The sequence below is a fragment of the Lynx canadensis genome, chromosome C1, assembly GCF_007474595.2.
Source record: "Lynx canadensis isolate LIC74 chromosome C1, mLynCan4.pri.v2, whole genome shotgun sequence".
NCBI classification, from domain to species: domain Eukaryota; kingdom Metazoa; phylum Chordata; class Mammalia; order Carnivora; family Felidae; genus Lynx; species Lynx canadensis.
The window spans coordinates 76,905,946-77,050,124 of NC_044310.1; the positions used below are offsets into that span (position 1 = coordinate 76,905,946).

The 144,179-nt window shown below is 36.4% G+C and overlaps 1 protein-coding gene and 2 pseudogenes across 1 annotated transcript; 2 read left to right on the forward strand and 1 right to left on the reverse strand.

The window, feature by feature from the left end:
- The first annotated feature begins 4,164 nt into the window (after window positions 1-4,164).
- Window positions 4,165-7,853, forward strand: LOC115519750 (annotated as a pseudogene).
- A 5,995-nt stretch (window positions 7,854-13,848) lies between these two features.
- On the reverse strand, window positions 13,849-100,575 carry HFM1 (helicase for meiosis 1). The gene is made up of 38 exons (XM_032594338.1): window positions 100,483-100,575; window positions 96,098-96,210; window positions 94,583-94,895; window positions 85,196-85,461; window positions 84,774-84,821; window positions 78,438-78,508; window positions 77,844-77,976; window positions 77,035-77,186; window positions 76,127-76,204; window positions 75,758-75,916; window positions 73,100-73,300; window positions 72,928-73,016; window positions 68,302-68,345; window positions 68,093-68,194; window positions 67,548-67,693; window positions 66,558-66,652; window positions 65,795-65,928; window positions 64,782-64,829; window positions 61,855-61,935; window positions 59,906-59,997; window positions 57,724-57,830; window positions 57,585-57,632; window positions 56,898-56,995; window positions 56,683-56,814; window positions 54,134-54,219; window positions 53,171-53,254; window positions 52,857-53,014; window positions 51,335-51,438; window positions 50,586-50,732; window positions 32,711-32,791; window positions 32,373-32,488; window positions 29,904-29,983; window positions 28,822-28,925; window positions 22,130-22,375; window positions 20,662-20,752; window positions 15,311-15,422; window positions 15,064-15,218; window positions 13,849-14,387 (listed from the first exon to the last, which is right to left on the reverse strand). The coding sequence occupies exons 1-38, from the start codon at window positions 100,551-100,553 to the stop codon at window positions 14,318-14,320; spliced, it is 4,455 nt and encodes a 1,484-aa protein (XP_032450229.1). The 5' UTR covers window positions 100,554-100,575; the 3' UTR covers window positions 13,849-14,317.
- LOC115519820 lies at window positions 41,022-42,480 on the forward strand (annotated as a pseudogene).
- Window positions 100,576-144,179: the final 43,604 nt, after the last annotated feature.

Sequence of the window (144,179 nt, forward strand, 5' to 3'; positions counted from 1 at the left end):
AATCCTAAAAAAATTTTTTTGTACAGATATTTTAAATTTACTTAGATGGTTTCTCATCCTGTTTCTTACATTTTCCACCTAGTACTATGTGTTTCAGATCTATGTTGCTATGTATACAAGTCTACTGCATGTAACTGCTGAATTATTTTTATAGTATAGTTATTGTAAATAAGCATGTGCTTTCATAATCAGAAAAAATCTAATAAAGCTCTTTTTATTGTGAAGAAAGAAGAGAAAGAAAACAATCTTTCTTATAAGAGCATGAAGCTATAAATTGCTTTACATAATTTTGCCAATAGAAATATCCCAATGGAGAAATATTTATTACACTGGAGATTCTATGTTACTAAACACCTCTACTTTATAAAAGTGCTTAGATGCATGGAATTCTTTTAAAGAGAAAAGAGAATGTTTCTTTCTATGAAGTCTCTGAAATGCTTGACTTAATTTAGGAGGCAGAAATTTCAAAAGACAAAGTTATTTTGAAACTGAAAAGTAGTGAAATGAACTTATTACAGTGTGTTCTCACTATATATTAAAAATGAAATTAAAGTCATTTAAAATAAAAGAAATATGACATTGTAATGCAAACAGAAATTGAGGAAAATCCCAAAAGGATAGGAAACAGTTGGTTGATGGACAGCACATGAAAATGAAAAGACAATCAGAAGAAGTAATAAAGCGTATTGGGAAAAACCTGAAATTTATATATTGAAAGTTCATAATTTTTAACATAAAAATCTAATAATAACTGCTAATCCCTTTTCTTTCTTTAAACTTTAATTTAAGGATAAAAATAGAACTTCAGGTGTAACTTTATTCAGTCATATTTTTATAAGATAGATAATCAAATACTCTCAGTAAAGGTTTGTGTTTAACTTTCAAACTTTTCTTCAAAACAATATATTCCTAAATGAGAGGTGTGAAAAAAATCACATGTAACTATATATTATGGAGAAAAATAGCCAGATGACAATTATATTCCAAGCAGATATGACTGAAGTACTATAATCCCAGAAGAGGTCACAAAAAGCTGTGTCTCCTCTCTTATTTAGGCTAGTTTTCATGGATTAGCAGCAGGGAAGCTTTATAACACAGCACTGGCAAAACAAAACAAAACAAAATAAAACACCACACACAAAAACACACAAAAAAAAACAAAAACAAAACAAAAAAACCCAAGTTTCCCTTTTTAAGAGTATTTTGTTAAAAACAGGGCCTCCTTTTTTCCCCTCTCTTTTCAAAATACTGGGTTTCGGAATGAAGTCATTGATCTAGGGAAGATAAATAGCCTTGGGAGAGGCAGGTCAGAGAAACAAACTAAAATACAGTAGCTTAAGTGTAAAAACTAAAAATCAAAATAGAGACCTGAAGTTTCAGAGCCAAATGGGAAGAAAAGATGTCTACTCGTGTCGATAGGTGACGTGTAAAGGGGAAGGCTTGGTTCAATGATCGGGACATCTATGGAGAAGGTCATGGTCATCTTGCTTCTCTGGAAACCAGAGAAAGAGACTGTAGAATGTGTCTTGACTAAGAGCCTCCTTGAATTTGTCTTAAATTCTCCAACAGGAAAACTCTGAAGATTAGAAAAACATGGATTTTGATGATTGGATGTAACTTTAAAGATGTAGTATTTCAGTACTTCATTCTAGACAGAACAGCAAAATGATTATGCAAAGCGTTCTCAAATCACATAAAGTTCACGATTTGCAACCTTTGGCAATACATTTAGCTTTTGCATGCATAAGATACATACATAATGAGTGTATTTACCTCATAGGACTATTGAAAGGATTAAATATGCCATCCATAGGGCTTAGGACAAAGTACAGGACATATACTTAGTAATGTTAGCTAGTACTGTTTTGTTCTATTTTGCTTTTTTTAAAAAGAGAAGATATGTTCAGCACCTGAGCAAAATCTCTACCTGATGACTGAGATTCAGATCTGAGTTTCTACACCAGTTGACATTAGTATGTCGTAATGCTTTTGGTAGATCATATTGAATCTGAAGGTGTTACTTGTTACTAATGATATTACAAAATGAGACTTCTTTCACAAACCTATCACTGTTAATAATATAGTGGGTCCAAGTTTAACATCATAAACTCAAGTATGCAAGAAATGCCAACTTTTAGTTTCTATTGCAAACCCCCATTCCACTGGATGTTGGAGAATCAATCTCCATCAATGCGGTCTCCCCTCCCCTTATGCTGGGATTGTGTTTATGATCCAGGGGACCATCTCCTGTTGTTAGTTGTCATCCTCTCTGTGATGAGGCACACATCCTGGTCCTGATTGGCAGTCCACAAAGTTTACAGCTGTGTACTCCTTGTGTTCGACACTAGTTTCTGTGACTTCTGGGAGAGTGAGAAAAGGAATGTGGCACCAACAGGCCCTATCTCATCCCTATAGTAGCCTTTGGCTCATGGGAAATGCTTCTGCTGTTCTACATGCCCACAGGGACTCTACAAGGCTACCTCAGTCTCCCCTTTTAACATTAACCTACCACACCACCATCTCTACCCTATTGCTCTGTGCCATCAGCATGCAGGAGTGAGGGAGAACTCTGGGGTCTTGTCACCTTCTCAAAGTACACAGAAATAGTGACATTCCTTCTGCTCTTAAATTTATAAAATTGAGCAGAGAGGAGTATTCTATTTTTCCCCCAATCTTACCACACATGACTTTAGAATAAATCCAAGAGAAAGCTGAGCCCGGGTCTTCTTTCAGGTACCCAGCATCTGAGCTCTTTTCTTTTCCACTGACTTCTCTCCTTTTCTCCAAGTCTAGAGAATCTTCAGTCTTGGGGGCAGGAAAAATAGGTTTTGACCCATCAGGTATTTTTCAAATTATTTTATCTCAAGTCTGGATCTTAGATTTGAAATTTTAAAATTCAAGGATTTGATAACCCTTCCTTGAGGAACATCTAATTTATAGTTTAGCTGCCTCAATGAAAGAGACAACAGGAAAAACAAAACAAAACAAAATAACAACAACAACGTTGGTTAATATCTCAAAAATACATTAAAGTAGGGAAGGATATATGTTTTATTGTTCCCATCTAAAACTATTTTAAATTTTAAATACTTTAACTTCCCATAATGAGTAAGTCTTCCAACTAAAATATTTTTCTTTCATTAGAAACATGGGTTACTTTATACACTGATAATAAGTTCTCGACTTTGTAATTTCCTTTCAGCCCAAATTGTACATTTTAATTATATACCATATATGCATGTAAATGATCCTGACTCCAATCTGTCAGATGCCCGTGACTCGTTTCTTCAGTCCCTTTATTCCCTTCTTCTTCCAGAATCTGTCAATCTGTACTGTGATCTCTTGCTCCTTTCCAAAGTCACTCCATTCTCTAACTTTTTATAATCCACTATCTAAAAGAATGTGTAGCCTTCCTTTTCAAAGATTTGACTATGTCTGCATGTTACCTCCATAAGAAGTCCAGACACTATAAATCTTTTGTAGAGTCTAGAAAAAAACATGTCGGTAATGTAATTTGATGGTAATGATATTAATTTTTTAAAAACATTGATAACTTTAGCAGCACCTGGGTGGCTCACTTGGTTAAACGTCTGACTTTTGATCTTAAGTCATAATCTCGCAGTTCATAGGATCGAGCCCCGTGTCGGGCGTCTGCAGTGACAGTGTGGAGCCTGCTTGGGATTCTCCCTCTCTCTATCACTGCTCCTCCCCTGCTCTTTTTCAAAATAAACAAACATTAAAAAAAAAACAAAACACCTTGATAACTTTAACAGGCCTATGTTTTTGTTGCATTTTGATCATTGTTACCTGGATCATCTATGGGTCCCTTGAAACATGACCTGCTCATATTCATCTTTCTAATATAGGTAGTATAAAACAGCTCTTCAATCACTATGTTCAATGAAAGAACCATATTTGGTCATTTTCAAACAGTAATGCATAGCAAGACCATTCTAATCTACAATACAATATACTAAAATTTATACGTGTGCAATATTTCAAAACTATAAGTATAGCAATAGCTGTACTTCTATCTAAATTGTATTTAGAATTTAACTATTTTGCCTCATAGCTAGAAAAGAATTCCTTAATACATTTAGGGAAGAAGAGAGTGAAGTACATTTTACATTTATGATAAAAGATAAAAAGTTTACAAAAGTAAGTATGAGGTATAACCTCATTGCTTAAGAATAGGAATTAAAGTAGGAAAAGTATAATGCCAACCTGGGTTCAATTCTGGTTCTGCCAAGGGCAAGTAATTCTACTACGGGTAAGTAATTTAGTATTTTAGTGGGCTGTTTTCTAGTGCTGTAAGTTGAAATTCTGAATTAGAATCTAAGGTTTGTTTTATTGTACCATTCAATTATTTCCCTATTTAAAAATGTATCAGATAACAACGGAAAGAAAAAATTAATTTAAAAAAAAATTTTTTTTTTTCAACGTTTATTTATTTTTGGGACAGAGAGAGACAGAGCATGAACGGGGGAGGGGCAGAGAGAGAGGGAGACACAGAATCAGAAACAGGCTCCAGGCTCCGAGCCATCAGCCCAGAGCCTGACGCGGGGCTCGAACTCACGGACCGCGAGATCGTGACCTGGCTGAAGTCGGACGCTTAACCGACTGCGCCACCCAGGCGCCCCTAGAAAAAATTAATTTTAAAAGTAAAATAAAAGTTTTGTAGTGAATTAATCAGTAAAGGTGATTGTAGTAGTGGACTTTAGTGCGTTTTCTGGGCAGTGTAGTTCTGAAGCACATTAAAGGACAGGATCCCAGGGAGAGGAGAGTGTTACCAGTACAGGAGCAAAAGGATTGGATCAGTTGTCCTTGATTGAATCAGTTTGTTCCTGATTTTTCTCTATTTAAAGATTTAAGTATTGGAGCCATTGGAACAATGATTCAGCATCCTCAATGTTTTACGAGTTGTTTTTTTTTTTGACATTGCCATTAATAATCAACCTGCTGGAAGAGTCGTCTTTGAATTTTTTTCTGATGTGTTCCCCCAAACATGGGATGAATTTCATTGTTTTTTTACAAGTGAAAAGGGGTCAGGGATATTCACTCAGGGGCCATTATAAGAGTTTTCTTTTTCACAGCATTGTCAAAGATATTATGGCTCAGGTGGTGACTTCAGTGAAGAAAATGGAGGATATTTTGAAGATGAGAATTTCATTGTTAAACACAAGAGAGAATCTCTCTTACCAGTGAAAGAAGGAAGGATACAAACAGAGAGAGAGACAGAGAGAGAGAGAGATTGATCTACCTAACTTCCAGCCTACTTCACAGCAGAGGAGACTTTCAGTTACTAGGTCTGGCAATAAAATTAAAGGAATAGAACTACGACATTATACAAACGGTTCATAGTTCTTCCTAACAAAAACAGCTCCTCATTTAGATGGGTATCATGTTGTTTTGGGGGCAAATGACTTCTCTGCAGGAAGTTGTGTAAGAGAGAAAACCAGAAAACAGATGCAGTGAGCAAACCATTTGCTGAGGTAGACACTCAGTTGTGGAGGGCTAATTCCCAAACTAAAGAAAGAAAAAAACCGCATAAATCCTCCTCCTCCTCCCTCCCCATCCAGTGACTCATATAGCTCAAGAGATTCTCAGTCCCATTCTGATTCTAAAAGTGCTTCTGAAAAGAAATTTTAAAATTTCTCTTAAATTTTCTTTAAAAAAAAAGAAAAAAAGAAACATAGGAAAAATGCCCCCCCACACACAATAGAAAGAAAAGAAAATCACATCTAGTGAAAGTGAGGCTGAAAATCTTAAAGCATAACACAAGTGTATTGTTTATCCAGAAGAGTTCCCTCCTATGCCTGAAAATTGATTCTTAATTAGAAAAAGTGCTCCCAGAGCTGATGGCAAAGAAAGGAGAGAGGAGAGAGAGAGAGAGAGAGACAGAGAGAGAGATTGATCTACCTAACTTCCAGCCTACTTCACAGCAGAGGAGACTTTCAGTTACTAGGTCTGGCAATAAAATTAAAGGAATAGAACTACGACATTATCAAACTCCTTCCAGATCCAGTTTAAGGGATCGTTTCAGATGTAGTGAGACTACTTCACAGTGGAGGCACGAGATTCAGAAAGCTCAAAGAATGAGGGTATCCAATGGTGAAAGATGAATCAAAGGAGCTTAAGAATGAGTTAGCTAAAACTGAAACAAAAGAAAATCAAAAAAGCCCAGTTGGAGTAAAAGAGAAAAATATAACTGACCATAGGCATGTGTCCAAGAGTCCAAACAAAAAGTAAAGAGGAAAAGAAAGTTTAAGACCATAAATCTAACAGCAAAGAGAGAGACATCAGAAGAAATTCAGAAAAAAAGATAATATAATAAAAACAAGGTGAAAAAGGGGCCAAATCTAAAAGAGGCAATAAGAGCAAACAGAAATCAGAGTTAAGAAAAGTATAATACAAAAAAAGAAAAAAAAAAACATAATACAAAGTATAATGGACATGAAGAAAAGAATATGGGGTCAAGGAGTAAAGGAAGGGATCATGAGAATGTTAAAGAAAAGTCAAAATCTAAAGGAAAAGATCAGGAAAGGGGTAAAATTAAAGAGAAGTTTAAATAGAAATCAAAGAGCAAGTGAGCATGATCACAATAAAAGTGAGACAAATAACAGATGCACATAGTCTAGAAGGGAACGTGATACAACCAAAGGCGAACAGTTACATGGTCATCACTCATCAACAGTTACTCCTCTGTCCTCACTCGTCCTGGGGCCTCAGCCCTCCTCCTAGTACCTCACTCTCATCAGGAAGGAATTGGGCTCCAACAAACACATAGGAGACAGGGTGCCCAGCAGGATTCTAAAAAAGAAAAGAAAGAGCTTTTCTTCTTTTTCCATAGTTGAGGTGTGTCTGAAACACAATAAAATGGTCCCATATTTTCAACAAAAATTAATTCTACCAGCTACAAAAAGACTGTAAACCAGATGCCACTTCTTAATAGTTTAAGAAACATGTGACCTGGAGAATCAACTCAATTTTGTCACCCATAAAGTGAGGTTCTTTTATCTGACCCCAATATCAAAGGGATATTATGAGAAACATGTATACACTATCTTTAAAGTGCTTGTGGTTGTCAGAGAAGAAAGTGGTGTACAGGGTAAAACTATAAAATAAAGCATCCCCAAAGGAAAACCAGTTACAATGGTAGAATGAGAGAAAGCAGTAGGGCTGGAGTGGAAGGGTGCAATCTAGAAGCGCTGATAGAACTAGCAGCAGAAGCAAGGAGTCCCACAGATACAGAGAACAGGGTACAAGAGGGGAGGGTCATAAAGCAGAGAAAAGTAACATCAAGAAAAAAAGATAGGAGAAGGAGGAGAGGTTTATGGAGCTCACAGAGAGAAGAAAATCAAAGCAGAAACAACAAAAAATACAGAAACCAAGAAAGTTCACACTGGAAAGAAAATGCTGAAGGTCAGAAAAGAATGTATCTTTTTTTTTTTTAATATTTATTTATTTTTGAGAGAGAGGGAAAGTGAGAGAGCGAGAATCCGAAGCAAGCTTCAGGCTCCTAGCTGTCAGCACAGAGCCCAACACAGGGCTCAGACCCACGAACAGAACCGTGAGATCATGGCCTGAGCCGAAGTCTCACTCTCAACCTACTGAGCCACCCAGGTGCCCTGAAAAGAATCTACTCTTAAAAACATCCTAACAGCCCAAATAATAACAGGGGGGAAAGGCTGATAGAGATCAAAGTCATTCTTAAAATGAGAACAAAGTAGGACAAAGAATTAAAGTTCTTCACATTGAAAAATAAGGAGCATGCAAAGTCCATATCCTCAGTGGAAAAGGAAAACCAAAAATCAAAGGGTTAACAAAATGACCACGTACATGATAAAAATTAAAACTTTGACCATAAAAAAGTTGACTATGAGTCCAGCTCTAGAACACTTGAAGACAATAGTGGATGAGTAAGTTGTGGAAAGTTCATTTCCATTTTGTCTCAAATTTTAAGTTGTAGAGTCTTGCTGATAAATCTTTTTGTTGTCTTCCTCTTTTCATTGTTTTTGGTTTGTTTTGTTTGTCCTTTTTTTTTTTTTTTAATGTGGACTTCATCTGAGTTGATCTTTTGATAAATTGCAACCTGAATAATTTGTACTGCTAATATTTTAACAAGCTTGAAATGAGAAAAAATATTGTAGTAGAATTCATTTAAATTTCAAAATTTTAAAAAATTTCTAAATGGTAAAAGGTGTATATTTCCAAACTGATCAATACAGAAACAAACCCCAGAATAATGACTTTATTGTGTGTGTACTTTCTAAAGGATTGAAGCCACCTACTGTCATAAGGATGTGCTTCAATGGGCAAAATGCTAATATCAGCTGAATTTTCATTCCTTTTTTGATAAAAAAAATTATAGTTACAACATATATGAGTGCAGGTTTATGCACATTTTTCTAAATCTTTCAGAATAGTATGGGGTTTGGGTTTTTTTTGTTTGTTTGTTTCATTCTGTTTTGCTGAAATATGTAAGAAGTTTTAAGGCATATGTTAGTTTAGGGAAAGGTTTCTGAACTGAAATGTGAAAATAAGCAAGACAAAGATTGCTCTTTTGAATTATCGGCTTTTATTATGTTAATTAAAACAAAACTCTATAGAGCATCTAAGTGCCTCTCAAGCTACATAAAAAAAAAAAATGCCCAGTTGATGCATGGGAATTATAAAGATAATTTACACAGTTGGTGAAGAAAACAACCTATACTGAAAGGCAATTAAACAAGAGTGATATCACCATATTACATTTAAAATAGGAAATATATGTGCAGAAAACCAACTAATCATCATTACTCTTCTGCTTGTCTTCTGGAATGGATTCTCTTAAAATTCTGATATTGCCTCCTTTCCTTTCCTTTCCACCTTAAATAAGTGCTTCTCACAATGTAACGTGCATGTAACCAACCCAGGATCTTGTTAAAATGCAGATTCTGGTTCAGTAGTTCTGGAGTGAGGCCTGAGAACTTCTAACTCCAGCTCCAAGGAGTTTCTCCTGTTACTGGTCTTTGGATCAGACATTGAGTGGCAAGGCCTTTAACTATTGGCAGCCAGGAAGTGACAAGCTAAAGGATAAGAAGTGCCAGTATTTTCCTTTCCTTTTGTTTTGTTTGTTCCACTAACCAAAACCCACGTTGAAATTCTTAGATTATTTACATAATAAACTTAGTAAACTTAGTTTAGTTTACTTCTCTTTGCCCTAACTTTCTCCTCACTGGTATCTTCTCTAGTCCCACAAAAGTAGAAGTTCTTAAATTAAAAAAAATTTTTTTTAATGTTTATTTTTCAGAGAGAGAGAGAAAGGCAGAGTGTGAGCAGGGGAGATACAGACAGAGACAGAGACACAGCATCTGAAGCAGGCTCCGGGCTCTGAGCTGTTAGCACAGAGCCCCACGTGGGGCTCGAACTCACACTGAGCCAAAGTCAGACACTCAACCGACTGAGCCACCCAGGCACCCCAAGAGGTTCTTTATATCGACACCTGTTCTGATGTAAGATGCCACAGGTGTTATCCATATAACCCCTAGGCTACAGGTCCTCAAGGAGTAGCTCCCTAACTATCCTTGATGAGGGTGTTTTCTAGAAATGGGGTCAAAGTAAAGAGACACTTTGTGTGACCCTACTAAGGAGTAAACTGTGAATAATTCAGCAATCATTTCTATCTGGTTTTGGAATGCACTATAATAGAATTTGAAGATTTATTTTTTAATGTGTATTTATTTAGAGAGAGATTGCACGTGTGCACATGATTTGGGGGACCAGAGAGAGAGGAGAGCAAGAATTCCAAGCAGGTTCCATGCTGTCAGTATGGAACATGATGTGGGACTCGATCTCACAAATCATGAGATCATGACCTGAACCAAAATCAGACGCTTAACCAACTGAGTCACCCAGGTGCCCCAGAAGATTTATTTTCTAATTACATTTTACTTAAGGTAATACTAAAATAGATATATATACTCTGACCATAAAACAACTAAGAATACTGGTGAGGAGGGGACAGAGATAGAGCAATCTACCTGAAAGCATGAGGAAGTGTACATAGGAGGGAGGTCCAAGAGAAAATTTCTATGGATGATTCATCTATGGAAAGTCAAAGAGTTCATTTGTCAAGTCCTATGCAACTTACTGCAATTCAAATATGACAAATGAATGCAGATTTTCCTTGACTTACACTTACGATGAGGTTATATCCTGATGAACCCATTATAAGTAGAAAATACCATTAAGTCAAAAATGCATTTGGGGTGCCTGGGTGGCTCAGTCAGTTAAGTGTTGACTCTTTGATTTTGGCTCAGGTCATGATCTCACAGTTCATGGGTTCAAGCCTGGCACTGGAGCTCCACTGATAGTGTGGAGCCTGCTTGGGATTCTGTCTCTCCCTCTCTCTCTGTCCCTCCCCCGCTCACGCTCTGTCTCTCTCTTTCTCTATCTCTCAAAAAAATAAATAAAACATTTTTATTTTATTTTATTTTTTGAGAGAGAAAGAGAGACAGAGAGAGAGAGAGAGAGAGAGAGAGAGAGAGAGAGATCATGAGTGGGGGAGGGGCAAAAAGAGAGGGAGACACAGAATCTGAAGCAGGCTCCAGGCTCTGAGCTGTCAGTACAGCTGTCAGTGGGGCTCGAACTCACGAACCATGAAATCCTGACCTGAGCTGAAGTTGGATGCTTAACTGACTGAGGCACCCAGACGCCCCAATAAAACATCTTTTAAAAAACACTTAATACACCAAACATACTGAGCATCATTGCTTAGCCTAGCCTGTCTTAAACATGCTCAGAACAATTATATTAGCCTACAGTTGCACAAAATCATCTCACACAAAGCCTATCTCAGAGTGTTGAATATTTCACGTACTTTATTGAATACTGTACTGAAAGTAAAACAGTTTGGTTGCATGGGTACAAAATGGTTTGTCAGTGTATGGTTGTCTATCCTCATGGTCCTGTGGCTGACTGGGAGCTGCAGCTCCTTGCTCCTGCCCAACTTTGCCACAGAGTATCCTATGCATATCACCAGCCTGGGAAAAGATCAAAGTTCACAGACCAAGTATGGTTTCTATTGAATGCATATCATTTTCACACCATCATAAAGTTAAAAAACTATGAGTCCAAACAGAAGGTGGGGACAGTCTGTTTGTATTATTTCACCCCTTCCCCATGGGCTATTTAAAGTACTGCTCAGTAGGGGCGCCTGGGTGGCTCAGTCAGTTAAGTGTCCGACTTTGGCTCAGGTCATGGTCTCACGGCTTGTGGGCTGCTTCAGGCTCTGTGCTGACGGCTCAGAGCCTGGAGCCTGCTTTGGATTCTGTGTCTCCCTCTCTTTCTGCCCTTGGCCCACTTGCACTCTCTCTCCTTCAAAAATAAATAAACTTTGAAAAATAATAATAATAAAATAAAGTACTGCTAAGGATATTTTTTAAGTATGAACAACTACCACTTACTAAGAACATATTATGCATCAGTCCCTAAACTAAGAGCGTCCTACGCAGTGGCTTATTAAATTCTTGTTTCATACCTATGAGGTAGGAGCCATTATGCCAACACTGTGAGAAAAATACAGCCTGTTAAGGACTTTTTTAACTGAAAGAAAAAAAAAAACAAAAGATGAAAAAATTGAATCCAACAAAGATTTTTGTGTAAAGCTCTGTTGTGTGGTTCATTGAAATATAATTTAAACCTTACGTTACAAAATGGAAACTGTAGGGTTATTCACTCATGGAAAGAATACCCAGTGACTAGACTCCTTTAAGAAATCAGTCTACTTCTTAAGAACTACTACACTTAACTTTCCAGGTAAACACTTGCACAAAATAAGGCATGTCTATGATAAAGCTGTTAATTTGCCATTTGTTTTACTTATGAAGTGAAACTACCCATGTGTTTCCAAAATTGGCTTGATAATAAAGAACAACCTGAAGTCTTGTTAAAACCATAGAATTCCCAGTCCCTTTCACCTGGCGATTCTGAAACAGGTAAGGTCTAGGAATTTTTATATTTAATATATTATCCATATGTTTCTTATGATCAGGCAAGTTTGGGAAACATTTGTCTGCTGAATAAAGCTCAGGTTTCTTAGCATTTAAAGTCCTCCACAGTCTGGCCTTAAGATACATTTCAAACACCTCCTACAACACTAACCTATGTTTAATATTATCTATTCATTATTCCACAAATAGATATTTTCCTCCCTAGGAGCTTTGCTCAAGCTGTTTCCTCTGCCAGAATGTTCTTCTCTCATGTGTTTGTTCACCAAGATCATTTTCATCTTTTAAAGCTTAGCTCAAATTTTAACTCCTGTATAGGGGCGCCTGAGTGGCTCAGTCGGTTGAGCATCCGACTTTGGCTCAGGTTATGATCTCACGGTCTGTGAGTTCAAGCCCCATGTCAGGCTCTGTGCTGACAGCTCGGAGCCTGGAGCCTGCTTCGGATTCTGTGTCTCCCTCTCTCTCTGCCCCTCCCCCGCTCATGCTCTGTCTCTCTCTCTGTCAAAAATAAATAAACATTAAAAAAATTAAAAAAAAATTTAACTCCTGTATAAAGGCTTCCCCGACTCTATGGTCAGGATTATGTTCTCTCTCCTATGAACTCCCAGAGCTCTTTAAACCTCTATTGCAGTGTTTCTCAAGGTGCAATCCTTGGACCAGCAACATCAGCATTTATTTGGGCATTTGTTAGAAATGCACATTCTCAGGTCCCAGCCCAGACTTACTGAGTCAGAAACTCTGAGTATGGTGCCCTGCATTCTGTTTCCAAACAAGCCCTCTAGATGACTGCAATGTACCCTGAAGCTTGAGAACCACTTCTCTAATGTATTCTGTATTTTATTATTGCATTACTATATGTCTTAGTTTCTCTCCCAGAATGTAAAGTAGGCTCCATGAGAGCAAAAACAGTATTTTCATCATTTGCTTCCTTTGCAGTATCAAGCAGAGTGCTTTTGCTTAGCAGATCATAATAAGTCTCATTGAATTAAATTGCTATTTCTTTAGTGTCATAGTCTATGTATGCAAGATGAGCAGATTGCAGTGCACCAATTTTTCATTTTAATGGTGTTTAATAACCTTTAAAGGTTGTAGCATGATTGATTCAGATGCAGAAACATGCCAATTGTAAAGATGACTAAAATAAAGGAACTGGTTGCTCTTATTTTTCAACATGGTAATAAAGCTTCTTAGTTTTGTTTTAAGCTTTTTCTCTATGCTTAATATATGATGCCTCATAAATGTTTACCAATGATAATAACAACAATCTCATCTGGAAGTTTCTCTTCTCTACTTTTCTCATCTCTAAGGCTTTTATGCTTAAAGAAAAATTCCTAAAATTTCTTTTATTTATTTATTTATTTATTTATTTATTTATTTATTTATTTATTTTGAGAGAGAGTGAGAGTGAGCGAGCTTGAGAGGGGGAGGGACAGAGAGAGAGAGAGAGAGGGAATCCTAAGCAGGTTCTGCACTGTCAGTGCAGAGCACAATGTAGAGCTTGAACTCATTAACTGTGAGGTCATGATTTGAGCTGAAATCAAGAGTCGGACACTTAACCAACTAAACCACTCAGATGCCCCTAAATTCCTAAAATTTCTTAAGTGGGCTTCAACTTCACCTGTATCTATAAATAAACAGAATAATAAGCACTTCTTAGGCTGCCTATACACTACTTATCAATAAATATCAATAAATTTGAGAGAAAATTCATGGGAAAATAACATGAAATAGTGTTTGCTAAAGGTCAACGTAACAAAGTTTTAGGATTCACCATATTGGAAAACAAGCTAAAGGAAAACAATCTATGTTGATTAATGTTTCATTTATTATTATTTGAAGTTATATAACAACAGTTTCAGACAGCCACAGACTCTTAAAAATCTTTAGTAAAACAAAACAATATTGGTGAATAATCCATACAATAAACAGATTCAGTAACCTAGCATCATTTCTTTTCATAGAATACCTTTCTTCTTGTTGAGAAAATTAAGAATAATTTTTTTTTTGTTTTTGAAGAAAAATTTTTTAATTAGTTCCTGTCAAAATCCAATCAAGATGTATTTAATAACCAAATAATTGCTAAGAGCAACTTAATTTTCAGCTTACTGAAACAAACCCACTGTGAAAGTGCTTTTCATGAAGTTACAATAGGAAAATGAATCTGTCCAAATATTTTGTTGCAAATCAGTCAACAGAACTGATCAAATCCAAGAGAAAAAATAAATTGAACAATTATGAACTACCTTTAAAAAATAAAATGCTTGCTTTATAACTGGGTGTCTTTATACTTTGTCTTATTAATATAAGATAAAATTTTTTGGTTTGTTTTAGAAAATACCATCAAATATTCCCAGAAAAGACTTTATTTCCTCAGCTTCATCATCGGGATGATACCTACTGGGGGGGAAAGCAAATATAGAAATATATATAGATTGCTGAGAGGTAATATATCAAATGAACTTCAATATGCATAACCTTAAGAAGTCTGTTGGGGGGAAATCAGATTTCATAAACTGTGAGAAGTAGGGATCAAACATCTTAGGTATTTCTTTAAGCATTTAAAAAAGTAATATTTAATCAATATGTGAACAAGTCTGTAAACCTTGACTATTAAAGAGAGATAGAGAAATTGCTATAGTTAGCCATAGAAGTGACCAGTCATGGGGGCACTAATTTGACTTAATATGCCTTTTCATCGAACCTGTACAATTGTGAAAAAGCTCCATGGCTAAAATACAACTTGAACTTTTGAAAAACTAGCAAATCTCATTTGGATTTTAGTAACTTTACACTTTACATTATCAACATGTTGTGTTCAAATCCTTAAAAAAAAAGTTTAGCAACAAAATATATTTTCATTAAAAGTATCAAACATATATTCTCAAAAACTGACATACTTAAAATTATGAATTGTCTTAAGGGTTTAGGTCACCAGGGGTATAACTTTTCAATGTCTTTAAGTAAATAAAATGTTTAGGTTATCTTTAAAATAAATCAAGGAAAAAGGAATGCTGAATTTCTTCACAGAAAGTTTTTATTGGTATAGTCTTGAAAGACTTTAAAGAATTCTTACCTGAAATCAATTTCCTTTTTACATTCATTGTTGCTAATAAAGAAATCCACTTTCTCAATAAAATGTGAAGAATTTGGTATTTTTTTAGAGTGAGTAAAGCACAGCTTTTCAATCTCTGGTGACAGACTCTGCTGTTTTCCTTCTTGTAAACAGACCTATATTTTGAGGAAAACAGAAAAAAAGGCAATCACTGAAAGTTTAACTCTTCAGGCAGAATTTAAAAGAAAAACAATGAAGTGCTTCTTACAATATCTGCATTTCCAGCTTGTGGAGGCAATTTTGTCATGGAGGATGCATCAAACTTGAACACAGGAGAATCTGATAAATAAATATCTGGCTTCTCATGTGATGAAACAACACTAAAAATCAAAATTAATTATTTTTAAAATATGGGAATAAGAGAAACAAACCGTCTTAATTAGATCAATAGTGATTCTTTGGGGAAGATGATTATAGTCTGTCATATTTATTACAAAAAAAAAGATGCTCTGTTTTTTAGACTCATGGAAAATCTGGTGTTATCTCCTTTCCTTTAGACAAAATACCACTTTATACATATTTTTTTAATTTTTTCTTTGTTTTTTTTTTTTTTTTTTTTTGAAAGAGGAAGAGTGTGAGCACAAGCAGGGGAGGTGCAGAGGGAGAGGGAGAGAGAGAATCTTAAGCAGGTTCCATGCTCAGGGCAGGGCTGGACGGAAGGCTTGATCTCACGACTGTGAAATCATGACCTGAGCAGAAATCAAGAGTTGGACGCTTAACTGACTGAGCCATCTAGGTGTCCCCCAATCTATATATATTTCAAATTAGATAAAAATACTATTTTTAAAAGGCTACAGAAGTAATCATTCAGTAATTTTCCTTAAAATTGGGTCTCATGCTTAATTTTCTATTACCTAGCAGTCTGTAAATCTTTTCTAAATCTCACTTGGCTTAACTTTTAATCTCCTTTCCCTGCTCTGGTCTCACTGTAGATAGACACCTTTATTTATCTTCCAATCTATAACTACACTAGGATTCACCTTCAATCTTCTGTATTAAATTTATTCATTAAAAAACATTTATTATTCACTACCATATGCTAGATATTGTACTAGGAGCTAGGTATGAAGAGGTAAACAAATCCTGAGGAAGTTATCATCTAGTAGAGGAGCAGACAATGAGTAAACAATAAATACATACAATTATAGATCCTGAAGTTATATGAAGGAAATTAATTGAGTAATATTACAAGAAAAAGTGTGAAGACATAAACCCACTTTAAAAAGGTAGTCATGAATGCATGTCTGAGGAGGTGACAATTTAAGATGACACTCAAAGGCTAAAATATGATAGCCATGTAAAGAGTAATAAACACCAGTTTGCATTCCCACCAAAAAAAAAAAAGAAAAAAAAAAAGAGAGGGAGGGAGCGAAAACATAAGAGACTCTTAAAAACTGAGAACAAACTGAGGGTTGATGGGGGATGGGAGGGAGGGGAGGGTGGGTGAGGGGTACTGAGGAGGGCACCTGTTGGGATGAGCACCAGGTGTTGTATGGAAACCAATTTGACAATAAATTTCATATAAAGAAAAAAAAAGAGTAATAAGCAGTGGATACTGGTAGTAGAGAAGTACATGTATTGATATGATTGAATCTTTTTGTTTTTGATCAAAAGCAAGGAATTAAAATAGTCAAAAAGGGTACAAAAGGAAAAGCATGATTCCTTCCCACCCCAAATCCTCAGGTCCCACAGGCCTTCTTTCTAGTTCCAACTTATGGCACAATTTTTTCTTTAGAGGCTACTTGATAAGGATTCCCTTTTAAATCCACTTATTTTCTGTTCATCACTTTTAAACTCTCCCCAAATTATTTATAGCTTCTAAAAGTATGGCTCACCAAACTGTCTATGTGCTTTGTTATCTTCCTACTTTCTACCTATTTTTTGCTTCTCTACACCCACAGCTTTGTTCTACTTTGATGCTTCTAATCCATTTATTTTGTATGACTCACAGTTAGAACCAATGAATGGAAATAGTAAGAAGACAAATTTTAGACAAATATTCTTAAAAGCTATTGAATGGTCTGAGAGACCCAAACATGGATCAGGCATGCTGAAGTGAATGAGCTCCTGGTCACTAGAGCTGTTTTAGTAGAGATGTCATGAATATCTATGGCAATGACGTTGGATGGTGATTCAAGTATCTTGCAGTGGAGAAACTAAATGATGCTTAAATTAAGCACACTTCAGCTCTGGAATTCTCTGAAATCTATGATTCTATGATGTTGATAAGTAAAATGACTAAATAAGAGCAAAAATACCAAGAGACACCACAAATTTCTTATTTTTTTTAAACTAGGAGAAATAAATAATCCTTAAGTAAATTAGACCCTGAATAAAAAGTTGTCAGTATTTCTTTTGGGGAAAGTTTTGGCTGTGGCTATAATTACTCTCCATGACTTCTAGCCAAGTCCACTATCCAGATGCACTTCGCATTTCTGCAAAAATACTTCAAGTTGAAGTTTCTTTTTTTTCTTTTTACAATTTTTTAAAGTAGGCTCCACACCCAATGTGGGACTTGAACTCACAACTCTAAGATCAAAAGTCTCATGCTCTACTGACTGACTGAGTCAGCCAGGTTCCCCAAAATTGAACATTTTTAAAATTACTATTTACTTTTACAAATGTCTGTGTGTCTTATATTCTCAGATTAACATCTTTGTGTACTCACTTGCCATGTATTTTTTCCCTCTTCCTCAACTACTGTAGTATGTGCTATCTATGAAATGTTTCAAAAATCTAACTACCTCTCAGTTCCCATCACCTCTGCTCTAGTTTCGGCCTTACCATAACCTGTCTTTTGTGCTGGCCACCATGCTTCTCATGGTCCCACCTTCTACAATTCAATCTCTCTCTATATATATATCATATACCTATATCTCATCTACAAATAATTTTGTCTCATCAAATTGTTTATCCTGTGCATAAGTATCTTGGAAGGCTTCCTACTGCTTACTATGGAGACTAAAAACTAGACTATACCTGGAGTGGGGGTTGTTATAGATTATATCACATTTTTAAAAACTAGTTTTCAAAATTTAAGTCAGGAGATGTCACACCGAATTTTAGATACCTAGCTTTTTTTGAAAATCAGAATATTTGACAACACTAGATACTTACTTCTTGCACAGCAACAACTGGCTGGACCTGAGTAGTGGTTGCTCCTTTTATTTATTTATTTATTTATTTTACTTTTTATTATTGAAATATAATTGACATACAATGTTGTATTAAATTCAGGCATATAACTTACTGATTCATCAATTTTATACATTACTCAGTGCTCGCCACAGTAAGTGTATTACCATCTGTCACCATACAATGTCATTAGAATATTATTGACTATATTCCCTGTGCTGTACTTTTCATCTCTGTGACTTATTTATTTTACCAGTGGAAATCTTGTACATCTTAATCCCCTTTATCTATTTTGTCATCCATCACCACACAACCATCAATTTGTTCTCTGTATTTAAGAGTCTTGTTTTTGTGTTTGTTTGTTCATTTGCTTTGTTTTTGTAGATTTCACATCTAAGTGAAATCACATGATCTGACTTATTTCATTTAGCATAACACCCTCTTGGTCCATCTATGTTGTTGTAAATGGAAAGATCTCATTCTTCTTTATGGATGAGTAATATTATAGATACAAATATATAAATATCTCCTATCTTCTTTAGCCATTCATTGATACCCACAACTTGGGCTGCTTCCATATGTTGGCTATTGTAAATGCTGCTGCAAAAACACAGGGGTGCATTTTCTTTTTGAATTAGTGTTTTTTTCTCTGGGTAAATATCCAGCAGTCGTATTACTATAGTTGTATTTCTAATTTTTGAGGAACCTCCATGCTGTTTTCCACAGTAGTTGCACCAATTTATATTCCCACCAACAGTGCACAAGAGTTCCCTTTTCTCTACCTCCTCACTTACTATTTCTTGTCTTTTTGATATCACCCATTCTGACTGGTGTGAAGTAATATCACATGGTTTTGATTTGCATTTTCCTGATAATTAGTGATGTTGAGCATCTTTCCATGCGTCTGTCAGCCATCTGTATGTCTTCTTTGGAAAAATGTCTATTCAGGCCCTCTGCCCATTTTTTAAATCAAATTGGTTTTTTGGTGTGAGTTGTAAAAGTGTTTATATATTTTGGATATTAGCCCCTTATTGGATATATTATTTGCAAATATCTTCTCCCATTTAGTAGGTTGCCTTTTTGTTTTGCTCATGGTTTCCTTTGCTGTGCAAAAGCTTTTTATTTTGGCCTAGTCCCAATAGTTTATTTTTGTTTTTGTTTCCCTTGCCTGAGGAAATATATCCATAAATATATTGCTAAAATTGATGTCAAAGAGATTATTGCCTGTGCATTTTTTTTTAGGAGTTTTATGGTTTCAAGTCTTATACTTAGGGCTTTAATCCATTTTGAGTTTATTTTGTATATGGTATAAAAAGTGGTTGTGTCTATTTTTTTGCCAGTACCATACCATTTTGATTAATATTTTTTGTAGTGTATCTTTTTTTAAGATTTTATTATTTAAAAAATTTTTTTAATGTGTATTTATTTTTGAGAGACAGAGAGAGAGAGAGAGAGAGAGAGAGAGAGAGAACGCGAGCATGAGTGGGGGAGGGGCAGAGAGAGAGAGAGAAACACAGAACATGAAGCAGGCTCCAGGCTCTGAGCTGTCAGCACAGAGCCCGACACGGAGCTCGAACTCAGAGAGTGTGAGATCATGACCCAAGCCAAAGTCGGATGCTTAACCAACTGAGCCACCCAGGTGCCCCATTTAAGATTTTAGTTTTAAGTAATCTCTACACCCAATGTGGGGCTGAAACTTACAAACCCAAGATCAAGAGTTGTATGCTCTACAGACTGAGCCAGCCAGGTGCCCCAGCTTTGTAGTATACCTTGAAATCTGTAATTGTGATATCTCTACAGTTGTGCCTTTTAGATGGGACACTCTGTGGTTGGCCTTGGCCCACTACGTCTTGAAGGTGGTTTCAGTTTGTGAGCCCTGACCTACTGGATATGGTAAAGTTATCTAAATATGGCATTTGAGGCTCTTTACAATCAGACCTCAGCACTCTCAGCCTCAATGCTGTGACCATACAGACAACACTTTATTGACTCTTGAGCATCAGATGCCTTTTCAAGCCGTATCCCTTCACACATGCTTCTTCTATCTGGAATGCCTTATCTTCCTCTTTTCTACCTGTCAAATTCCTACTATTTAGTTTTCAAGTCTTTTGAGAAGTGAAAATTCCTGCGCACCGGCCCTAGAGATCATGATATAGTAAGTCTAGCGTGGGGCCCAGGAATGTGTTTTGTTTTGTTTTTTGTTTTTTTTTTTAGGAATGTGCACTTTTAATATATTTCAATACTTTTGAAGTAGTTGGTCTGTCAATAGATCTTTGAGAAACACAGCTCTAAGAGTAAGAAGGTTCAGGTTAGCTAATACCTTATAGCTTCTCTGACATCTAATGATTTGATCCCCATTCTCCAATTATATGTCAGGAGGATATACACTTGTAAAGTATTTCAAACCAAAATTCCAAAACTTGCCTTTTTGACATTTCTCCTTGGAATTTGCTCTTTGACTCTTGAAGGGATAGCTTACTTCCCTGGATACTTGAACTCAAAGTGTTTCTAAATCCTATGTAAAGAGATAACATTTTGAAGTAAAATGTCAGGAAACAGAAGAATGGATCTTTTCAGAAGTTCTACAAGGGCTGTCTCCAACAGATATGATCTGATTAAAGAAGGAATGAATACTTCTCACTAATCACATTTAATTTGCATAGAGAAATAAGGGAGCAAAGCTAAGGGAGTAAAACTATAAACACACGGGTTAGCTTATTAGTCACTATACTAAAAGGTCCCAAACCACTTTTACTTACTTACTTAACTCACGTAAATGATCAGTTTGAATTTCATTCTATATTTTCAATGGTCTGCATGTAGCTAAGTTCATTTAAAGTGCTATATACATGACATTTATTGAGACTGATTTTTCCAGTGTCAAAGCTATGCCCTCACAGGATTAAGCTACCTCAAAGAATCAGTACAAATTGCCTCTTAAATTGCAATACACATGACTATTAATTTTGAGGTAGGGACTAGTAGTTGTACAGCGATACAGGAAATTGTGCCTACTAACTCCACATCATATATTCTCCTGACCTATTTTGTGAACGTGGTCAAATCCTATTCCTTCTGGAAGGAATAATAGCTCTTTAGGCAATTCTTAGAGCCCTAAAACAATAATATTTTGACTTCTAATTGCTTCCCTTAAGAAGATTTTTTTTTTTAAAGAGCACTGGGGTGGGATACGTTAAGAGGCAACTATAGTTCTGAAGGACTAATTTCCTTCTGTCAGCCATCAGTATCTCCATTTTGCTGTCTTCTCATATAATTACCAAGATTTTCATTTTCTGTTTTAGTGAGATAGAGTGAATCTGCCAGTAATTCAGAAAATTCAGTCCCATTATTTTGGGGTTGTAAATGATTTAAATACAATATCCAATACAGAAGAAATTAATTTTTTCCTAATTTTGTTTACTTATACCTGAAAAAAAATCAGTTATGTCTGCTAGAAATAAAGGGTGTCTTTCATTTTCCTGGCTAACAGATGAATACTTTTAAAAATGGAGTATTTTTTGTCCTTCACAAACATTAGCAGATTATGTGTGATCACAGAATTGAGAGCTGGATAGTGTGTTTTATAAGGGAAAATTCAATAAATAATCTGAATTTGAATAGCGTTTTTAACAATATAGGGGAGCAATAGAATAGAAAAAGCTCATGTGCTGCATCATTATCATGGAATAACCTTGACCTCTGTCCTTAGAGGAGGAAATGCAATTTATGGAAGGGTTACTTTTTCAGTTTCGCTAAAAATCATAATCTTAACAAACCAAAGCTAGTTAAGCAAGCGCATAAAAAAGACAAAGAAAATGAGTCCCAGAAACTGAACTGAAAAATATTCAAAGAATTTCTCATGAAATTATTTCATGCTAAGATACAATTTTACCTGATGTATTTGTCTTCTCAGTACCGGCTGAAAAATCAGTAACTTCTATTAAGTTCTCATCATCAAAATCATCCCAAATTTCATCTCCCAATTCAAAGTTCACATTCAGAACTTCTGAGAATGGAGAATTACTTTTATCCGCATCTGTCAAATTCTGGTTTCCAGATGCATTAAGATGTCTGTTGAACAGTACTGTTTGAGGGGCTTTCTCATTTGAAGTTGTAGAAGAGTTCCATCTAGAAAAATCTGTCATGTGCATGTATAAAAGAGTATAGGTACTTTTTAAACCATTAACATCAGTTTCTATTGATACATCAAACACATCTTTCAACTACTAAACTGAGGTTTGAACAGTTTTCAAAAGTATTGGGTCAAGCAATATTGTTGAATATTGTTTTCAACCAATTCTATTTACTGTAGTACATATATTGATAGTTGCACTAAATTGAATTTTCAATAGATTCTTTCAGACAGAATTAATTTTCCCTATTAATTTCTAGATGAGAATAGCCATACTCTAAAAATGAATAATTTCTAAAATGGTATTCCTCCCCCCAGCTCTTTTCCCTACAGGTGAATTTTGAATATTGTTATGAGATATATTTACCCAAAATAGATCTTAATTTTCTCCTGCTAAAAAATCCTCAGTGTTATCTATTATTTATAGCCTGGGCTTAGAACCACACTACCTGGGTGAAAAATTCCACTTCTCTCATTGTATAATCTTAGACAAGTAATTTAAAGTCTCTGAGCCTAATTTCTCCTCTGCAAAATGGGAATTATAAAAGTACCTTTTTCATAAGATTGTTGTAGGGAATAAATGCCTTTACTCTTGCAGTTTTCCAAAGTAATTGTGCTAATAAATGTTTAATAAATTGCTTCTCAAAACATGTATGCATTTATATACATACATGTGTTTATTATATGTATTTATTATAGGTAAAAGATATGTAGCACATGATTTACAAATAATAATAAAATATATAACATGCATAATTATAAATTCCATATATCTGATTTTCACTGAATGTTTTCATTGAGTTTTGCCAAATTCTTACATCTATAACCAACCTATCATTACAATTAACAAATGAATACAGTTCTCACAAAAATGCTATTTAACATTCTTGTTGACTTTAGCAACTAAGATGAAAGTAAAATAACAAAGACAGAGGTTGGGACTTTACTCATTCATTCACTGACTTAGGCAACTTCTTCGCTAAATTAGACAATGGTTTTCAAATACTACAATATTCCTTCAATTTTTCATGGTATTCTCAATGTAATAGCTATGTACACAACATACTATTAAATTTAATCTGCATGATTTTTTTTAATGTTTATTTATTTTTGAGAGAGCATGAGTGGAAAAGGGGCAGGGGGGGTGGGGGACAGAGGATCCAAAGCGGGCTCTGCGCTGACAGCAATGAGCCCAATGTGGAGCTCACACTCATGTACCATGAGATCAGGAGCTGAGCCAAAGGTGGACACTCAACCAACTGAGCCACCTAGGTGCCTCTAATCTGCGCTATTAACATTTTATCCATCACTTTCATAAATCTAAACAAAACAATAAATCAAGTCCTAATTTGTAGTGTTTGCTGATTTCTATGGTATAAATACTCCCATTATGATTAATTTCAAGCTTCCAATGTAATATCTCTAAAAGTAAAGTTGAGAAGAAATGCATAGTAGCACCCCATAATATAGTATTTCCACCATACAGATACAAATATAGAGGTAAATAATCTCAAGAACACAGAAAACAGTAATATGTGGTAGAATATTAGTTCTGAATACAGTCTTTGTTTTTAGTATAACTTATTTAATTGAAATTTTATATAATTAAACTTTTAATAATGGCTGAACGATTCCCAAGAATAATCATCTCTCACAAGCCAGCACAAGTTTGCTCCAGTGCACTGAGTTTCCTTCACTTTTAAATATCCTCTACACTTTTCTTCACCTAGCCAAATCTTACATTATCTCTCAACTGTTCTACAACTCCAGTTCACATTTTTCTACTTCTGTTCATTGATATACATACACAATATAATACATACTAAAAATAGAAGTAGGCACAAAGTGCAATGAGAATGCAAAGGAAACAGGACTTAAACCTATAATGAAGTCAGAGGGGACACCTCTAAGAGGGTAAAATGCTTAGAAGTTAATGTTGGAATTTGAGCTTGATAGAGTGGTGCCTGCAGAAATGGGCAAGAGGGGAAGGCAAGATACTCTGTGAGGGGAGAGCAACATGTGAAAGACACAGCAGTATGGGAGACCAGAGAATGTTTGGTAAACTATGTTTTCAGGATTTCTAGAGCACAAAGTAGAAGAAAAGGGCTCATTGAGACCGCACAAGCATTTAAGTGCCAAATTATGTTGATGCTTAACTTCAATGTTAAGGAATTAATTTTTTTTTCCATATAGGCAATGGATAACTACTGAAGATATTTTAGCAAGAGGTTTACGTGATGGGAGATGCCTGTTAGATCATTCAGAATAGTTACAGATGGAATGATAATGAGACTGAAAGCAAAGAGAAAAGTAAGACATATTACAATGGGAAAGACATTGAATGTCTAAGCTAGAGTATCAGCAGAAGGGAGAGAGAAGAAGAACAGATATGAGAGATGTTTAGGAGACAAAATAGATAGGACATGGCGATTACTTGCATGTAAGGTAAGATACTTAGGATGACTCTTTTTCTGCCTTTAGCTGCTTAGAAAAGAAGAGAATTCACTCACCAACCTAAGGAGAAAAGAAAAGGAGCAGTGTGAGATACAGAGAAGACAGAAAGAGTTCAGAGGCTGATATGTTAACTTTTAGGTGGATATATCCAGGAAGGTGATTGTATAGATGGGTCAGGGGCTAGACAGAAAGATACAGATGCAGATGTAGAAATCATCTAAATATAGTTAGTAATTGTAGACATGGACTTGAGTGGCAGTGAATAAGAAAAGTTTACAAAGCAAGAAAAATAAAGAAGCAAGAAAGAAACTTTTCTTTTTTTTTTTTTATTTTAAATTTTTTTTTTTTCAACGTTTATTTATTTTTGGGACAGAGAGAGACAGAGCATGAACGGGGGAGGGGCAGAGAGAGAGGGAGACACAGAATCAGAAACAGGCTCCAGGCTCCGAGCCATCAGCCCAGAGCCTGACGCGGGGCTCGAACTCACGGACCGCGAGATCGTGACCTGGCTGAAGTCGGACGCTTAACCGACTGCGCCACCCAGGCGCCCCAAGAAAGAAACTTTTCTAATATCAAAAGGAAGAAAAGCCCAAGCAATTCAAGAAGTAGTAGGAGAAGCAGAATGGCTTAATTAAAACCAAAGGAGAGATTTCCAAAAGGAAGGAAAGACCAAATGTGTCAAATACAAAGGTCAAAGAAAATAAAAATTGAAAAGAGTTCACTGAATTCAGAACTTAGAAGATCACTAAATGGTCTAAATGAAACCAGTTTCAAAGGAGTGATGGAGAATCCAAATTTTAGTGAATGAAAAGTGACTAGGAGGTAAGGAAATGAGCACAGTGAGTATAAATTGCCTTTTGAAGAATTTTTGTTTTGATGTGGAAAGCAAGACATTAAAGTATATAAAGACTCGGGTGATTCTGTTTTTTTTGTCTGCCTGATATGCTTTCCCTTAAAAAAATTTTTTTTTAAGTTTATTTATTTTGAGAGAGATGCAAGAAGGGGCAGAGAGAGAGAGGGAAAAAGAGAATCCCAAGCAGGCTCCGTGCAGGCTGTAAGCATAGAGCCTGACATGGGACTCAAACTCACAAGCTGTGAGATCATGACCTGAGCCAAAATCAAGAGTTGGATGCTTAACCAACTGAGCCATCCACGTGCCCCTTTTCACTTCTTTTAATAGGAGTATCTTTTTCATCCTTTGGGGAAACTGCCTCCACCCATTCCATGTGATCCTGGTGAGGATGTCTTTCATGGTACCCTGGTCCCTAGGGCTACAGCGGGGGAACATATGACCCAATCCCCAGGCTGTAGGAATTGATCAAGAGAGAAATACAAGACTCAGCTGAGGCCAGTTAGAATGAACTCTGGTTTACCAAAGGTAAAAGGGGAAGACTGTTTTTCTACCAAGTCTGTTAAACTGGGAAGATGTGAGTTAGGGGTGACCTGTCATGTGAGAAAGACTATTGAAAAAAATAAAGCCAAGTAGTAACAGGCATATCTAAAAGATTGAGAGAAAACTAGAAGCATGACTAAAATCATAGTGCCTGGATCTAGCAAGATTAAAGCCAGATGCATGTCTGGATTTACAAGTTTACATGAGTGGTCTTCTTTTTTTGTGATTAAGTCACTTTGAGTAGCATTTCCGCCACTTACCACCCAAACGGTCAGGAGTAGCTAGACGAGAACAGGGAGCTGAAGAAGGAAGAGACATGAGCATATTTACATGTTGAAGAGAAAGAAATAAGGAAGAGAGATGGACAATATGGGAAAGAGGAAATGGATACTGGTCTCCTAAGGCCCTCCCTAAGGGGAGGCAGGATTGGAAAGATTAAAACTACAGCTGGAGATATAAGCCTTGAATAGAATAAAAGATAATTCTTCTTTTAAGACAGAGTTAAGGATGGATGCAGAAATAGAGAAATATATAGTTGTACAGTGGAAAGTTGAAAGAGTTCATATAGATTCAATTTTCAATCCTCCACTGACAACTAAAAGTCAATTTCATTTTATAGAAATGGCATTGGACTGGGAATCAAGAGATATAGAATCTATTTCTGGTCCTGCCATTAATTAGATATGTGATTTTAGGCAAGTAATTTAATCTCTCAGAGTCTTGGTTTCTTTCACTATAAAATGAAAAATTACACAAAGGTCCCTTACAATTTAAATTTTATGATTCAACATGCTTTCTCATATAGTTTCTGACATTTTTCTTTTTCCTTTCTTGAAATTGGAATTAGGATGACAAAAATTGGCATGTTTTTCTTAAAAACATTCTCAAGAGCAATATTTGAATACATATAAAGTATGTTTTGCCATGCAAAACTAATATGTGAAAGGAATAATGAATATACTCAATTACTATTAATAACAGTACCAGATACTATGCTAAGAGCTTTGTGTACATTATCTCATTTAATTGTAAAATCCCTAAAACATAAGCAGATGAGGGAATTGAGATAAAGTGGTTGGATATATTATGAAATGTGACACAACTAATAAATGGCAGACCTAGAATTTGAACCTAGACAGATTATTCTAAGCATTTATTTTTTAGTAATTTCTAAGCCCAATGTGGGTCTCGAACTCAAAACCCTGAGATCAAGACTCGCATACTCTACCAACTGATTCAGTTAGCACCACTAGACAGATTATTATAGATCCTGTGAATTTAAGTACTATACTACACAGCTTCTTCTATTAAAAAAAAAAAAAGTGGCCCATTCAGTAAAACAGGGATACAATTATCAACGATGTCTAATGAGACTTTAATATCATAATATAAACTGGATTTGGAATGGGGGTGGGAAAGAAATCAAAGTAGGGAAACTATGTAAAGACAGCATGAAAGTGAACAGAGGGATACGTAAGTAAAGAGGGATAATTAAAGTAAGCAGAAGTGCAGGGAACAGAGCAGCAGAACAAGGAATAAGTTAGAGGGCTATAGGTTGAAGGGATATAAAAATAAGAGTTGACAATCTCATACCTTCTCTCCCTGTTGTAATGATATTCAGGCTTTGAGGAAGTTGGATAAATGCTCTGATACTCTAAGTGACATTAGGGGACTTTTCTTGTTCTTATTTGGGCCTAATGACTGCCATGTCATAAGAGGTGATTGGTATGCCAGCCCTTGCCTACTTAAGATCTTAAATTATGGCCAGAGGAAGCATTAAGTGACAGCATGAAAGAAAGAGTGTCAACAGATGCTAAGGTCACACACATGAAATTATTTGTGGGGAACCCCAAGTTTACCATTTCTATATACAGCAACTCAAACAAACAACTCTATAGCCAGGATTATTTCTCACACATTTTAACAGACTGGCTATTAATGGCATGACCCAGACAAAGGATGCTATTAATATCAGGATCCAGAGTATTGATAAACCAATCCCAATGTTGAAAAAGAATTTAATGACTGACACAGATGAAAAGCAAATCTAGACTACATACAAGCTATATTCCACAAACTAGGTTATATTCTCTTATTATCATGGAAGTTGTAAGAATCATAGGTTTAGCAACTGGAGAGATATTAAAGGACACCTAATTTAATCCCCTAATTTAAAAGATAAGACTAAGACCTAAAGGGGTTAAATAATTTTCCCAAGGTCACACAGATATTTTGTAAAACTGGACTAATTTTATAAACATAAAATTATTTTAAATAATTCTAAAGACATATAAAAGTAATAGTTCAGCATTTTAACACTTTGTGTATCTTGAGATCCCTTATTTTCTCAGCTTTTCCTCATATTATCTTTAAATAAAAATAGTCAATGCTATGTAGGGCAGAGATTTTTTAAAAATCTGTGACAAATATAGCAAGACCATCTGAAATAACAGACCTAAGAATTTGAAACTGGTCCAATAACCCAAGAGAAAAATGTTGCCAAGTTAATCATAGTAATTTCAGATGCTGGTTTTTCAATAACATTGTCATTCTGAAGTAATAATAAATAATTTTCTCTTTCAAGGCAGTATCAATGGTAATTTACCTTTGTCTTGATATTCAGATGGTTCTTGTTGAACTTTTGCACAGATTTCATGCTGATCCCTCTGTTCCATTATAGACAATTGAGGTATATTTAAACACTCTGACCTTTATAAAGATAAAGCCATAAAAATATTAAATATTAAAATTAAATCAACACTTAAATCAAAATTAGATCAACAATTAAAATTAAAATCAACACTTTTATGATAGAATGCATTAGCCTGGGTAGTAAAGGGTAAAAAAAATAGGTGTTTAATGGAAGCAAGATACTTAGTCATCTTTACATGTCCCAGATATGTAGATATCTGCTATCTGTGTATAGCCTTAAAAATCTATTGCTAATGCTACTTTCAATTAGATAACAAAAGCTAGGATATCTTTAAGTAGTGTTGGCATCTGTTCTGATTGGTCAGTGGCTGTTCTGTACTGTTTGTTAAGTATATTAAATGTCATCCCTGAATATAGAATACCCTTATCTGGAAGGGAAATGACATATACGATTGCCTTCTAGGCATCATGATAAAGGAAAAGAATGCTGAGTTATCATCTAGGGTCCTCTCCTTAAAACCAGGAATATGAGTTTCGGTTATTTTATGTATAAGATGGGATAGAAATACCTCATTTTATGAGCTACGTTGTTGTTAAGGTCAAAAGAGATAATGCACAATGTGCAATTTTTAAATTGTAAATTATTTTATAAATCTGAAGTGTTATTAATATAGAGTGGGCCCCTAAATGGAAAAGATTAGACTTTGTACAGCAACATGATTTCTCTTTCTAAAATATACTTTTGTCTCCTGTTAAGTTTAGAAGGCAGAAAAAGCCTGAGGGCATGACATATAGGATGGATAGTTTCCCACGAAAGAGATGATTCAATGAATGTTAAAATATTCTATAACTACAGAGTTCTAAATAAATTTAGATAACCAAACTCTTATGATGCCATTACTTCATTACGGAACTACATGATTACTGTGATTTGAATGTAGCCAGTGTTCACCTTTCTCAGAACACATGATTATTTGGAGAAGCAAAGAATTTATGAGGACTATTCTACCTTGGATATTAACATTATATTTATACCTTGATATGCTGGAAAGAGAAGGTTTTGGAGTAAAACCAAATTCTTTAAGATCCACACTTTGAGATTTATTCATTTGCATCTATTAATGAAAAAAAAATTCAACTATCAATTTCATAGCAACACTTTTTAACAAGCCAAACAGCAAAATTCCTGCCAGTACATAAAGTCACAAAATCAATGAATTATGAGAAATTCAGGCTAGTTTTCAAATCAAATCTCCTTCTCAGGCACTTCTTAAACGTAGGTATTTCTTCATGGTTCTTTACTAGGCCTTCTCTTCTCCCTCTACACATTTTCAAACACCTCACTTACCTCCCTGGCTTCAATTATCATCTACACGTGAATGACTTTTAAATATGTATTTCTACTCAGCTCCTTCTCCTGGTTTTCTGTTATATTCAACTGTCTGTGGAACATCTTTACCTAGACATCTTGCAGGTTTCTAAATTCAGTATTTACCAAATTGAAATTAATGTATATCTACTTCTCTAAACTTGTTTTTCCTTTGGAATTCCTACCCTAGTGAAGCCTCACTTTGTTCCTAGCTGCTCAACCCAGAAAGCTGGTCATCATCTTGATCCTTCTACGTCACCCCTCACAAGCAATTAAGTACCAGGGTAGTTGATTCTATCTCTGAGAAATATTTTAAACCTAGCCACTACTCTCCACTGCTACTGCCATTACATTAGAGTAGGCCAATCTTGCCTAGATTACTGCAAAACCTATCTAATGAGTCTTTATGTTCCTTTTCTATCATCCTCTAATCCATTCTCTACATTGCATCCGGAGTGAATTTATAAAATGCAATTTTGGTAATGTCACTGCTTTAAGCCCTTTAGTCGTTTCCCAATACTTTCAGGATAAAGTCCAAATCCTTAAAATAGCAAAAAGGCCTTCATTATCCAGCTCTTACTTACCTCTTCAGCCTTTTCACCCTCATCTCTCCACTCCCCAATGTGTAACTGAACTCCAGATGTACTGTATAACTTCAGTGTTTTAAAAGATCTCCTCTGGCTCTTTATTAGCTCTGGACCACTGCACATTTTCTGTCTGGAATACTTTTTTATCCCTCTCCACCACCACTATGGTGCCTCCCTCTCCATACTTGGCTTCAAGTCTCAGTCATGTTTGTTCGGAATCCCTTCCTGGCCTATCAAATGTGGAATGAGTACACTTTCTATCCAAATTCAAGTTATCTTAAATTTCTGTCATAGAATCATCCATCACACTACATTGAAAAAGCCTATTTAGCTATCTATATCCTTTACTCAGCTATAAGCTCTATGAGGATTGGGACTAAAGCTGTCTTTTTCACAGCAGTATCTTAGCATCTATAACAGTCCTTGGCATATTCTTGGTGCTCAATGAATACGGAAGGGGGGCACTTGGCTGGCTTAGTTGGAAGAGTGTGAGACCCTTGATCTCAGGGTTGTGGGTTTGAGCCCCATGCTAGATGTACATATTACTAAAAACAATAAATCAACTTAAAAAAATGAATATGGAAAGAAAGAAGGAATAATATGGAATGGAGAAGGAAAGAGGAAGGAAAGATGGAAGAAAGGGAGGGAGAAAGGGAGGGATGAAAAGCTTGGGCTACTAAAAAATTATCTCAGAGAAGGTGGTAGCTGTTTCAAAATGCATGTCACTCCCTGTTTCCCAATATTCCCCTTGTTTAAGCCTCATGACTTAAAATCTTCATTCTTGTTAAAGAAGAGAAGAGAAACAGAAGAAACAGACATTCTGCTATTTTCTTGCCTCTCTTCTGTGGCCTGATCAATTATTTTGCCCTGGATATGATGATGCAGGCTCAGAATAAGTCTGCTACTGACTAGCCTATCAATTGTATAAGCTACCATCCTTTCATGACTTGGAAAGCAGGCTCTTGCTCAGTACTCATCCAAGTACATGAATCAAAATCAACTTCAGAATTTCCACACCAGTTTCAACACAAACAGAACACAGGAAAGGGTAAGTGTCTCTAGTTTCAATTGCTGGTTAACAACAACAAAAAGACTAATAAGGGACTATGTAGAACTGTGTCCCAAAAGTAGATTTACAGATTCATTAAGAAGTTTATTTTCCTTCAGAAGAAGTATTTTGGGGGCGCCTGGGTGGCGCAGTCGGTTAAGCGTCCGACTTCAGCCAGGTCACGATCTCACGGTCTGTGAGTTCGAGCCCCGCGTCAGGCTCTGGGCTGATGGCTCGGAGCCTGGAGCCTGTTTCCGATTCTGTGTCTCCCTCTCTCTCTGCCCCTCCCCCGTTCATGCTCTGTCTCTGTCTGTCCCAAAAATAAATAAAAACGTTGGGAAAAAAAAAAAAAAAAAAAAAAAGAAGTATTTTGAAAATACAGCCCTGAAGTAACTAAAGTACACTGCAGATACCTACCTAATTGATATACAGAAAGCATATAAAGGAATATTCATATATATTAAATTACAGAGCAAGGGATAAATGTTATTAAAACTAACCTTGAGACGTTTAACTGGAGGAAGTGATGAAACAGCATTCCTGTTTCTTAAATCAGATAAATATGAAGAGATTGTTGACTCTTTCATTACTGACTTTTGTGCAACTCCAGTTTTACCTATGAGAAGAAATTCTAGATCCTTTAGGTTAAACTTTAGGTAGTGTTCATGTAAAGCTAAGTTTCTTTATAATTTCTAATCTAATTTTTTTCATGAAAGAAAATCATTTGAATTATAAACTGCATAATATAAATATCATACATAGATAATTAGGCTGTTATTACTATTCAAAGACCTTTCAATTTTTAAAACCTGAAATAAACATCTTTTATGGAACTCACAGCAGTCATGTCCACATGTATGTTTATTTTTACAGTGATGATTACATTCTCGGTTCCCAGGTTTTTTGCAAGCAGTCATTCCTAAATTAATATAAGAAAAAAACCTGTTTTTTACTAGAATTTATTTCCTTTCAGACAGTACAAAAAGATTATGATTTTACACTTCCTCAAGTGTTAACCCGTTTAATATTTTAAAATGGTATTTCTGATAACAGCTAGTCCCTGTTGGGCTATTTGCCCAATCCCAGCTTTTTGCAAGGAGCATTGACCCACCTATAAGCTTCTCTTAACCTCCCTGACATAAATAGAGCCAAATACCACAGAATATCAGTAACTCTTATCTTGAATGAGGTAAGAATGAGGGTGGAGTTTTTAAACTTCTCTGCTGCTTTATACTTACACTTAAGAAGAACCTGGAAAGAAGCAAACGTCATGTCATTTTAATGGCATCAGTGATAGTTTCTAGTAGGGAGGACACCATACGTATTTAATAAACATTGAAATAAGTGTTTTAGGGGTATAAGAAATTTGCTATATGAATTCATAAAGAAAAGAGATTGCTGCCTGCTTGACCCACTGAGCTAGTATATCCAAATACATAATTTATTCTTCATAATATTTTAAGTAGGTTTTTTCTTGATCTTAGTAACATGGGGGAAGGGACAGACATCTGAATTGATAGATAGGATCTGGACATGAGAAGGGGACCAGGGGAACATGTTCACATAGAGGGCATAATACCCAAAGAGGGCAAACCACATACTGTAGAAATAGAAATAAGTTTATTTTTGCTGGAGCACAGACTTTAACTAGAAATGTTGAAGATAGTGAAGAATTTTGAAAACCTTTACAATCATTTTTTGGTCCTTTACTCTTAATTTTCAACGCTGTTGCTCATTTTCAAGACATGACATATCTGGATAACGATAACATCTGTATAGCATCCTGGACTACATGGATAAGTCTACTCACCACAAGAGGGAACTGGTTAGATGCCTTAAGGGCCAGCAGATCAATGTATTGGGTAGTGATAAAGTAATGAAACTGCAAGCTGACAGCTGGACCATAGTGCTCCCAACTGAATACAATCAACTTTGGCAGAATATAAACAATACTCAGATAAGACCATTCTGTGACTGTGGTAAAGACAGAGATAAAAACTACTGTGTAATTATTTCTGAAACTAGAGGCAAGGACACTCATGAACCACAAAAATAACTAAACATCCCCCTCTTCTGGCTAACACAAATGACTACTATTTCCTTAATCCTCCCATCTCTAAGATAAGATACCAAAATATCCAACTCCACTTTTTGAAAATATCCAATGTACAATTGACCTCTGCTCTCCCTAAACTCTCCCAAGAATCACGAGCACAAGCTGAAATCCTATAAATAAGCTCCTCTCAACTCCCTGAGATAACCCACAGCTCTGCCACAGCTGTGCTCTTTTGCTATAGCAAGTTTAAAAATACTTAATCAACTTTCCTCAAATATACGTGTATTCCCAGTGGTCTTTGGCTGAAAGGTTTCAATATTATACTTTGCAAGATATGCCATGGCTTACTGGTTAGAAGTTTTGCCCCCGTTCATAATTTCATCTCTCAGTCACCTGGTCTCCTTGTCTAGTCCTACCAAGCTACAATTTATTCTCCACACTGTTGCTTAATTAGTCCTCCTAAAGTTCAACTCTGATCAGATCATTTGCCCACTTAGAAATGTTAGTTACTTCCTACTGCCAACAAAATTAATTCCATATTTAAAGTCTTCCACAATGTAATTCTAGCCTCCCTTTCTGGCACCCATATTAACCCTAATTCATCAGAACACATTCGCTTGCCATTATTCAGTCTCAAGACTTTCTATGATTGTACCTTTGATATTACCTCGTCTTAGAAGCCCCTCACTTCTTCATCCATCAGAGGTTTATCAACTTTCAAGGCCAACTTAAATGGCACTTTTATCATGATCTATCCTTATCACTCCATCTGAAGTGATTTCTCCCTCCTTTTGAGCCCCTCCAGCATTTTCTTTGTCCCTCTGGCTCACAGCATGCTGCCTTACATGAAATGTATTTACACAAAAAACACAGTGGTGAAGTACAGGGTACCCTAAACTAAAGTAAGAAAACATGAGTTGGGGGGGGGGTGTGTGGCAAGTTCAGTCAGTAGAGCATGTAACTTACAATCTCAGGGTCATGAGTTCAAGCCTCATGTTGGGTGTGGCCTACTTTTAAATAAATAAATATACAAACAAATAAATAAATAGAAAACATGAGTCTTAATATAGGCTCTTATCTGTAAAAAACAGATTAAAAATAATACCTGTTTTGTTCATCTCAGAGATGAAAAGATAAAATGAAATTAAGTATATGAAAGCATTTTAAGTTTTTAAACGTTTATTCATTAAAAAAATTTTTTTTTAATGTTTGTTTATTTTTGATAGAGAGAGAGAGAGACACACACAGCATGAGTGGGGGAGGGGCAGAGAGAGAGGAAGCAGGCTCCAGGCTCCGAGCTGTCAGCACAGAGCCCGACGCAGGGCTCGAACTCAAAAACTGCGAGTTCATGACCCAAGCCAAAGTCAGACCCTCAACCGACTGAGCCACCCAGGCGCTCCTTAAACATTTATTCATTTTTTGGAGAGAGAGCGCAAGCGCGAGTTGGGAAGGAGCAGAGAGAGACAAACACAATCAGAAGCAGGCTCCAAGCTCTGGGCTGTCAGCATAGAGCCCAATGTGGGGCTCGAACTCATGAACCATGAGATCATGACCTGAGCTGAAGTCAGCCACTTAACTGACTGAACCACCCAGGCGCCTCTGAAAGCATTTTTAAATTAAGTGATAAACTAATATATTAGAGTATGTATTATCTTTACTATCATTACTTAAAGATTATACAAGTAACTATAAAACTAAAATTGTTCAGAGTGCTATGAAGGAGAGGGACACAATGCTGTATGACGACAGGAGGCACTGTTCTGGTTAGGGGATGTCTTGGAAGGCTTTCCTAAGAAGCAACAACTGAGTTGAGGATTAAAAAAAAGAATGGGAGTTAAGAAGGCAGAGGTAGGAGAAAGAGTACTTCAGGCAGAGAGGATGGCATATGCAAAAGCCCTATGACAAGGGAAAGCATGGCATATCATAGAAATTGAAAGGTCAGTGTGGCTGATGCTTAGCATCTAAGAGAGAGTACACAAAATGAGATTAGTGGAGAAAGGTCAGGCTACATTTGTAGGAGAATGGTTCCACCATGGTACCCTGGAAATTCCAGGTCTCCACATAGGCCACATAGGTAAGACTCAATCATTTTCAGAATGCCTTCTGATCCTCTTTGGGATATTTCTAGATAGGCAGTCTTGTAAGGAGGTGTTAAAAACCATTTCTCATCTGTCTCCTCAGCTTGCAAGAGGCTCCATATCTTGCATGAGACTGCCATGAAGCAGTTTCCCATCCACCTCTGGTTCCACTAAGGCACTGGACTTTCAACCTTGCGTCTTGCAAGGTACAGGTGCAGCCTATGGTTGATGTCTCAAAAACAAAACAAACCACCATTTCTGTCATCTGGTCCCTCCAGTTCAGTGTTATCCTGTGGGGTTAGGAATGTAAGCAGTTGAGAACATTATGATCTTGTTTTGCTGTCTATGTAAATAATACACTACCTAGATCCATTTAGGTTTCTTATGTCCTTACCAGGCAATTCTATGGAGGTGGGGCGAGATTACCTAGCGGCTGCCACCCTACTGCTGCTTAGGAACTGACCGAACACGTCCCAGTATGGAACCTTGTAGGGATGTTAATGATTTGGATCTTTTATTCTAAGACCTATGGGGAGTTACTACAAAGCTTCAACCAAGGAAGGGACATAACTGAATCTGCATTTTGAAAAAATGCTACCATAGGAGTCTAGGCAAAAAGAAAAAAAAATGATGGTAACTAAGTCTAGAGTGGTGGCAGTAGTAGAGTCAGAGAATGGACTGATTTAAGAGCTATACAGAAAGTAAAAATATTTTTAATACAGAACCAAGTGAAGTGCTTTTCTTTCTTGAGCAGCACATTGTTTTCTCTCAAGTTTTACTGCCTTTCTTTTAGTCTAGCAATAGCTAAAGTGTTTTTTTTTTTTTAAGTGTATTTGATATTTTAAAGACAAAGACAAATACATGGAAACACCAGCCATTTATTCTCCCCCTCATAGATACCTCCTTCCTTGAGCCTTATATCTTCCTCCTAATGCAATCTAGGCCTGCCCTATAGTTGTCATCCAGGAACTTCCTTTCATTTAGCTTCTTGACTGAATCCAATATTCTTGGATTCTTTGACTTTTTTTTAAGTTTATTTTGAGAGAGAGAGAGAGAGAGAGCGCACAAAAGCAGGTGAGGGGCAGAGAGAAGGAGAGAGAGAATCTCAAGCAAGGTCCACGCCATCAGTGCAGAGCCCGATGCAGGGCTCAAACCCAGAAGACATGAGATCATGACCTGAGCTGAGATCAAGAGTTGGACGCTTAACTGACTGAGCTACCCAGGCACCCCTCTTTGACTTTTTCTTTCTTGGTTAACTGCTTGGTTAACTGCTTGTGCTCATCCTCAAGCAACTGCTTTGGAAAAGATGTTTATGAGTTAAACATTCCAAATCCTTGAATGTGTTAAGATTACTTTCACACTTACTAGTTTGGCTGGGTATAGAACACAGGGTTGAAAATCATTTCCCCCTGGATTTTTAAGTCTATTAAATTTTCTACCATCCAGTGCTGCTGATAAAGATTAATAAAATTTCAATTTTTGTTCCCTGGAAGTATTTATGATTTATCCATGATGTTCTAAAATGTTGCAATTATTCCCCCTTCGTATTCTTTCATTTATCCTAACTAGCACTGAGTAAGCCTTTTTGATCTGCAGATTTATATCTCCAAGTGTAGGAAATTTTCATAAATGACTTCTGATTTGTTCGTTCTTTCTGGGACAGTTATTAGTCAGCTATCAGATTCTTATATTTCCCTTTATCTCCTACACTTTCTGTCTCATCTTTTTGCTTTCATTTAGATCATACTGACTTTATCTTCTGGTTCTCCAGCTTTTTTTTTTCCCATAGTTTTTACTTCCCTGTGTTCACTGTTGTTTTCTAATTGTTCTTCCTCCCTCCCCATGGCATCCTATTCTGTATCATGTTTGCAATAAAATCTTTAATTTCTCTGATGTTACTAATTTGTTCATATGATGTTTTATTACATTCCTGAATTATCCTGTTGTTCTTTTATCCATTTTTGGTTTACTTATTTTGCGCTTTCTTTCATATACTCCAGATTTTCCTCAAATGTCTCATCTTTGATTATCTGTCTATAAGGCAGTCCTATTATATCTCCATTTCACAGATGAGAAAAGTAGTTCATACATAGATTAAGTAATATGTTCAAGACTATCCAGATAATAAATATCAAATCTGAGATTCTAACTAAGGTAGTTTAATTCCAGAGCCTTATCTCTGAACCAATCTGCCTCCCTAGTTATACTAGCTACCTTAGTTCTTCCCCAGATAATGCATTTAATTTATTTAGTAAAGAAATAGAAGGAGGGGCACCTGGGTGGCTTAGTCAGTTGAGCGTCCGACTTCAGCTCAGGTCATGATCTCACAGTTCATGAGTTCAAGCCCCGCGTCGGGGCTCTGTGCTGACAGCTCAGAGCCTGGAGCCTGCTTCTGATTGTGTCTCCCTCTCTCTTCCCCTCCCCTGCTCACGCTTTGTCTCTCTCTCTCAAAGATGAATAAATGTTAAAAAAATTTTTTTTTTTAGGAATAGAAGGAGCTGGAGATGTAAGAGGAAGTGCCTTATAGCTTGTTGTTTTGCAATAAGGGATAAGGAATTGCTTTTGTCTCTTAATCCAAGGACTCCTAATAGATGTATTTCTAAATGTCACCACAAGATGGTGCACAATGACTACACATATTTACTCCCAGTGGTTAAAAACCACCATTTAGGAGCTGAATTTTAGAGATTCTGGAGAATCCCAAAAAATTCAAGGCAGAGTTGGCAAATCTTGTCAGGAATAAGGACTGTATACAAATTTCTTTATAGAATATTAGCACATGGATGTTAATTATCTAAGGGAGAAAAACTTTATTTCTGTTAGAAATGGTACTTAGAAACTGTAAGTGCTCCCCCATCCCCACCCACCTCCCATATTGAGAGAATGTCTGAGAATTGTCTGAATTTGTCTTGTTAGCAAATATAAACTTAAGCTTACAGAGATTGATAATTGGAAAAATTAATTAGGCTCTCAAAGAAAACTGACCTATGCTGTACTCAGGTATAATTTAAAGAGACCATGGGGCGCCTGGGTGGCTCAGTCGGTTAAGCGGCCGACTTCGGCTCAGGTCATGATCTCGCGGTTTGTGAGTTCGAACCCTGCGTTGGGCTCAGTGCTGACAGCTCAGAGCCTGGAGCCTGTTTCAGAACCTGTGTCTCCCTCTCTCTGACCCTCCCCCGTTCATGCTCTGTCTCTCTCTGTCTCAAAAATAAATGAACGGTAAAAAAAAAAAAAAAAAAAAAAAAAAAAAAATTAAAGAGACCCATAACTCCATCACTATAATAATCTGAAATACATACATTTTCACAGATTTGTCACATATGAATTTACATGTTTTTAAACCTCTAATTCTAAGTATTTAAAGTAAAATAAATTTATTTAAAACATAAATTTATTAATGTCAACTAGAACAGTATTTAAGGAAAATATTTAAAATGACTTTAAGACAGGGCGCCTGGGTGGCTGTCTGTTAAGCATCCAACTTCGGCTCAGGTCATGATCTCACAGTTCATGGGTTTGAGCCCTGCGTCGGGCTCTGTGCTGATAGCTCAGAGCCTGGAGCCTGCTTCCGACTCTGTGTCTCCCTCTCTCTCTGCCCCTTCCATGCTCATGCTCTGTCTCTGAATAATAAATAAAAGTTTAAAAAAAAGCTAAAAAATAAAATAAAATGACTTCAAGAGGATCAATAAGGGTTGGTGGGGCAAGGGTTAGTTGCTTGAAAAAAAAATCTTAAGGAAAACTGATAATAGTAGGCACATAATCCCTGATGCACTTAGCTTCACATCCTAATTATAAATTTAATAAGTGGTCTGTGCCTAAGCTACTGAAGTTAGTATTTCTAAAAGAATATTACTTTGACTTTTGCAGTTTCTGATTTATGCTAATCAGATTTATGCACTTTATGACTTCACTTTTTAAAAAAAATTTTTTTTTCAACGTTTATTTATTTATTTTTGGGACAGAGAGAGACAGAGCATGAACAGGGGAGCGGAAGAGAGAGAGGGAGACACAGAATCGGAAACAGGCTCCAGGCTCTGAGCCATCAGCCCAGAGCCTGACGCGGGGCTCGAACTCATGGACCGCGAGATCGTGACCTGGCTGAAGTCGGACGCTTAACCGACTGCGCCACCCAGGCGCCCCAATGACTTCACTTTTTTTTTTTTTTAAATTTTTTTTCAACGTTTTTTATTTATTTTTGGGACAGAGAGAGACAGAGCATGAACAGGGGAGGGTCAGAGAGAGGGAGACACAGAATCGGAAACAGGCTCCAGGCTCTGAGCCATCAGCCCAGAGCCTGACGCGGGGCTCGAACTCACGGACCGCGAGATCGTGACCTGGCTGAAGTCGGACGCTTAACCGACTGCGCCACCCAGGCGCCCCTGACTTCACTTTTTAAATGAGAACATCTCCTCTTAATTTTTTGTCAAATCTTATACTATCATCTTGTTATTTATCAGGAAAAGGTTAACACTATGAATTGGAGTCCTTGGTTTTGCAATTTAATGTATACACCAAAAGGTATAAAGAACAACTAAATGCATTTTGACTAGCATTTAAATCTGCATACTTTCACAGTGCTCAGGCATTTGTTTTATCCTTGCATTTTTCAAATATATTAAATTTTCAACTCAGAATGGCATAGTAAATGCAAATGAATTTATTAGTGTCAAATCAATTTTCTTCAAATTAAACAAAGTCCATTCTTCTTATTATGAATCTATTTAAAGAATAAGAAGTTTAAATGCTTAAACCTCATATATTAAGAATTGACCTGCGGCGCCTAGGTGGCTTAGTCGCTTAAGCATCCAACTGTGGACTGTGGTCAGGTCAAGATCTCCTGGTTGTGAGATTGAGCCCTGAGTGGGGTTCTGCTCTGCAGTGGGTCTGGAGCCTGCTTGGGGTTCTCTCTCTCTCCCTCTCCCATTACCCCTCTCCCACTCACACACAAGTGCATGCTTGCATGCACACACACACTCTCAAAATAAGCATTAAAAAAAAAGAATTGACCTGAAAATATTTAAAACTTTTTAAAACCAAAAAGTGTATTTTTCACATTGCTATATCTTAAAAAGAGCAAAATTATTTTTCCTTTAACAAAAGAGTTACCTATTGGACTGTCACTATATATGAGAAACTACTGCTAAAAGAATGCTTTCGGGTTTTTTGCTAAATTGGGTTGGGTGGCGCTTGGCTACTTCAGTGGTGATGCCACTTCATCCTGTCTTTCCTGATACTCTCATATCTGGAGATCTTCAGATTTCTCTAAGTTCTTCCATCTAGATACATAAGCCTGTATCTCCCTCTTTTTTTTCTTCTCTACCCTCAGCTCACCAATATGAGCGTGGATCCAGTTCAGCCCCAATGCCTGCCTTGCCCCGAAGCCCCCAATTCTAGGGAGTCTTCTCCAATGCCTGAGATTTATGGGCCTCAAGAAAATTATGCATCCTTGCAAATGTCATCTGCTGAGACCCTCCCTCACCCCCTCCCCCGGAGACTGTCTCTCCTCTTCCTTTCTCCATGGATCTGCTTATTCAGGACAACCCAGGTTCTTCCACCAGTCCCAGAGTAAAAGTGCTACCCACTTCTGCAGAGATCATGGTGAAGAAGGAAGATCCAGGTCAGGGCAAGAAACAGAAGATAAGAACCATCTTCTCTCAGACCCAGCTATATGTACTCAATGATAGATTTCAGAGGCAGAAATATCTCAATCTCCAGCAGATGCAAGAACTTTCCAACATTGTGAACCTTAGCTATAAGCAGGTTAAGATCTGGTTCCAGAACCAGAAAATGAAATGTAAGAGGTGGCAGAAAAGCAACTGTCCAGATAATAACAGTGTGATTCAGAACAGCTCTGCAACTCCAGAATACCCAGGCTTCTATTCCTATCACCAGGGATACCTGATGAACACTTCCGGAAACCTTCCAATATGGAGCAACCAGACCTGGAACGGCCAGTCGTGGAGCAACCATTCCTGAAACAGTCAGGCATGGTGCCCCCAAGCCTGGAACGACCAGGCCTGGAACAACCAGCTGCATGACTGTGGAGAGGAATCCTTGCAGTCCCAGATCCAGTTCTAGCAAAATTCTGTCAGCAATTTGTAGTCCATCTTAGAAACTGCTCAGGAAAGCCATAGTGTAATACAGCAAACCACTAAGTATTTTAATGTTCAGCAAATAATAGATTTATTCCCAAATACCTCTGAACCTACAGCCTGAAGATGCGAGAGGATGAGTATATTAGCCAATCTCCATTTGGGTGGTGGCTATATTACTTCTCCTAGGATTTGTCTGTTAGGGTCCAGTATCTCTGCCTTGATATTGTTTTTCGTTATGCTTATTCTGTCAATCAAGGGAGTACAGTTGGAGTCTAATCAAAGAGGATTCCATAGCTTTGGCTGCTATGGACAACATGCTAAAAGATGTTTCTGGCTATAGATAACTAGATATAATACTAATTTGGATATCTTTAGGCTCCAGAATTTAACCTCAAGAATAGAAAGTAAAAATACAGAGACATGTGATGAAGGATTATTTGTATTTTCTGAGATTGTGAGGCTTGTTAACAACCTCAGTTGTTAATGGTGGAGGGTTAAGTTATAATGTGTGTCACTGATTTTCTCTGCCCCAACTCCCAACCTGTTCATTATAACCAGTATTTGTAGAAAGCTGTTTTATATTTTAATGTATCATGATAATAGGGCCAGTTTGGCTGGTGGTTTATAGGTTTAAGTACAAATAAATACCCACTTTATCTTAAAAAAAAAAAAGGAAAAGAATGCTTTCAAAGACTTACAGGAAGCATGAAAATAATTTTTAACTATATTATGTAAATTAAGGTGCATACTTCTATTTTTATATGCAGTAGAACCTTGGACTGTAACTTATTCTGCGAGTGTTCCACAAGACGAGCAAAGATTTCTAATAAATTTTAACTTGATAAATGAGCAATGTCTTGCAATACGAGTAGTACGTGACACTGAATGTTGCATGATCACAACTGAGCCAATGGTTCTCTCTTTCTCTCTCTGCGGGATTGTGGGTGATCATCTCCCATGCTCAGATGCTCAGTTTGGCAGGAATCAGTGATTTTTCAGAATGTTGGAAGATGCCCATACAGGCACCAGTGTATTTTTTTGTCAAAGCACCTATGGACAGTCCTTTGCTTTTCCATAAAAGAATAAGCCTAGGAATGCTTTGCTTCATTCTAGGTCAGGCTGCCTGCAAACATAGACCCTTTCATCTGCTGCCTTAATGCCAATTACATTAAGTACACTATATGACAAGAGTTTGTTAATACTGTATTGTAGTCAACATCTGTGTGAGCGTATACAATGGCCCCCAAGCAGATAAAGGTTGAAAAGAAAGGCAGTGAGAAGGAGATGATTACAGTTGAAGGAAATCGAGAAGTACAAATGAGGTATGCAAGTGGCCGAAATTCCAAGATTTTATAAGAGGGTCTACATGGGCAGCTCATCTGCAAACAGGGAGGAGAAAAAGGTAGAGAATCCCTCACTTAAAATGAGACTAGAGAGATGTGTAAAATGTGGTAAGCAGTACAAAATTTTACAGAAAAGCACCCCCTAAGGTTGTATCAGTGCGAGCAATGAATCTGTTTAATGACAACACAATGTCACATTTCCTCCTCAGAAGGAGGCAAAAGTTAAGTGTCATTGGATAGGTTCCTTGTTAAAATTGCAGGAAAAGAAAAAGATTCCATTGAGCCAACAGACAGCAATGATTTCATTAGTGACAGTGAAAGTCATCCTACACAAAAACCTTCCTCTCTTGTCTCCCTCACACCAGCCATGAAGGTTTTCAGAGGTTAAGTGCAGGTTGTTTATTTTTCTTTATATTTTGTATTTTCTTTATTATTTTGTGTTATAGCATTGTAATCATTTTTATATGACTATTTTTGGGTGGTGGAATGAATCATCTGAGTTTCCATTATTTCTTATAGGGAAATTTGCTTTGATATACAAGTGCTTGGGATTACAAGCATGTTTCCAGAAAGAATTATGTGCACAAATCAAGGGTTTACTATAATTGGAATGTTCATAAGATTTGGGATGGTTATGTGTATGTGTATGTGAAGGGTGCATGTGTAAGTGAGTGTGTGTAATAAAACATTATTTGTATGATAGGAAGCATCTTTTATCTGTTTTCCACAGGATTGTTCTAAACATGTGGGGAACTTTTGCCCTCATAAAAGGCTCATGCTTGGGGCACCTGGGTGGCTCAGTCGGTTAAGCATCCGACTTCAGGTCAGGTCATGATCTCACAGTTTGTGAGTCTGAGCCCCAAGTTGGGCTCTATGTTGACAGCTCAGGGCCTGGAGCCTGCTTTGGATTCTGTGTCTCCTTCTCTCTCTGCTCCTCCCCTGCTCACGCTCTGTCTCTCTCTCTCAAAAATAAATTTTTTTTTTTAAAGGCTCAAGCTAGCAGGAAGTATAGTAAACATTCCAACTTCTCACTACATTGTAAGTAACAAACAATTCAAGCTATTTTAAAGAAAAACAGCTGGTGAGTGGGGGAAACGTGTTACATGAACATAGATACGTCACAGAATCCAAAGCAGCTATTCAGCTAGGCATCAGAAGGGACTGAAACCAAGAAAGTGAAAGTCATCAGAAACCCAGCTCTGGCATTTTTACCTTTGCACCTCTCTGTATCTCTACTTTAGTCTTCTCTTCCATAGTCCAGCTGTCTGTGATCCTGCATGTGGTAAAGGATGGCCAACTGACAGCTCTGACTTTATACTATCTTTGTGCAGCTCTAATTCTACATTGTCTTTCTTAAACTGATTTCTGATGCTATAAATGGTATTTTTAAAATTATGATTTCTGTCTCTTTTTTGTTTGCTGGTATGTGGTAATTATTTTTCAAATTTTTTAGTTGAAATATAATTCATACTATAAATCCACCCTTTTAAGGTGTATAATTCAGTAGGTTTTTAGTATATTCCCAAGGTTGTATACCATTATCAGTATCTAAGTCCAGAACATTATCACTTTAAAAAAAAAAAATCACATACCTATTAGTAGTTACTCCTTATTTCTTCCTACCCCACCCTCTGCAACTACTAATCTGCTTCCTATCTTTATAGATTTATTTATTCTAGACTTTTCATATAAATGGAATCTAACACTGATATTTTTTGAATGGCTTCTCTCATTGGCATAGCGTTTTAGCATTCATCCTTGCATCAGTAGTTTATTCTTTTTTATGGCTGAATATCCCCTTATATAGTTCTAATACAGTTTACTTATCCATTCATCAGTTGATGAACATTCAGTTGTTTCTACTTTTTGGCTATTATGAATAATGTTGATATAACATTCATGTACTAGTTTTTGTATGTTCTCAATTCTTTCGGAATTATAAACCCAGAAAAGGAATTGCTGGGTCACATGGTAATTCTATGTTTAACTTCTGGAGGAACTGGCAAACTGTCTTCCAAAGCAGCTGGACAAGTTTACATTCCCACTCACAGTGTTATGAGGGTTTCAATATCTCTACATCCTCATCAACACTTATTTTTGTCTAACTTTTTTAATTGTCCACCTTTTTGACTAAAGTAGGTGGGAAGTAGTATCACATTGTGGTTGTGATTTGCATTTCCATATTGACTAATGATGTTGAGCAATTTTTCATGTGTGTGTTGGCCATTTGTAGCTCTTCCTTGCACAAATACCTATTCACATCTTTTGACCTGTTTGAATTTCGTTATTTGCTTTTTTATTGTTGAGTTATAAGACTTCTGATTATACTAGTCTATACATAATTTGCAATCAGATATAATTTGCAAATATTTTTCTCCCATTCTTTAGATTGTCTTTCCACTTTTTTGATAGTATTATTTGAAGCAAAAATGTTTTTGGGGCGCCTGGGTGGCGCAGTCGGTTAAGCGTCCGACTTCAGCCAGGTCACGATCTCGCGGTCCGTGAGTTCGAGCCCCGCCTCGGGCTCTGGGCTGATGGCTCAGAGCCTGGAGCCTGTTTCCGATTCTGTGTCTCCCTCTCTCTCTGCCCCTCCCCCGTTCATGCTCTGTCTCTCTCTGTCCCAAAAATAAATAAACGTTGAAAAAAAATTAAAAAAAAATGTTTTTAATCTTGATAAAGTCCAATTCATCTTTTTAGCGGCTTGAGCTTCATGTATCATATCTAAGAAACCACTGCCTAATCCAAGGTCATGAAGATACAAACCTATGTTTTCTTCTACGAGTTTCATAATTTTAACTCTTACTTTCAGGTCTTTCACCCATTTTCAGTTAATTTTTATATATGGTATGAAGTATTTATGGTATGAAGTAATACTGTAAATGATATAAAGTAATTACGGTATAATTAATGCAACTGAATGTCAAGTTGCCTAGCCCTATTTGTTGAAAGCCTATTCTTTCCCCCTTGAATGGTTTGACATCTTTGTCCAAAATCAGTTGACCACCGATGTATGGGTTTATTTCTGTACTCTTAATTATATTTCATTAATCTGTGTCCATTATTATGCCAGTCCCACACTGTCTTGATTACCATAGCTTTGTAATAAGTTTTGAAATCAGGAATTATGTGGGCTCTGTGCTGACAGTGTGGAGCCTGCTTGCGATTCTCTCTCTTCCTCTTTCTCTGCCCCCTGCTGCTTTTGCTCCCTCGCTTTCTCTCTCAAAATAAACTTTAAAAAACAAAGAATGTGTGTGGGTGGCTTAGTCTGTTAAGCATCTGACTCTCGATTTCAGCTCATTATGATCTCATGGTTCATGGGTTCAAGCCCATGTTGGGCTCTGTCCCGACAGTGTGGAGCCTGCTTGGGATTCTCTCTCTCCCTCTCTCTCTGCCCATTCTGTGGTTGTGCTCTCTTGCTTTCTCTCTCAAAACATATAAATAAACTTTGAAACCAGGAATTATGAGTCCTCTTTTTTTTTTTCAAGACTGATTGGCTAATTTGGACCCTTACATTCCCATATGAATTTTAAAACCAGCTTATGAATTTCTTCCAAAAGCACAGCTGGGATTTTGACAGAGATGGCAGTGAATCTGTGAATTGGAAAATGTTGCCATCTTAACAATATTAAGACTTCCAATCCATGAACATGGGATATCTTTCCATATATTTAGGTCTTTTTTAACTTCTCTCAATGGTGTTTTGTAGTTTCTGTTCATATCTTACACTAATTTTATTAAATGTATTCTTAAATAATTCTTTTTAATGCTATTGCACAGGTTTGTTTAATATTGACTCTGTATCCAGTGTATTTCTAAACTTCCATGTTAATTCTAACAGTGTGTCTCTAGTCTTTTGGATTTTCTAGATACATAATCATGTTGCTTTCAAGTAATGACAGCTTATTTATTTCTTCCCAATCCTTGCCATTTTTATTTTTTTATTATATAACTGTACTGAGCAGAACTTCTAGCACAACGTTAAATGGAAATTGTAATAGAGAACACTCTTGTATCATTCTCCATCTAAATAGGAAACATTTTAAACTATTTCACTACTGTGTATGACATTTGTTACATGTATATATTTTTTAAAGTGTATTTTTTTTTTTATTTAAAAAAAATTTTTTTTTTCAACGTTTATTTATTTTTGGGACAGAGAGAGAGCATGAACGGGGGAGGGGCAGAGAGAGAGGGAGACACAGAATCGGAAACAGGCTCCAGGCTCCGAGCCATCAGCCCAGAGCCTGACGCGGGGCTCGAACTCACGGACCGCGAGATCGTGACCTGGCTGAAGTCGGACGCTCAACCGACTGCGCCACCCAGGCCCCCCACATGTATATATTTTTTAATAAAAATGAGCACTGAATTTTTGTCAAACTTTTCTGATCTCTGTCAAGAAGACCACATGGTTGGTTGGGGGTTATTTGTTTTGTTCTGTTTTGTTTTTTGCCAGTTAATGTAGTGAAATACACTGATCCATCTTTGAATGCTAAGATACTCTTGCATACATGGAATAAGCCATACTTAATAGTGTTATATTATGCTTTTAAAATATATGGTTGGATTCAACTTGCTAATATTTTGTTAAGAACTTTTGGATGTACATCCATGAGAAAGACTGGTGAATAATTTCCCCTTTTTTTTTTAATGTCCTTGTCAGGTTTTGAAATAAAGATCATGTTGGACTTGCTTTAAAAAATTAAAACATTAGAAAATATTCTTTCTTTTCTATTCTCTGAATAAGTTTGGGTAAGTTTGATATTTTTTCCTAAATGTTTGCAGAAATTTACCAGTGAAATCATCTGACGCTTAGGATTTCTTTGTCGAAAGATTTTCAATTGCTTAAATTTCATTACAAGTATCAGACTACTCAAATTTTCTATTTTTTCTGTGAGGGGTAAGTTTTGCTTCACAAGGATTTATTCATTTTTACCCAAATTATGTCAGACTTATTGGTATAAATTTATTCATAATATCTTTAACTTTTTGATGTCTGTAATGGTATCCCCCTTTTCATTCCTAATATTGTTAATTTATATTTATTTCTTTATCAGTCTTGATAAGGGCTTCTTAAATTTATTCTTTTCAAAGAACCAAATCTTAGCTTTGTTGATTTTTCTGCTGCACATTTGCATTCTATATTTCATTCACTTCTGCTTTTTTTTTTTTAATAATTGTTTTAACGTTTATTCAGTTTTGAGAGACAGAGTATGAGCAGCAGAGGAGTAGAGACAGAGGGAGACACAGAATCTGAAGCAGGCTCCAGGCTCTGAGTTGTCAGCACAGAGCCCAGTGTGTGGGGCTGGAACCCATGAACTGTGAGATCATGACTGGAGCCGAAGTCAGAAACCTAACCGACTAAACCACCCAGGTGCCCCTCTCTGCAGTTACTATTTATCATAACTACCAATACTATTCAGAAAGCATAGTTGTTTAGGTTACTTTGGTAGGAGCCATTGCTCTCACGTTCCCAGTACCTATTAATTGCTCCCCTTACTGTGCCAAAGCAGTGAACTGGATGCCTCAAGTTAACAACATTCAGTTTTTGCTTTATAGATTTAACTATAGAACCATGTAAATGCTTTACATTACTATAAAAGAAAATTCCTAAAAGTTATTCTAAAAACATAAAATAAAATATAATATAAAATAAAACAAGGGCACCTCAGTGGCTCAGTTGGTTAAGCACCCAACTTTGGCTCAGGTCATGATCTCACAGTTCCCGGGTTCAAGCCCCACATCAGGCTCACTGCCGTCAGCACAGAGCCTGCTTTGGATCCTGTGTCCCCCTCTCTCTGCCCCTAACCTGCTTGAGCACACTTTCTCCCTCTCTCAAAAAAATTAACATTAAAAAAAAATTTTAATAAATAAAATCAAAAGAAAATGTATCCAGTTAGTGCCACAGCCACATACAGATCTATTCCAAGTAACTTAAAACACAGTAATTTGATTATACATGCCTAGTGAGTTATATTCTAAGAACAAAAATATCTCCACAAAAATCTTAAGCTATTTTTAACAATTATATTAAGAATGGTAGTTTGGTTTGTTATTCTGAGACTATTTGTTGTGTGTATAATGTGGAATAAAGAAAATGAGTGACATTCCATCATTTCTGGAGTCACTGAGAAGCAAATTTCTCAGTATGGCAAGAAGGATATACTAATAATTGCATTTAAGGATAAACCCTATAGCCCTGAATTTGACTTAGACATTTAAGCATGGGTTACTTATGTATTTTATCTCTAAACACAAACAAAAATCACATATTTCCTAATTCTGTGCATGAAAAAAAAAAAGCCAAGAGATAAAGATCACATAATAGCAATGAGCTCCTCTAGCCCACAGACTGTGATCTTGGAAACGTATTTATCACTAAAAGAAACCAAGGATCCTTGGAGAAAAGGCTTATTACAGATTTGGGGCTAGAAATATACATGATAAGCCTGGAATATCATAGCATCCCATACATTAAGGAAGCTCTCAAAAGTACTAGGGACAGACCAAAAGGATTCAGGAGCCAATCTGGTATATCTAGATAGTATTAAGATGATAAAGCTGCACTTATGAGATAATTTTTCTTAAATCCTTACCATTTACAAATATATACTAAGACATTTACAGAGGATACGATAGGATACCTGATTTTCTTCAAACTATAGAAGGGGAAAACTAAAGAGAGGTATAGACAGTATAAGCCATGAGTTGATCATTGTTTAAGGTGGGTGATGAGCATATAAAGGTTCATTATACGTGTGTGTTTACTTTTGTGCATAGTTGAAATGTCCCATAATAAAAATTTTTAAGTTTACTGTCATCTGGTTTACCTCATCAAATCTACAGTTTTGTAAATCACTTGCTCTCCCCCAACAATGGCTGTAACAATATAGTGGGTATAAAAAAGAGGCACTGTATATCAAAAAACTAGCCAAATAATTTGTGCTACAAATATCACTCCAATATGACAAATATTAATTATAAGAAAGAATTCCTGCTATATATTATTAACTCAATTATTATGAAGCTTAAACATATAATTCCAGAGTATCCATATCTAAATGGAACAGAACTGTAACACTGATACTCCTCCCTAGCCATAACTTTGCTTTAAGGCAAAACAAGAATAAATATAACTATTTACCTTTATTGGATCCTGTTATAGTAGATCTATTTGAATGTTTAGAATGGGAAATCTCTGTTTCTGATTTTTTTTGCATAATTATTTGATTTCCAAACCTCTTAGGTCCTAAGTAAAAGACTGTAAATTTCTGCTGTATGTCAAGTCCAACTGGAAAAAGGAAAAAAGTATACAAGTGCTAATTTAAGTTGTATAAATCTAGCCATGAGACCATCTATTTGTTGTTATTTGTTGGTGAGTTGGTTTCAAGTTTGTATTTAAATTCTAGTTAGGTAACATACAGTGTAATATTAGTTTCAGGTGTAGAATTTACACACTTACATATGACCCACAGTGCTCATCAGAACAAGTGCCCTCCTTAATACTCATCACCCATTTCTATACCTTTTGAAATGAAAGAGCCAACAAGTCCAGGAAGTAAAAATGTTTAAAAAAAGGCATTAAAAATATAATGAAATTTATACATCTATCATCATAAAAATAAAAATCAAAGTTCCTACAAGTTCAAAATTTATCTTGGAAATTAAAATACCTATAAATGAACAAATAAAATTTTAATTTTGTTATCTTAGTCCATGCTACCTTTTATATCTCTAAATACATGAAACTTCCCTTAAAATTATTTATAGTATTTAAATGCATTATTTTTACACAATATCATTTAAATTGTTTTTGTTTCAGCATGAAAGAAATAACTTTTAAATGCTATCACATGCTTTACATTCATGTGTTCATTACTTCGATGAACCTACCATATTCAGAACTAATTAGATTTATGCTAAGATCTTCAGATTTAAAAGCTCTCCTCACATCAATCTTTTTAGTCCAATTTCCAGCTCTTAGCAAAACAGAATCCCTGAAAAAGAATAAGTTATCATTTAAATAGTGATCCAAATACTAAATGAAATAATATTATTGACCCTTAGATAAGTCCTATCTCATAGTAAACTAAAGTCAATACTGAAAATCGCTTGCTACAAATTCTGAGGGGAGAAATGGGGTGTCAATGGAGATACCACAACCATTGACCAAACAGCTGATTCCAAACTGCATTGCCTCATTTCAGGCCAACCTGAACACATAGTTGCTGTCAACCACACAAGAGCTTGCCCCTAAATCACTACCACTTTTAAATGGCTATACACAGGTTACACAAATTTGTGAGAACTTTAGTATCTTTAAAATTAATATAAAATAGCTCATATCCAGTAACATCACAAACCAGCAACCAATATTGTGACTGAACTTATTTTAGCCTTAAGTAGTCAAGACTATAATCAGATTTAATTTTCACAGAGAACAAAGATTTGTATAATGACATATTCTCTACAAATGTGCCATGGCTAGTTGCAGGAGAGTAGTTAACAGTGAAAGGGATATCCTATCAGACACTGTAATTCCTATAGGAATCTTGCATAGAATATTTCAGGATGGTATCCTCCAGTACTCTGGCAACAATGAGGAGTTTCCCATTTCAGAGTCAATGCCATTCCTGAACTTATAAGTAAATCAATATAATTAGGAACATAGCCTCTGGACTCAGAATGCTTAGGCTCAAATCTAGACTTTGCTATAAACTATCTATATGCCCTTGGACAAATTAATTAAACTCTCTTAGTCTCAATTTCCTTCTCTATTAAATGTAGATAATGATAGCACCTATCTATACAAAGATTAAATAATTCAATACCTGAACCTACTAAGTGCTCAAAAACTATTAGCTATAGCTATAACTGATATCCTTAGAGTTTGCTTATGACATCCTGGGAGAAAATAACAGTATTAGAAAAAAGGCTGATGTAAGAATTACAGAATGGCATGCTAGACAACTAGCATGAAGGTACCTCCTTTACATATTTGATCTGGTTGCCTGGATCCTACAGTGGAGCTACAGTAGGTTGTTACATTTTAATTTGGAAATAGAAGATGTATCTTAAAGGAGTAGGAGAAAGATAATCAGAGTAGTAAAGTCGCGAATGGAGAAAAGCAACAAAGTAAGAAAGTTCAGCAACAATGGACTACAGCCACCCCTAATGGTCATTTATTCGCTTGTTTCAAACCACGGTGATAGGTTTCACACTTTATTCATTTGAGTACTAACAACGAACCCAGAGTTAATAACTTCTTTAAAGGACAAGTGGAGAAACAACCCTACTACAGTGTAAGGAAAATGTAATTTAATTGATCTGCCAGTGATTTTATTACTCCTTCTCAGAATTTTTCCTTTAATAGTATACACTTAAAAATAAAATCAAATAGAAATTATACACTTACATAATTTTGTGCTTGAAAACCAGTTGATTATCTGCATCACCTATGATTAAGGTAACATAGTGAGAATCTGGCGCTGTTCTTTTAGTTTGTAGCTGTTTAAAGTTTCTTAATATAATGGTCACTAATATTTCTGCCATGGTATCATTATATCTTGCAATCTTAAAAAAAAAAAAAAGATAGGAATAAAAAGTGTTAAAAATAACCTTACTGCTCATATTCAGTTCCAAGTCAGCTAGAGGTAGATTTATTCCTGAAAAGACAATGAAAATACCTAAAAAACAACAAAAACAAACAAACAAAACCAAAATATTTACCTGTTCCACTTCAAGTTCATATTTTGGTAGATACATCACTGTTTCTTTTATTTGCGTTCCAAAAGGAGGGTGTCTATTTAAAATCTAAAAACATTTATATCATTATATTCTTACCACAACACCAGAAGTTCTTTTAGTAAAATAGTCAATAGTTTTAATAATGCTTATTATCCAAAACTTTAAATAACTTATGACCACAAGAAAGTATTTTTTAGAAGAAATAAAGATATAAAAGGTTAGAAGAAATAAAGATATAAAAGGTAGGCTTTATGGGAATGAAAGCTGGTGCAGCCACTCTGGAAAACAGTATGCAGGTTCCCCAAAAAACTAAAAATAGAACTACCCTATGACCCAGTAACTGCACTACTAGGTATTTATCCAAGGGATACAGGTGTGCTGTTTCAAAGGGACACATGCACCCCAATGTTTACAGCAGCACTATCAACAATAGCCAAAGTATGGAAAGAACCCAAATGTCCATCGATGGATGAATGAATAAAGATGTAGTATATATATACAATGGAGTATTACTTGGCAATCAAAAAGAATGAAATCTTGCCATTTGCAACTAGGTGGATGGAACTGGAGGGTATTATGCTAAGTGAAATTAGTCAGAGAAAGACAAATATCATATGACTTCACTCATATGAGGACTTCAAGAGACAAAACAGATGAACATAAGAGAAGGGAAACAAAAATAATATAAAACAGGGAGGGGGACAAAACATAAGAGACTCATAAATATGGAGAACAAACAGAGAGTTACTGGAGGGGGTGTGGGGGGGAATGGGCTAATGGGTAAGAGGCACTAAGGAATCTACTCCTGAAATCATTGTTGCACTATATGCTAACTAATTTGGATGTAAATTTAAAAAAATAATATAACATAAAATTAAATAAAAGGTAGGCTTTAAAATTTAGATAAAATTCACATAACATTAGTAATAAGTGAATATTAAATACCAGTTCAAGCTCCCTTGCATCTGTTTCTTCTATTTTTTTAAAGGAGGTCAAACCTGCATTTACCATTGCATTTGACAATGTTATACCTGTGGAAAATTAATCAAATAGCAGTTTTTAAACAATCCATTTTAAACTAAATCTATACTTAAGTTTTCAACAATAGTAAAAAAAAATATTTTAAAAGATCTAGAATAAGAACTAATTTTTAAAGTTTTTTTTTAAGTTTTCAGTTGGATTAATTGGGCTGTGACATTTATTCAATTGTTCATATTTATTTTTTCAAACTAAAATAAAACGTCTTCATTTTATAGAAAAGGAACTCTAGTCCACATGATGACTCAACCCTTATTTTTATCATATGTCATCCACAGAGCAAGTACCAAGAGATTCCTATTGTTATACTCATGTTTGAAAAAAACATGATTCATGGATGGGAATATTGCTTCATAAAGCTATCGTTCTCTGAGCATTTTTTTTTATGTTTATTTTTGAGAGAGAGAGAGAGAGAATGAGGAAGGAGCAGAGGGAGACAGAGGATCCAAAGTGGGCTCTGTGCTGACAGCAGAGTCCGATGTGGGGTTCTAACTCACCAACTGTGAGATTATGACCTGAGCCGAAGTTGGGATGCTTAACCGACTGAGCCACCCAGCTGCCCCATCTGAACATTTGTATCTTAGAAAGAGTTCTCTGTTTCTGTACTGAAATCAGATAACTTTATTCTTCTGTCTAAAATTTCATTACATTTAGAATAAAGTGAAAATTTCCTACCATGGCCAAAATCCCTTACCTATCTGACTTGACCACAGTCTACCTATCCCTCTAATTAATTTCCTACCATTCTCTTGCTGACTAACTCTCTAGTCACATTGGTTTTAATTTTGTTCTTCAAGTACATCAAGTTCATTTCCATATTTGTATCTTCCCTGTTTCTTTATGCTTTAAGAAACTGGCATTTAAAATTCTTACACTCATAAATGAATTTAACCAAACCCCCAAATAGGAGATACTGTCAGAAGTACAAAGTTCCAAAATATTACCATGTTGTCTAAGGCACATACATTACTGGTGGGAATATTACACTATTCTTTTTCCAGATCCTTAACTATCCTTGGGAATTTCTCTTATTCATTCTTAAGATACAACTCCTAGTATTAATAATTCCTTCATGTTCATTTTCCTTTAAAACTTTTCCTGAATTTTAATTTTTTACAAACATTGTTGAAAATCAATATGCATTCATTTTTTCCCCCTGATACTCAATAAGAACTTAGATTTGCTTTTTTGTTTAGATTCCCTCACTTTTCTATTATATGAGTTTTGCTGGGCGATTTTTGCTTCTTTCTCTTCAGCTGTACTAAGTAAGTATGAAAAATACATTAGTGTTTGACAATTTGGAAGAGAAAGAATGCAAATGATCCCTGATTGACAATATTCTAGAAAGTCAGACAGGCTGGCTTTTTCATTAGTAATTTTATTAGTAATCATTTAATCTATTTTCAAAATTTTTCTATAAGTTGCCATTTCCTAATGTTGTATGGAACCTCCTTCTCAATTTAGAACTCATCTTTGTGAGATGGGTGCAGCATTTGGTTTGCCAGGACCTCCACAGAAAGGTGAACCTTAATGTCAGGAACCTTTCCTCTAATTTGACCTTACTTTCACCAGCCAATCCCTATTTCCCCCCAGTTTCTATTTCCCCCCCAGAGGACTAATTAGTCCTCTGCCATCCCACTGATTTCAAACCTCAAGGAAATAAAAAAGGACTTCCTCACAAAATAGCTGGAGAACTTTGTTCTAAGGAATAATGAGACAATCCCTAATAATCCATTATATAATTTTTAATGTCCCCAAGATGCATGTAAAATTATAAAGCTAACAAAGCTGTCAGTCATGGAATATAACAACTCTCCTTAGAGTTCTAGGTATCTAGGAAAGAGTAAGGGTCACAAAGTCAAAGGCACCAAGCTGGAAAACTCTAGAGGACTTTAGTTATACCCTAATCTTTGTAATTGACATACTCCATAGTTTTTCAGTTCATACCCAAGTTAGATCTCAATAGATAGGAAATAATTAGGCACAATCTTTTGTCTGCAGAGTCTCTATGAAGATAAGTATAAATATTGTGCTGTTACTGAAAAAAAAGAGGAAAAGTTAAGATACAATTAGATGGCATAATTTTCTGTAATGTATTAGGAATAGCCAGGATTGCTAGCTCTGTAACTTATCAAGATCAAACCAAAATAATCATAAAAGTGGAAGAGAGAGCAACACAGAGTTACCCAATCACTAAAACAAAATTTCACTCTTGGTTTGAGAACAAATTTAAAAATAAGAGCATTCACTTTTATTGGGTTTCCCAATTGATTTCAAATAGAATCCTTCAAGGAGGAAACAAAAATCAGATTTTCAAGAGAAGTACAGTACTTATTTAGGCCTACAAACACATTTTTTCTCAAAGTCTATAAACACCACAGAATAATTTTCCTAACAATAAAAAATAAAATAAACTGCAGACATTGACAAATTGCCTGCCTGTATTTGGTACCTACCAATTTTTTCCAGCTGTTTTGATACATGCAGAGAGTTTTCCCAAAGTTTACATCTAAAACATTTAGCTAAAATCAAACTGTTCAACAGTACAGCAAACTTCTTTTCTTGAACAGCCACAAAATCTGACAACCCTAAAAAAAATTTTCTGATGTTAAATCTAGTATACTAGTTTACTGGAAAAAATACTGAAAAATCCATTAATCCTGTAACATACATCTTGTAATTCGTGAGCCATTTCTGAAAATCTTCGAGGTATCTTGGGTCAAAGCAAAGTCTTGTATGGGAATGCATCCTAGTTGAGCCTGAATAAGGCTGAGGGAAAGAAATTTCATGATTTCCTTTTACAAACTATTATCTCATAGTTTTTGATATCATTTATTGAAGTTATCTCTTCTTAAATATCTCTCTGCCTTAATCTCTGTGACACTAGATGATTCTATACCTCATATCAAGTTATTGCTGACTTTCTCTTTTCAATGTCTAAAAGTCCCCTTCTTTGTCTCTCCCAGAATGCCACTAACATTCAATACACATTTATTACATGTGTTTCTATACTGTTATCTTTATATACATGAATCTCATTCCAGCCAACCTGAAAGCTCCTGATGATGAAAAACTTAGCTTCTTTTCTGTCATTTACCTTGCTTCAGCAGAACACACTCTCAAAAAAACGTTTGTTGATTTAAAAAAATCACAAATTATCTATTTTAACTGAAGTCTAAGAGATTTTGGACATTAATTTCACATCTATATTCTGATATATATTCTTGTTTTATGTAAATATGTTCTTTTTGTATTAAAGAAAACAAATTTAAAGGTTTAAAACTAAAAAAAAAAACTTTCAGAAATATGAATCACAAACAGTAGTCAGTATTTTAAGACATTTAACAATCATCTTTACCAATTTACTTTCATTTCTCTTGTTTTAATTCTTCCTTCCATTGGAAATCTGTAAATAAAAACACAAGGCAAAACTTTTATTACTACTTATTTTAACTAAATAAAACCTTTTAAAAGTTATTTAAAACATATTTCCATACCTGATAGTTACCCGATGTGGATCTTTGTTCAATGTATTCAATGTTTTCTTTTCATTTATCCTTAACTGCACATCTACAAATTCCTTGCAGCTGGCTATCATTGTGACCTATAAAATTTCACATTTGCTCATTCATTTATGTCCATTCTTTACTTCTTTCCTTTCATACTCTTTCTATGTATTTACTTCTTTTTCTTTTTTTAAATTTTTTAAATGTTTATTTATTTATTTTGAGAGAGAGCAAGCAGGGCCAGGGCAGAGAGAGAGGGAGAGAGAGAATTCCAAGCTGACTCCACACTGTCAGCACAGAGCCTGACATAGGGCTCAATCTTACAACTGTGAGATTTATGAACTAAGCCGAAATCAAGAGTCAGACACTTAGCCAACTGAGCTACCCAGGCACCCCAGTATTTACTTATCTTTCATGCTGCCTTGGGACATCACAGCTTTGTCATTTAGCATAACGGAATTAAAGATTTACTTTATATATTTTGCTTTTTAAAGGATTCATTCATTCATTCATTCATTCATTAACAAGTGTTTACAAACACTTGTTATATGCTAGACATTATGTTACACACTGGGACTATGCCAATAAAATTGTAAAGATTAACAAAATAAAATTTAAAATATTCAGTCCCATGCCTACCACATAGTAAGCACTCAATAAATGTAGCTTTCATTTCTACTACTATTATATTATTATTCACCCTTCTGTAGTTTGCAAAACATTATCCTGATTGAGACTAATTTTGTAATGAAAAGAGTACTTTAGATATTAAAAAATTTGTGTTATAGAGCCTAGTTCTGTCAGATGACTGAGCAAAGCACTCTTTGTACTTTGGTTTCTCATATCTGTAACATGAAACTCACATCCCTTCTAATTCTCTTCCACACTTACTGAACTCAAATTAAGATGAGTTAATTTAATATTAGTTTAATATTAAATATTGTGAATTTAATATTATTCTTGATTTCTTCTTAGTTAAGAATAATATTTACATAAAATACAAGCATTCTACTTTTCATCAATTTTGTGCATTTTTTCATATAATAATCTTATCTCAGTAATCAACGTAGATATTTTAAATAAAAATTAATGGTTGGGGCACCTGGGTGGCTCAGTCGGTTAAGCAGCCCGACTCTTGATTTTGGCTCAGGTTGTGATCTCACGGTTTTTGAGTTCGATCCCTATATCTGGCTCTGTGCTGATGGTACAGAGCTTGCTTGGGATTTCTCTCTCTCCCTCTCTGCCCCTTCCCTGCTTGTGCACTCTCTCTCTAAATAAATAAATAAACTTAAAAAAATAATGGTTAAATTTGAGAATAAAAATAAATGTCTTATTGCATATTCATGTCCCCTGTAAAGAGAGAAAGGACCAATACAGTTGTCCGGTATCAACAACAAGACTATGGTACTATTTACTGCTGTAGCTGCAAAGTTGTCCCCCCTGTTGATATCTCAGTATAACCTTGTTTTCACTCCCATTTTCTCCACAATCACTGCTTTTCTCTAGTCTATCATCAATACTATTCTATTTCTACTATTATTGTTACTCTTATGCAAAAGATTTAGGGAAGAATTACAAGTACATGGCACACTTGCCCCTCACTATCCGTCATTCACAGCAGACTGGCCTAATATATCATGCCATATCATCCTGGATCCTTCTCAACAAAGTATCCATCCATACTTCGGGTATGTATATAATTTTTCTTAGCCCTGATACAGAAATACAATTGAAAATACATTATAAAGAGTAATATTCCATATCTAATGATCAAAGGTATATAAGGTTGGGAGACATAAGCACTATTAGAAATGCTTTCTTGGGCACCTGAGTGGCTCAGTTGGTTAAGCATCCAACTTCGGCTCAGGTCATGATCTCACATGTTCAAGCCCCGCATCCAGCTCTGTGCTGACAGCTCAGAACCTGGAGCCTGCTTTGGATTCTGTGTCTCCTCTTTCTCTGCCTTTCCCCCATTCAGGCTCTGTCTCTCTCTCTCTCTCTCTCTCTCTCTCTCTCAAAAATAAACAAACATTAAAAAGTTAAAAAAAAAAAAAAGAAATACTTTCTTATCTGCTCAATCTTAAGTTGCAAGAGATATGCAAATTAGTTGTTTCCCCAATATTATTTTATACTATGTCATTACATATTTATTTTCTAGTGACAACTAATTTACCAGATCTAATAAAGTCTCTTTTCCACTGATGGTACAAAATTTCTTCACTGTCTCAAATGTAATATAATACCAAGCCATCAATCTTCCTGCCTCTGTGGAAAAAGATGAAAAAAGGAACATTGACTCCATCAGTTGAAGCAACCTGCTTTTTCATCAGTTTAACAAAGATTCCTTAACATGTATTCTGTACCTATAACAGCATCAGGTAAAAAGACACACCAAAAAATCTTGAAGACACAGTGTCTGGAATTTATAGGTTGACTAGGGAGATGGCTACATGCAAAACAGCTAGACTAGAGGACAAAATCCAGTTAATGATAATGTTTATATCTACAACCTTAAGTTCAGAGGAAATTAAAACCTAAGAGAATGGTCAGTGTGGGACGGCTTGGTAGAGAAAATGGGGCTTGAGCAGGATTTTAAAATAACTAATATGCCTTGGCAGAAAGAAAATAAAGCTGTCATGACCTCAGTAAAAATCAAGCCTTGTTTATCAAAGCAGTAAAGTTAAAAAGACTATCTTTAGAAAAATAAAAAAGACTATCTTTAGAACACTGTAATGAGAGATATGGCTTAACAGTGACTATGCGTTCAGGTCAAACTGACCTGCTTCAAATCACTGCTCCACCACTTGCTAAGTAGGTGATCATGTGCAGGTTATTTTACCAGTTTCTTAATGTAATGTGGGGATAACAGAAGTACGTATGTCATAGATTTTTTGTGAAGATTAAATGCAGTAATACATATATAGTACTTAGCAGAGTGCCTAACATTAAATAAATACTGCCTACTTTTATTGCCAAACCATGATGAATAATAAACTATGAAGGCCTGAAGAGCCTGGAAATACTAGTAAAGGAGTTTAGATTTTGGATTTGATTTGTAAAATAACAGAGGACCACTTAAAATTATAAAGCAAATTGTAATTAAACTGAAGTTTGAAAATAAATTGTTTTGAAATAGAACTTTGAGTTGGTTGGGGGTAGCAAGATGGGTACAGTGGGGGTGAGTAAATGATGAAATGAAATTCATTTAAAAAGCTACTGGTTTCAATTACAGGTTGTTGAAAGCATTACAAAGAATTTCAGTCTTGTGAACACACACACAGAAAACAGCTGGGAAGAGAAAAATGGCATACTGCTTCTCAAGGAAAGGGCTAACATTTATGTATGTGCTACAGGTTTTGCTGAAGAAGGGAAGAATTTGACATCCCATCAGACATATAGGCATCAAGGACATGGTAGAGTAGAAAGAACTAAGAATCAAGAATAGAGAAGTAACCAGGGCAGCTTAGAAGTCACTTTATCAATTAGGATTCTGATGGATTTGTTCAGCCAAAATGTAGGTGATGCAGTGGTTCATAAAAGGGAGCATCTGGGAGCAGTGTGTGAGATATAGAGACTATGGTTACCATGGGAACTAGTACATTAACCCGTAGGATACATTTAAAGATGCTCCTCTTATCCTAGATGTTTATAAATTAATAAAAGGTTTCTCCCTGCCAGAGAAAATGAAATGTTTGAGAAAAGACTTGATACTTGCTGGCTTATTAGAAAGGATGAAAGTTTCCTAGGTAAGGGATAAAATTAACTTAGAAAGGAAGCCATGAAGCAAGTGAGTCAAAGAACTGGCAAAAGAGCATCTACAAGAGTTATAAGAGATTTGAAATGACCCTAAGATTTGAGTATTTCAACTCAAGTTACCAGAATCAGCGAAGACAAAGTCTGTGCCTGCCAAAAAGAAGCTCTATTAATTTTATAAACAGGACTCATACAGTATAAATAGATCATGCTAACAATGATGATACCCTGTTATCATCATTGAGATATTTAATGAGATATTTAACTGAGATCACAATTTAATTTTAGCATCATCTAAATTTTAGTAGAACATATTTTAAAATTTAGTTTTAAGCAAGTGTTAAATTTACTAGCTGATGGAAAAATTACCAGTTGGTTTGAAATTAACATCTTCATCCATCCTAATCAAGTCCAGAGATGATAAATCATTCAGATTCTTCAAACACAATTCTGTTCAGTAATAAGAAACATATTTTTCTATTTTAGTAAGATAAGGGAGTAGCACAAAATAGAATTGATAATCAAATATGCTAAAGTTGTGTTTCTGTATATTTGCTGTGGGAAAAACTATAGTCTCTACTTAAGTGGTAAGAAAAAACTCATTAAATAAAAGAGCCAGCTAATAGGCTAAAAAGTATTGTTAGTAAAAAGTATTGTTAGTTAGAGGTTAAGTATTAATATTATTTGATATACAAGCTAAGAAACAAAGAAATGGGCTAGGTTACTTGCTCAAGGTCTTTGCAACCACTTTCTATCTGACTTCCAATATGGCATGGTTTTCTTTTTTTTTTTTTTCCTTTTTTTTTAAAAACTTTTATCAAACATGTATACACACAAAGCATAGAGTCAAATAGATCTATAAAGATTGTTCAGAAAAAACACCAGTCTTTTCCCTCCTCTGAGTTTGCCACTTTTTTGAGTTTGCCACTTTTCTGAGTTCGCCACTTAAGAACAGTTCAGCTGATGCTTTTAGTACTTACTTCAGCATCTCTAAAATGCCACTATTGCTACCTGGAAGGAACTTTTGAACAGGAAGTTCACTCTCATTGACTGATGAAGATCAGAGCAATTATAGTAGCCTGCTGCTTACAGTGCTCTCATTGTTCCATGCTATAAAGCTCAGAAGACTGGAGGTTGTTCAGAGCAGGGAGTGAAAACACCACAACCTACTCAATCTTAAAGAGAGTAGCCACTCACAAAAACACAGCCCTTGGAAGGCAAAATTCTTTGAGAAATACTTCAGTTTAAGCAACATTGCTTAGGCAGCTTGATAGTTTTAAGTATTTGTTTAAGTAAGGCTTTGAGGTCTTTGCTAATTTTCTTAATTTTTCACTAATAACTTTCAGTAAGTTAATCAAAGGAATGCTTATTACATTACATTCTGAGAGCACTATTCTAAGCTTTAGGTTTAAAGCCGTGAACAAGACAAGGTTCCTTCTCAAAAGAACTTACATTTAACTGAAGGAAACAATCAGTACACAGTTTAACAATAATAAGATTTCAGGTATTGGTGTGTTTAAGGAACAACAAGAGATCCAATTTAGAGACAGAATGAAGGAGGGGGCAAGTGACAAGAGATGAAATCAGAGAAACAGGCAGTGAGATATCAAGAAGGATTTGTGGGCTCTGGAGGAAAGTCTGCATTTTATTCTAAGAGTGATGAGGGAGCTATTGGAGCATACTGAGCAAATATAACAATATTTAGCAATATTTAACAATATAACAATATTGGGGCATACTGAGTAAAACATAACAAACGTAGGAAAACAAAGGATCCTTTCTAAGAGATTTAATGCAGATCTCCAAGGATACCAAAACATTATATTCAGTTATATAATAAACTTGGCTATTCTTTATAAGCAAACTTAGCTACCTTATAATGACCAAAGATAAGGCAAATATAAACTGTGGTTCTACTAATTTAATGAAGTTAAATTAAGGCTTAATTAAACTAAATTAAACTTAATTAAATTACAGTTGTCAAAATATAGCAAGACATTTTTTGGACTATCTCTGATTTCTTGTGTTCCTTATGATCAAAATATGTTTTAAAAAACTCCATTCAAAATTGGCCAGTAAAGGACAATACAACTATTTTGTAGATCTGTTTCTCAACAGCAGCATTATGAATATACGTTATTACTTATCACCTTGTTTCAACAATATATTTATTCTTTAATTTTTTAATGTTTTTTTTTTTTTTTTTTGAGAAAGAGAGAGACAGAGGGCAAATGAGGGAGGGGCAGAGAGAGGGAAACACAGAATCTGAAGCAGGCTCCAGGCTCTGAGCTATCAGCACAGAGCCCGATGTGGGGCTCGAACTCATGAACTCTGAGATCATGACCTGAGCCGAAGTCGGACACTTAACTGACTCAGCCACCCAGGCGCCTCAATAATATATTTATTCTTTAATCAATACAGTTTTACTGCTTCATCCTTATCTCTGCATTTTAATATGCATATGTGTATATCCAAGTAAAGAATAAATAAAAGTTGGCTAAATATTTTTAGATCTACACCAGGTGAGGGCCCAGACTAGTATTGTTGCTCTGTAGATGAATATCTATTCCTTGATCCTTTTTTTTTCTTAAAGTAGGCTTTGTACCCAGCATGAAGCTCTGGGGCTTGAACTCACAACTCTAAGATCAGGAGATGTATGCTCTACTGACTGAGCCAGTGAGGTACCCCAAAAATGGCTAAATATTTTTAGTGAATCTAACATTTTTTCTTCTACTGAGAGTCTCAATACAATGAAAAGGTAACAATTTCTAATCTTAATAAATGCTCAACTATCTTTTGACATCTTAAAAGAGAGATCATGAAGTATTGAGTGATTAATTAGAATGAAGCTAGGGTTTGATGGGAATACACCATTAGCACAGATTAGGATAAGAAGCCCATAATCAAGGTAGGCTTATATTTTCAATTAAAATTAAACTAGAAAAGAAAAAATGAAGAGTTGTGTATCTACAGTCAATATTTTCAAAGTCAAGGATCATTGTAAAAATAAAAACAAACCAAGTTAACATATTTTACAAAGGAAGATATTCTGATAGAATTAATTAACTAATTCAGAAAAAAGTACATGTGCTAAACTTTATTTGCATGTGAAAAAGAAATAGTTCATTTTTTTTTTCTGGAGGAAACAAGTTTACTTTTTAAAAATAATTTTGAATTAAATTTTAAATTAAAAATACTTTTAAAAAATAATTTACCAAAAAGTATTCTTTCACTCTAACCAACCTTTTTCATTAAACTTTGTAAAATATAATTTTTTATAAGGAAATGCATCTAACCTTGTAATTTTGCTTCAATTCCATCTTTGTTCAATCCAGATGCAAAACCTATATAAGTTATGAAAATTCATAAAAAATAAAATAGAGAGGATTTAACTCACTTTATAGGCTCAGTTTACACCTGGTTAACTACAAAAGAGTAATCTAAATCTTAAATTGGGAAAAAAATAGCTTACTGAGTTAAAGCAAGGCTTAACTATCTAGAGAAGATAACCACTGTTGTGAAATCCTTTCAATATCAATTGACTATCTTTTGCATATTTTATAACCATGACCAGGCATTCTGTACTTTTTTCCCTTGGAGATCTTAAAGTTTTTTGTATTTTTTTTTGGTTTTGTTTTTTGTTTTGTTTTTGGGTTTTTTTTTACTTACGAATACATTTAATTAAAGATCTCTACTCTGAAAACCACAACATGTTGAGGAAAGAAATTACAGAAGATACAAATAAATGGAAAGGTAGGAGATCTTAAAGTTTCAAATGTGTGTGCATTAGAATAGTATTGCAGCAAGTCAGGTTTTAATTTGATATTCAGCAATTGTAAGTATTTTTACTTTATAATCTGTACCACATGAAGAACCCTCTAGAAGCAATATAACCACGTGTATATTAGCTTTAGAAGCAGGATTCAAATTCCAGCAGCAAGAGCAGTACTACATACTTTGATGTGAACATTAGTTCAGACAAAATTCAGGAATTTTTTATTTTAACTTTTTAAAAATAATTTTAGGCATATTTTAAATTTTTATTCGAGTTAACTTTTTTTTCTAAAAGATCTATTTTTAATGGTGCTGATTTCTAACCTTATTAAAACACTAGAAGCATAAAAGATAAAGATTTCTTACATTTGTCTACTCTTGCCTCTAAATGTATTTCTGAATGTTATTACTTTTTGCTTTTGTTACCTACTAGTGTCTGTAATCTATTCTGTGACCTAATACTATGCCTAATAGTATAAATATAGAACCATCTGGCTTGAAAAATTTACTACTTTTTCAAATCAAAGTAACAAACCATAATGAGATGGATTTTTCAAGGCTCTGATATAAAGCAAAGTTGATCGTATCCATTCCAAAGCAATATTCACATCTGTGATGGTATGCAGCACTATCTCTGCATTTAAATGTTCAATAAGATGTCTGTGTAAACTAACAGAAAAAAAAAAAAAAAAACTTTGCCTTAGTAACATGTATTTCAATGCCATAACCCTTACTTTTTTAAAACTTCAATATTTTGAATAATTCAACAATATAATTGAATAATATACTCGTTGCTATATAAAAATTCATGAAAGATAACTTAATTTTCAAAATATAAGAGAAAACTTTAACAAACGAGTTAAACTGTTAAAAAATTATAGATTTTTCTCTACTGCATGCCTCTAGAAGACATTATTACTTAAAAAGAGTGGGGAGTGAATTTTCTCCTAGAGTATTAAAATTATATACTTTACTAAAAGGTCCCAGATTGCCTATTATTAAACAAATTTTAAAGATGTAAAGAGATGTGAAAATTATAGTCTTCCTCTTATTACTAATTTGGCCTTTTATAACAAGGATACATGCTACCACATGCTAAGAAACTACTGGATAAAAATATTATGTTGTCTTTTTTTTTTTTACTACTAAGTTTCTTAAAAGGATACAAACTTTCCACTTAGATTATTGAAAAATTTCAAGAACATAGCCTTAGAAAATCTCCTAATCAAATTTCCTTTTATATGTGAAAAGGAAAAATATAGGCTATAAACATCTTTTTAGAATATTTTCTGTATTACCTGCTTTCTACAGTGTCACTACAAGCTAACATCTGAATATACTTCTCTTTTGTATTTAACCGAGTCATAATAACTGCAGTAGCTGTAGTGTCAAACTGGAAAAAAGCACACACACACACAGACACAGAGAAATGTAGTAAAAAAGAGTACATGTTGGTACCAGTCCTCTTCAATAACTCATGAATTTCATTTTATATTAAACAGTTTCTGTCTTAAACAATAGGTCAAAAGGGCATTAAAAATGCTTCTGAATTTGAATGTTCACTGAAAATGTAATTTAAAACCTTCCAAGAGTATAGATGCAAAACTATCACTTGGTTTCAATGTAATATAATTTTGGCAATGGTAAAATCAAAACAAACTTAGGCAACTGGATAAAAGTTATAAGATTTGGTGTATTTTACATATAATCTAATTGATCCTATAAAAATCATGGATTTGGATAACATAGTATTTTGACATTCTTTGAAAAATTATTTTTCCTACATGTTCCCTTACTACCCATACGAATGACTTCTATAAGTATTTATTAGAGTAGGACATGTTTTGTAATATATATGGGCCAATTTTTAATTGTCACAATACCTGGGGACCACTATTGGCATTTTGTGCTAAGACTCAGGGATACTACACATTTTGCAAGTTATGACAGTCCTACACAATGAAACACTGTCCCATCTAAAATGCAAATAGCATCCCCATTCAACAAAAAATAAAACAAAAACCCTCAAAACCAAAAAAAGCATTAACAGCATACACACATTCATAAATCCAACTATCAGCCAATGGAAACTCAGAGGGAGTAGAGCAGTATGTGTCCTTTGGTAAGACTTGTTTTACTTCTATTAAAGTAGATTTTCCATTACATTTATTTTTAAACTTAATCTAAATAGAAATGTTAATCTCCTGTTTAACAAAAAGTACACAAAAAGAGTTTTTGCTTTTTACCTCATTTTAAAACAAGTTACAAAAATAAACATTGTCACTTACTTGAGGTCGACCCGCTCTACCAATCATCTGTAGAATATCTGTTTCACTGTATTCTTCAAACATTCCTCCAGCATAATGCATTGTAGATTTTATAACTACTAGGTGAGCAGGCAAATTTACTCCCATAGCTAAAGTACTGGTAGTAACTGCATCGGATTAAGAAATAGTATTTTCAAGCTTTATAACTTTATTGCTTCAGGTAGATATCTTCTTATAAAATATATATTCTTATAAATGTAATAAAAACTCATACATAGGGAATTTATGAAGAACAAAGAGGAAAAGAACACTACAATGCAAAATAATGACACATTTAAAAACTATTAAATTCTTATTTTTCAAGTAGCACTGTGTTCAGTAACATGATAACTAAAACTGCCAAAAAGTTTACTGTAGCATGTGTCTGCACGGGTAGTTACATAATTTTAGAATCTTGGAAGAAAAGCAGAAATAAGTCAGAATGATTAGGCTTTTTCTTTTTTTTTCTCTTAATAAATAGTTTTCCAAAATATCTTATAATAGCCACAAGAATTTGTTTTACTTACAAAGAACTGGTAGATCTCCAACAGTGAAAGCTCCTTCAACTACTTTTCTATCTGACGGCTCCATACCAGCATGATGATAAGCAACACCATAGATTAAGATATCTATAACAGAAATATATAATCTGTTATACACTGTTAATATTGCATCAATAATTGATTCCTTTTATCTATAGCTGAAAATGCAGTTCAAAAATAATCTCTAAACCTACCTCTCAGTTTTGAATCTCTTAAGGAATATGCACACTTCTGTAACCTATTTTAAAAAATCATAAAATTATTAAGTTATTCACTAATATAAAAACTCTTAGTTTATTAATTATTGTGAAGGTACAGATATCAAAACAGTTTCACAATATCATTGTTTGAAATCATCTTTAAGAAGTAGAGAATATCTAAATGTTTGTTTGTTTGTTTGTTTATTTATTTATGAAAGGGGGGTAAGGGCAGAGAGAGAGGGAGACAGAGAATCCCAAGCAGGCTCTGCACTGTCAGTGAAGAGCCCAACAGAGGGTTCAATCCTACAAACTGTGAGATCATGATCTGAGCCCAAATCAAGAGTCAAGATGCTTAACCAACTAAGCCACCCAGGGGCCCCAAGAAGTAAAGAATATCTAACTTTGATACTCAGACATCCCTAAATTCACAACTCAGCAAAACAAAACAAAAATCAAAAAACAATTTAAAAATGGGCAAAGGACCTAAAAGGACATTTTTCCAGAAAAGACACAAATGGCCAATAATACATGAAAAGGTGCTGAACATTATTAAACATCAGGGATAAATACAAATCAAAACTATAATGAGATGTCACCTGTTAGAATAGCTAGTATCAAAATGACAGGAGACAACAAATGTAGAGGATCTAGAGAAAAGAGAGCCCTTTCACACTGTTGGTGAGAATAGTAAACTAGTATGGCCACTATGGAAAATAGTATGAAGATTCCTCAAAAAATTAAAAATAGAACTACTAAATCATCCAGAAATTCTATATCTGAATTATATCCAAAGGAAACATCAGTATCTCAAAGAGATATCTGTATTCCTATGTTCACTGCAACATTATTCACAATAACCAAGACAGCCAAACAAGAGTCTCAGACAAATGAATGGAGAACATTTGACATACACACACACACACACACACACACACACACACACACAGGAATATTATTCAGCCTTAAAAAAGAAGGAAATTCTGCCTTTTTTGACAACATGGATGAAACTAGAGAGTATAGTCCTAAGTGAAATTAGCCAAAAAAAGAAAGACAACTACTGCATAGTGTCACTTCCATGTGAAATCTTAAAAGAAAGGAAGAAAGAAAGAAAGAAAGAAAGAAAAGAAAGGAACTCAGAAACAGAGTAGAAAAGTGGTTGCCAGAGGTTGAAGCTGGGGGAAACAGGAAGAGGTTCCCAAAAGGGTACAAATTACACGTGCGCACACACACACAAAGAAGTCCCTATTTTATCAGCTGTAACACTGAAGCTCATTTTAAAACAGGAATTTGGAAACCTCACTTTCCACCAGAAAAAAACATAAATGGTGATTATTACATTCATGGGTCAGAATATAAGTCTATTCCCATAATTTGCCTGGAAAATATTCACAGGGAGTAACAATTTTTAAATCTCTACTATATTACTAGTAAGCCAAAAAAAGATAAAAATAAGAAGTAGTTGTTTATAGTCTTCTGAGATATGAAAGAAAGAAAACTAGGTTAAATCAAGAGAAGAGGAAGTTAAGAGAGTTTCTTGACAATCTGAAAAGGAATTCTGGGGACTTTAGAAGATTTTGGAGGTTGGTGGGCTTGGTTCTTATTTATGTCTAAGAACCACCAAATTTGTGTTTTTCCATTTCACTGTTGCAGATAATGACACTAGCACACATTATTTTTAATATAACATTCACAATTTTTTTAAGGATTCATAATGTAATGAAGAGAAGGCAAGAAGAAAAGACATGTTGGTATTAAGCACAAACTCTGTGCTATACACTGTTAAGTGTCTTAGAAATGTTGCTTTATTTAATTCTCACAATAACATAGTGATACAGATAGTCGACTCCCATATTAAGAAATTGAAACTGATTAAGAAATTGAAATGGAGAGGTGTGCCCAATGATACACTGCCAGTAAAGCGGCAACACTGCAATCCAAATCATGGTCACTAAGTTCATGCTGTTTCTAACACTACCATTTCATTCCTGAAAAAAACAGGAATAAAAAAGGGGGCTAAAGAAAAAAAAAAAAAAGGAGAGACAAAGAGTGAAGACAGCAGGGAATTAAAAGAGCAATTTTTCTTGAGTTACTTGGTAAGAGTGGGAAATGAGAAAAGGAGAAGTATGATACATGCTTCTGTTTAAGAAAATGATTATCTGAAACAAAATTAGCTACTTTGTGTGCAGCAGACAACAGAGGAAAAGGGAGAGGATGGAATGGAAATTAGTTTTAAGGATGCTTAAAGGTTAACTATTTCAGTTCCTTACTCCTATAAATAGGCTCAGGTCCAAAATGCTAATTATTAAGCATTCATCTTGGGAGGCTATATAGTCATTCCGTATTAATGATGCCACCACTACACAAAAAATTCTATAAGTTTTTAAAAATTTCCTTCAGAGTTAGTTTTAGATCAAGAAAATAAGCTTCACTGCTTGACAGCCACATGTGTTTCTCACTAAAAGTCACATGACCCAACCTGATCAACTAGTTTATTCACCCAAGTAGTTTTCAAATTAGTCATTGCTACTTAGAGTCTTTTTATACCTACTTTTTTTTTTTTTAAACCCAGTTTACATTTATTCTATTACTAGTTTTATAATGACCTGGTCAGTTTTTGAAACACCATCTTTACTGAAAACATTTAGAAAATTAATAATCAAGAATGTTATAAAACCAAGTGCTGCTGGTTTGAAAACTATCAATTGTGATTCGATCATAGAAAAGGTTTGTGCTAGCAAAATGACCTGAGGGATGCATACAGTCTCCCAATGTGCTTGATCATGGCACATAAACAGCCAAGGAGTTTTCTTGATTAGAACCAAAGGCTCAGACTAGTTGATTAAAATAAAAACTTAAAAAAAAAAAAAAAGCTCAGGAAACATTCTCATTATGAAAATACTACCAATTAATTTCCTGAAGTTAATTAAGAAATTTCAAAATACAGAAATATTTTGTTATTTGGATGTATGCTACAACAGAAAAAGTATTTGGGGTGCCTGGGTGGCTCAGTTGGTTAAGCATCCAACTCTTGATTTTGGCTGAGGTCATGATTTCACAGTTCATGAGTTCGAACCCCATTTTGGGCTCTGTGCTGACAGTGCAGAACCTGCTTAAGATTCTCTTTCCCTTTCTCTCTGCCCCTCCAACGTTCTCGTTCTCTCATTCTCTCTCTCCCTCTCTCTCTCAAAAGTAAATAAGTAAACAGGGGCACAAGGGTGGCTCAGTGGGTTAAACATCTTACTTTGGCTCAGGTCATGATCTCACGGTCTGTGAGGTCGGGCCCCACATCAGGCTCTGTGCTGACAGCTCAGAGCCTGGAGGCTGCTTTGGATTCTGTTATCTCCCTCTTTCTCTGCCCCTCCCGCACTCACACTCTGCCTCTGTTTCTCTCTCAAAAATAAATAAACATTTAAAAAATTTTTTTAAATAAATATGTAAAAACAGAAGCAAAAGTATTTAATAAAAAGCTAAAGAAACCACAGTACAAAATAGGTCATAGCTGGGGATGTTAGACAGACTTAGAAACCTTAGTAACAGAATCTGGGGATTGATGGACAAAAAGAAGTCTTGTAGAAGTTGTTAGAATGTGAGCAGTTAAAGGCAAATTGAGGTAAGCATCAGTCTCTTTCCCTGGTCCACACCAACTCAAAATGGCATTCCATTCCTTTTCGTTCAATGTATCTAAAATAATTATATTTTATGATTCTTTCTCTCAAACCAACTCCTCCTCCAGTGTTTCCCAGCTGAATTATATAGCACTCCCTGGTTGCTCATTGCAGAAACCTAACACTAACACCTCCCTCACCTTCCTCCACATAGGTAATCGATTACCAAGTCCTGTTGATTTTTACTTCTAAATATATGTTAAATATATAATTTTACCTCCATCAACACTGCCACCTCCTTAGTTCAAATCACTATTAGTTTCTAATAGTTTGAGATGCCCATAGATATGTAATTGGAGATGTCAGTTAGGCATGGACTATAGACCTGGAACTCAGAACGGAGATCTGGGTTGGAGCTATAAATTCACAGACATATATAAATATGAGTGTATGTATATTCTTTGAACCCATGTGATAGATACAAATACTCAGAAGTGTGGAATTCGAAAGAATGAACCTTGGACAGAACCTCTAGAATGTCAACATTTAAGAGCTGAATAGAAGAGGTGAAAAGAGGGCTGAGAATGAGCAGCCGGCAAAGTAGGAAGAAATCTGATAGAGGATGATCTTGAAAGCACAGAGTCCAGAGTTTTTAAATACGGTGGGAGGGACCAAATGTTTCAGAGGCTGCTGAGAGATCAACAGCAAAATTAGCTTTAGTGAAAGATTACAACAGATGCTGAATTGAAAATGGGCAAAAAAAAAAAAAAATGAGGACAGCAATATGAATTTTTCAAGAAACTTGGCTATGAAATAAAGACAAGATCATAGTGTCACTAAGATTCAGTCTCTCAATCTTCCAAATTACTATTATCCTTGTTTTATAGACAAGGAAACTGAGGCTTAGAGAGGTTGAGTAACTTCAAAAGGTTAAGGAATGAACCCAGATTTCTCATCTCATCAAGGTAATCCCTAAAAGTCTTTCTACCTCCAATAAAAAAAAGAAAAAAAATACCTCTGCTTCTGTTCCACAGCCATAATAAACTTAGCATCTTTCACAAGAACCAAAGCAGCCTGTTGCACACCTTTCCTTGTTGCACAAAACTGAAAATAAATGAATAATTCTTGGATTAATCATATTAAAAACTGAATACTACACTCAAAAATATGCAACTAACAATCCGTACCACAAGCGTGGGTTTCTGATCAGAGTATGTTTGTATAACATTGGCAATTTTGTAGTTGAGGGTTAAATCAAACTTAAATTCGGTTTGGTTACTACTGCAGGGAAATCCAAGGACCACTTTCCGAAGTTTCACTGGCCGATGTTTCTCATCCACTTTCAGACATACAGCAGGTCTTTCACCATTTGAAAGCCATTCTGCAATCTTTAAATAACAGAAATATACATTAAAAGTTTTGTCTAGCGAAGTTTTATGGCTAAAAATAACCGAATAACAGAATACCTTAAAGTTAAGGTATAAAAATATGTAATCAAGTAGTCTTTTTCAGTATTACATATTCCATTGACACTGCTCTATTGATATACTGGTAAATATTATCAGTAGCAGTATTTTAAGATTATACCCCGTTTTCACTATGATAAATTCCCAATTAATTATAATTATTTTGTTTTATTTTCCTTCCTACAAAATTGATTTCAGCAGAGAAACTGAATTTCTCACTATCATTATAACCTTCCTATTTTTCAGAACTATGCCTAGATATGGGTGACACAACTTTTGAGTTGTGCTAAGTAACAGCCGAAGAGTACCAAAGTAATGGTTGGCCTAGATTGGCAAGAGCTGACAATTTTTAAACAAAGAGTAAATAAATACTTGAGAAATGGCAATGCCAAAAGCACATTACAGGCTCAATGCTGAAGTCACTAATTTCTGGAACTATTGTGACCAGACTTCATTGTCACATAACCCGGTTAGTAATCAGACTTCATGCCCTGCTCTGAAACTGACCATTGCTTTTACAGGAAATTGTAGTTGCACAGGAAGGAAATATAAAAACATTTTCAAGACTATCATGGGTGTAAATAAGATCACACAAGAATTTAGTTTGAAAGGAGCAGAAGGCCAAGAGTAAAGACACTAATTTAGGAGAAAATTGAGGAAGAGGATTTGTACAAAGAGATAGAAAAGTAGCATTCACAGATGTAGCAATTATCACAAAGGGGGAAAGAATTTCAAGAATTACAGAGTACTAATATTAAATACTGTTTACAAATCAAAAGAAAAGTTTATTATCCCAATGTGGAAAAAGGGTAAAGAACATGACCTGGCAAGTTGCAAAAAAGAACTTAAAGTAATTAATTTTTAAAAAATATTTACTTCACTAAAAATCAAAGCAGTATAAAATTTTAAAGTAAAGTACGTTTAAACAAGAAGTGTGACAACTATTTAAATGTAATAGTAACAATAATAACTTATTATAATATCCAGTGCTAGAATAGAGAAATGGCTAATGGTGGAAGTACAAATGCCTGTACCATTTATTGAAAGCACTACATCCTTAGAGTTTTATATATCCTTTCACTCAGTTATTCTACACTAGAAGTTCATCCTAGAAAAATAATCATGTTTTCAAAGATATATTAATTTTAGCACCATTTACAATAGCAAGAATGGAAATAATCTTCTAATATTAAAGCTAGATAAATAAATTACAATAAAACCACAAAAATTGTATTAAAAAAGAATATTTAGGGATGCCTGTATGGCTCAGTCGGTTAAGCATCCAACTTTGGCTCAGGTCATGATCACGCAGTTTCTGAGTCTGAGCCCTGTATCGGGCTCTGTGCTAACAGCTCAGAGCCTGCAGCCTGCTTCAGATTGTGTCTCCCTCTCTCTCTGCTCCTCCCCTGCTCACACTCTGTCTGTTTCTCTCTCTCTCAAAAATAAACATTAAAATTTTTTTAAAAAAGAATACTTAATGACATGGAAAAGACTGTAGGTGACTTGCAAGTCACAAAAGAGCATGTACATTTTGATTCCACCTATACATCTAGAATGACAAACACTGGGTTTCTGTTGATTACATATACTTAAAATTTTTCTTTATTATTCTTGAGCATGAACAAAACAAGTTGTCAATTTAAGAACAAAAAAATGTTTAATGGTGCCAAATTAAAGATAAAGATAAAATTTTCCATTGTATTAGACAATATGGGAACAATTTGTGAAATTTCTAAGTAGTGGGAGAAAACAGTCATACTATAGTAAGCTGAGAAGTAAATAAGAGGGAGAAATAATAATTATTTTTCAAGAAGTTTCCCTAAATATTGAGGAAAAAAATTAGGATATATATTCATTACAGCAAGTATAATATGGCATACAATTATTTCTTTACCTGTCTGTGTACCCCATTAACCATGAGATCCTCAAGTTCAGGGTCTATATGTTTTCACTTTTTTATCTATTGCTAGTGCTTACCATAATGCCATTCACATAGAATGTGGAAAGGTGGGTAGTAATCACTTAAGCAATTATTTTATTCTCTATTTTGCTATTCAACCAGAGTCAGCTGATTAGAACAACCATAACAAGTTATTAGTCAAGTTATTATGAGGCATCTGAAACTCATAAAAACTAAGACTCTTAGATATTAGTAAACAATAGACTTATCCCAAAAATGTTTGATTAAACAAATCAAATATTGATACTGCCATATCTATGAGACACAGCCATAGCTTTCTACAACATACTTTCCTACTAAACTGGTTCTGAAATTTTCAGGAAAAAACCCTTTATTTTCCTCTAAGATTAAAATGACAAAATGTTCCACCAGCACCAGTGATTAAAAAAAAAATCTGACAGACTAAAATTCTAACTTACATCCTCAGCATTTGGAATTGTTGCAGATACAGCTACAAATCTCATTGGAATAATTGTGCTGCTATTTTCTGAAGCAGGAGATAAAGACTGTACAGTTTTCATTCTGCTGACTACAACTTCAAGAGTTGGTCCACGATTTTCATCTTTTACAACATGTACCTAAGAAAGAAATCAAGAAAAAATGATTGACTATAAAATTAAAAAATTCCTTAATCAATTAAAATCCTTAATATTATCACTCTTCCTTAAGAAAATAAACTTTTCCACTTGAAGGGATAAAACATATAGTTCAGTTGAAAATGTCTTGTTTCTTTCTATCCATTCTAATCATTTTACCTTTATCTCTAAAAGTGAAAATGTGTTCACTACCTCATCAATGAGGAACAGTCTAACCAGCTGGACCAAAGAGTTGTCTCTCCATTTTCTAGTCATGCTATCCCATTTTTCCTAGAGAAAAAATGCAAGTGGCTTAACATGATAAAGAATTATAATAAATATTATTAAGATATTAATAAAAAATTTTAACATGATACAAATCATGGGCAATATTTTAGTTCAAACTTTTAGTTCTTAAAAGTATCCTGAGGGGCGCCTGGGTGGCGCAGTCGGTTAAGTGTCCGACTTCAGCCAGGTCACGATCTCGCGGTCCGTGAGTTCGAGCCCCGCGTCAGGCTCTGGGCTGATGGCTCGGAGCCTGGAGCCTGTTTCCGATTCTGTGTCTCCCTCTCTCTCTGCCCCTCCCCCGTTCATGCTCTGTCTCTCTCTGTCCCAAAAATAAATAAACATTGGAAAAAAAAAAAAAATTAAAAAAAAAAAAAAAAAGTATCCTGAAAAAAATGTAAAGATTAAAAACACTTTAAAGGATTTTGATAGTCTTACAAGTGCTTAAAGAACTAAACCCCCATTTATTTTTAAGTTTAACCAAAAATATTCAAAATTCTAGTCTAATTGCCTTTTTAAGCCCTCCCAAGTTCTTCCCTCTGCTATACATAATATTTGGATAAAAGAAAGCAAGCAAAAAGTATCATTACAAATTATCCTAAATAACAAATTGCTTATTCATATCTTTTTCTTATTTTTCCCATTTGGTAATTTGTCTTTTACTGCTGATTAGTAAGTATTCTTTATATAACCTGAACACTAGTACTTTTTATGTTTGTTTGTTTTACATTGCAAATATATTCTTCTACTTTGTATTTTCTTTTAACTTTTATTCTTGGTGAAGAGAAACATATTTTCTAATAAACCAAAAAAATAAGAGTATAAATAACACCTACTGGAGTTGTCATTATTATATGGGCATGCTGAATCTCAAATAGGTCATCCATTACTGTATCTCCAGTGAGTTCTTTACAATTCAATCCTATTGATCCAAATTTTTCTTTCCAATCATCAAAACGCTGACTACACAGGGCTTTTATTGGTGCCACTACAACAATATGAGATATTTACTTTGAATGTCAGTACAGTTTTAAAATTACTTTCACAAACATTGGTTAATAAAATTAGGATAAAACTATACATCCAGGTGCTGTGTAATGTTTATTGAGAGTTAATAATATAAACATATTATTTAGAGATATGTAATAACCAAACTGAACTAAAAATAGAAAAAGAAATAAGTGTTCAGGGAACTGTAACTAAGAATGAAGAGAGGTAAGGCAGGAGATTACTGGTCTTCATTACAAGCCTTTTTGTGATAATTGATTTTTTTAACCATGTACATAAATTACTTTGATGAAAAATTTTAAATACATATATACCTAAGAAAGGAGAGTAGAGGTTCCTATGGAAATTTTTAGAATTACAAAATGTTTCAATTTATTGTTCATTTTGTTGTCCTTTTAAAAATAAACTTGTAAAGGTCAAATACTCAATTCAAATATTACTTTTTATTTACAACTCTAGGAAAATGTGTGTTGAATTTAATATAACAGACAAGAGCAAATGTGATGTGTCTTCATTAAAAATGTATGGAGAACCAAATATTAATTCCTATGGCTTGAACTTGAATTTATTTCTTACTTTTGCCTTAGTGGTTTTTCATTATTATAATTAATCACTCTTACAATATATAAATACTTACTATAAACAATTTTAATGTTTGACCATGGCAATGGTACTTCCATTAACAATCTTGTTATAGCTAGTTCAAACATTACAGTTTTCCCAGAACCAGTTGGAGCACAAATCACAAAATTTCTATCTGTGTAAAGAAGCTAAAAAAAAAATTTAATCAATCATGATATATATAGAATTTTTCATTCACACTCTCAATTTGTTAGAAAATATGTAAGAAAGACTCTCTGGAATAATAATTCAAATTATTTCTACCTCTAAGCTTATTAAAATTCTAACCTTGTTCTAGACCTATAACTCTCAAAAAACCTATTAATAATTTATCATTTTATTTTATATGTGAAAGTAATATGTCAGACCTAGAAGAAAATAATTTCTTTTGTTTCCAGAGAAATTTTAGAAATATAATAAATGTAAACAAACCCACCTATGAAAATCACATGCATTCGTTTAGCAAACAGTTTTTGAGTTCCTGTAATGTACCAGTCACTGAGCATAGCACTAGAAACATAAAGATGAATGTTATCTAGTCCTTGCCCTTAAAGAACACACTATCTAGTAAGAAGAGGCAGATAAGTAAAAATCAGAATAAAATACTTACATCATCAAAGGCTTTGGATTGTATATAGTTAAAATATGGGAATTCTTTGAAAATACTTCTAAATTTTGATGCTTAGAATAGCATTAAGGAGTCAAATATTTCAGAATTTTAAGAATTGGTTACTTTTAATTTTAAAATTCAGTTAATTAACTGATAGTATTTAATAATGAGGCTTTAATACTTGCTATTTTAACATCATAAGAAAGGAATTAATAGGTATAGAGCTAAGGACCAACAGAGCAAGTGGCTCTTTAACTTCCCCTCCTGTCACAGATGCACCAAATACATAGCTACACATGGAGCAATTTTGAAAAAAAATCAAAAATTATTTAAGTGACTTCTACACATTGGGTAAATGAAAATACCTATCATGAAGGTAGGAAAGGCTGAGACAACTCTTACCCTGAATCCCATTCTTGGCACAGCACCATACAATTGGGAAGGAACTCTCAAGTCCCAGCTTCTCTCTCAGGAGCAAAGATTTCGGACCACACATCTATAGCTCCAACCTTTAAGGCTCCCACCCAAGGGATAAAATCCCTAAACACCTAACTCTGTAAACCAAAAGGGCTTGCGTTCATGAGTCCCATAGGACTATAGCAAACAAATAATTCTTTTTTTTTTTTTTTTTTTTTTGAGAGAGAGAGAGAGAGAAAGCGAGTACGCATGAGCAGGGGAGAGGGGGAGAAAAAATTTCAGTCAGGCTCCACACCCAGCGCAGAGCCTGACATGGGGCTCGATCTCACAAACCACGAAACCATGACCTGAACCGAAATCAAGAGTCAGATGCTTAACTGACTAAGCCACCCTGGCACCCCCACAAATAATCAATTCTTAAATGGACACAGGAACAACTTCCATTCCTCTACAGGTACACATCTAGGCTTGGTGCAGAGAAAGCAGCAAAAATGTTCATCTCTAGTTTCCACCTAGAAAGGATTTCCACTGCAGACTTTCTCAGCTGCTGCCTCAGGTCCTGGCTTCTAATTAGTTTGGACCTAGATGCCAATTACAACCCTCCCCTTTGGGACACTGATAAATTTTGGCACACCCTCAACTTCTAGAAGCCACTAAGAACAAAGACAGTAAGTTGGGCAATCAAAAAGGTCTGAAAGGCAGCTAGGAGCTTGGGTTAGGTTAATTGATGAGGCTCAGCCTGTCAAGACTGAGAGAGGCAGATATTTTATCGAGTGTGTAGAAACCAGCAGCACAGAGAGTTAAGTGAAGAAATGGGAATATGTTCCAAACAAAAGAACAAGATAAATCTCCAGAAACCAAACTCAATGAAATAGAGGTAAGTGATTTACTCAATATTTTTAAAAAATGCATAAAGATGCTCACCAAGGTTAGGAGAGCAATGCATAAACAAAGTGAGAATATCAACAAAGTCATAGAAGATACAAAAAAGTATCAAACAGAAATCATAAAGCTAATGAGTACAATAAGGGAACTGAAAAACTCAATAGAGGGGTTCAAATGCAGACAGATCGAACAGAAGAAAGAATCAATGAACTCAAAGATGGGGCAATGACATTAATCCAGTCAAAGGAGCAAAATGAGAAAAGAACGAAAAAAAAAAAATAAGATAGCTTAAGGGACTTATTTTACACGGATACCAAAGCCAGGTAAGGATACTACAAAAAAAGAAAATTACAGGCCAATATCCCTAATGAACACAGATGCAGAAATCTTGTATAAAATATTAGCAAACTAAATTCAACAGCACATTAAAAGAATCATACATCATGAACAAATGGAATTTATTTATGGGATACAAAGATGGTGCAACATCCACAAATCAATCAGCAAGATACTCCCACATTAAAAAGTTAAAGATAGGGGTGCCTGACTGCCCCAATTGGTAGAGTATGTGATTTCTGATCTCAGGATCATGAGTTCAAGCCCCACATTGGGCAGAGAGCTTAATTAAAAAAAAAAAAAAACTTAAAGATAAAAATCATATGATCATATCAATAGATGCAGAAAAAGCATTTGACAAATACAGTATTTTTTTTTAATTTTTTTTTTCAACGTTTATTTATTCTTGGGACAGAGAGAGACAGAGAATGAACGGGGGAGGGGCAGAGAGAGAGGGAGACACAGCATCGGAAACAGGCTCCAGGCTCTGAGCCATCAGCCCAGAGCCTGACGCGGGGCTCGAACTCACGGACCGCGAGATCGTGACCTGGCTGAAGTCGGACGCTTAACCGACTGCGCCACCCAGGCGCCCCATTACAGTATTTTTTTCATGATAAAAAACTCTCTAGAAACTAGGTAAAGAATGTACCTCAATATAATAAAGGCCATATATGACAAGCCCACAGCTAACATATTCAATGGTAAAAAGCTGAAAGCTTTTTGTCTAAGATTAGAAACAAGACAAGGATGCCCTGTTTCACCACTTTTATTCAACATAGTAATGGCAATCCTAACCAAAGCATGTAGGCAAGAAAGATAAATGAAAGTTATCCAAATTGAAAAGGAAGAAGTAAAACAGTCTCTATTTGCAGACAACCTGATATAATATAGAGAAAACCCTAAAGACTCCATCAAAATATTATTGGAACTAATAAATTCAGTGAAGTTGCAGGATACAAAATAAATACACAAAAATCAGGTGCATTTCCTTACACTAATAACAAAATATCAGAAAGAGAAATGAAGAAAACAATCCCATTTATAATAGCATCAAAAACCAAAATACTAAGGAATAAATTTAACCAAGGGGACAAAAGATCTGTACATTGAAAACTAGAAGATACTGATGAAAGAAAGTGAAGACACAAATAAATGGTAAGATATCTCTTCAAGGATTCAAGAATATTGCTAAGTTGTAAATTGCCAAAGCAATCTACAGATTCAATGCAATTCTTATCAAAATTGCAATTGTATTTTTCAGAGAAATATAAAAAGCAATCACACAGGGAGCTACAAAAGACGCCGAACAGCCAAAGCACCCTTGAGAAAGAACAAAGCCAGAGGCATTACACTTCTTGATTTCAAACTGTATTACAGAGCTACGGTAATCAAAAACAGGATGGTATTGGCATAAAAACCAGACACCTAGATCAATGAAACAGAAGAGATAGCCTAGAAATAAATCTGTGCGTATATGGTCAATAAATTTTCAAAAAAGGAGCCAAGAACTGGGAAAAGATGATCTCTTCAATAAAGGATACTGGAAAAACTGAATATCCACATGCAAAATAATGAAACTGGACCCCTATATACAAAAATCAACTCAAAGTGGATTAACCACTTGAATGTAAGATGTGAAATTATAAAATTCCTAGAAGAAAACACAGGGAGTAAATTCTCCTACATTGGTCTTAGCAATTATTTTTCTAGATTTAAAACCACAGGCAAGGGGCACCGGGGTGGCTCAGTTGGTTTAATGTCCCACTCTTGACTTCAGTTCAGGTCATGATCCCAGGGTCTTGGGATTGAGCCCTGTGTCGGGCTCCACACTGAGCATGGAGCCTGCTTACGATTATCTCTCTCTCTCCTTCTGTCCCTCTCCCCTGCTTACGAGCTCTCTCTCTCAAATTAAAGAAAAAAGGCAAGGGCAAAAATGCAAAATAAACAAGTGTACTACTTCAAACTAAAAAGCTTCTGTAGAGCAATTTAAAAATGAGCAAAGGACCTGAATACATATTTTTCCAAAGAAGACACAAATGGTCAACAATACATGAAAAAGATTTCAACATCACTAATCATCAAGGAAATGCAAATTAAAACAACAATGAGATATCCAAAGCAAGCTCCAGGCTCTGAGCTGTCAGCACAGAGCCCAACATGGGGCTCAAACTCACGAACTATGAGACCATGACCTGAGCCGAAGTTGGACGCTTAACCGACTGGGCCACCCAGGTGTCCCCCAAATTTCACTTTTTAATGTTGACTGTGTTTCATTACCTGATGTGGGTTTCTGGTGACCCAGCCCTGAATCCCTTTGTTATCAACAATTTGGTTGTACTAAGTGGTGGATTTAAATGCAATTAATCAGCATACTGGCTGAATAAGAACTTACACTGTACTTCCTCTGTAAGAAAGCTCAAAAATATTAGTAGATATGGAGAATAGACTGTCCCCTCTCCAAGGTGAGCCTGTTGTCAGTTTGGAAGATACTTGTATTTACATGGTATTCTTCTCAATCTGAGTCACATCTATCAACTACATCTATTAAACACTATATGCAAAATACATTACTAGATTTAGAAAGCTGGGGGAAGCTATAAAGAAGGAAAGTGAGTTCCTACAATGGAGGCTGTTATAATCTATTAAGAGACATAAAATAGATAATATATCTAAAAATACAAATACATTATTATTTAAGCAATTATATTTTTATGAAGATCTATAAAAATTGATGGATTGTAGTAAGTGATCTTGTTGAAAAGTTAAATCAGAACGTATTACTTCTCTGCTCAAATTCCCTGCTTTCTCTTAAAGCATATGGCTACAAGGCCCTACATGATCTTGCCTCTCCTCTCCATCTTTGTGATTCTGACCTCATATCCTACTACTCTTGCATCTGACTAATCTCCTCTAGCTATATTGGACTCTTTTTTGTTCTTCAATAACAACAGAACTTTAGCTGTGCTAATATAGCATGAAAGTCTTTAAAACTCTTCAAAAGTGTCATATCATGGCAAATTCTAGGGATAAGAACTTTCCCATCGTACAGCTAATGAAACTAACTTTAACTATTTAAAGCTAAGCTATTTCCTATGTTCCAACCATATTTAGATCACCAGGGAGAAGAAAGTATAGCAGGATTGAGACATCATGCTGAACAGAAGCACTAAAGGCTAGCTATATCTGAAGTTATGATATCATCATGTATACCCTTTACTGTTCCTTCCCCTCATTCTAACTTAGTTCAGTTATCTGCAGTGGAGGCAAAATTTCATGAGTCAGGAAAATATTTTCTAACTATACTTCAGAATTGTCTCAGTGCCCTGAGTACCCAGGATTACAATCACTCTCCTCTAGATTCCTCCAACTTAACTGCCCAATATCTGGATTTCACTTTGTTTTGCCACCTAGACAACAACTTTTGTGGAGTCTAGAGCCTTCCCTAGCTTTGAGTCATTAATTCTATATTCCTAAAGCATGATTTTGATGACATAACTTGACCTGCTCAAAAATACTGCATGGTTGGGGCGCCTGGGTGGCTCAGTCAGTTAAGCGGCTGACTTCGGCTCAGGTCATGATCTCGCGGTCCGTGAGTTCGAGCCCCGCGTCAGGCTCTGTGCTGACAGCTCAGAGCCTGGAGCCTGTTTCAGATTCTGTGTCTCCCTCTCTCTGACCCCCCCCTCTTCATGCTCTGTCTCTCCCTGCCTCAAAAATTAAAAAAAAATTTTTAAAAAATTAAAAAAAAAATACTGCATGGTTTCTCCTAAGTGCTTAATTAAAAAACAAAAACAAACCAAAAACAAAACAAAACAAAACCTCTTCACCTTGGTATCCATGGCACTAAATAACCTGATCCTGGATACATATCAATCATTATTTCTGACTAGTCCTGGAATCATAGCTTTCATTTCAGCCAAACTGGAATGCTTGGCCTTTCTAACATATTCTACCCTCATCCTCACACATGGCTACTTTTTTGCCAGAACAACTTCCTTACTTTATCTGCTTTTCAACATATTTGGCGATAGTAAGATAAATAAGGGATGGCCCTTGCCTTCAAGGAGTTCATAGGTCATAGGGAAACACAATAGTCACAGCTGATGAATTATAATTAAAAAAAACAGTAAGTACACTGTGTTACAGACATACACAGGGTATCAAAAAAGCAAAGAGGATGTTACCTCCAGAACACACATATGTACTCAAAATATTTATATTGGAAATGCCCAGACATGTAAATCAGATTATAGGTAGAAACTACAAATTTCTTTAAAAAAAAATACTAGATTTGTAAAAATGTTCCCAATCCACAGAATGTCCCACTCTCATTTATTTCCCCTACCCATGTTTATCCCAATATGCTCTCCTTACCCAAAGTATAAGAAATTATGTGTATCTATTTGTAAGTAAATATGCTAAGAGTTTAGCCAATAACACAAAACTTGTTTTTGTACTTATCTTGTCACAAAGATAACTTGTCACTGGTAACAAACAGTTCACAAATTGGCACAGTCTGCAGACCACACTCTGAGTAGCACTGACTATCACACGCATTGGGTCTCTTATATGACCCCAAAAATTTACTTTTCCCTCTTTTTCTTTGTCAACCAAAATAAACATAGACACAATGAAACAGCATGTTTACAAATTATGATTTCAAATATAAAGCTGTTGTAGTAAAATAACTTAAAAGGATACGGATTTCTGTGACAGCCTTCAAGGAATCTAAATCATTTTCTGTTACTCCTAAAAAAAAATTATACATATTTATATAGGTATTTTTTAACCTCTTCCATACAAACTGCTTCAATAAAAGTAGCATAACTTTTTACTGAGAGCGCAGTTAAAAAATATTAAATTGTAGTTTTATTTTTTAAGTAGGCTCCATGCCCAACATGGGGCTTGAACTCATGACCCTGATATCAAGAGTCACATGCTCTACTGACTGAGCCAGCCAGGTGCCCCTATATCACAGTTAAAAAAATACAGTATGATAAAGAAATGCAAAAACTACACATAGATAATCTACTCAAATTTACTATTTTTAACTTTTCCTTATGCTGAGAAACATAGATTTGTTTGTACTGTTTTAAAATTAACTAAAAAAAACAAGGAATTACCTTGAACTTCATGAGGCTGGGATGTAACTGAAAAAGTTGGTGCTTTGAATATGTCTTCTCTGATTTCAGAATGAGAAAAAACATCACTTGCTGTAAACATGTTCATGTCTGAATATTGATGTCTCTGCTTATTATTGCTACATTTCCATGATTCCCCTTTGTTTATTTCTGTTGGGACAATTTTCACTGAAGCAACAGGAAAGTCCAGGTTTGTACTGTCATTAGAATAAACATCCTCATGTATGTTGTCAGATATTTTAAATAATCTGCAAAAAAAAAAAAAAAAACCAAAACACCAAAAAAAACACATTTGTACTTGTAACAGCTGCTTAGAATGGAAAAAACTAACATAAAATTGGTCCCTTTAAAAATATCCATAGACTGTGGTTTATTCAAACATAAAATTCAATCACTCCCCTAAAATATGACTTGCTAAATTTACCACTGAATTATGTCTTTTCACTTTTCTAAAACCCAAATAAATCCATTTGTAGTAGCCAACCTTCAAGACAGCCCCAATGATCCCTGTCTCCTGCTATGCACACCCTTTTCAAGCTAGGACTTCAAGTCAGGACTGACTCATCAGACTAGAAGAATATGATGGAAGTACAAGTGTGTGACTTCCAAGGCTAGGTCATAAACAATACTGTCACTTCTGCATGGTCTCTTGGATCATTCAGTCTCAGAGGAGCTAGCCACTACATCATGAGAATACGCAGGCAACTTTATGGAGAGGCCCACAGAGACAGGTATTGCGGCCTCTTGTCAGTAACTGCATCAACGTCCCAAATATCCAATAATCATTTTAGTATAAGAAATACTAAAGAAGTATAGAAGTCAAGAATACTTTGCAAAGAAACATTTTTTTTTCAAAGTTCTAGAAAACACAGGCCATCTCTAGGATTGTAATTTATTATATTCAACTGATCAAAAGACAACCCACCAATTAATTTGTTCACCAGGGCCCTAAGGGACGAAGTGACCATTAATTTCTTAATATAACATTTACAAAGTAAATAATAGGGATGACATCAGGTATCAGAATTCTGTAAGAAATGACACCCCAACAAGTATTGTGCAAATACAGGACACTTTCTAATTCATTTTTACCATCAGTTAAAAAAAATTGTTATTATTATTTATTTTTGAGAGAGAGAGCACAAGCAGGGGACCGGCAGAGAGAGAGGCAGACAAAACTTGTCAGCATGGAGCCTGATATGGGGCTTGAACTAAGAAACCACAAGACCGTGACCTGAGCCAAAGTTGGACACTCAACCAACTGAGCCACTAAGGTGCCCCTACTATTAGTTTTAATGACATGTTTCCATATAAGAAAGAATGAGTCTTTAAAAACACTATAGACTGAGAAATACATTTGAGAGAAAACTGTAGGTACGCATCCTCCAACACTAGCAGCTCTCTTTTTTTTAATGTTTATTTATTTATTTTTTAATATATGAAATTTATTGTCAAATTGGTTTCTATACAACACCCAGTGCTCATCCCAAAAGATGTCCTTTTCAATACCCATCACCTACCCTCCCCTCCCTCCCACCCCCCATCAACCCTCAGTTAGCAGCTCTCTTTGAAGATAGAAAATTCAAAAGCAGATGGTTAGCCTTGGATAATATAATAGAATCTGATTATGAAATAGTATCGAGGACAAGAAAAACAACTTAACTTATGCCACAGGATAACTCCTTGCTGTATGCTGTCATTATCAGTTAAAAGCATAGAGTTTGGAGTCAGAAAAACCTGGGTTTATTTTTATTTTTTGATGTTTATTTATTTTTGACAGAGAGACACAGCGTGAGCAAGGAAGGGGCAGAGAGAGAGGGAGACACAGAATCCAAAGCAGGCTCCAGGCTCTGAGCTGTCAGCACAGAGCCCGATGTGGAGCACGAACCCACGAGCCACAAGATCACGACCTGAGCTGAAGTCTTACACTCAACCGACTGAGCCACCCCGGCGCCTCAAAAAAACCTGGGTTTAAATCTAAAGCTCTCGGGGCGCCTGGGTGGTTCAGTCGGTTAAGCAGCCGACTTCGGCTCAGGTTGTGATCTCGCGGTCCGTGAGTTCGAGCCCCGCGTCAGGCTCTGTGCTGACAGCTCGGAGCCTGGAGCCTGGAGCCTGGAGCCTGCTTCTGTTTCTGTGTCTCCCTCTCTCTCTGCCCCTCCCCCGTCCGCGCTCTGTCTCTCTCTGCCTTTCAAAAATGAATGTTAAAAAATTTTTAAAAAAAAAAAAAATAAATAAATAAATCTAAACCTCTCTACTTTCTAGCTGTGTGACTTTAAAGTTAAAAATAAGTTTTTCAAACAGTAAAATATTATCCATGTGCTCGTTACCTAAATTCTCTAGACCTCAGATTCTTCCTAGTTCCTCTAGAACTGCCAATCCATATACTCCTCCATGTTCTCAGCTTCTTCACTGATTGTTACAGTTACTTCCTGATCTTAACAAAAATATTGCATTACCCTAAAAAACTCTTGCTTCTTCAAATCTTAAGGAGAAACTGTTAAATCTTCCACATCCAATGTACTTGAGGGTTCAGAATCTGTGCCTCCTCCACCCTAAATCTGCATCATTATTCTTCCATTGTCTTACAAAAGTATCTATGCTATCTAGTTACACCACCTTGCAACCCTCCTCATGGCATTTATCATATATTAACCTCTGGTCACTTTAGAATCTTTTCCTCTCAATCTCAAATTCTGCCACTATCTGTGTTACTTCAACATTCACGTAGATGAGCCATTCAAAATCCCCTCCCCTCCATTTCTTAGGCATTCATCTCCAGTGGCTTTCTTCTTCAAACAATCTCATCCACCTATTCTATCATCTTAAACACTGTCATTATCCAGAACTGCTCCTACTCTCAAATCAATCATTCTGATATATCATTCTCTGACCACAACCTCTTATCCTTTTAGCTTGTTTGCACAAGGTACCAATGAGGTAAAACAAAAACAAAAACAAATTTACTTTAATGAACCTCTTTATTTTCTCCCAAACTATCTTCCCTTCTCTTTTCTCATATATCTTTAATGAACTTAGATTCCATGGCCTATCTTCTTGACCACTCTTTTTTACCAATATTCTAAATTCCAATTCTCCTTTATCCTTTTAACACACTTATCTTGCAAAACCTCAATCCTGGATGAATCCATGTACTTTTTAAAATAATTGCAGCCAGGGGCGCCTGGGTGGCGCAGTCGGTTAAGCGTCCGACTTCAGCCAGGTCACGATCTCGCGGTCCGGGAGTTCGAGCCCCGCGTCGGGCTCTGGGCTGATGGCTCAGAGCCTGGAGCCTGTTTCCGATTCTGTGTCTCCCTCTCTCTGCCCCTCCCCCGTTCATGCTCTGTCTCTCTCTGTCCCAAAAATAAATAAACGTTGAAAAAAAAATTTTTTTTTAAATAAAAATAAAAAAATAAAATAATTGCAGCTTGGGGCACATAGGTGGCTCAGTCAGTTAAGGGTCTGACTTCAGCTCAGGTCATGATCTCACTGTTTGTGAGTTCGAGCCCCACATACGGCTCTGTGCTGACAGCTCGTAGCCTGGAACCTGCTTCAGATTCTGTGTCTCCCTCTCTCTGCCCCTCCCCTGCTTGCACTCTGCCTCCCTCTCTCCCTCTCTCTCTCTCTCTCTCTCTCTCTCTCTCCAAAACAAATAAACATTTTTAAAAAAATAAAATAAAATAATTGCAGCTGGAGGGGCGTCTGGGTGGCTCAGTCGGTTAAGCATACGACTGCGGCTCAGGTCATGATCTCACAGTTCGTGGGTTCGAGCCCTGTGTCAGGCTCTGTGCTGACATCTCAGAGCCTGGAGCCTGCTTCGGATTCTGTGTCTCCTTCTCTTCTGCCCTTCCCCTGCTCACTCTCTCTCTCTCTCAAAAATAAATAAACATTAAAAAAATTTTTAAATAATTGCAGCTAGGCAGGGGAACACTCCTGGAAAAAGCAGTTAGGTGGATGATATGATACTTGAACATTAAAATTCAGTGTCGCAAAAAAAAAAAAAGGGAGGAGGTGCTTGGGCAGCTCAGTCAGTTAAGTGCCTGACTCTTGATTTCGGCCCAGGTCATGAACTTGCAGTTCGTAAGAACGAATCCTATGTTGGGCTCTGTGCTGACAGTGTGGAGCACGCTTGGGATTCTCTCTCCCCATCTCTCTGTGCCTCTCTCCAGCTCACGTGCACACGCACGCTCTCTCTCTCTCTCGCTCTAAGAAACATTTAAAAAAAAAATAAAATTCAGAGTCATCATCACCAAGATTGCAGATACAAAAATCAATATATACCAAAATCAATTGCTGATGTCTATACACTTGCGATGTACAATCTGAAAAAAAATTTTTTATTTTATTTTAAAAAGTATCGAAAAGAATAAAATACTTAGGAATACATTTAACAAAGTAAGTATGACCTGTCTACTGAAAACCTCACAACATCATTGAAAGAAACTAAATAAAAACTAAATAAATGGAAAGATATCCCATATTCACATAATGGAAGGCTTAATGTTATTAAGATGCCAATATTCTTCAAGTTGATCTACAGATTTGACACAATCCCTATCAAAATTCCAGCTGGCTTCTTTGCAGAAAATGACCAGTTTATCATAACATTCATATGAAAATGCAAAGAACCCAGAGGAGCCAAAAAAAATTCTTGAAAAAAGGAACAAAATTGGAGGATTCACACATCTCAATCCGAAACTTTACAACAAAGCTACAGCAATCAAGACAGTGTGGGATATGCCCTTATGCAAGTCATAAGGACAGACATGTTGGTTAATGGAATAGAATTCAGAGTCCAGAAATAAACCTTTATTTAGTATACAGTTAACTATTTAGTATAGTAGGACATTTCCTATTTAGCATAATAGGAAATATGTATTCACTTTGTCCTCAGTTCCTGGCACAGAGCTCCCAAAACCCTTAGAATTTTCTGTGTAATAGGAGTAAGAGAAGCATCATTTGTTATTCATGACAACCCCTTTCAATCCCACCTGAGTTTATGCTAATGAGGTGAATCTTGTACGACCCCCACATAGTTTCAGGATTGGGGTTAACTGCCAGAAAAAATAAACTTTGATTAGAGGATTGAATTTTCAGCCTCACCTGTGGCATCCAAGGAAGGGAGAGTGATGGAGAGGCAGTTCAATCACCAATGGCCAATGATTTTATCAATCATGCCTATCTAATGAAACTACCATAAAGGAAAAACCCCTAAATGACAGGGGGTTCAGAGAACTTCCAAGGTGGTGAACAAACCAATGTGCTCAGAGGGTAATGTACCTGGAGAGGCATGGAAGCTCTACACACCCTCCTTCTGAATACCTTGCTCTATGCATCTCTTCCATTTGACTGTTTCTGAATAGTATCCTTTATAATGAAGCGGTAGATGTAAGTATAGTGTTTTCCTGAGTTCTATAAGTCATTCTAACAAGTTATTAAACCTAATGTGGGGATTATGGGAACCCCAAATTTGTAGTCTGCAGGGCAGAAATGTGGGTAGCCTGGCACCCTATTTGTGAATGGCATCTGAAATGGGGCAGTCTTATGGAACTGAGTCCTTAACATATAGGGTGTAATGCTAACTCTAGGAGTTAGTGTGAATATAGAATTGAATTGTTGGACACCCATTGGTACCAGAGATTCGGAGAACTTGCTGGGTTCAGAAAACCCCCCAGACTTTACATTTACGGTCAACTGATTTTCAATGAAAGTGCTATGACATTCAATGGGGAAAGAATAGTTTTTTCAACAAATGGTGTAGAACAACTGAATATCTACATACAAAAAAAAAAATGAAGTTGGACTTTTACCTTGCATTATATAAGTTAACTCAAAATAGATCACAGACCTAAACGTAAGAGCTAAAACTATAAAAATCTTAGAAGAAAATGTAGTAGTTAATCTTTACAACCTTGGTTAGGGAATGGTTTCTTGGATACGACACCAAAAGTCAAAGGAACAAAAGAAAAATCAGATAAACTGGACCTCATCAAAATTAAAAACTTTTATGCTGATAAAGAGTGAAAAATAGGGGCTCCTGGGTGGCTCAGTCAGTTAAGTGTCCAACTTCAGCTCAGGTCATGATCTCATGGTTCATGAGTTGAAGCCCCATGTCAGGCTCTGTGCTGACAGCTCAGAGCCTGGAGCCTGCTTCGGATTCTGTCTCCTTCTCTCTCTGCCCCTCCCCTGCTCATGCTCTGTCTCTGGTTCTGTTTGTCTGTCTGTCTCTCTCTCTCTCTCTCTCAAAAATAAATAAACATTAAAAAATTGCTTTAAAAAGTGAAAAAAAACACAAAGAATGGGAGAAAATATTTGAAATCATATAGCTGATGAGAGACTTTTATAAAGAATATATAAAGAATGCTTATAATTCAACAATAAAAAAAAACAGGCAAAGGATTTGAATAGACATCACTCCTAAGATGATATAAAAGTAGCCAATAATCACATGAAAAGATGCCCAATATCATTAATCATTAGGAAAATGCTAATCAATGAGAGGCACTCACACCTACTAGACTGGCTATACTAAAAAAGACAACTGCTAAGAAGGATGGGGAGAAACTGGAACCCTCACATATTATTTGTGGGATTGTAAAGTGGTGCAGTTAATTTGGAAAACACTTTGGCAGTTCCTCAAAAAAGTTAAGTATAGAGTTACTATATGACCCAGAAATTCCAATTCTAGGTATAAATCCAAAAGAATTTCAAAATATTTTTAAAAATGGGGCACTTGGGTGGCTCAGTCAGTCGAGCACCTGACTCCTGATTTCAGCTCAGGTCATGATCTCACAGTCGTGGGATCGAGCTCCATAGGGGCTCCTCCATGGGAGTCTCCAAGAGGAGATTCTTTGCCCCCTCTTCTCTCCCCCCGCCCCTCCCTCTTCTCAAAAAAATAAAAATAAATAAAAATTAAAAATATGTTCACAGAAAAATGTGTATATGAATGTTCACAGCAACATTACTAGTAATAGCCAAAAAGTGGAAACAATTCAAATGTGCAACAATTGATGGGTAAACAAAATATGGTATTGTCCACACAATGGAATATTATTTGGCCATAAAAACAATGAAGTACTGATATATGACATAGTACAGATAAACCTTGAAAACATTATGCTAAGTGAAACAAGCCAGACACAAAAGACCAGACACTGTATGACTCCACTACATGAAATGTCTAGAATAGGTAAATCCATAGAAACAGAAAGATTAATGGTTGCCAGGGTCTGGGGAGAGGGGAGGATGATGAGTTGGAAAGGAGAGTGATCAATAATGAATGCAGAGTTTCTTTTGAGGATAGTAGTGATGAGTGCACAACTCTTGTGACTATTCTAAAAACCAATGAACTCTACACAAGAGTGAATTTATATGTAATTATATGTTAATAGAGCTATTATACAAAAATGCATAGACATAAACCTCAATCGGGCCCTTTAGAGTACCCAACAATCCTGTTATTATTCTAAGTGAATTGCTTTCCCATTTTCCATAATCTCTTCTACCCTTCTCATACTTGCTTAATAGCTTTTCCCCTCAAACTCCATAAATAACTTCATCTCTTATGTCACAGAGAACACAAAACCTATCAACTAGATCTCTTCTGAATCTTAAACCCATACATCCAATTCTCTATTTAGACAATTTATAAGTACTTAATATCAACATATCAAAAAAAAAAACCCAAAAAACCAACATGTCCGAATCTGTACTCATCGCCTTCTTCTAAACCTGTTCTTCCTTTAGTTTTCTAGATCATGAAAGGGCACTACCCTCCTACATCATTCGGGCTCAAGCCAGAAAACTAGGAGTCCAGGTGTCATATCTAATAATCCTTTGGGTCCTATGGGATACGATCTCATAAATCACTCTGAACTCTCATTCTTGCTACCACAGTCTACATCAGGCTCCCACTCTCTCTCACCTGGACTAATAAAACAACCTTCTAAGTAACTTCTCACAGTGCATCCTAGATCCCTTCTAATTCATCATACTGATGCCAAGACGGACTTTAAATTTTTTTTAAAAATCTAATTTTACTCCTTTGCTTAAAATGCAGGACCTCAGCACACTAGTTCTCAAACTTTAGTGTGCATAACAATCATCTAAAAAAATTATTAAAAATGGTCTGGGTTCCATCCTTACCTTTATCTAGACTGTGATTCAATAGGTCAATGGTAGGATCCAAGAATCCAACTTTCTAGTAAGCACTCCAAGTGATTCTGATACAGTGGGTCCACAGGCCACAGTTTAACAAACAGTGCCTTTAAAAGGGGCACCCGGGTGGCTTAGTCAGTTAAGCGTCAGATTTCGACTCAGGTCATGATCTTACGGTTCGTGGGTTCGAGCCCTGCATCGGGCTCTGTGCTGACAGCTCGCAGCCTAGAGGCTGCTTCAGATTCTGTCTTCCTTTCTCTCTGCCGCTCCCCCACTCACAACCTGTCTCTCTCTTTCTCTCAAAAATAATAAACATTAAAAAAATTAAAAAAAAGAAAAAAGAAACAGTGCTTTAAGAAAAAGCACAAAGTTTATCATGCCTACCTGACTCTGAATGGCCTGGCCTTTCCAAACCTTACCCCTCAGCATTCTCTCTGATTCTAAACAAAAGGAATTTTTCTAAGAATAGGCCAAGCTCTGTACTACCTTAGGTCTTATCTGCACATAGTATTCCTTCTGCCTGGAATACTCTCCTTCTTTATTTGTCCTTAGTTTAATTCTATATCTCCTTAAGGTTAAATTTATTTACATATTTTGAGAGACAGAGAGAGAGTGAGAGCATGCTGGTGTGAGGGGGAGGGGCAGAGAGAGAGATAAAGAGAGAATCCTAAGCAGGCTCCACACTAACAACACAGATCCCGAGTGGGGCTCAAACTCATGAACCATGAGATCAAGGATGGTGGAGACTCTTTCAGAGAGTTCATAAGGTCAAAACAATTTTCATAATATTACTAACATGTTTGCCTTTAAAATTTTTCAGTTTTAATGTCTAATATGGTTAAATATTGATAGATATAAATCACATATACAAACTGTTGGGAATTCCCAATAATTTTTAAATGTAAAAGGGTCCTGACAACAAAAAGTTTGAGAACCTTTGTTTTAACCATATATTTCATCAAAATAATTGTCATACTACAAAGCATTTAATCAATTATTTTTAGTTATTTACTGTCTTTCTCCCATTAAGTTGTACCACTCTGAAGGCAAGAACCTATGACTACAATCCCAGAGTTAACAGGGCATCTGGTATATAGACTCTATTTGTTGTTGATGTTTTTCCGATTTAGATTCTATCATACTTCATACTTCTGGAAAGACACATAAACATTTAACTTTATCACTGAATAGTGTGTATTTCATTTAATTAATTACCTTTTTCGGAAGGCTGATGTGCTTTCTCCTTTATCTTCTGCAAAATTAACTAGTTTTGTATCATCTGGAACATTTTTCTCAGGTGCTATCTCAGTGCCAATGTGATTTTTGTATTTCTGAGAAGAACCATACGTCAGCTTGCCAGGAACATGTGATAAGTCATCATTACCTGCCCCTCTTAAATTCAGATAATCTTCTTCATATTTTTTTGAGGAAAAGGCAAACTGGAATTTTTGTGTTGGTGAAATATAATTTGTGTCTTCATTAGTTATCTTTAAATTTGATGGTAACATTTTTGGCTTCTTTTCCTGACCTACAAAAATGGAATATATTGATTAATACATGTTCTTCATGAAAACAAATTTTCAAAATGACCATGAAAAATTGTAGTAAAATTTTTCAAAAGTTTGAAATACAGGTAATTGTAACTATTAACGTATATTATATCACTGAAGGACATTCAGAAATTAATCAGGAATTACTGAAATTTGAAATTTATATAAAAACTATATTATAGGACAGGTTTAATTTCTGACTCACAGAAATAGCCATAATTATAATATTTAAGTATTTTATCTACTAGAAATGATATAATTATACAATTACGAAGATTTGAAAATTTATATAACTAATTTACACACAGAAATACAATGAGCAATCATAAAATGTTACTGAATTTGATTCAGTATTAAAATACATGATACAATCCTTTTAACTTTGTAATATTGCTTCTAAAATCGAAATAAAGGAATGCTTTCATCAAGGTGACAAAATGTTAAAGGTTTCTTTACAGAGACTTTACAAGCATCTTTGAGAAGTCAGGAGTCTATAGGCCTTGTTAGGGCAAAAATTTGCTTTACCATCTTTATATATACTTTATACATACTATATATAGTATACATAGCCTATATATTCTATATATTATTTGGTACATACAAGAATATAAATAATGTACATTTTCATATACAAAATATATACAAATTACAAAGCTTAAGAAAATATACATATACAAACTATCACCTAATTTAAAAATAAAAGTTTTATCAACAATATCACATTAGATCACATATATTGAGTATGCTTATTTTTAGCTTTATAAAAATGGTACCACACTATATATAATATTCTGCATATTGTTTTTTGGAATCTGTTTTGGTAAAGGTTTCCTTTACCTTTAGTAAAGGGGAAGAAACAAACTAAATGACAATGACAGTTTTAAGGGTAAGAGGAAACAAATTCATACAATAGAACATGTATATGTGCGACAGTGTATTATAAACATATAATATGCATATGTATGTATATGTATGTAATGAGATGAAAAATGTTTTAGATTTTAAGATTTGGTGAGCACTATTTTGAATAAAAGAAGTCTCCTTTATTTTATTCCATTAAAATAAAGGAATTACACTTCAGTGTGTTACTAGATTTTTTACACTGACATAAGCTGCATGGGTTTATGTGATAGTTTACCTAACAGTTTATGACTTTCATAACAAATATGTGATAGTTTACCTAACAGTTTATGACTTTCTATTTCCTCCTCTAATGCCTGAGTATCTGGAATTTCCGATAGCAATGGTGCAGGTGGGAGAAACCAATCCAATGATTTTTCAATGTCTGGATAGCTGTATAAAATATAAAAGTGTGAATATATATGTTAATAAAGTTACATCAGAAACTATCTATTAATTAAACATTACTCAATTACAGACTCTTAGATAAATATCCTATAAATTAACTTTCTGTGGTGACTTTGATGTATCCCTATACACAGCAGTGTGCTCAATCTTTTTTTTCTTGTGTGTCATAGGGTTAATGGCACTGCTATGTGAGATATGCTACCTAAATAATGGCTATAACTCCGTCTCTTTTTGTCTAATTCAAACGCTTGTGACAAGAATCTTAAATCTTCTCCAATATAAAAAATAGTAAATCATTCTGAAACATTAGCATCTTAACTATCACAAATAATAAATTACTTATGACACACCTTACAACTAATCATGGGTCATCAGTGTGTAAATGACACCACTGCTGGTACTCTAGAACATTCCTAAAACATTATTACAAATTAATGTACTAATCCAAATATTCTTGATCCAGAACCATCTACAAACCCCAGAAAATCCAAGAAACCAGTTGAAACTGACAATCCCTTTGTAAACCTACAGTAATTGTTGAGATTTTTGCCACTCTGTGACTCTGTTGTCACTGTGAACTACTTCTCCTTATCTTTCACCCATGATCCTATTAACATATAATGCTTTAATATTTACTTTCCAATCAAAGTTGATTTGTCCTTCATTGGAAAAAAAGATAAGTATTAAGCGACAGGAAATAAAGTTGAGAAAAGCATCACATATACTGCCTACACCAAGTTAAAAGGATCTTATGATTTGCTTTTTACTCTCTTCATTTAGAATTTTAAGCCCTCAAAAGTGAGAGACCGAGCCTTTTACTTTTCTGCCTTTCACAGCATATAACACATAGCTACTACAACTATGTTTTCCAAATCAAAAACCTACAACACGTTATCTAACAATGTCTGATAGACTGTCTGATGATAGGCCAAAACATCTGAAATTTAGTATTATGTCAGAGGGTCCCCAAGATCACCCCAGAGCCAATGATGCAGTGGGCTGATTCACAGGACTCATCATTCAGTCCTACTCGTGACTATGGGGCAAATTTCAGGGGAAATCAGGCACAAGTTTCCAAAGATCCTTTCCCAGTACAGTAACACAGAACACCTTTAATTCCCTCAGCAACAATCTGTGACAACATGTGTGAAGTGTTGACAATGAGAGAAGCTCGTTAGAGATTCAATGCCAAGGGTTTTTACTGGGGACTAATCATGTGGGCATCCCCTGTCTGGTACATACCTAAATTCTAGATTCTCAGAAGAAAAGCAGATGTTCAGCATAAACCATATTATCTGTATAAACAGTTTAGGCACTGAGCCACTCTTATCAGTAAATGGTGGGAACTTCCCTAAAGTTCTGACTCCAGCCAAAGGCCATTCTTGCAAGCAGGACTTTTTCAAGGACAGCAGTTTAGGCCTGATGTATTAACTCTTTTCTAGACAGAGACTATTTCAGAAAATCTAAGAAAGATGTTAACAAGATAGAAAAAGCACATATCTAGCTCTACTATTCAGCCCCCACCAATAAAATCAAATCTTCTTTATGATTTGCCTATTTTTTCTCTCAGCCATCCAGAATCCAAATCACAGTAAAATCTTTTACCATTATAACCACACATACACGCCTTACTTCATCTTCTTATAATGCTTCTTGAATTCATCATTTCCTTGTTTTTCCACTGTCACCATTCTAATCAAGGCTCTAATCAACTTATGTCCGCTTAAAAACAAAAGGGTTTTCACTGGCCTCACTGCCTCCAGCTGTCTCTAATATATTTTACACACTCCTGTCACATTAATTTAGAATTGTTTTCATCATATTTATTCCATTCAAAATACTTTAGTGGCTTCCAAATAATGCCAAACTTCCAGTGGCCTTAGGCTACCTTACAATTTTAATTCTCCTACACTACTTACCATAAGTCAAGACCAAAGTGAACTATTTGTATGCCAAATAGATGCTACATTCTGTCCCTCCTCTTTGTTCAAAAATATTTCCTTTACACTGCTTGCCACTGTACATGACCCTTTGCCCTATCTACCCATAGAAGTTCAACTGTTTCATTCCTTCATTAACCTATTCAATAATTATTCACTGAGTATTGTGTTCTAGAGCTTATGTTCATTCGAAATCCAGCTCAAGTCCTATCCTCATGAAATCCTCCTAGGTTGTCTCCCTTCTCTCTCTGTAACTACTATGTGAACCTATAATATTTATCACAGTCCTACTGCATTGTGTGTGTCTGTGTGTAGGTCTATATAGAGGTAATAAAAACATTGATGATGGACAGATAGATCAGTCTGATACCACCCCCAGATCATAAACACACAAGGGTTTTGATTTACCTCCATTCACATCAATAATAGCACAGTCCTTTAGATAATTAGGCATATTAGTGAATAAATGTTTGTTGATTCAGTTCTGTGGCTTTCAACACATACAGTCATGTCCAAGATCCTTATTCTGACATTTATCTCCCACCACAATCTAACCTCAGTTTACTTTTCTAACTTTATGTCCCACAGTCTCTCCTTTATGAATCCTCTATTCCAGGAAATTTTTTACACACGATCTCCTAAAAGTACTGCAAATTGCCCCACCTCCATTCTCTTTTCTTGCTGTTAAACTCTGCCTTCAAGTGGTCTTTTCCCCTTTGCTTCTCAGAATTATCAAATCCTTCAAAGTCTCCTGATGTCTCTCCCCACTACCATAAAGCCTAACCTGATCAGTCTGTACCAGATCTCCCTTGAAATCTGAAATTTCGGGGCGCCTGGGTGGCGCAGTCGGTTAAGCGTCCGACTTCAGCCAGGTCACGATCTCGCGGTCCGTGAGTTCGAGCCCCGCGTCAGGCTCTGGGCTGATGGCTCGGAGCCTGGAGCCTGTTTCCGATTCTGTGTCTCCCTCTCTCTCTGCCCCTCCCCCGTTCATGCTCTGTCTCTCTCTGTCCCCAAAAAAAATAAATAAACGTTGAAAAAAAAAAAATTAAAAAAAAAAAAAAAAAGAAATCTGAAATTTCATTGCATGAAAATATGCTTATCATTTGTTTTGCACCCTTTCCTGACATTGTATTGTTAGAAAGGCAACCATATGTTGCCAGTCCTGGCAACCATATGATTGCGCAGGCCAGTCCTGATTAACACGTGTTGTGCAAATGGATGCATTCTTTCACTCTCAAAGTGTCCTACTCTAGATAATGAATTACATGGTTGCATTATTTATTAATGGCCTTTCCATATGTGTGCTTAATCTCCTCAGTTTTATGTTCTGTTTAAGTAAAAGTCTGTTTCATCCTTCTTATACCCCTTTCAGCATTCAATCAATATTTGAATGAATGAAAAAAATAAAGCAATAAATACTTTACACAATGCTTCCTTTTTTAAAAAAAGGATAATACAGGGACACCTGGCTGGCTCAGTCAGTGGAGCATGCAACTCTTGATCTCAGGGTTGTGAGTTTGAGCCCCATATTAGGTGTAGAGATTAGTTAAAAATAAAATCTTTTTGGAGGCACCTGGTGGCTCAGTCGGTTGAATGTTCAACTTTGGCTCATGATTCGTGAGTTTGAGCCCCACATCAGGCTTGCTGATGTCAGCACAAAACTCACTTTGGATCCTCTGTCCCCCTCTCTCCGCCCCTTCCCTGTTCACACAAACTCTCTCTCTCTCAAAAATAAACACCAAAAAAATTTTTTTAATAAATAAATAAAATAAAATCTTTTTTTTACAAAAAGATAACACAAGAGAATACACAGAAAACAGAATTGAGAACAATTCACATGTGAAAATCCATAAAAGCCTGTATTTAACATACTATCTATTCTCCATTCTTATTTCCTTTAGTGCCACATCTTTATTTCCACCCCTACTTCCTGCCTGCCCTGAATCTGGCCAACACACTTGGCCCTTGGCACACTGCCCATTCCGTTGCCAAAAGGTGCCATCACTCCTTGTCCAGGGCTACTGTTTGACCATTACTTCAAGTATTTACCTTGGCCAAAAATAATCTGAAAAAAAACCAGAAATGCAAATACGTGAAAGCCAAACAGGCCAGAATCTACTCTATTTTTTAAGTTATAACATTTAAGATGTTAAACTTCAGTTACTCCCTTTATCTGACTTCCATGTTTACCTGAAACATCATTCTGTTGCTCCCTCATTTTTCATTTGTATATTTCCAGAGAAAACATTAAAACCCCTTAAAAATAAAAAATGTCTAAAACAATATACTACGTTATCATTCTTTAAGGCAGACTTACTTTTCAGCTTCATCTGGTCTTTCAAAAGACAAAGTATCCAAAGCAAACAAGGAGTCATTTGATTTCAGCATTGTTAAAAATTGAACTGTGTCATAAACCTACCAAAATACAGAAAAAGTAGTTTATATTTTATTTATAAAGCTATAAAAAATATTTCTATACACATTAACTATAATCACTAATTTCCCAGAATAACCACAGACCATCTTTCTGCTGTATCTTCTGCAGCTTCCTCCAAAGTGCCTCAATATTCAAATACATTATTCCCTGTTCTCCACTCATTCATGCATATTCACATTTGTACCCCTCTCTTCATACTGCATCAATGCTTACAATGTGTTTTCTTCCATTCTCTACTTGGCAAATCCCTACCCATCCTTCATGTATAAGTCAAATGTCATTCCTTCTTCAAAGGCTTCTCTGAGTTTGTCCTGTTCTCTGAGGCAGAATTAATTGCTTCTTTGGGGCTCTTACAATATTTTGTTCATATCATTATTTTTTATTTAGGATAATGTACTTTACCATGAATGTGTGTGTCTCTAACAACATACCAGGTAATTATGCAAAGGTTTGCTTCAAAATAAATGAGGAGATGTAGAGGGACACTGATGAAACCAGACTGACAATGAGTTGATATTGGTTAAGCTATATAATAGGTACACGGAGTTTAGTATAATGTTCTGCCAATTTTGTATATATGTTTGAACTTTTCCAAAAAAAAAAAAATTGCAAGTTTAACATCTATATGTATATTTACATTCACACTACATAAAACATATAGAAAGACAATTTTTACATTCATAGATGTTATCTAAATGTAAAGGATAAAAATAATCAGCATTGGCCACATGGGAATATAATAAAATTCTAGGGCTGAACAAAGCCTCAAATTTGACAGGAGACTATAAAGAACCATGTCTACAGACACATACATTGCTCCATTCACATTGCCATTCTTTCTCCTGCACATCAACACTGCATCCCAGTTTTTTTTTCTGAATTCTGAAACATGATAGAAAATTCTAGATGACAGAACATGAAATAGATGCACAAATCACAAAGCACAAATCAGATTTCTATTTATTCTGTGATAGTTAATACATTGCAAATCTTTCCTTAGGATAGAACCTAAAATCGAGGAAACTATATGAGTGCCATCTTGTGGGCAAATCCATATAACCAAGTCAGATAATGCCCCTTCAATTTTGAGTCTTCCACGATGTGGGGATAAGATACACATGGGAGTATGTGGAGGAGGGAGGAATGTTGCCACACGCACCCCTTGACAAAATTCTACTGGTAAGAGGACTAAATATATGTGTATCTTATGACTGTCCTTAGTTATCCAGAATGTTGCAGGATTTTTCATTGTTTTAGTTATTTTTTCTCCCTGCCATCTGTTTGACTTAATTGCCCTCTTTGTTTTTTTGAATTTATTAATCACTTAGTCACCAACAAAAAGAAACAGTGAAATTGAAACAAATTACATGGTTCCATAAATGTCTAAAACAATTGACTATATTAACAATAGAAACCTAGGATAACAAGGTAGGAGACAGAAAGGAGTCCTTCAGAAATATGCGAAAGAAGTCTTTAATATCTGTAAGTAATCAATTTCAGAACTTGATAACAATTACCTGATGAAAGTATAAATGAAAATACTAACCATGCTGCTTACTATACTGTCCAAAAAGTAACAAGTAAAACATTCCCTTTCTCATCTTAGGAGAACTATATAATTTTAAGCAACAAAAAAAGTTTTGAAAATTAAAACTCACCAGGCCACTTTTATATGGTTTTGCTACCTCAGAATTTAAGTAGAAAATCCCAAGGCTTACATGTATGTGTTTTGATTCTTTATTCTAAAGGAAACTGCAAACAAAGCAAACCTATAAATTAAAAATATTTGTTTTGGAAACGCAATTATTTCCTAAACTAACCAATAAACTCCCATACAAACAGCAAATATATTCAAAAGAACTTTTGATTCAGTTTCTAGTTCTGGCATAAAAGAGAATGTAACTTTTTTGGTTCAGAATAGAAACATGTATGCATTTTTGCTCTGATGTGCCTCTATGAAAGAAAACACTTATCTAAAAGTCTCCATCCTTACCGTGCATTATTTTTCTTCATAACACTAACTGATAACTGGCATTACATTATAGCTTATTTACCTTTCTCTCTCTTGAGTGAGCAGGAACTTTTTGTTTACTAACATATTCTAATAACCCAGAACAGTGCCTGGCACATAGTAAATAATCCGTAAGAATTCATTGTGGGATATAGGCATTAGCAATGACCAGCTTATAAAAATAATTTTAAATAAAAATATTTTTCCATCAGCTCTGAAACTTAGAATTTCACCCCAAACTTTTAATATTCAATTCAGAAAATGTGATTTTTTTTTCTAGTTCAAGATTCATGCAATGAATTCTTTAAGGTTCTAAAAGGCTATTAATTTCACACTTTCATTACATAAAAAATATTTTAATTTTTCTTTTTGTTTACATTTATTTATTTTTGAGAGACAGAGTGAGACAAAGTGAGAGTGGGGAAAGGCAGAGAGAGAGGGAGACACAGGATCGGAAGAAGCTCCAGGCTGTGCGAGGCGGGGCTCGAACCCACACACGGTGAGATCATGACCTGAGCCGGAAGTCCGTCGCTCAACCGACCGAGCAACCCAGGAACCACCATAAACAAATATTTTAAAACACAGGCCCTAAAAGGAACTTTGCTACATTTTAATATGAGTTTGTGATTGTAGAAGATGCTAGACTTTGAATTAATTAAAGTTTCAGGTCTCGAGTCAGATTTTCTGAGTAAGTTTCCATATTAGATCATTTTTCACCAAGTTTTAGGTTCAGCATGTGGTATAAAGTTATTTTTTTAGATGTTTGCTTCTGCTCTAACCACTCTTAAAATACTTAAACTGTGTGTGTGACTACATCATTTGTTGCCTGTTGAGATGACCCGCATTTTATATAACTTAGTGACAATTTAGCTTTTTCTTCTCTTCTATAATGCTTATTATATAAACGTTTCTGATCTATTAGTCATTCCTTACGATTTGTACTCTCAGAAATAAACTCCTTGGGGCGCCTGGGTGGCTCAGTCGGTTGAGCGTCCCACTAGGGCTCAGGTCGTGATGTCGCGGTCCATGAGTTCCAGACCCCCGTCGGTCTCTGTGCTAACAGCTCAGAGCCTGGAGCCTGTTTCGGATTCTGTGTCTCCCTCTCTCTCTCTGACCCTCCCCCGTTCATGCTCTGTCTCTCTCTGTCTCAAAAATAAATAAACGTTAAAAAAGAATTTAAAAACAAAAAAACTCCTTGTTTCAAAAGTTAAGAAACTCAGATATAAAGTATTAACTGGCCAGAAATAGGTAGTCCATAAAGAAGCTGAAATCAGCATTCACTGGAAAAAAACATCACAGGGACCGCAGGGAATGTAACAAGGTAAGAGTATAAACAAGCCAACAAATTAGCCGAAGTCTCAGAGCCTGGGCCAGGGAGGGGTCCCTACCAGTCCGGGCCCCTGACCCGCATCACTTCCCCTGGGGTTCCCACGGGGCAAGTCCGGAAGCAAATCAGGACTCGATGCAAAAATATCCTTCGGGGAATACCCGAATTCCAAGCAGACCCCACCCCACACTCCTGAAGGAAGAAGCCTTCAGGACCCGCGCGTGGCCCAAGACCGCAGCGCCGGGGCCGATCGCTCCTCCCCTGAAGGTTCCCTCCGCTAGAAAGAGAGCAAGGTGGCCACAGTTACACACGCAGCCCCAACCTGCAATCGCTCAGTGGGGACAGACACACCTAGAAATGAACACAGCGGGTCCTGGAACCGCCACAACAAAACCGGAGTCGGCCAGCTCCGTCCGCTCAGCGGCTCGGCCTTCCTCCCGCCAGCCCAGCCCCCGCGAGGGGTCGCCCCGCACGGAGCGCCTCAGGCCTCGCGCGGCTTCTGACAGGAACGCGGTGAGAGAGCGCCCGCGCGGGCGCCGGCCGGGGGCGCTGTGCTCAACTCACCAAGCCCGACCGCCGCCCGCCCGCAACTCGGAGTCGCCGAGGGTCGACCGCTTCCCCCGGCGGCCGGACGTCCCCACCTCCCCGTGGGATCCCGGATCTCCGATTCCAACTGCCTCCCGGAGACGTCCGACCAGACCCCACTCCTCACCCGGCGTGCGGACGCCTAGTTCTTAGAGCGGAGCGCCTATTCACCGGCCCCTCGGAGGACCCCCAGCCTGGCTAAGCGAGCTCCAAGCAATGGATCGCAAGGGTCTCCGACCTCTCCCTTCCCGCCTCTTACTTTTTAGCTCCAAAAGTTACTATTAGCTTTGCCTGCGTTGCTCTCTCCGTGTTCTGTGGCCTATTCTCATTAAATAAAGCTCTAAATCCTTCCCCCAGCGCCTCATAAACTCTATGCTACTTCTCTCTATGAATTTGCCTATTCTAGGTAACTTATGTAAGTGGAAATACACAGTATTTGTCCTGTGTCTGGCTTATTTCATCTGGCGTAATGTCTTCAAAGCTCACCATTTGTAGCATACATCTGAATTTCATTCTTTTTATTCTTTTATAAGGTTGAGTATTCCATTGCATATCTATCACATGTTGTTTATCCATTCATCTGTGGATAGACATTTGTGTTGTTTCCACCTTTTCGCTATTGTTATAAACATTCGTGTACAAATATCTGTTTGAGTCCCCGCTTTCGCTGCTTCAGACATTTACCTAGGGGTGCAGTTACTGAGTCATATGGTAACTCTAAGTTAAACCTTTTGAAAAACCACTAAACAGGTTTTCACAACTGCTGTATCACTTGCACTCCCACTAATAATGCAAGAGGGCCCAATTTCTCTACATCCTTGCCCGCAGGTTATTTTCCATTTTAAAAAAGGTCTAGCCATCCTATTAGATGTGAAGTAGTATCTCATTGTGGTTTTGCTTTTCCTTTCCCTAAAGGCTAATGATGCTGAGCATCTTTTAATGTGCGTAATGGCCATTTTGAGTATCTTCTTTGGAGAAATATGTATTCAACTCCTGCGCCAATTTTTTGTTATTTATCTTTTTATTATTAAATTGTAGCAGTGGCAGGGTTTTTTTTTAAGTTTGTTTGTTTGTTTGTTTGTTTGTTTATTTATTTATTTTGAAAGAGAGAGAGAGAGAATACAAGTAGGGAAGGGGCAGAGAGAGAGGAAGAGAATCCCAAATGGGCTCCATACTGTCAGTGCAGGGCTCAATCCCAGGACCCATGAGATCATGACCTAAGCCAAAATCAGAGTCAGACACTCTACTGACTGAGCCACCCAGGGACCCCTGAGTTGTAAGAGATTTTAAAATATATATTATGGATATTAATCCCTTGTAAGACATGATTTGCAAATATTTTCTCCCATCCAGTAGGTTGTCTTTTTGTTTTCTTGAAAATATCCTTTGATGCTCAAAGGTTCTTATCTATTTTTTTCTTGCGCTGCCTGTGCTTTTGGTGTTATATCCACGAAGGCATTGCCAAATCCAGTATCATAAAGATTTTCTGAAATGTCTTCTAGGAGTTTTATAGGGTTAACTCTTAAATTTAGGTCTTTGATCTATTTTAGGCCTGTCAATGGACTAGTAAGTTTTATTCATGTAGAGTAAGGTTAGTAGAGGGGCCCATTTCAAACAAAAGGGTTGGGGGGATATAGTTTCCAGAAAGACTGGGAGAGCTTGAAAGGCAAATAATAGGTGTTCGTGACACAAGAACAAGATGCATTTCTGCTAATACAACTGATACCATAGGTTCTGGCTCAAAAATTCGAATCAACATAACCAAAATTTTTTCTACTTTGTAACCCCCACTCTGCTTAAATTCTGTTCAAGAGGAGTTGATATTGAAAAATTAGTGCTCTAGAGCAAGAAATGTTTCAGGACTATTTTTCTCTGGGTGACAGCCAGAACTGTGTTGCACTATTGTCAGACTTGAAAAAGAGAAGGTAAAGAGACCATTTTGGAAGAATCTGAAAATTGTAGAATGAATGTCTGAGAAAAGGAAAGAGAAAGGAAGGGAAGGGGAGGGAGGGGAGGGAAGAAAATGTAGTCTGGTACGATGGGATACTTGGGAGGAAAGAAAACTTTAGGGGGTCATGTACAATTCTGTGTAGGGGAGTCCAGTGTTATCTATGCATTTAGTAGGTGTAAAACTAGCAACACCATAAATGAGTGAAGACCAAAGCAATGGATAATTGTTCTTTAGGCAAAGATTTATTAAGTCTCAGTGGAACCAAGAAAATAGACATAAATTGATTAGAAAGTAATTCCTTGAGTTCCAGCTGCTCAGGAGTATGTTTAATGATGATGTACAAGACCCTAGTACCCATATTTCAGGAGATCTGTTTGTTTTTCAGGAAGAAATGGACTCCTCCAGCTCAAATGAATTTAAAATATCTTTTGTTCTCTAAAGCCAAGAATGTTAATTCTAATGGGACTGTCAGGGTGCTCCAATTAGACTGTGAACCAAACCCACAGCCACAGCTAGGCAGACAGTATTATTACAAAGAATATAAGCCATAGAAGTCAGTTGATATTCAGTATTCAACAGCTGTTCTTTGTGTAATCGCACCGTCGTATCTAAAATGTGGTAACATAACCCCTGAAGTAAGAAGCAAACATCCCAGCACAGAAACTTTGGGACAACAAGCAGTATTTCACACTGTAATAGAATTATTTCCTAATTAAAAATCAATATCAGTTCTATCAGGAGGAGTAAATGGAAACTGGTTAACTAGCGTATAGTCTCTATGGGCAGTTGTATTTAGATTTGTGCAATAAACTGTGCATACTTTTTCTTGTGGTATGTACTTTGTTTAACCATTCTTAGCAAAGTCTTCTGCCATTCTGATAAAATCCGTGGGTAAATAAGAATTAACACATTCTGTCACGTGGTTAGTATCTGAAAGTAGACTTTACCTGACTCTTACAATCAAGGTTCTCACATACAGAATCTTATATAATCTTACATGTTATCTTAATGAAACATGGGATGCATTATACCTGCAAAAAGATTATTTGAAAGAAGTTTTTAAAGCCACTCTAACACTTTTAAAGTTATTTAAATGTCAAGAATCAGAGTATAAAACAAATTTTAAGAACAAGCATTCTTTGTTTTATTTTTTATCTAAAGAGAAAAAAATAATTGGCAGGATCTTGCAGCAATATGATCAAAGATTAATTAGTATTGTTTATATGTTCTTTAGAAATAAGACAGTTTCTAGAGATGATATAATTTTGTAGTTAACAAAGAGATTTGCAATGATACAAATAACCAGTTAAGATCCTGGGCAGATTGGGTGTGGACAGAATTACAGAAATAAGAAACACCATGAAGAAACAGGAATAATTCATCTGCGTAGAGTCCTTTCCCAAAAGGGAGTGTGGTAGGGGCATTGGTAAGAGATGCTATTGCAACTGGCAGATAATTATTCATTTGTGATACATGTTGAGTTATGATACATTTAAGCACAGGTTAATCTCATGTTTAAATATGTCAAAATATTGAGAAAGCACAGTGCAGATAATAGCGTATATTTTAGCATTTTGAATGGTCCCTGGAACAAAGTTGGGAGTGCTATATCCCTGTCTGCCCAGAAACTGAAGCCACCGCAAAGAGAAATAGACACATTAGTTTTCTCACAACAGCTACCACCATTAATAATGGCCAGGGAAGAAAAGAAACTAAATCTAAAGATATTCTCTAGGGGCGCCTGGGTGGCGCAGTAGGTTAAGCGTCCGACTTCAGCCAGGTCACGATCTCGCGGTCCGTGAGTTCGAGCCCCGCATCAGGCTATGGGCGGATGGCTCGGAGCCTGGAGCCTGTTTCCGATTCTGTGTCTCCCTCTCTCTCTGCCCCTCCCCCGTTCATGCTCTGTCTCTCTCTGTCCCAAAAATAAATAAACGTTGAAAAAAAAAATTTAAAAAAATAAATAAATAAAAAATAAAAAAAAAAATAAAGATATTCTCTAGAAATTCTGGCTGTTCATGGCTCCCACCAGTTCAGAGAACACAGGATAGCTTTCTGGAGGAAGAGTGGGCATTTTGAAGTGCAAAAGGAATAAAAGTAGCTCAGTGCCCAGGTTAGGACTCCCCTCAGCCTCAGTGCTAGGCACTCTATAAGGAAGATTCTTTCCCATTCAGGGAGCAGCCAACTCAGCAGGAAGCAGCAAGAGTAGCCAAGGGCAGGGCACCTGGGTGGCTCAGATGGTTAAGCTTTCCACTCTTGATTTCAGCTCAAGTTCTGACCCCAGGGCTGTAGGACCGAGCCCCTGTCTGGGGCTCTGCGCTGAGCTTGGAGCTGTGCTTGAGACTCTCTCTCTTTCTCTCTCTCTCTCTCTCTCTCTCTCTCTCTCTGCCCCTCTGCCCTCTCCCGCCCCTCTCTCTCTCTATTAAAAAAAAAAAAAAAAAAAGTAGCCACAGGGACCAGGTTATGGAGGAGAGGCTGCTAAGCCATGCTCACAGTCCGCTCCAAGCTTCTAGCCTGCCCCTCCACACCCAGGCAAGATTCCCTTCCAAAGGGAAAAGTCCTGTCTTGGGAAAGATCTGCTGGCATCAGAACAGCGACCAAAGGCAGTGATATGGGCAGCAGAGCTGTGATTATGGCTACGGTGGCATAGGAGGAACTGTGAAATCAGCCAGGAAAGTGAGCCTGGCTAATGAAAAAGTATATGCTGTTTATAAGGGTGTACTAAGACTGACCGCTGAAGCCAGGAGAGTTTACAAAGCCCCTTCCTCCCGTTGTCATCTGGGAAACAGGAGACTGTTGGTCGTCAGAGAAGCTGGATTCCAACAATGAGGAGGCACAGTTTCAGAGTAATAATGTGTTTTATTATCTTCTGTGGGGAAAGAGTTAACCTACATTGTTACCTAACTTTATATAATTCAGATTAGTGACCTGTGGAAACACCAGTGTCACAACAAAATTCACATAGCATTCTAGAATTTACGAAAATCTATCCATTTAATGGATGGAGGGAAAGGTCTGATAATTCATACAAATTGTGTGTGTGCGGGCCTGGCCCTGAGTGAATGAAGGAGAGAGTAGATTCATGGCATGTGGGTGTTAGGGAAGGGCAGTGGAACCAAGTGGATGGAAAATAAATTACATATTCAAGTGGAAGGAACATTGTCCTTCCACTAGTAAACAGACACATGTGGGTTAAAACAAGTCCAGGTAAAACAGCCCAAAAGGTGAAGGCTATGGATTTAAGAAAATACATAGAGGCTGGAAAGGAAATTAAAACCCTCAACCTAGGAAACACCAAGTAAGATTAAGAGAGTGATAAATATGAAAGTGAAATGAGCTAATGTGTACTGTTAGAACTTTTTCAGGTACCTGTGGAATAAAGCAGCTGTCAAATTATAAGACCTTATTGAACACTAAGAACTTTATTCACCTATTTTATGTATCTCTTAATTAACAAAACACTTAAAACATGCTATTCTAGGGGGGAAACAATTATAGAATTAACTCTAAAAAGAAGACCTGCCAAACCCCACAGCCTGTTTTCACAGTTTCTATTCCATCCACATGTGTAAGAATGGGCAAAGAACCAGTAGGAAACTTCTTTTTCCAGCACGATGCTTTGTATCACAAATCATTTGGGGAAGTTTTGACTCAACAAGTTATTTTGTAGGCTATGACCTATAATACTGGAGAATTAGAAATTATTTTTTTCCTAGATAAAAGTACTGTGCACAGAGTTTAGCTGAAAATTTCCCCAAAACAGGAAATATCCTAGAAATAAGTATTTGATATCTAACATAGTGAAGATATTTTGCCTGAATTTTCCTATACCTGGTCCCAGGCTCTTTCTACAAACCAGACGATTGACTCTGAACAACAGTTGTTGCTGATTTTTTGCTATGTTGTTGTTTTTTAAATATGGTCATTAGAAAATGTATATTTTTTAAATCTCTGGCTTTGAACAAATTCCCATTTTACCTGCAACATCTGCTGTAACCTAGAGCAGACTTAAAGTATAAAGAAGATATATCTTTCCTTAGACTTCCCTCCCAAGTGGCATCTTTCTCAACGTATTCATGTATACAAATCACATAAAATGTATGTTTATATCAATGCATCTTCTAAACAGCTCCGCAATTTTTAAATTTTTAATTTCTCCCAACCTAACATCTGAGCTGCCATATTTTTTGAATTTTTCCAACTCACAGAGATTACATAGCAAGTCACAAACCTACATGATCTAAAGCACATGACTGGAAAATCTCTAACATCAGAAGTTTGGGGTCATTGATCCACACACAAATGGAAAAATGTACAACCCTCCAAAAACAAATCTGATACAAAACTAAACAATTCTTTTCAAGTCACAAAACATTTTTTGTCAGCTTCAGTCATTTGTAAGCAGAATGTCTCAGTTGATTTATATTTCCTAATTGAGAAAGTTTCTCAGAGATTTTCTACCTGTGCTTTCATTTCTGGATGCTAAAAATGAATACAAATTCATAGGCTAAATAAATAATTCCAGCTCCCTCATTATACTGAGAAATCTACAGTGACTGATTTGCTTAAGATCAAAACGCTTGTCATTCACTGGCAGAGCCAGACAACTTATGCTTCCCTACCCCTGGTCCCCTGCTCTTTCTACAAAGCATACTATCTCCCTTGAACAAGACAATGGATTGGTTACACATAGAGTGTTGCATTCAGTTTTGGATGACTCATTTGATTAGGAAAGTTGACAAACTAAACTTTGCTCAAAAGTGGGAAAACAAGAGTGTTAAAAAGCCTAGGACTTAAAGAATATCTAAAGAAACAGGCAAGGGGCACAGGTTGGAGAGGAATAGTATATAATATGGGGAGGGGGGAAAGACATAGAGGAATACACAGGCTCTGTTCAAGTATTTGAGGGACTCTTGTAGTGGAATAAGTAATTTGTTCACAATTTTCTAGGTGTGGTTTCACTGGGCAGAACCAGGACCACAGAATTAGGGTAGGAAGAATGATGTAGAAAAGGCCTTTCCATGTTTTCTTATCAAATGTATTAATAAATTACTTTAAAAAAATTTTTTTTCAACGTTTATTTATTTTTGGGACAGAGAGAGACAGAGCATGAACGGGGAGGGTCAGAGAGAGAGGGAGACACAGAATCGGAAACAGGCTCCAGGCTCTGAGCCATCAGCCCAGAGCCCGACGCGGGGGTCGAACTCACGGACCGCGAGATCGTGACCTGGCTGAAGTCGGACGCTCAACCGACTGCGCCACCCAGGCGCCCAATAAATTACTTTTATACAGTAAACTACAACCATTTACAATATACAACTCAATGAGTTATGACAGTTGCATACATCTATGAAATCCCCATCTTAATAAAAATACAGAACATTTCCACACCCCCAAGATTCCTCCTTCTCTTTATAGCCAATCTCTTTCTCTGCCCTTGGAACACAGGCAACCACTGATACACTTTTTTATTACTCTATAGTAGTTTGCAATTTATATAAATGGAATCATACATCATTTACTCTTTTATGTCTGGTTTCTTTTACTCAGCCTAATGATTTTCAGATTTCCTATTGTTTTGTATATGAGTAGTTCAGTCTTCTTATGGGCTTAGTATTATTCCACTGAATGGATACACCCCATTCCATTTACCCTTTCACCAGCTGATGAACATTTTGGGCTGTTTACAACTTTGAATTATTGTGAATAAAGCTGCAATGAACAGTTATGTAAAAGTAAAAAACTTGTGTGGACATGGTGTTTTCATTTCTCTTGGGTTACATGTAGAAGTAAAATGAATAGACTGTACATTAGAGGTATGTTTAACTTTTTAAGGAAAATTCCATATTGTGTTCCAAAGTAGCTGTGCCATTTTACATTCCCACCAGCAGTACATGAGAGTTCCAGTTAATCTACATCCTCGCCAACACTTGTTACTGTTAGTCTTTTTCATTTTACCCCTTATAACAGGTATAATGGTACTTTGCTATGGTTTTAATTTGCATTTTCCTGGTGACAAATAAGGTTGAGTGTCTTTTCATGTACATAAAATAAGATGTCTTTCAAGAGATGTTACTGAGTTGTTCATCTTCTTATCATTGAGCTGAAGAGGTCTTTCTCATCTAAATACCAGTCGTTCTTTGTTATGTATTTGATAGAGAATATTTTCTACCATTCTGTGGCTTGCTTTTTTGTGTTCTTATAGTATCTTTCAAAGAGAAAATATTTCAGGTTGATAAAGTCCAATTTATAAATGGATTCATGCTTTTTTTGTATCCTAAGAAATCTTTGCCTACTCTAAGTCAGATAGTTCTATAGTTTTAGCTTTTACCTTTAGATCTCTGATGCATTTGAGTTAATTTGGGGTATTGTGTGAGGTAAGAGTTGATGCTCTTTTTTTTTTTTTTTCCCATATGGATATCCAGGTTTTCCAGCAATGTTTATTAATTTTCTTTTCCCCATTGAATTGCTTTGGTAACTTTGTTGAAAATTTTTGATCATATATGTGTGTGTGGTTCTCTTTCTGGACCCTCTAATTCCATTAATGCATCCATCTATATTTCTATCTTATCTATATATTATTTTCAGTGCATCTTTATATTTAAAGTGCATCCTTGTAGTTAGCAGATGGCTAGATCTGCATTTTAACTTGTTATGGTCATCTTTGTTTCCTCATTGGAGTGTTTAGCCAATTTACATTGAATGTAATTATTGTTAAAGTTGGATTTAGGTCTATAACTTTATTAATATTCTCTTTGTCATCTCAATTTTTTGTTTCTCTGTGCTTTCTTTCCTGCCTTCTTTTGGATTATCTGGATATTTTTTAGATGTTCATTTTTAACTTGTCTTTTGGCTTTTTAACTATACCTCTTAATTGTTTTAGTGGTTGCTTTTGGCATTATAATATACCTTAAACTTTTCACAGTCCAGTTAGAGTTAATATAATACCCCACAGCTATATAGGTCCTTTTACTCCTATCCCTACCATTCATTATGTTATGGCTGTTCTATGTATTACTTCTGGATCTATTTTAAACCCCTCAAGACAATGTTCTAATTTTTGCTTTTAAAAGTCGTATTTAGTTTAGGGGCGCCTGGGTGGCTCAGTCAATTAAGTGTCTGACTCTTGACTTTGGCTTACGTCATGATCTCATGGTTCTTGAGTTTGAGCCCTGCATTGGGCTCTGTGCTGACCACAGGGAGCCTGCTTGGGATTCTGTCTCCTTCTCTCTCTGCCCCTCCCCTGCTTGCTCTCTATCTCTCTCTCAAAATAAATAAAAATAAACTTAAAGGCATATATAGTTTAAAGAAATTAACATAAATATAGTTTCAACATTTACTTGTAAAGTGAGCATTTCTTATCCTCCCTATTTCTTCCTAAAGAACCACATTTCCCTCTGGTATCATTTTCTTTCAACCTGAATAAACTCCTTTAGCATTTCTTGCACTATGGGTCTGGTGGGGACAAATTCTCTTAGGTTTCCTTATCTGAAAATAGCTTTGTTCTACCTTTATTTTTCAAGAATATTTTCAATGAACATAGAATTCTGGGCTGGCAAGTTTTTCTTTCAGCATTTTGAAGATGTTATTGCATTGTAATATGGCCACCATGGTGTCTGATGAGAAATTTGTAATCATTTGAATCACTGTTCTCTTGTATGTAATATGTCATTTTTCTCTGGCATAAGATTTTTCCCTTATCTTTGGTTTTCTATGTTTTGACCATGATGTGCTTAGACTTAGATTTCTTCAAATTTATTCTGCTTAGGATTCACCAATCTCCTTGAATCTATAAATTCATATCTTTCTTCACATTTGAGCAGTTTTCTGTTATGATTTCTTCAAATATATTTTTCTGCCCTATTACATATTTCCTTGACTTGGGGACTCCAATTAACGTATATCAGAACTTTTTGTTGTTGCTGTTGTTGTTCCACAGGTCCCTGAGATTCTGTTCAGTCTTTTTCAATCTTTTTTCCTCTCTCTCTCTTCTTCAGATTTAATAATTTCTGTGGACTTATCTTCTAGTTTACTAACTCTTCTGTCATCTCCATTCCTATATGTCCAGTTGTGGTGGTTAATTTTATGTGTCAGTTTGTGTGGGAAATCAAATAGCTATGTCCTGGTTAGGGAGATTATAGGGAGATTATGTATAGATTACACATTACACTGCTTTCTGGCCATGTTGAAAACAGCTGACCAGTATCTAGTTAATGCATGTGTAGGGGTTGGGTCCTACCTGTGCTCATGAATTCCTTAGACCATGTTATCTATGGAATATCTTATCTTGTTTACCCTGCATTAGGCATCTGCTCTTTTGCAGTCTTGGAAACGCCTTGTTGTTTGTTTGTCTGTTTTTGTTTTTTGCATGCTTTCTATGCTTTCTACACTTTCTTACTGGCATGTAGCCATGGACATATTGAGCAATGTTTTCCCTATAATGTATGTCTAATAAATACGGGAGCTTGAGAGCTACTCAGGGAGACTTCCTTTAGCCTCCCTCTCACCTCTGCTGACTTATGGAGTCTTGAGTAACCCTTTCTGCCATCCTGGGCTTTGCTGGACAAAGCCAAAAGCCCAACCCACAAACTTAACTGAGCTAAGGGATGCTCAGATAACTGGTAAAACTTATTTTAGGGTGTATCTGTGAAAGTGTTTCTAGAATAGATTAGCATTTGATTTGGTAGAATGTGTAAAGAAGAGCCACTTTCACCAATGTGATCAGGCACCATTTCGCCCACTGAAGGCCCAAATAGAATAAAATCCAAATAAAGGCAAACAGCTGAAAAACAGAAATTTTCATCAAAGAAATATAAGATAAAGAAGAAACAAGCAGAAATTTTAGAACTGAAAAATATAATAACTGAAATAAAAAAATTCATTGGATTGTCTAACAGCAAAATAAATGGAAAAGAGGAAAGAATCTTGAAGTGGAAGATAGAACAATGGAAATTAAGCAATCAGGACAACAGAGAAAAAATATACTGAAGAAGAAGGAGGAGGAGGACAAGGGGAGGAGGAGGAGAACCGGAAGAAGAGCCTGAGGAGACTGGGGAACTCTAATAGATCTTGTATTTAGGTCATCAGAGTGGCAGAAAGAGAGTGAAAGCAGGCAGAGCTGGACAAGTAATCAAATAAATAAATACTGGCTGAAATATTCTCAAATTTAACAAAAGACATAAGCCCACATATTCCAGAAGCTAAGGAAATCCCAAATAGGATAAATCCCTCCAAGACACATCATAATCAACTTCTGAAAACTAAAGACAAAGAAAAAAAATCTTAAAAGCAGCCAGAGAGGAACATCATATAATCTACAGATGGAAAACAATTTGAATGACAGCAGATTTCTCATCAAAACCCATGGAGGCCAAAATTAAGTGTTATAACATTTTGCAAGTGCTGAAAGAAAAGAATTAGAAGCTTGCAATTCTGTATCTAATAAGAATCTCCTTAAGTTGGCAGTAGATATGGTAAGGGATATAAGATGTAGAATTTGTTTGTGAAGTTCATTCTCATGGCTGTGACACCTCCTTTCTCTACTATGGCCCTAGTTGCCCCAGGATCCCTTCCTTGAGTTCTCTAGCCAGAGAGATGGCAGATTTTCTAAGGAAGTTTTAGCCACCTCTATACCACCTGCCTCCACTATGACTGCATTGGCCTTGGAACAAAGCATCAAAACTACAGGGATGTTTATTCCAGTTATAAGATTAACACATTCTGGGATGGTGATTATAGCTAACAATACTATATTGTATACTTGAATGCTGCTTAAAAATAAGATCTTAGATGTTCCACCACAAAAAAAAAAAAAAAAAAAAAAGAAATGGGAATCATGTGACAGGATGGAGGTGTTAGCTAATGCTATGGTGGTAATCATTTTGCAATGTATAAATGTATCAAATCAACATGTTATACACATTAAACTTATACAATATTATATACAAATTATATCCCAATAAAGCTAGGAATGAATGAATGAAGAGTTTGTTCTAGTTGCACAGTCCAAATTTTGCCTCCAAAATCTTTCTGCTTTGTTCAGTCTCCAGAATACTTAGGTAGTGATGTTTTTCTATACCCTGTTCAGTTTACACTATTGTTTGTGAAAGGACTCGTTCATTAGATACTGAAATTCTCCATACCAAAAGCAAACAAGGACTTACCATCTTAAATCTTGTATATTACTAAAATAATGGGCCCAAATATGTGATTTCCTTGCATACACTATGATTTATACAAAACTTTCTTAGGATAGAGCTTATGACAACCCAAAACCAAAACCAGAAAGTAAGATTATTTTTCTGTAGTTACTCTATGTACTCTAAATCACAACAACCTCCCATTCTGTCCTAACACTCTTACACTTTCATTATGTTAATATAAACTTTCAGAACAAAATCTTAAGTATGATTACATTAGAGAGTTACTCTAAAAAGGAATGTCTACCTTCATTCTTTTAATAACTATACCTCTCCTAACATTCAAAGTATTTGAATATTTATCATTAGTCAATTTATCATTAACAATTTGAATTTGGAAAGAAAGGGACAAAAAATTGTTAAGATATAGATTTAGAAATCTTGGCTATTTACAGGTAAGTCAGAAATAGGAATAAAACTGACATTGTAGTACATGTTAGTACTTCCAAAACAATTATAATTTTCAGGATTTGAGAATATTTTACAACAAATGGTATACGTAGCCCAGATACAAACAAAGCTCATAGGTGTGTTATTTTAATAATATTTATAAAATAATTTTATTGGTTCTGGGGTGCCTGGGTGGCTCAGTCAGTTAAGCCTCTGACTTCAGCTCAGGTCATGATCTCATGGTTGGTGAGTTCAAGCCCCACGTCAGGCTCTGTGCTGACAGCTGACAGCCTGGAGCCTGTTTCAGATTCTGTGTCTCCCTCTCTCTCTGCCCCTCCCCTGCTCTCTCTCTCTCTCTCTCTCTCTCAAAAATAACTAAACATTAAAAATTTTTAAATAATTTTATTGGTTCTATTTTATTCCCTCTATTCTCTTTTGATGGGTACTGCTTCATGTCTACCGAGATCCATTTTTTCTACATTCCATGCAAAGCTACCACTGGAATTATCTAGTTAGGGACAACATTTGTGACTCCCACTTGTAGTTAAGTGTAGCCACTGAGGTCCCACCAAAGAACTGTGATGCAAATGAAGTGTGTCACTTCTAACTCAGATCTAAAGATACACTCTCTTTCCCATCAGCCAGGACCCACAGTGACCCAGTTTTGACCGTGCAGATGGTAACAATGCCCCAGGATGATAGCACAATATGGTGGATGGACCATGGGTCCGTAAATGATCACAACCAGAAAGGTTGTCTGCCAGCCTGGAACACTCACAGCACACTATTATAGGTTAGAAGAGTAAATGTTTACCTTCTTTAAGGAACTGAATTAGTGGTAGGTGTCTTTATTTCAATAGGTCAGCCTTTCCCTAACTAATATGCCCTGAGTTTGGTCTCAAATCTTCTAGGTAATAGTACAGGTAGGGAGAATAGTCTAAGCCACAGATTCTACAATTGTTCGGCCCCCCTCCCTTTTACACAAGGCACCAGAAGAAAAAGCACCTGTCATTCCAAGTATGAGACTCCTTCCAGGCAACTGTGTCAGCTGATTAGGCAGTGGAACAATGTAGCCAGAAGTTATTGTCTACAGAAACTTGACCAAGGTCAACATAAGAAATAACAGATATGCCTCATTCCCAGAAGCTCTCTTAAATAAGAGAGTTAAAATTAACCTTCTTAAAATAACTCACATTCTTCCCCTCCTGACCTCATTCTGTGTCTCTGGCACAAACCTGCCCAACTTCTCCCCAGACTTCTCCCAAAGTGAAGCTAAGAGGCTCAGGAGCACCATTTCCATCAATCCCAGAAGCTGCCTTTCACATCAGAGTCTAATTACTGTTTCCTACAAGTGTTTTTCCCTATTATAATGTTATTACCATTAAGTTTGTCCCATTGTCTGGGACATTTGGAGATGGCTGTAAGTTTTAGCTTTCCTTGTGAGAATTTAACTCTTCTTTTTTTTAAGTTACTTAGTTATTTGCAGGGGGTGGGGGTGCGGAGGGGAACAGGCACTCAAGCAGGAGAGAGGCAGAGAGAGAGGGACAAAGAGAATCCCAAGCAGGCTTGGCACATCAGCTCAGAGCCTACAGAGCCCCCAGAGCCCCATGTGATGCGGGGCTCAATCTCAGGAATCTGAGCTGAAATCCAGAGTCAGATGCTTAACCAACCTGAGCCACCCAGGCACCCTGAGAATTTAACTCTTCTTGCTTAAATTTGTACCATGTTCTTGGCTTACTTTACTCTTGAGAGCAAAAGAATGCAAAATATTCCATAGTCCTGCCTGGTTTGTCTCCCTGTGTTATCTGTCTCATCTTAAAGACCCACTGATCTGTACAGTATCTCATGAACTGACTAACCTCCCAGAATCTGTTGCAAATACTTAACCTTGTTGCACACCTTCTTCCTCCAATGCAATTGTGTCTCCATTTTGAATTTTTGTCTAAAGAATACCTCTCTTACAACAACCTCTTTCCCTCAAATCATGAAAGGATATCTCTTTTTCCAATTTCATTTTTATAACTTTGAATGCAACAAGATTGCCGATTAAGATGCCACGTTGTAACTCTTCCTGTTAGAATCCCCATCCCCAGCAGGTCCTTTCTGAGCACTTCTACAGTGACCTATGGTCTGCCTTGGGCTCCAGGTCTGTCAGAGATGGCTGCAGGATCACTAAAATCATTTTTTATTCCTTACCACAGAGCATCCTACGTTTCCCAGCCCCATTGTATTTTATAGGACCAAGTGACTAATTCTCATTATATAATTAGAAGGAATTTGGGGGCCAAGACAGTTAGAAGAAAGTATGTGTTCTCCACACTCTTTGTTTTTGCTCCTTGGCTGGCCAGATGGAGAGGGTCCAGGAGGAACTCAAGATCTTAAAGGAAAGCAGAGCTAGTAGACAGAAGGCGCCTGGGCCCCTGAAACATCACCCGCCAAACATCTAATTAGACTGACGGAGCAAGAAACAAACTTTTGTTTTAAGCCACTGAGATTTGGGCATGTGGGGAGAGGAGCATTTTTATTATGTCATAGCATAGCTTATCCTAACACACCAAATAATTTTCCCTCAGTTATACCTGAATATCCTCTAATTGAAACTTTAAAATCAAAGTAATTATGTGAAAATAACTAAAGCAGGCAACAGATAAATTTAAAGCACTTACAGGGGTGCCTGGGTGGCTCAGTCGGTTATGCATCCGACTTCAGCTCAGGTTATGATCTCATAGTTCATGAATTCGGGCCGCACGTCAGGTTCTGTGCTCACAGCTCAGAGCCTGGAGCCTGTTTCTGATTCTGTGTCTCCCTCTCTCTCTGCCCCTCCGCTGCTCGTGCTCTGTCCCTCTCTGTCTCTTAAAAAAATAATAAAACTTCAAAAAAAATTTTTTTAATTAAAAAAAAATGTTCTTTGTCTCTGAAACTGGGATGTAGACTCCACGAGAGCAGAAGCTTTGTCCCCTTTGCTGACTACTGTGTTCCAGAACCTAGAAGAATATGTGGCACACTGTAGGTTCTCAGTGAATGTTTTTTGAAGTAGCTAGTTAATGTTCTGAGAATACCTTTTTTGTCCTCCTCTCCTCATTTCCTGGTCAGTTCAACTTATCCTTCAGATCTGAAATCATATGCCATTTCATCAAGGGACCTTCTCTGATCTCTCAGTCTGGGTCAATTTCCCCTGTTATAAAACCCCGCACTTCTTTTTCAACACTTACCTACCTACTATTATATAGTAATACTAGTTACTATGCAATATTATATATTATTTGACATCAGTCTCCCACTTAGAATATAAGCTGTGAGAGGACAAGAACTGAGCATATCTGAATTTCTTGCTCACTTCTATACCCCCAGTACCTGGCCTGGCAGCCTTGCACAAGGCCAGTGTCAAAAAAATTATTACATTATTTTCTAAAAGAAGCCTAGTCTCCCTCTTCTGTTTCTTAAAAATAGAAGTTATTATATTGTCAACACTTTTCTACTCTAACATCAAACATCTCTCCAGATGTTTTCTGCTGTTTTTATCCTCTGGATTGTTCGATGGGCCTTCTCTACCAGAATTCCTGAGGGGGGTCCTCCATGGCCCCCATCCCAGATTGGCTGAATCAGAAGACTCCTACATTGGAACTGGGGACACTGCATTGCTAACAAACTCTGCAAGTAACTGTTGCACTCATGAGTTTGGCCTCCACTCCCTTGGACCACATTCATGACATGGCTGCTTTATCTCTGCACTCCACAACTTTTTTTAACGCTGCTCTGGGTCCAGTTACTCTTATCATCACTACCCATGTTGTGTTCTGCTTTTGCTCGCAAGGCCACATTTTCTCTTTGGCCATCTGCTCTCCGAGGACCACCAGAAGGCCACCCTGGCTGCTTAATCAAGAACCTCATTAATCTCATCTTTATCTTTCTGGTCATGCTGACCACCCCAGCCACAGGGGCCACACACTGTCTCAGTTCTCTGATCCAACTTCAGAGACAGTTGAAAAGGAAAAAAGGAAATAGCCCAAGATTTAGGGAATTTTGAACTGGGAAACCAAAATCTGCTGTCTGTGTGACATTGGAAATATCATTTAACTTCTCACTTCAGGTATAATAATAATACCTGCCCTCCCTACCTCATAAATGTTGTGAGGATCAAATGACATGATGTATCATTTCAGAATTTTATAAGCAGTCACTATATATATATATATACGCATATATGTACATATATATATGTGCATCCATATAAATGCATACACAGTCACTATAATAGATAACCTCAATCATCCAACTCTTTTTTTTTAAAGATTTTCTTTTTGGGGTGCCTGGGTGGTTCAGTCGGTTAAGCGTCCGACTTTGGCTCGGGTCATGATCTCACGGTCCGTGAGTTCAAGCCCCGTGTCAGGCTCTGTGCTGACAGCTCAGAGCCTGGAGCCTGCTTTGGATTCTCTGTCTCCCTCTCTCTCTGACCCTCTCCCATTCATGCTCTGTCTCTCTCTGTCTCAAAAATAAATAAACATTAAAAAAAAAGATTTTATTTTTAAGTAATCTCTACACCCAATGTTGGGCTTGAACTCACAACCCCAGATTAAGAATCCCACGCTCCACCAACTGAGCCAACAAGGCACCCCACAATCACCCCACTCTTGGCAAGATGGGAGGGACTATTTACACCCTGCAGTGTTTAATGGGAAAGGACATCCTTCCTGTTGCTGTTTTGTTCCTTCTAAGAAGTAAACCAACTGGCTAACTATTGTCTTCTCTGACTTCAAAACATTGCATACACTATTCTTCTGCTGCACGGTAAAACCTTTCAACACTTTTGAGCTTTTCTGTATTTACTACTCATCTGTCTGGGTTACACAACTTTGCCTTGGTAAAACTAACACTTTTCAAGCAATGAAAGTTGAAAACTATCAAGATGTTCTTTTGGAAACCTGAAAAGTATTAACCTATAGGGTGAAATAATGATTTCCATCTCTGTAATGAACCTCAACGATCCTTCCCCTGAGGTCTACAACCCAATCCTGTGGATTCTTTTTTAATTTTTTTAATTTTTATTTTTTGAGAGAGAGTGAGAGTGCGCTCACTTATGCATGTGCATGCATGCACAAGATGGGGAAGGACAGAGGGAGAGGGTGGGAGAGAATCTCAAGCCGCTGCAGGCTCAGTGCAGAGCTGGTCTCCAGGCTTGATCCCAGGACCATGAAATCATGACCTGAGCTAAAATCAAGAGTTGGCCACTCAACTGCCTGAGCCACCCAGGTGCCCAATCCTGTTGATACTATTTACTAGCTCTCTATTCCATCCTCTTCCCTCCATCTCTACTGCCTTTCTTTCTCAACCTTATTGTTCTTATTCATTCTTATTCATTCTTTCTCAACCTTATTGTTAAGCATTATAAATCCCTCCTGACTTGATTAATTACCTTAACTGTTGCCTTCCAATTCTTCCTTCATGCTATCAGGGGTCAGCAAACCAAAACTGTGAACCAAAGCCAGCCCCTACAATTTTATTGGAACATAGCCGCACCCATCATTTACATATTTTCTACCACCATTTTGGTGCTACAACTGCATAATTGAGTAGTTTTGAAAAAGACTGTAGAGCCTGTGCAGTGGGTTGAATGATGGTCCCGTAAAAGATATGCCCACCTCCAAAACCCTGGAACCTGTGAATGTTACCTTTTTTGGGAAAAGTATCTTTGCTGGTATAATTAAATGAGGGATCTTGAGATGAGATCATCCTGGCTTACACAGTTGGGCCCTAAATTCAATGATAAGTGTCTTTTTTTTCATATAAACAACAGAAATTTACTTCTCACAGTTCCAGAGTCTTGAAATCTGAGATCAGAGTCCCACTATGGTTGGATAAGTGCCCTCTTTTGAATGTAGATTTCTTGGGCAAAAGGGACTATGGAACTCTGTGGGATCTTTTTCATAAGAGCACTAATCCCATTAAATGGGGGCTCCACGCTCATGACACAACCACCTCTCCAAAGCTTCACCTTCTAATCGGGCCTTAGGATTACAACTTGTGGGTTTTGAGGGGACACAAACACGCAAACCATAGCAGACCATCATATGGAAAAACATGGCCATCACAAATCTGCAAACTTATTAAAATGTCTATCAGGTTACTTTTTCTTTCCCTTTCATTCACTATGGATGTTTATATCAGAGCAAATCTTTATTTTCTTTTGCCAAAAATTGAGTGGGTGGACAACTTTCCTTCCCTGTAGATTCACTATTTGGAAAAACAGCTGTGTTTGCACATTAAGATGCAAGTGGCTTTCTCCAGAGGCAGAAGTGTATCACTGGTGTCAAGACAAGAGACATCACCATTACTATGCCTGTGTGGTGAGTGGATAGAGGCCAATATTGACCCTCTGCGAGGACAGCTTGGGACTTCCACCCAGGAGTTCCTTAAAAACTATCTGGACAGCAATGAGTAGTGCTCTAACATTTGCATTTTCTGTTTCATATTTATAATGTTCAAAATATACTTTATTTAAATGATATTTCTTAGCAACTGATAAATGTCTTTATTAGAGATACACAGAGAAGACACACACAGAGGAGGTGATATGAGGATAGAGACAGAGATTGGAATGATGTGGCCACTGTTGATCTTCTATTAAAGATTTTCAGAGCAGGATAATTCACATCTCTAGTGGTAACTGTTAGTATGGGAAGAAGAAGGAGAAAGAGGAGGAAAAAGAGGAGGAGAGGAGGAGAGGGAAATACTTAAAGGAGCCTTGAAAACAATGACCCTTTTAATTAATTTATTTAGGATTTTTTATTTATTTTTGTTTTGTTATTCCACCGCCCCCCTGCCTTTTTTTAATTCTCAAGTTAGTTAACATATAGTGTAGTCTTGGCTTCAAGAGTAGAACCCAGTGATTCATCTCTTACATATGACACCCAGTGCTCATCCTAACAAGTGCCCTCCTTAATGCCAGTCACCCATTTAACGCACTCCCCACTGCTACCCCCCACCCTCGTCAACCCTCAGTTTGTTTTCTGTATTTAAGAGTCTCTTATTGCCTCTCTCTGTTTTTATCTTCTTTTTCCTTCCCTTCCCCTATGTTAATCTGTTAAGTTTCTCAAAGTCTACATATGAGTGAAATCATATGATATCTGTCTTTCTCTGACTGACTTATTTCACTTAGCATAATACCCTCCAGTTCCATCCACATTGCTGCAAATGGCAAGATTTCAGTCTTTTTCATTACTGAGAGGTATTCCATTGTGTGTGTGTGTGTGTGTGTGTGTGTATCACATCTTCTTAATCCGTTCATCAGTTGATGGACATTTGGGTTCTTTCCATATTTTGGCTATTGTTGCTAGTGCTGCTATAAACATTGGGGTGCATGTGCCCCTTTGATCAGCATTTTTGTATCCTTTGGATAAATTCCTACTAGTGCAATTGCTGGGTTGTAAGCTAGTTCTATTTTTAATTTTTTGAGGAACCTCCACACTGTTTTCCAGAGTGGTTGCACCAGTTTGCATTCCCACCGAAAGTGCAATCATGCTCCCCTTTCACCACATCCTCGCCAACATCTGTTGTTCCCTGAGTTGTTAACTTTAGCCATTCTGACCGGTGTGAGGTGGTATCTCATTGTGGTTTTTGACTTGTATTTCCCTGATGATAAGCAACGTTGAGCATCTTTTCATGTGACAATGACCGTTTTTATTAAAACATTTCCAATCTCATCAGGATTTGAGCAGATGTGAGGGTACGCTCCAACAGCCACTTAAGGTTCCTTAGTGCCACCAAGATGCCCAGATTTTGTGCACCTTAGAAACTGGGCTTGGCTGAAACATGAACAACAGCCAAATCCTTTTGTCTTTTTTCCCTAAACACAACTGAGAGCCCCAAATCTGATTTACATTCACCCTAAACATGAAATTGCTTAGAAATTATCCAGAACAACCTCATCAATAGGAAGAGGAAATATTTTGGTTACCAATTTTTAGAAACATGCAATTAAGGCTGTATGGTAGAGGCTTGTTATCCAGTATCCATTCTCCCCTTCTTCACTTTGTAATGCAACCTTTGAATTTTAGCTGCTCACAATAAAAGCTACATTTCCCAGTCGGCCAAGCAGCTAGCATCGTCACGCTACTGACTTCTGGCCCATGGAATTGGAGAAGTAATAAACATACCTCTTGGTCTAGTCTTAAAAGGGAAGGATATGCCCTCCATACCCTTTTGTGCCAACTGGAATACAGAAGTGATACTGAATAATTTGGGGCAGTATGTACATGGGAAGTACCTTGTGGCAACAGGATAGAAGTCTGGATTCCTGGACAACCTCATAGAGTAAAGCTACCCTTCTAGCACTAGAACACCAATAGACTGTTTCATAAGAAGAAATGAAGAAATGAGTGTCTGCCTTGGTTAAGCAATTGTTGATTTGGGTCTCAATCTAGGTGCTGAACCTATCATCTAACATAGACCAGCATGTAAATGGATTAGACAGAATAACCAAAATATCATAAGGCTAGAAAAGTAAAAACGGTGTTCAAAAAAATGCAGTGGAACTCAAGTGTAGTCAAAACAATCACATCACAAGTGAAATGCTGAAATTTAAATTTAAATTTAAATATTTTTTACAAGCCTGATGTGTTATTTGAGGATTGATGACAGAATACTGAAATTGGTAAAAGTTTGACAAATAGCAAAGAACATTCAAAAGTTTAACAAACATGTCAGAAGAAATCAAAAGAATCTTATCACAGATGAAAGGCTACATTTTAGTTTTAAACAAAGAACAATAAGTATTTTGAATTGATAACAGTTTGCAGAAAGATTTGACATCCCTTCTACTCAAGCCAGTGGAAAGGAAATGATGATGTCTGGAAAAGATTATTAATATGAACTATATGTTTAATATCTCTAATAATATTCATACTTTCTTTCACCAATAACATAGTATAAGTATTTGGGAAGGATCAAACAAATTGATTCAACAAACTTAAAATGCTAAAAGATGGGTAAGGGGAGAAGTGACAGGATCAAACACATAATAAATTTTAAGTCTAAGTACTGATTTCTAGAAATAAACCAAGTTAAAAAATTCTGTTTGAAAAATTGGTGAGAGAATCCTATTGGCAAAATAGAAACATCATTGAAAAAAATTGAAAAGAAATTAGTATACACTGATTTTTAAAATTCTTACTACTGATGTGGGAGTAAGGGCGTGAACATGGGGTACAGATATGGATAAGAATAGGGGGCCCTGAAAGCAATGATGTGAATTATAATTTCAACTTCAAATGAACTTTGCCCTTGACTGGGAATGAGGGCAACATTGACCAGATTTCTTACATTTTATTCCTGTTCAGCACATAAGGGAAGGTTTTCTGCACCAATAGTTCCCAAGCTTTTTGTAAGAAAAAAAAATGGTACTAATCTGTTTTCAAAGATAATCTTGTGTAAAAGCCCAAAATACTCAGCAAGCAGTAAACAGAGTGGCTCTGCCTAAGGGTACAACAGAAATAAATGCCAGGGCCCAGGACTCCAGCCACCCAGATTGTTTGGCTTTCCCGTGTCTCTCTTCTCGTGCTCCAGAGAATTATTCAGAGGTAGGGATTCCTCACAGTCTTAGTCGTTCCATGAAGACTCATTTAAATGCCATATTTATATTCTTCCAGTTTGCTGCTCTGATCAGTGATACCATTCACGTCTATTTTCCTGGATAGCGAATATTTGTTTCCTACTGGAAGGAAGTGGTAATCCCTTTTAACCAATATTTAGTACCCTTCATTTTGTTAAATATCAAGTTAAATTAGGTCCTTTTTTTCCCATGGTAGGTAAGTTAACCGCTGGACATGGTTTATTACCCTTTCCTGAATGTGGATATAGAATCTCTGCCCACTACTTGAGAAACACTGCTCAATAGTGACAAATATTTGGTCAGGTTCTGAATAAGAAGCTGTTTAAAACTTTTTGGTACTGGTTTTTAAGAGAGGACAAAAAATTCTGGGCATCTTCCTAACTTTCAGCACTTTTTACAAAGATGTCTTTTTCTCACCCACTTTTAAAAATGATTGACTATCTGTAGGAAGTTAAGTTCTGAGCCACAATATATAGTCAACCATTCATTAGGAGCCATCGCCAATGTCATGAATTCTGTGCTCTGAGGACCATTTTGAAGATGAAACTGAACACTGAGTTCTGAACTGCCTGCTACTTCTGGCCAGACCCAGAGCCACAGCATATATTATACTGCAAGACTTATTAGTGATGGAGGGAAGAATATACCGCCTTTCTAAAAACTGTGTTCATTAATTCCTAGTAGAAGACAATAACTTCTTTAAATATGAAAAGTATGTATATCTTTTTTGTAATTTTTGTAATCTGAAATTAATAAGAAATCTTATCATCATTGAGAAAAAAGAGTAAACATAATTCCAACGCCAAATAATAGAAAAGAAAAACATGCCACATCATACCAACCAACTAAATGTTTCATAACAATGTGTTGGTAAGTTACTATCATTATTTAGTAAAACTAAGAATTCTATATAACACTTGTCTAGTTTATTCAAAATTAAAAGCCACTAAAATTGTTATCATTAATGCTGAAAAAGGTTTTTTAGTTGTCTGGCTGTTTTTTGTTTTTTGTTTTTTTGGCCTGGCCATAGTATACTATGATGCTCACTGGATACAGAACTTCAAGGGTTAAGAGAAGTAAACAGGGTGCAAAGTTTTCTGTGTGATTCTGTAGCCCTTTAATCATAGTGCTCCTAGAATAGAAGTAGAAGAGTGGGGATAGACTGGAACAGCTTCAGGGAACTAGCTACTTTGGAACACTAAACCATAGTCCCCAAGCAAATTCCATTTTAACAATAGCCACAGAGTCCTTTCTAAAGTATTGCCTCATCTTTAATATTTTAAACCCAATGCCTTAAGTGATGTACTGGTTATTTTCCTCTCTCTAGATGATTCCTGCTTTGATGAGTTACTTTATGTCTCAGGGTTTCAGCACATGGTCTGCTGGGTATGGCAAAAACATTTCACATTTGCCTGCTGAGATTTCTATATACTTCTGACAAGCTGTTGGATTTAGGGGTAAGGCAGATTTTCTCTGAATGTGCTTCTTTGTTCTATCTTGGGGTTTAAAATAATTTTCTTATAAATCCTCTACCTTTTTTTCTTATTGAAAGTGAATGAAAAATAAGCAGAAACCCTATTATAGCTTAGTTTTGGCCTAAGCAGTATAATGGAAAAGCTTTGAAAATCCATAAACTTTGTGACTGAAAAGTTCATAGATTTTGGTTTCTTAAAAATTCAAGTTAAATAGACTCAACTATGTTGTGGAAAAACTATAACTTGAAATAGTGTTTTCCAAGGTTTGAACCTAGTAGGTGCTTAACAGATTCACATTAATTACTTTCTTTTGAGGCCATTGGGAGGTTCTTCCTTCTTCCTCTAGAATCAGTATTATGCCAAAGTAATCCTTGAAACTCTCATAGGCCTGAAATAATTATGCTTTATAAGCATCTGATTACTTACTATACTCTAAAATTGAACTTTCAAACTCATCATTGCATTTATTATAGGGAAGGGGCAGAGAGGAGCACAGGGTGAGGCTAGGAGTGTGGGCTTTGGCATTATCCAGACCTGTGTTAGAGCTGACAGCACCTGGATGAGTCACTGGACTTCTCTGGGCCTTTATCTCCTCACCTATAAAAGGGAAGCAATAATACCTACCTCTAAAAGTGTCAGTGAAGGGGCGCCTGGGTGGCTCAGTCAGTTAAACGTCCAACTTCGCTCAGGTCATGATCTCCCGGTCTGTGAGTTCGAGCCCTGCATCGGGCTCTGTGCTGACAGCTCAGAGCCTGGAGCCTGTTTCGGATTCTGTGTCTCCCTCTCTCTCTGACCCTCCCCTGTTCATGCTCTGTCTCTCTCTGTCTCAAAAATAAATACAAAAATAAATAAACTTGGCCCAGTAACTTCCAATGTGAACATTGTAACTGAATATTGTTACTATCATTGCCATTATTATCAAATGACTGAAGTGTCAGAGGAGAAAAAGAACTTAAGTGTTAATATATTTATAAAGGTATGCCATCTGTATCCATACTAAGTTAGCACTTCCTACATGTGGTATGAAGACCATGAGAAACCTGTCATTTTCTACAGAATATGCTGAAGTATCAGATTTAAACATTAAATTATCAAAAATAATGTATTGTATATTCACATGTGTATGGAATCAGGACTAACACTGACAGGGGAAATGCAAAACCAAAAACAATCCAGAGGCTTATGTAATATCCACTCAATCCTTCTAAGGTTCTGGGTTAAATAACAATAGTTTAATTTTTCCTCTGGCTTTTAAATTTTACCCTATAATACATTTCGCTGTCACCAGAGGTAATAAGTTATCCATTGGAAAGAGCCAAATGAAGGTCACGTTATACTTTTTAATATTCTTTCTTTAGTGATATTCTATAAATTTGATAATTAAATGAAATGACTCAGCCTAACAAGGCTATAAAACCAGAGTAAAGCAAAGGACAAGTTAGAAAAAAAAAAAAATCTTCCTAAGACCTGCATCCATGATAAGCACTATCCCCGCTTACCCTTATAATATTATCTAGAAATTTTAATATACTGAATCCTGACTTTCTTTCTTACATGTAATTAAACTTACCCCATCCCTGGGGTGCCTAGGTAGCTCAGTCGACTGAGCATCTGACTTCTGCTCAGGTCTTGATCTCACAGTTCATGAGTTTGAGCCCCACGTTGGGCTCTGTGCTGACAGCTGAGCCTGAAGCCTGCTTCAGATTCTATGTCTCCCTCTCTGTCCCTCTCCCGCTCGCATGTGCACTCTGTCTCTCAAAAATAAATAAATATTAAAAATTTTTGACAAAAAAATTACCCTATCCCAAAGTATCTTTTTTAGAAAAAGTTAATCCTTACCCCTTTCCCTTTTTCTTATACCATTCTGCTGCTGCCTTGCTTTTAACTTCTGCCCTGTTTTCCCTGGAGTTCCTTATTTAACATCAACCCAGCACATCATTGCTTAAAATCTCCCCTAATTTTCTTCCTCACTTGGATAGGCTGGCTTAATTCAATCCTTCTTTATTTTTTCCTCACAGAATATACAACAGAAAATAACTGTATTATTTAAGATTTTATCCTAACAACTAAGAAATTACAATGCAATTATAGATATAATAAGGTTTAAATGTGCCATCTTGCCATTTGTTTTCTATTTTTCCATTTATGTTTTTTTCCCTTTATTCTCCTCTTCTACCTTCTTTTGTACTAATTGAACATTTTATATTAATATAACTTACCCCCCCTTTTTTAAAGCTTATTAGCTATGTTTTTTTGTATTGTTATTTTAGGGCTGTTTTAGGGTTGATAGCATACATCTTTAACATGTCACAGTCTACCTTCCAGCAATATTTGGCATTTCACATGTAGTGTAAGAAATTTACAATAATGTATTTCTACCTCCCCCCTCCCACGCAGCCTTTGTGTCTTTATTGCCATCATGTTACTTCTACTTAATTTATTTTCAAAGTTTATTTATTTATTTTGACAGAGAAAAAGAGGCAGAGAGAGAGGGAGAGAGAGAAAATCCCAAGCAGCCTCCACGCTGTCAGTGCAGAGCCCAATGTGGGGCTCAATCTCTCGAATTGTGAGACGGTGACCTGAGCCAAAATCAAGAGTCAGACACTTAACCGACTGAGCCACCCAGGCGCCCTTTACTTCTACTTATTTTATAACCAACATAATACGTTATATATTTTTATTATTTTATATTATTATTATTATTCATCAGGATTGAGCAGTTTGAGCATGATGTTCCTCTGTGTAATTTTCTTTGTTTCTTGCACTTTGGCTTCATTGAGGTTCTTGGCTCCGTTGGTTTATACTTTTCAGCAAATTTAAAAAAGTTTTGCCTACTATGTCTTCAAATATTTTTTTCTGTTCCTCACTCCTCCTTCAGGGACTCCATTTACATGTATATTAGACTTCTTGATTGTCTCTGTTTTTTTTTTTTTAATTCTTTTCTCTTTTTTTTAATTTCAGATTGTTTCTAGTAATTTTGAGTTCACTAATCTTTTCTTCCCAGTGCCTAATCTGCTGTAATTTCATCCAGTATGTTATTGTTTTGCATACTGTTTCATCTCTAGAAATTAGAGTCAGGTCTTTTTGCATCTTTAATGTCTCTATTTCACTTTTTGAAGGTGTGAAATACAATTATAACAATCATTCTGATGTCTTTGTCTGCTAATTCTAATTTTGTCAGCTCTGGGGCCAGTTTCGATTGATTAAGTTTGTCCTTATTATAATTTATATCTTCCTGCTTCTCCATATAGCTGGTAATGTTGGATTAGATGTATTGTGAATTTTAACTTTTGGATACTAGATACTTTTGTATTTCTATAATATTTTGGGGCTGTGTTCTAGGATACAGGCTAAATTACTTGGAAACAATTTAATCGTTTTGTGTCCTGCTTACAAGATTGGTAGACAGAAGCAGAGTAGCATTGAGTTTAGAGCTAATTATGCCCCACTATTGAGGCAAGTAGCTTTTATATACTCCACTGTCTAGTCCCCCTTAAACCTTGAGATTTTCCTGTCTGGCTGATGGGGCATGGGCATTATTCCTAGCCCTGTTACTTTGAATCCATTTGGGTGATTCTTTCCCAGCCGAAGGCACATACTTCCTGGCCACAGGTAAAGTTTTCTCCTTTCATGGTTGTGTTTATGCATACACAGCTGAATATTTGAGAGGATCCTTTGCAGGTATCTGAAGTTCTCTCTGTGTATGTCACTTCTCTCTAATACTCTTTCTTGTGAACTCTAGCTGCCTTGGTTTCCCCGGATTCTCAGTTCTATCTACCTTCTTATCTCAGGGATTCTTCCAGATTTCACCTGAGTTCTCCCTTCCTGTGTTGTGACCTGGAAATTCTCCGAGCATACCCTACCCCCAAGTCATGAATGGATCACTAACAACAACAACTTTTGGAGTTGGTAACTTACAAACTCTATAATTTATAGAGACCAGGGTACTCATGATACACAGAGAGACCGGAATCACATTCTCCAAGTGGGCATCTTCCTAGGCAGTGGTCTTTTTTTGTTTGTTTTTATTTTAGAGAGAGCGAGAGTGCAAGCAAAGGAGAGGGGCAGAGTGAGACGGAGAATCTCAAGCAGGTTCCAATGTCAGCACAGAGCCCCACATAGAGCTCAATCCCATGACCCTGGGATCACGACCTGAGCCAAAATTGACAGTCAGATGCTCAACCAACTGAGCCACCCAGGCGCCCCAGGCAGTGGTCTTTTTGACTGTACATGATCTTACATGAGCAGGAAAAAAACAATTGTAGAGGAATAGAGAGAAAGGGTCTTGGGAGAATAGGCTTAGCAACAGTGCCTGAGTTCCATATGGGTCAAATATCAGGAGAGCAGGAGGACTTTAAGCCATCTCACTTATACTCCAGCTAGATGAGAATTCTGCTGGTTGAAGTGACCCCAGCAGCAAAAGGCAATGGTGTACACCGTTTTTGAGGGTGTCAAGGAAGGGGTTCCTCTGAAGGATACCGTAAGTGCCCCCACCGAAACCAGCAGATGGACATCTGTCAGACAGAGGACACAAATGCCCAGTCAACATTAACCAGGGAAGCAGTGATGTACCACAATTTTAGCAAAGGGTTCAACTAAATAAAAAGATTGATGTCCTTTGCCTCTCCTCCCTGCCCTCAAGCCCAAGAGAGCTTGGCAAGGGAGGGGAAGGGGAGAGCAGTAAAAAGACAGCTCCTGTCCCTTGATCCTTGTCCTTTGAGCCACAGTCAAGTCAGAGGTAATTGGAGGGAGAAGGTGAGATTAGGATTTTTAACTGAAGTTGACTGCAAAGTTATGCATTTGCTTAAGAGTCTGTTGAGAGAGCAATGATTAGAGAAAAATAAAATCACTTCATGTTTATTTCCCAGTGAGTTCAAACTGCTAGATAAATTGGTTACATTTTTACCCTCCAGCACATAAGAACTATTTGCTAAATTAGTCAATTAATAAACCTTGATTATTTGGAATTATAATTATTAGATGATATGAATAATTAATGCAAATAAAAATATGTCAGGACTAAATCTTAGCCACTGGGCAGCAACCTGGGTGCTCCAACATTTAATTTGATCAAAGAAACTCAATCACAGGAAACTAATTCTTCATTATAAAAGTAATTTCTTTCTACTATCAAATCAGATATCACTTTTGTATTGTTTTCAATATTTGTGATGAATTTCTCCCTTTCTTTATACTAGGAAAAATGATATGCTTTTACAAAATCTTGTCTGGGGCTAAGGTGATATTTGTGTCATAGTTCTCTGCTGTAAAAAGATAAGTGACTGACTCAAAATAACCCCTACCCTCATTTAGCAAAAATGTTAACCCCAGTGAATTTACACTGTCCCATGTGATAATCCCCTTACCACTAGATGGCCTGATCCTCTCAAAAAATGAATAAGAGCAATTTAATATTGGAGATTCTGGCACTAATTGCCTTACAAAGAAAGAGGACTAAATTCAAGTAATTGTATGAGAGTGATATATTTTTATTGTAATAAATATGCTCTGACTTTACTTGATTCTTTAAAAAAATTATTCCCACTTCTACTAATATATTTTAATTAATTCCTCTCCATTTTATCTTTTTCCAACTTGGTATGCTATTTTTTTCCCACTGCCTTTTAAAATTCTCAGAATATCTTGCTATGGTAATCATTAGGAATAAGCTGTCTAATTATCACACATTTTTCCAAACCACATTGTTACAGCTTAATCATCAGAAAGACGCTCATTGTCTTTGAAGCATTTCATTAGGAAAAAAAAAAAAAAAATGAAAAGAGGCTTCATGGTTAAAAAAAAAAAGTCAGTGTCTCTTTCATAAAAATCCTTTGGAGTTGATAAAGCATTAAAATTCTTTAATAAATAAATACTTTCAATATAATTTTCTTTCCTTTTACATGCATAGAACTTGCAATTATTTGGGGCCTGAGCATTAATTCTGTAGCTAATTTGGAGACCTCAAATCCCTGTTACCCTCTTAGGTGCAACTTGCCTTTAGGTTATTTCTCTGCTCATTAGTACCTCGACCACAGGATGGACAAGGAAAACAAAAGCTCTTCTCTTTTCGAAATGCACTCCTGGAATACAAATGACTGGCACTGCAATAACTCATGTCCTTTATTTAGAAAGGAAATAGATAGAAAAGAATTAAAGATGAGATGTGTCAGGCACAGCTTTCTGTACCAAGCCCCACAGGCATAGCAAGGCTGAGACAAGTCCAGCTTTTAAAAAGCAGGAACATAAGATCTCTTGTCCAGGTTCTTGGAATTTTCCTCCATTCATATTTGTGCGCATGATTAAAGCTGTCTGACCTTTGGTGCTTTCTGTGATCAGGCCATTTTGTGAGCCCAGAAATGTGGCACCACCTGTACACAGACAATATACACGTTTCTATGAAACCTCCACTTTATTATATATTCATGTGCTTGCTTTTCCTTCATAGAGAAGACATGGAAAGTTACGGCTACCCTGGCTGCATTCAAAATATAAAGTTCAGACTTACTGAAATATTTCCAGTTAATCTATGGACTACAAATACATAAGATAATAGCAATTGCCTTCCAGAGTTATTAGAGGATACTATTATTATTAAGGATTACAGATGTGAATAATGTACTTAACACAATACCTAGTACATTAATAATGCTTAAATAATGATTATTGTTGTTAAATTGAACTATAATAAAATGTATTTGGTAATGACAAAAATCTTAATTATTTAATTATTTACAGTACCTACTAACAAATTTATATTATTATTCAACAATTTAAAAGGTATCTCAGAATCTGGCAGCATCTCAAGGTCCTTGGCCCCCATTTCCAGTCAGTCACCATTAGCCACTACAGCTCTGAATGCACCCAGGCATCCTATATAAGCTAGCATGAATGGCCTCATCCAAAGCCCCTTGGAATGTCTACCAAACTTGATCTAACCTCTCTCTGCCTTCTGCATCTTTTTATGCACCTTCTGTATCTTGATTCCACACCTTCCACCTTCCCCATGGATTAGTAACCCTGATTTTGGTGATTTGCCCTAGCTCTAACCTTGGCATCCCTTCAGGGCACAATTTCTGAATCTCAGCAAAGATAAGACGTATGAAATCTGTCACTTTCACCATTGTGGGAGGCTTGTCTGATGGTGGAGGAAATTCAGGCAATTAGACTTTACTGATTCTGATGAAAGTAGCAGACATATTTCAAATTAGCTTCTGCAAAAGAATTTATTGGTAATGATTCTGACTCCAGTTCCAAAGTGGAAGTTGGAGAACCACCAAGCAATTCTCTTATACCAGCTGGGTGTCCCACAATTCAATTCAATTCTGACACTATTTACCTGAAGATAGCATCAGATCCCACAGGTGAAGGGGTCAGTTCCACAAACCTATCTGCCTCCACCACCCTTCAGAGGCCAGTCACAAGCCCCAGTTATCACCTGTGCTTCTGAACAACTGGTTGTAGATTGGAGGGTCTAATGTCCCAATCCCTTTGGTTCAATTAATTTGTTGGAATGGCTCACAGAACTCAGAGAAATATTTGACTGGACTTACTGGATCATCTGTTTATTATGAAACTGAATACAAGAGACTTCATTTAAAATGAAGTTTGCATCCTCTCCAGCATTTATAGTCTCTTGATTTGTTCATTTTGGCCACTCTGACTGGCGTGAGGTGATATCTGAGTGTGGTTTTGATTTGTATTTCCCTGATGAGGAGCGACGTTGAGCATCTTTTCATGTGCCTGTTGGCCATCCAGATGTCTTCTTTAGAGAAGTGTCTATTCATGTTTTCTGCCCATTTCTTCACTGGATTATTTGTTTTTCGGGTCTGGAGTTTGGTGAGCTCTTTATAGATTTTGGATACTAGCCCTTTGATGTGTCATTTGCAAATATCTTTTCCCATTCTGTTGGTTGCCTTTTAGTTTTGTTGATTGTTTCCTTTGCAGTGCAGAAGCTTTTTATCTTCAAGAGGCCCCAATAGTTCATTTTTGCTTTTAATTCCCTTGCCTTTGGAGATGTGTCAAGAACTTGCTGCAGCTGAGGTCAGAGAGATCTTTTCCTGCTTTCTCCTCTAGGGTTTTGATGGTTTCCTGTCTCACATTCAGGTCCTTTATCCATTTTGAGTTTATTTTTGTGAATGGTGTAGGAAAGTGGTCTAGTTGATGTGGAGAAACGGGAACCCTCTTGCATTGTTGGTGGGAATGCAAACTGGTGCAGCCACTCTGGAAAAAAGTGTGGAGGTTCCTCAAAAAATTCTATGACCCAGCAATAGCACTGCTAGGAATTTACCCAAGGGATAAAGGAGTGCTGATGCATAGGGGCACTTGTACCCCAATGTTTATAGCAGCACTTTCAACAATAGCCAAATTATGGAAAGAGCCTAAATGTCTATCAACTGATGAATGAATAAAGAAATTGTTTTATATACACAATGGAATACTACTTGGCAATGAGAAAGAATGAAATATGTCCTTTTGTAGCAACATGGATGGAACTGGAGAGTGTTATGCTAAGTGAAATAAGTCATACAGAGAAAGACAGATAGCCTATGTTTTCACTGATATGTGGATCCTGAGAAACTTAACATAAGTCCATGGGAGGGAAGGAAAAAAAAAAGTTAGAGAGGGAGAGAGCCAAACTGTAAGAGACTCTTAAAAACTGAGAATAAACTGAGGGTTGATGGGGCAGGGGGGAGAGGGGGGTGATGGGCACTGAGGAGGGCACCTGTTGGGATGAGCACTGGGTATTGTATGGAAACCAATAAATTTCATATTAAAAAATAATAAATAAATAAATAAATAAATAAATAAATAAAAATGAAGTTCGGAGGCCAGGAGGGGGAGCTCTCACACGCGACCACTTGTGATCAATTGCAGACCCAAAGAGGAAGAGTACTTTGGATTCCCAACAGGGAAAAAGCCTACTTTACTGCTTCCAGCAGGAAGAAGGAAGAAACTCTCCTTGTTCTGTCATCAAGCTCAGGCAATAAGACAATGGTACAACTTAGCCAATGAGAAACCCTCACCACCCTGAACTCTCACTTTCCTACAACAAATTCCAAAGCAGCTTCTCCTAATTTCCTCCTTTTCTCTATAAAGTAACATTCCTCCTCTTTGATTACTAGACTTGACAATGCTTTACCATAGCTTACATGTCTGAATTGAAATTCCTCTGCTATTCCTGAATAAACCCATTTTGCTGGTAAAATAGCTAACTGTTTTATTTCTAAGTTCAACGTTATAAAAGGACCTCAGGAAATAACTTAGGAATGGCCAGATGGCAGATAGACATAGGACAAGGTATAAGGGAGGACATGGATCTTGACCTCTCTGAGAGCACCACTCTCCCCGAATCTCCACATATTCCCCACATATTCACCAACCTGGAAGCTCTCTGAACCCTATTCTTTTGGGGTTTTATGGTGGCTTCATTTCATAGACATGACTGACTAAATCAGTGGCCACTGGGGATTGATTTAATCTCTAGCCCCACCCCTCTAATTGCATGGTTAGTTCTCCTGGCAATGAGCCCCCATCCTTAGGTGGGGTCCAAAAGTCACTACATTAACATAACAAAAGACACCTTTATGGCTCTCATCACTTAGGAAATTCTAAGATTTTTAGGAGCTCTGTACCAGAAATGGGGATGAAGACCAAATGCATATTTCTTATTATAAATCACAATATCACAGTTAGAAATTATGATTGCTTTACAGATTCAAAGGGCAAGAACTGATACAGAGTCTCAGGGGAAAAAAGGGACAAGGGGCTAGAAAGCCATCAGGAAAGTAGGCATCACCCAAATCTCTTTCTTCCAAAGCTGCCCTCAACATTTTTATTTTTATGTAGACAACATAACTTCCTAATTAATACCATCTTTGTTCATGGGAAGATTTCAAACTTATCCAGTGTGTTAATCCAAATTGCAAATTCTCAGGCAAGAATATGATTGGCCCAGTTTAGGTCATGTCCACCTTGATGCAATCAGCTATGGACAAGAAATAGACTTGTGTAATGCAAATATAGCAATCTACTCTCATGTTCTTAGGAAAGAGCTGTGTGATCAGACACCCTGAATGATGTCTTTTACATGGTATCTTTCCCATTTTTCCCTTATTTTCTATTACCACTTCCACCATTCCTGGCCCTTCAAGACAAGTAGACCTACCCGTTCACTGTTTCCCAACACTTTCCTTTCCTTTCTTTTCCACCTCTGACTTCTTTCATTCATTTTCACCTCTCTGGTTCTAACTTCTTGGTTCATACCTCAGCTTCTATTTCTGTTCCCTGTCTCTTTCTGATTTCATACCCCTTGACCACTTATCTGGCACATTGAACTTCAACTTTCTGCTATAATTTGTGAGTTGGCTTACTTCTATTGACCCAGAAAATCCACTGACCACCTCAGATGAAGGATCCTGTTATAATCCCTAAGCCCCCAGAACACCATTCCCTGGTTCTTTGCCCATTTAAGCAATGGCCTCATGTAAGGGGAGAAGGAGAACACAAGGCTGTCGATGCTTCCCAATGAGTACAATATTCCCAGAACATTCATATCATTCCTTGCCTCAAAAATCCTCCCATGATCATTCAGCCTGATAGTCAAAAGTCTTTCACAGTTAGGTTCCAAACTACTTTCCCAAACTTTTACCTCATTATTTCTTTACATGAAGGTTCTAATCCATGTATATTCTCTAAGTGCTTTGCACAGAATTGTACTGTGAGTCTATTGTATACCTGGCACACGGGGCTCAATATATACTTATTGCCTGTGTGAATAAATGCACAGTATATGTTGATCTGGTGTAATTAGATTTCTTTGACCCTGAACAGTTTTCAGTGTAGAGCTAGCTATATGGGAGATGTGAGAAATTACACTGAATCTGTACTGAACCTATGGTATATACTGGTTTTGATTGGTTTGGGGGTTGCTTTTTTGTTGTTTTTTGTTTTTGATTTTTAAACCAAAATTCTGGCAACCATTTTTCCTATTTATCTTTTTTTCATAAAAATTGAGTGTAGAATAGGAAGGGAAAATATCCTAGCTATTTGCATATGCTGGTTGTTTGAATTCCAAGATAAACAAAAATTTACTGTATTCCTAAATCCATCCTTTACTAAATGCCAGGAACTTGAGTTGTATTGTGAAGCCATCTGTAATTTTTTGCCCCTAGGATCTTTTGGCCTCTGGACAATGCTGGACAATACTGTTGCTTATCCTTTCTATCACCCTTAGCCAAGTAAAATGAGACAAAGCCTGTTTTGTATGCTATAAGAGCAACCACTTCAAGTTAAATTCTTTAGAGTCTGTTCTCACATTGTTTTGTGTCATAGATATAAAATACCTTGACCTTCATTCTCTAACATCTGCCTTTTGGAAGTCATAATGAATCACAAATACTAAAAAATGATTTAATTATTGACATTTTTTGCTAATGTATGAAGATACTCTATGGTCAAAGAAATGTTTTACTATTAAATAGACTGTTTTAGCCCACCACATAAACCAAGCTTTAGTGTGGATATCAGTAAATATTTGTCAAAAGAATGAATAAATAAATGGAATGGAAAGTAAGAGAGCTGTGCCTTTCTAGTTAATGGGAGCTATATTAAATGGAGTTAGATACAGGTCAACTAATTTTAGAAGTAATTACAGAAAATAAAATATCTAACAGAGTTAACTAGGTTCATCCTATTTTCTTCATTCCATAACTATCTTTCTTCTCTTTTCTCTTCTTTAAAAATAAAAATTGTATTTTTAAAATTTTGATCTTAAGAATTCTCAGCGGGGCGCCTGAGTGGCTCAGTTGAGCCTCTGACTTCAGCTCAGGTCATGATTTCGCGGTCTGTGAGTTCAAGCCCCGTCTTGGGCTCTGTGCTGACAGCTCAGAGCCTGGAGCCTGCTTCAGATTCTGTTTCTCCCTCTATCTCTGCCCCTTCCCCGCTCATGCTCTGTCTCTCTGTCTCTCAAAAATGAATAAACGTTAAAAAAAATTAACAACAACAAAAAAGAATTTTCAGCATTTACATTACCATATACAATTAAATGCAATTTACTGCTTCTGTACTGGATTTTTAAAATGTCTTTTATCATGGCATATTTATTCAATTTGATAACCACCATATTTGCAAAGAGGCATTGGGGCAGGGTAGACATGGTGTCTCAACCTGAGTTCCTAAAATTAATGCTGTGATAATTTTTTTTTTAATTTTTTTTTTCAACGTTTATTTATTTTTGGGACAGAGAGAGACAGAGCATGAACGGGGGAGGGGCAGAGAGAGAGGGAGACACAGAATCGGAAACAGGCTCCAGGCTCCGAGCCATCAGCCCGGAGCCTGACGTGGGGCTTGAACTCACGGACCGCGAGATCGTGACCTGGCTGAAGTCGGACGCTTAACCGACTGCGCCACCCAGGCGCCCCAATGCTGTGATAATTTTTGAATGAAGGTTTCTTGGGTTAGTTTTATAGTGGTAAAATCCTGTCTTATTAAAGGGCTATTCGACCCTTGCTCTTTTGAAAATCATAAGCAAATTCTCTTTAAAGATTTTTAAGTTCTAGAAGATTTTTATTATATACGAAGCTCATTCATGAGGCTATAATTCCAATAACTTTTCCCTTATAATATTGGAAATCATATTGCCAATTATTTTAAATTTATGATATATTTTCGAGCTCTTTTAAGATATCTACTAACACTAATAGCTAACATTTATTCAGGATCCTCACTCTATGTCAGATACTATGTCAGGGCTTTTACATAAATTACCTCACTGAATCTTCACAATAACCCTCTGTGTGCCCATTATGCAGATTAAAAAACCAGGAATTGAGAAGCAAAGCAAAGTTCTCAAGATCACACAGCTGACAAATGACAGGACCAAGATTTGAAACCAGGTCTGTCTAATGTCAAAGCATCTGGTCTTTAAATCTGCAATATTACAGTGGGGTCTTCCTACTAGTAATGTAGTCCCACTTGGGGGGCATTTCAGAAAAGCAAAGCACTGAAGCAGATCTTTTCCTTTGGTATATCTTCCAGATCTTCAGTACAGATTAACATTTACCTGCTTGCCAGAGACAAATGGAAATTGTACAACAGGAAAACAGGATAGTTAGTAGCTATCACATTTCTAGCATTATTGTACTGCAGTAGCTGCTACATCCTGGTATACCAGACCCTTGTCCTTTGGAAAATGGGTTAAAAACAGCTATGCTTAATCATGACAACAAAATACGAAGCAGAATGTGAAATCTGGAGAGCCATTTTAAACTGTGTGAGGGTGAGGGGATGACTGTTGAGGAGAAATAAAGGGACCCCCTCCACCCTAAGAGCAGAAAATACCTACTACCCTCGTGCTCATGGAAACATCTGGATTTTCCTCTTTACCTGGTCCTGCATGAATCTGACATCTCTGGGAATTTTTCAAAGTTAACTTGTTCCCAAATGGAATGCAAAGGAACAGCATGCTTTTATTTTTCTGTTTGCTGGTTTAAGCCAAGAATGATGCTTCTAGATAGCAGTGGGAGTCGGGTATGTGACTGAATGCAGCACGTGGTGCCTTAATTTTATTAGAGTTCCAACCCACAGACTGAGGTTGTTAGATGTCATCCTAAGTGCGTGTTTAATATTTCTCACTTGTGAACTTTGACCTTAATTTAATCCAGACAGGCCATATGTAGCTACTCACTTTTGAGCTCAGACACCAGCATTCCTCTTGTGTCAGTGTTTTAGGTCATAGTCCTTGGGCATCAAACATTCCCAGAAACAGTCTACCATTGCCAAACATTTTTTAAAAGACATCACTGATGCCTCTTGGAAAGAAAGACCAAGCTAGCATGTTAAGTGCAATCTCTAAAGCTGAAAGTACAATAGCTTTTTTTTTTTTAATTTAAATTCCAGTTACTTATACAGTGTAATATAGTTTCAGGTGTACAATATAGTGATTCAACACTTGCGTGCTCATCATGACAAGCGCACTCCTCAGTCCCCATCACCTATTCCATCCATCCCCCCATCCACCTCCCCAAACCATCAGTTTGTTCTCTATAGTTAAGAGTCTGAGAACACAATAGCTTTTTAAAAGGTATTTAGCAATAATCTGATCTGGTTTTTCCCCTCAGGTTAAGTAACATATATTTGCATTTCTCACACATACACACACGCTCTCTCTCAACCTCCTTTTTTCTGGGAGTGGGCCTTTGTTCCTCAGCCTCCTCTCATCCCCACCCTATCACTATACTAAAACTGCTTTGTTAAGGTTACCAGAAAACTTTATATTGCTAAATTCCAATATCTCTTTTCAGTTCTGTTATTGTTGTTAATTCAATTAAGTTCCTCATCCCCTTATTTATATAGCAAAAGATACAGAAATTCAGTTCAAATGAAGTGTTTCCTCCCACCCACCCATGGCAGGATAGATGCAGCATGATGCAGAGGATTTTTCCAGCACTCTTCAAAGTCCCTAATAGGACATACTGCAGCCAGTGACCATATCTGCACCAGGTGGAATCTTGCTAAATCTCAGACACTTAACTGTGCAATGCCAAGCCATTTTATACTTAGAATTTACGTCACCATTCAAAGCACCTACATGTTTTCTTTAAATAGTTGCTGGGTTTGGTTTCCATGCAAGCACACTCCTGATTTTCTTTCAGCTTTTTTTTTTTTTTTTTTTTTTGGCTATTCTTTCTTAGTCTTTTATGTCAGCTTCTCATCCTCTACCCAACAATGAAATGTTGGTGTTCCTCAGAACTCTGTCCTAGGCCCTCCACTCTTTGTTCTCTATGCTTTTTCAAGAAAATATCAATTCCCATGACTTCAGTTTTTTATACACTGACAAATCCAAATTTATATCTCTGGCACAGATCACACTTCTGAGTTACAGATCTGAATAGGTCACTGCCTACAGGACATTTCAAATTGAATGTCTCAGAGGCATTCCCAAATCATCCAGTATGTCCAAGCTGAACTCATGATCTCGTGTTCTTTACCTCAGTTTGTGGCTCCATTATTCATCCAGTTACTCAAGTCATAAACCTCGGGGTCATTTTTGACTCCTAATTTTCCCCCATACCTCACATCCAATCAATCAACTTTTTATTTTATTTTTTTTTTATTTTTATTTTTTTTTTTAAATTTTTTTTCAACGTTTTTTATTTATTTTTGGGACAGAGAGAGACAGAGCATGAACGGGGGAGGGGCAGAGAGAGAGGGAGATACAGAATCGGAAACAGGCTCCAGGCTCTGAGCCATCAGCCCAGAGCCTGACGCGGGGCTCGAACTCACGGACCGCGAGATCGTGACCTGGCTGAAGTCGGACGCTTAACCGACTGCGCCACCCAGGCGCCCCTCAATCAACTTTTTAGATATGATTTACCATTATTATCCAATGGAGAGAGTACCCCTGACTACAGATGCAAGCATCCTAATCCTTGGGGTGGGTATCTCTCCCTTATGGATCGTCTATTACCAAACACTGAGCTGAAGAAAGACCACATCTGTGGCAAAAACCTCCTCTCCCCACCTCCAGGGATAATAGTTTACTGCCAGCTGGCCCAGGATAATATCAGCTACAGGTTGTGTGGAGTTCCTGGCACTAACACCAACTCTATCCATTTCCTTCTCACAGATGTATGACACATGAAACTCTCCTTACTCTAATCCTTACTCAGACTTCATATTCTAAGCAAGTATTCCAGTCTTTGGGAGAGTTACTAATATATAGATGCTCTGGCTTTTTCCATCGGTCTTTGTGGGCTGATTAATGTGAGTCACTAATGACAAATAGATCTATGTTGGAAGTGTTGATAAAATCCAGTTTCTAAATCTACAGGGCTGAGAGCCAGATCATAGGCTGTGGTAAACTCACCAAGATAATCCATCCTGTGGGGCCTCTTGAAAGGTAGCCAATTGATCTTGCCTGGAGATACCCATGTGCTTTCCATTTGAAATGTCTCTGAGGTCTTCTTGGGAAGATGCCTAAAGCCCATGAAACATTAGTTGAAAAAAATACAAAACTTCTTGACTTAGTGTAAGAAA

Bases quoted from the DNA above. Each gene is read 5' to 3' on its own strand.
- HFM1 (XM_032594338.1), bottom strand. From the start codon at position 100,553: ATGCTGAAATCAAATGACTCCTTGTTTGCTTTGGATACTTTGTCTTTT. The intron at 59,998-61,854 runs GTAATTTTTCCA...CTTTTTCCACAG, and splicing joins TGTTAATTTCAAACCAACTG to AGGCAGGAAGATTGATGGCT. The intron at 29,984-32,372 runs GTTAGTTTTAAT...TTTCATTAATAG, and splicing joins CTCCAGTTAAACGTCTCAAG to ATGCAAATGAATAAATCTCA.